Below are 144179 nucleotides of genomic sequence, written 5' to 3' on the forward strand. Positions count from 1 at the left end.
GCATAGCTTTTGAAATAATACTGTATATTATCTACAAGCTTTCACATTCTTTACAATTCAATGTGCTGGGGGGTTTTGTTTGTTTATGTTGTGGTCGTTTTGGGTTTTTTTATAAACTAGAATATTTTATGAACTGGCTGACGCAATCATGAAGGGCTAAATAAGCTGGCTGCCCAGGCAGGATGCTGTGGTAAGTTCTGCTAGCAGTTTTGAGGTGCAAGTACCTAATGTTCTCTTACATCACCATTCTCCCCATCTGAATTATTCCAATAAATCTGTAGAGCATGAAGGTTTTAAAACACATTTAGAATAAAGTAAGATAATTTCAGTAAGGTCAATGAATTTCTTATTTATAGAGGTGAAAGTCTGCTGCAAAATCTTTTGAAATACTTTAGAGAGCAGAATTTTTTGTCATGTTAATGGTTTTAAAACTCCACTACATGTTTACCTAAGTCTACAGTGAAGGTGTCTGCACTTGCATATCTCTTTAAAATATTACATGAGTCTGCAAATAGGTGTTTACTGTAATAGAATCTGAAGCTTTAACTCATCCAGCAGCATCAGTAAAGCAGAATCAGTGGTAGGAGTCGATGCTGTTGAAGATCAAGTGCTGTTCACTGATTGCTGATCCCTGAAGAGGCTCCTTTTGATGTTGCTTGTCTGAGAAAGCATCTTCATCTTTTGGGAACAAGAGCCCAGTATTTCTGGGCCACCTAATTTTGGAGTATCCCAGGACAGGAAGACAGGTTTGCCTCATACAGTTCCTTGTTTGGGGTTTTTTTGAGGACTGTGGTAAACTGTGGCCCTTGGAAAGCAATTCTTTGGAGCTGGTTATAAGGGCCTGTTCTTTGTAAGCTCTGAGGAAGGATGTGTTGGCTTGGGAAACAGTAAAACATATTGCCGGCTTTTAACAAGAATAAAATGCGTGTCTCCTGACTCAGTCCCCAAATTCTACTGCTCTCCACTTCTTACATAAACTAAAGAAGGATTTCTTCCTGCTTCTTCCTTGCAGGCGGCCTGCTCTGTACCCCTGTGGTGTTAAGCTCTGTAGAGTCCAGATTAGGGTTATAGATTCTCTTTAAGGCAAAGGCTTATACAACCTGTCAGGTGGTGAAGATACTGCACATGAAGCATTCTGACGTGGCTCACCTCTGCAGGACATGGGTCAGCTTGGGATGGGGACAGGAAACACTGTCCTGTCTGATGTAGGTGTTCCAGCAGGCCAGCCCTGTGAAGACAGATGCAGGGCACTGCCTCATGAAGGGAAAAAAGAATGATAATTTGAGCTGCTCTTGCATAATAGCAAGTTAATAAAGTCACATGAGAATATTGTCACTATGCTTGGATTTAGTGAACTTAACTCTAAGACTTTGTAAAATGTTATTTTCCATGCTGAATTTAATTTTCATTGATGTATATTTTGTAAATTGACACAACTCCTACGGTTAGTAAAAAATGTAAATATGTGTAAACAAAACTAAAAGTAGGCGCATATTCATAAAAGATATTATAAAAATAATCTTTTACATACCCAGTGCCCTAACACTTGCTTATTCAAAACTGAACAATGACTGGAATCCATCCAGATGCAGACAAATGCTAAATACTGCCAGTATACTGCCAGTATAAAACCACTCTCTCTTGGTAGTACTCAGTGTCCCTGTGGGAATAGTGACTCGTACATTGCCATCCATAATAGCTGCTTTCCCAGGAGCAGAGGGGAAGAGAATGTTTGTACAACCAACTTTGGTAAGTTGAATTGCTTTTTCTTCATATTTTATTTTGGTTTAGTGGCAATCAATGTACTCGGAGAGGGTACTCTCTTGCTAACTGAGGTTTCGGAGGCAGAGGCAGAAGAATCAGTCAGAGAAAGTGTTAACTCTCTACTCATTTGTTACACTACCTTATTTTTTAGTTTGCTCTTTATATTGTCCTTTCTGTTCTGCATTGAGTTTCTCATCATTCATTTGATTTTGCTGTAACTTACAACTCTTTGTCAATTTATTTAGAATATCATTTCACAGCTCAGTTTGAATTTGGTGCTTTTGAGCACTAAAATATGAGCTCTTACAACAACTGCCCAAGAGCTGAGATTATATATGGGAGACAAAGATTTTCCCCATCTCAAGCAAGGCCTACAAGACAAAAATACCTCCATGGTTCTTAGCAGAGGAGGATGTTTCCGACAGCAATTGTCTGATTCAGACAAATTCTTAAATAAGGATAAGCAACATAACTCATTAAATCAGTAGTCTTCCCCTTTGACACAAGTTCCACATACTCTCCAGAGTTTATGACCATGGGAAAGGAAGTAAAAATGTTCCTAGACTTTTATGCGTCAGACAGGCAGAATCTGAGCTATTCCAGAGGAGCCTTATCTTCCTGTTCCATGACACAGTTCTGTCCTCTAGTTCATGAAGACAACTATTACAGCATGTCTAGAAAGATTCAAGAGTTGAAATCCCATGCACTATAAGAACACCATGGACGGGCAAGGTGTTCTCCGTTATGAGCTAATAGCAGGAAAGGATTTATTGCCCTTAATCAATATGTACAACTGCATTCATTGATGGAAAGAAATTGCAAGATTTTGCTTTAGGAGAGCAAGATTTCACTGGTGCCTTGTCTTCTTTTTTATTTTCCTCTAGTTAATTTTTTTTGTTTGTTTTAAAGAAGAGCACTCATCTGTATCTTAGTAGGTGGAATGAAAGCAGCAGAAAGCACTGTGAAAGGTAGGGCTGTCAGGAAAGGAGGACACTTACAAAGAGGACGTTGAGTCAGACTTACAGAGGCAGGCACAAAGATTCCTTAGTTAGATCTGTAGCTCAAGGATACATCATGTTTAATGGAGGAAACTAATTCAGGAGAAAAAGTGCAGCAGGTGGGGATGATGAAGGATGAAGATGGTGGCCAGGACAGTTTTACACCATGCTGTTCTTCTAGTACTATATACTTTTCACGAGGATTTTCTCAGACTGCCTACTAGTTGTTCTTGTTTCTGATGCTATTAGCAATGATTGGAGTATGCTAAATAGATACAAATGTTGCACTCTGATTGGTTGTTATGTTATTGAATAATGTTTACTGACTATTAAAATAACTATTATCAACTTTGTTGTGCCCTTTGTTATGTGTTTTAATTTTCTCCAGAACTAACTAAAATTTACAAAACAAGAGGTAAGGAACAGGGAGGGAAAAAGTGGTGATTCTCCTGCCAGTGGTGGTTGCTTCCCATAAGAGCCTACCACAAAGCACATTTCATGAAAGTTGGACTGGATCTTCCAGTTGAGCATCCTCTGAAAGGAAAGAAATTCTGTGATCTGATTGAAGGCACAGTAAACAGAGCTGATGGGAAGGTTCACATAAACAGCGTATTACAGGTCTAAACTAAAGCCTGAGTGCAGTATGCCCCATGAGGAATAGCTTGGTGGGGTTACAGAGAAAGTCCAAAGTGGGGGTCAGGAAGGAGGGAGAGATTTCAGAGATTCAGAAGCTGGACAATTGAAGTGGCAGCATCTGATTTCCTTATTCCTGGTATGAGGGCTGTGACTGCATGCCTTGTTTCTCTGCAGAGACATAAAGGAGTCGTAGGTGAAGTTTGGAAGTAGGTTACTCCTCTCCGTATGTGCAAGGTGTGATCTGAAAATGCCTGCTAGATCTGGACTCTGGATTTGCGTGGCACTTGTCTTCTGAATGGTACCAGGCTTACATGGAGATTAGGAGTTAATCCCTGCCAAGCATATAGTTCTGGGTTTGAACAAAAGTCTACCATGGAAATGCTACGTGCATGGCTCAAGTAGGGCAGTGCTTAATGAGTCAGGCACTTCAGTGTTTGGCAGCAACAGATTTTTATTGTGATTTTGAATTTAGACATTCTGGTTATTCCTGTGTCCTTATATCCCTTTCTCAAGAAGAACAGAATTCATAACACATATTTGTTTGGTTGTGTTTTGTTTTTTGTTTTTTTTTTTATTGCAACCATTCCTGGTGATTATAATCATGATTAAGGAGCTGTCCTGTTAAGCACTATACAAAATATAATGAGGGACAGAGCTCTGAAGAATATAATATCAGAAGGGCAAAAGAAGAAGAGAAGAGGTGAAATACCTTGTTTCTGTAGTGGAACGAGGAAAAGAACGTTTTTCTCATTAGTCTAATGGCACTTGACTCCATGTTGCTGTGCTTCCTAGTATAACTGTTTATTCCCTTCACCGTGGTAACTTGTTTTCAAATATTCTTCATTCTTCTAACAACTTCTAGCCCTTCTTATGCTTACCTTTTTGGCAACTACAAAGTTTGCCATTTCTGGCCTGATTCTGTAAAGTACTGAGTTCCATTAACTCTACTAACTCAAGCCTTAGCTTCTTCCAGGATTAAACCTTGTCTAACTACAACATTAATGATCCAAATTAAAGACTGTTATATAAAGGCTGAATTATACTTCACTGGTAAGTCTGTCAAGCTGCAACTGTAGAAGTACTCAGCAGTGTAGAATTCGTAATCTTTCTTGATGGATAATTATAAATGTTGATGTCCACTCTGCAGTAATGTCAGTTCATAATCTGCTTTCTGAGGTCACCTTATTAATCTCTTGTAATGTCATTATTTGCTCTATTTATTAATAAAGAAATTGCATTCTCATATATTTAACTAAAAAGTTGATAAGCACAGACTGTAGATAGTGGGAAAAGCTGCCAATTCATTATTTTAAGAAGTGGAGAGTAGAGAATTATCAAGAGAAAATGTTTACACAGATACCCAAAAGGAACATTTGGACACATCAGCTGTATTAGCAGAGTTAATTGTTAAGCATGACCCAACTCCCTTCAGTCTAATTACACCAATCCCCCAATTCTGTGAAAAAGCAGCAACTGAGCAATACACAGCTGGAAGAAGGGCTTCAAATGCAGCTGTCTTGCTCTTTTTAACAGAGGATTAAAAAGATTGAAGAGATCATTATGATAAACAGAAATCTTTTCCTCGTGTAAACTGTAGGGACAGTCTGCTTGCTTCCATGCTTTCTCATGAGTGTTCAGAGATAATGAGAACATGTAAATCTTTTCTCCAAAAACCATATGTAAGGCAAAAACTGCCTTGTTACTGAGCATAACAACCGTGTTCCTGAATGCCATATCATTCATACCTCAGCAAATTCAATATTGCTCTAGCGACTCTTATTTGAAAGCAGAACCTATTATTTCATCAAGTCAGATTAATTTTTTCTTTAAATTGTTTTGTTTGAAATTCCTTTTTTTCTGACTCTTTCAAATGCTTCCTACAAATTTTGTAAATCTCCTTAAAAATGAAAAATACTGGGGGTTTTTGTTAAATTCTTATTTCAAAAATACATTTCAACTGACATATTGCATAAGGTTTAGCAGTAATATCTTTGAAAATACTTTTTGTGGATGGGTCTGAATCGTGTGTGTGTATATATATCTATATAAAAATTTGATTTCTGATTTCCTTTCTTACGATATATTCATTCAGTACGACTAATTCCTGTTCATTGATACATCTGTTCTCTTTATAGAAAATTATATGAATATGACAGAAAATATATTAATGATTTAAAATATTTTTAGAAAAGCAAAGAATTCTGTTGCCGGGGGAAAAAAAAAAAATTCATTAATCGCCTGTCAGCATTCCTTTGTTTTGAGACTTCTCTTTTTAGAATATAAATACTATGTGTATTGTACAGATATCCGGTACTGAAATGGAACTGCTAGAGCAGTTCACAAAGAACTGGGTTTTACTCAGCATGATTAGGTCAAGGTACTAGTAAAAAAGTAACCTGGGTTTTAAAACAGCCTCAAACCTAAACATCTATAGACCTGAGTTGAACAGAGGAAAATCTGTCACAATATTGCAAACTTGTCACCTTTGTATGATGAGTAGAATTTGCAGTCCAGGCGGTCTTAGTTTGTCATCTACTTCACATGACAGTATTTGGCAAGGAATTACAGTACCGACTGGGATGCGGAAACTGTGAAACAAACGGGATAACTGAAGATGGAGCTGAAGTGCCCTTGCCCCTTTACATACCTGACGATAATCCTGTGTAAGAATATGCTGCATAACTCTTCTCTTTCTTGCCTGATCCTGCATTAGAATATGGTAGCTTGGGTTTAACACTGCAAGATTTTTGAATCTCCCTCAGTACAGAAATAAGAGATCCTGTGTCCTTGGGGAAGATTGGCAGTCTGGCCTGTACCGTAGGAATCCCATTGCAGTTTCCTGGAACTTGTAGAGTTAAAAATGCACCATGTCCAGCATGACTTTACACCCTTGCTTGCCTGGTGGGTTTTCCTTGTCCTCCTGATCTTGTCCCTTCATATGTACTATTTTACTATGACAGTATAAAACTGTCTTCTGGGATCCTTTCTACACTCGGATACAATGATGACATAAAAAACCTAGAGAAGTTATTTTTTGTGATACCCTAACAATGCTGAATTTTGAATAGAGTTCTGCTTTGATTATGATCTCTTATGTACTGCTCTCTTACCAACCAAACTATTTTAACTTGCCTTTCACTTAATAATTGCAAAAAACCTATATGCCGGTTCTCTTTAATTAACACCTGTATTTCCTCCTTGCTCAAAAATTTGTAGTAAAGTCTTATTCACAACTCAATAGGTTGTGATACCTTCCAGATACAATCATCTGTGAACAGAATACTAGGTAAAATGAACGACACTTGATAGCATAATTTATTATGATAATATTCAGTTTTACTGTAAGTGGATATTTTGCATTAATTTTGTCTTTATTCTCTGATTGTTCAACAACAGTCAAATCTGATCCAGCTAAAAAGATGCTTTCAACGTGTTTTCTTTCTTAAGCAATGTTGAAGTTGAAACCTTTAAGACTATTTACTAAACCTTTTCCTTTTCAAAAGATTAAATAATGATTTGGAACAATTTTAATGCCAGCTAATATGTCTCATCCATGTAAACCACTTTCAATCTAGCAATTATCTACTTTGAACTGAAGGAATAATCCCTTATTAGAAACATGTCAACAGGGTGTGCAATTTCATAACTGCTTACTGCCAGCTAATAGGAAGAGTTTCTAAAATAGGATTTTTTTTTTTAATTTAAAGAAAGGTAATTCCGTTTACTTGCAATTTCAAAATTTGATATTCTTCTAGTCCTGAATGATACTATCTAAATTTTTAGTAAAAAACTCAGACCTCTCCTCTGGGACTGAAAGATCGGTCATTTTAGAGTTCCTAGAGCCATACTTCAGAAATACAGGACCCAAAAGCCCAAATGCTTTCACCTTTACTTCAAATTGTGTGCTCCTGCAAATTCTTCAAGATCCTGGAAAACTTCAGTTTTGTCCTGCCATGTAGTCCACAAATGGGCTTCTCTGAATCCATGGATTTAGGAAACCTAGGGATTTTTGTGCTGAGGGGTAATGGAGGTTTCTGAACAAGCCTGGTTTGGTCAGAAATTTTTCAAGTGCTTCCACCAGGTGCTTTTAATTTGACAATTTAGAACAATCTAAAGCAAATGTTTGTAGGATTTTCTTCTGTTGAGTTCAAAGAGTGCACTTTAAACTTGTACACAGAAAGCTGTATTTGTTTCAGTTGGAGCTGACTCCCACTGTACTACTTAAATCTCATTTTAAGATCTAGTATTTGTTGTCTAAATTGTATTTCTCTGATCCACCCTGTGCAAGGGGGTAACGAGAAGGTATGTGGTCCATGAGTACACCAGGAAGTGAATTATGACTCAGAATCTCAATTTCTCTTGTGCTTTTTCCTTCCTATTGTGTGGGAGTACCTCACTGGTTTGTACGGAGCAAATTACTTGCTGTTGTTGAAATGGCCAAGTACTTTGACTAGCAAGTATCAAAACCTCACTGTAAAACATGTATAGGGAGAGAGAGGAAGAATAATAATGAATATTCAACTTGATGAAAAATCATATTCCTAATAAGGTTATTCATGCAAAATAATATTCTGCTTGTGGAGGCAAAAAGATTATCTGTAAAGTATGGTTCCTTAGTAATAGTAGCAGAACCTGCCTTTGATCCGATATTCTATACTGTCAGTCCAGTGAGCCAATATTCCAATCGTGGTATTCTTTACTTTGCAAAGACTGCAGCTCAAACATGAAAAATCTTTCTCTTGAAATTATTTCTTCATACCTAAGAGCTAAATGTATTGGGTATGGTCTCTTACTAGCTCACATTATGTCAATTTTGGTTCTGAAAAATACATTACTTTCTTTGTAATTAAACGGAATATGAGGACTAACACATACATATGTCTTGCATACTTACATCATACATCTCCTTAAGCATTCTCCTTATCTCCATAAGCGTATCTCCTTATCTTAAGATTCTCCTTATCTCCATAAGCGCATTCAATAAAAAGTCTTAGCAATGTATGCGTTCCTCCCATAGTACTAGGGAAAAACATTCCAGAACTAAAGTCACAAAAGAGTACATTCTATAGAAGACAGCCTTCATTTTTCAACAGTTACTTGCTGCCAATCCAAGCTGGGCAACAGGTTTAAAAAAATGACTAAACTGAAAGATTACTATCTGTATTTAAAGGCCATATTTCAAAATGGAGTGAAATTAGATAGTCCTTTTGTTTGTTTTGTTACATGTTGGAAAGCAGTGAGCCAATATGAACACCTTCAGAAAGATACCTGCCTTGTTGCATGTCACATTGTACTGGACATGAAAATTATGCTCGATCCACAAAAAGGAACACCTTAAAAAAGAACAGCTGATTTTCAGCTGCTGGACTTATTAGAAGCTTACCCTAAAGATGATCTCTAAAGATTTAGCAAAATATACATTGGAACAGGGAGAAAACTTTCCATTCTATTAATAAATCTGCTGCAACTACAGCTAAGGTCTGTGTACATGATTTTATAGGCACAGTTGGGCCTTTCTAAACACAACACAATATAAAATAGAAGCTCAATAGTAAGATTTGCTTTTCTAGACAAATATAAGTATTCCTATAGGAAATAATGTGCATACTATAGAAGTCCAGGCATAGACAGGTTTTTTTATTTACACAGGTTTGTTTCTCTTCATTCAGATCCTGACCTATATATACTATTTTGCAACAGAAAGCAAATTGACAGATTTCCATGAGAGGAAAATGCCATTACAGAACAAATATGTAAGCAAACTCTGCTTTATGTGAGTAGTATTACCCCAAACCAACATCGATTAGTGAGGTCAAGAACACTTTTTATGCAGTGTGCATGTGTTCAAATATGCGGTCTGCAGACCCACTTCCAGATAAATTTGTGAGAATGCCAAGGAAGTAAGAATTCAGAGCTGATTGCCCATTGCATGTGTAAGGGCTGACAAACTGAGCGGTGTGTGTCGTAATACCACATTGCAGGGGTTTTAGTTACCCAGGAACAAAGAAACTTACTGACACAAAGTAGTATATCAGCCTTTTCCTTCTTTCAGTGATTAAGCACAATTGGCCTTGTATCTTCTGACTTGTTTGTAATAAAATGCAAAACCAGTCTGAACTAGAAGAAAAACTCAGGGTCTAATTACCTACCGATTTTTAGTAAAGCCTGATTAGTTCTAGTCATTGGAATCTTTTACTGACTTTGTGAGGGCTGAGAAAGGAACTTTGTCACATCCATCAGAATTAACATGAAGAAAGAGAGATTATAATCTCTTTGGACTCAGTTTGGTTTTGGCTTTCGCTCTTTTTTCCCAAACCTTTGTTTGAAGCTCAGATGGAAGAAGAGAACTGAATTAACTGAACCAAGGGAGGCCAATATTAAATACAGAGAAGTGTGTGATCGCCAGTGTTCCTGTGAGCTTGATTGTTGTAGGTGATGAGAGCATCACTGGACATCTGAGTGGCTACTCCCACAGAGGGGATACTAGTTTTGATTTTTCTTTGCATTCTTCTGGGTGGGAGAGGCTCTCTGAAGAGACAGCAGATTCTGTTCCAGCTTTTGAGAGCCCATAGGCACACAAGTCTCCCTGCATAGATGCTTGCATCTCACTATTTCTCTTTGGCAGTATGCATATTCCTGATTGAAAACATTTTGATACAAAACCTCCTTTGCTCCTGGAAGCTTTATTCTAAGAAGCATTTTTATATTGTGAAAAATACATGCCACAGTATAAAAAGCACTTAAACTAAGAGTCCACCTTAAGTTGCCTCATAATGTTTTATTGGACTCATGAGAGCATGTTAGTGTGCATAGTAGTTTGCCACAGTCTCAGCATCCATGGAATTTTCTTCAAAGCATCATCTTTGTGGTCAAGAAATGAAATGAATAATGTAACAATGCTCTCCCTAGCTTACATGGCTGAGACTCATTTGTGTACACAGATACTGACTGGATATATAGTCTGAGGCAGAATTTTCACTCAGAGGATACTACTGTGTTATTTCTAAGAGTGATTCATATCAGTGATAGAAAGAAAAACATACATTAAACTGAAAGGGAAGAGGAGGGTGAAAGAGTGACTGGAGAGGAGATGGTAGTAGTATAAAAATATTTATCTTTCTGTTTTTAAAAGTATGATAAAACAAAAAATATTTTACTATTCCATACATTTTTTCAGCAATGAAGTACGGTATTCTGAAACATCAGAAGGGAAAATATCTTTTGTAGGATTGTTACTTTCTTATCATGATAGACTAGTTTTAGCCAGAAATAGCTTTGTAAATTCACTTATTTAACATAGCAAGTTTTGTACTAAGTTCTTGTACTTGGCATTCCAGGCATGAAACCTTATGTCCTCAAACTGTTTGGAGACTGAATGGCATAAAGACTGTTAATAGTGCACAGGCACCTTCATTTAGACAATGGAGTAATAAATCTTCATGTTCTCTTGCCCATTTCCTATCAAACAGAGGCTTTGAGTAATGTCCCGAATAAGGTTACTTCTGTTGCTTCTATTCACATATATCTGTATTTCAGTTTCAAATGCACATTTCTATAAAAGGTAGTGAAGCTGTTTTTTTAAAACCAAGAGAGTAACTTTATATGTAGATCTCCCTATAATGAAATGTGTGGAAATGTAAACTTTTATTTATCACATTGTATTTAAAAGCAGCTTACGGGATTTTCCTATTGATTTATTCCATTTAGTTCAAAATCAGGAAGCTCTACAAATATTAAATGTAATTTAGACATTATTTGAACTAGCTTGGTTTCCTTACTTGATAAATGCTTCCATATTCTCAACATTGATACTGTGCTTATTAATTTGATATCTTCTGGTAGAAATAGTGGTGCCAGTTCCATGAAAATACTTTCTGCCTAAGACATTTGTTTATGCAAAATTTCTCTGAAAGTAAGCACAAAAAAGTAAATTATTTTAACTGACCTAAATTCACCCAAAACACAAGACAATGATGGGAAGACAACTAGTCAGAAGATTGCAGTAAAAATATTTTCCAAATAAAATAGCTTCTTCATCTGTCTCCCTAGGTGGGAAACTTGAGAGGACTTTGAACTCCTAGATGTCCTCTTTGTTTACATGGTAGATTCATACCTAGGTTTCTAATATATTGCCTGGCAATCTTATTTTTTGAGATATAAAGTAATTAGGCTGAATATAGGGTGTGAAATTATTCAGACTGACAAAGGAATAACGGAAGAAGTGTTAACACTAGAAGTGTTAACACCCTGCCTTTTTCAGATTTAGATACACCTAGGAAAATAGGGTTAAAAAGTATTAACTCATATTTTACTGCTAAGAATTTACCAGTTTTTAACTTAATTTTTCTATTATATAAAATAGGATGAATGATATTACTAATCAGGATGTGCGTGAAATCTAGGAGACCATCTCCTGCAGAACTCAAAACATACAAAAGAATTGTCTTTTATTAGGTGAGATAAACAACTTAAGAAAATGAACATTCATACATTCAGAAGTCATACATACTTTTATTTACTGTGGCATAGAGATAAAATGATTTAGTATTACGAGCTGCGTACTAGCATTTTCAATAGAATAGATGTCACAGGACAACCGTGATACCATGCTGGCTCTGTGAGTCATGAACCCTTTAGGTTTCAGTCTGTGAACACAAAGTTGTGAAATGCATCCAGTTACGTTTGCAAATGCATTTTACTGGAGGAACGTGACTGTAGAAAGAATTTTTCACTCTATTTCAAACAGATTTATCTGTTCAATTCCCATTGTATTATAATACAACATTTAAGAGCAATAACTAGAACCTGTAATATCTGATAACAGTAGACATTAGATAGGTATTAGATATGTACTGCAAACATGGTTACCTATTTTCCCATCTTAAATAAAAGGGAATAGGGAAAAGGCTGTTTCCTTGTAAACCCTTTACATGCTTGCATGAGTTCCTTTGCAGTAGGCCACTTGTTTGGAAACTACCAAAACCAAGTTTTTGGGATTTACTTAAATACAAAAATGAACTTCTCAAGTCAACTCTACATTTAACGATAACATAGTATTTTTGCACACTGAAAAGATTTAGGAAAAAGAGCTTAGTAACATATTTTCCCATTGAAGAAAGAAGCTAATAAATCTAAAATAAGGACAGGAGAAAGCAAAAGAATCAAGACTAAACTCTCCCTTTGAGAATTAGGTTTGTATTTGCTTTGTCTCTTACCTTAACCCACCACTCCCCAACCCCCCCCCCCCACCCCAACCCCTCCCCCCCCCACCCAACCCCTCCCCCCCCCCCCCAACCCCTCCCCCCCCCCCCCCCCCAACCCACCACCAAACGCACCCAAATCACTAGTAACTATTTTTAGGCACATAGAAAAAAATTCATTTCAAACCTATTTCTCCTTGCTTGAATTTTTTTGACTTTCCTTGCCAAACTTCAGTTTCTGCGCTGACTGGAACCTCTAAAATCCAGTTAAAAATACTCCGAACAGATCCAGGCACTAGAGGGAGACACGAGCACGTGAGCTTAACCAGTGTGTCATAATGTGTGAGCGGGGGGCGGTTACTGTGGAGACCTGATGAAACATTAGTTTTGATGGAAGTCTTTAAGTACAAATGCTTTTGAGAGCTCTAAAGAGTGTTTGAAGATCCCCTCCAAACTAAAAGCAAGTTGTTCGCTAGTGAGTTACGTTTTCATTAACATGCCAGCAGTTTGAAATATTCTTTCAAATACACCGCAATCACTATTTGTAAACTCTAACACAAAAGTGCAAGGTAAAAAGAGCATGTTATTGTAAGGCCCTTTACAAGCTCTCCTGTTTAAATCTGCCTGTATACCTGTTTCTGTATACAGATTTATTTCTGGTCTAGGCACTACTTCAGAAGAGATATAGTCTTATGCTAGACACATATGTGACATTCCGTTCAAGATTTTATCATGGAAGAAGACTTTTTATTTTCTTTTGCAGAGTATATTTAGAAGTGAAAAATAGTAGTTTTCCTGTAGCTTTATGATTTAATATAAAATATCACCATCTGGTTTTTAATTTTGTTTGTATTAACTTGTTTGGTAAAGAAAAGTATGATAAATGCATTGTATTATTATTGCAATTATAACTGGTTTTAGTTAGTTAAGAGATCACTTTACATCTGACCGTCTAGCCTAGTTTTAGGTTTTAGACACATGAACCATGCGCAGTTTTTAAGAACCTGATCTTTATCTGGTGAAGGAATCAACTGAGATCCAGACATTTTGTGACCTGTAACAGGACACTGAAAGATACAGACGATTTGTGCAAGCCATCTATATAAACCCAGGATGTTTCCCCAGAGGTATGCTCAAATCAGACATTCTTCTCAGCCATGTTCAGCTGCTTGGGAGTGATATACTGCTTTCTCTACTTTTTCTAATTCCATTGGCAACACTGATTTGTGCATATAGAATATGGTTCATAAACAGTCTTGTAAAAACATAATGTATTTATTTGACATCTTTAATGCTTCTTACTGTGGCTATTTGATTTCTTTCAGGGTAACAAAAATTTATTTTGCTGATATATCACCCCTGCTAAATTTTTGTATAAAACAGTGTTGTTAGGCAGCGTTGTGTAATTGAGTAATGTGACTTGGGTACTATGTGCTTTAAAGAAAAACTTAGCTCTTGCTGCTGGCTCTGTGTCCAACTTTGGATTTATCAATGCTCTCTCAGAGAAGATTGTCATAGTACGTCTGGCTTCATTTCCAAGGAAGAAATTTACGTGTTCTCTCTGGGTAATGCTAGTTTTCCAATTCTTGAGGTAACATTCCTCAAGTTCAAGAAGTATAATTGGGATGTATAGTTTATTCATGTAACATATCAGCTGTCACTCCAAAAAACAAAGAAAAGCAAGCAAAGAAAACAAACCAAGCAGGCTGGAGGCTTGTAATAGGAAGATGTGCTTTTCCCATCTATAATGTGTGCTTTTGCCTCTGTGTGTGAGACATTTTGATTACCAAGATGTGTTCTATTAATCTGGTTATAAGTGAGACATTGCACATAAGTCTATCATTGTTGTATAAGAAAGCCTTTTTCAAAAAATTGGAAAAGTAGATTAATAGATTCCTACTCTTATTCTGTCTCACCTTTGTGTGTGGTGCTTGCCATAGCTTAGAAAACAAATAGTCCAAGACTCACTAAAATATTGACAGCATCTCTTGTCTCTATTTCTGTAGTGGCAAAGTAGGGCTAATAATATGTGTGCTTTTTAACTATGAGTAGTCAGCAATTAATGGCTTTACAGCATTTTGCAATTGTCAAAGCCCTGACCATTAGAAAAGTTTTAATCAAATTAAGCAATAGATATAAAGTTTTATACTATAAAACATTTTCTAGATCATGGTGTTGTCATTTTAATAAGGTAATTTTTTGTCTTCAAAATATATAAATAGACAAATACATATATTGATGTTCTTGTTTATATATAAAGCAGTTACTGGCAAGATTATAATGTAAAGTTGATGGTTTTTTGCAGTCCCTTTCTGAGTAGTGTAATATTTTTGGTTGAAAATTCCCTACAAAAGGTATTTCTAATTATTAAATTAGAAAGCAAGAATAAGAACCATGAAGAAAGGCTTAGAATGAGGTAAAACCATTCAAAAAGCATTAAAAAAAACCCTGGTAGAATAAAAGACAATAAGCATGTTGTATTTTATTAGAGCAGGAGTCTACACGCCTGAGGAAGAACATCATATGAATAAATGTTAGGCTTTTGCATAATTATGTTACTTCCTGATGTTGCCTGTAACTTAGAAGAGCATGAGATCTACTTCATGTCCTTAGTACAAAAGAGCTTTTCCAAAAGATCCACTCTTGCACCCATAATATAGGTACTTTTGTCGGAAGGTATAGAAACATAAGTAAAAAGAACTCAGATACGTAAAATATTAACTAGATGATGCGTTTGGTTTCCAGCATCCTAGGTGAGCTAGGATATATAATCATTCATACATTCATCCTGTATCCTGACGACCGTTTAGTTATTTATAACTGAATTTATTAGGAGACACTAAGAACTTTTTCCCTTCAGTAAACAGGCAAGGTTTCTCATGCGGGGTAGCAGTTCAAGTTACCACTTGGTATTATACAGAATGCAGGGTTGAACCTCTTGTTCCCATCTGGGCAAGTTTTCTAGTTGTGTGGTTTGAGGAGCCCTTCATACATCCTACTCTGTAAATTAATACCTTCATAAACAGCTGACCACCATTCAGAAAAAAGAATTTGGGATGTTTTTGATGAAAAGCACAACTTGTTTCCAGTTCAGATAGGTAGCTATACCTTACTTTTTGCTACCTTTCATTCCCCAGCTACTTATCAGCTTTTTAGAATCTTTTGGTATGTTCTTAACTGATATTGTGCATTACATGAGGAGCTCAAATGCCTAGCTTGGGGTTCAGAATTTAACCCCCGTGCATTTCCATTAATCTTTTTGCCTTGTGTCTTCCATACCATAAAGTCAATTATCTATGTTTTCTTTTTCAAATTATTCAACTATTGTAGAAAGCCTCAGAAACACTAGAAAACATCTCAGAAATAACAGAAACCTATTTTACAGATACATAATAATCATGGTGAAAATGTACTGTGCTCAGTCAAAACAACTTCTATAACTTTGAAAGAAAATATCCTCCAACTTTGAAAGTGTGTATTTGCTGTCAATCGACTGCTGTACAGACGAAGGCTTCACAAGAGCAGAGCTGGGTTGCTAGGGTTTTTCATTCATTCTTTTCTGAAGAGACATGAAAAATTTAAAGCTTCTTTAACAAATACATTCATTACACGTCTGATTAAAATAAATGAAACCAGTTTAACTGTGCTCTCTGATTTAGAAGCAACTTCTATAATGTCAATAATTCTCTCAGTGACAGTTTTTTGCACTAACATTAGTATAGTAGGTTCCTAGTATTTTCTTTAGGAGGTACATTCACAGAGATATGTTATAAAGACCCTATGACAAATATCTGCAGTTGATTTCTGCAATTATGATTGCAGTTTACACTAACACAGTGTGCATCTCACTAACCTGCGCTATCAGGTCTGGGAAATTCTAATAGCATTCCGAATATTTTGCCCAGATGCCTCTGAGCACTCACTGGATATTTAGGCGACTTGAGTTTACTCTTTGGTTAATTAACTGAACCTAATATATTGCTTTATTATAACTTAATGATTGGAAAGATGTTTCGTAGTAATTGTCTATTACAAGCTTGCTTTCTTCCTGAAATATAAGCTATATATTATTTAAAATGCCATTTAACTGGTATTGGGAATCTTATACAAAGATAGACTTGATTTTGATGTAATTCACGTTACTTAGTTGACATGGTTGCCTTATAAACTCAGCTAATGTCAGGAAAACTTCATGCTTAACTTGCCTTACAGTTTAGCTCTATGTAGGGTAAACTTAAAGTCACAAAGACTGGCCCAATTAGGTAAACTCTTGGAGGGATTACATACATGTTCTGGTCACTTATTAGCCAGAAGAAAATCACCTTGAAGTTTGCTATCCATAAAGCTGAAGACAAGCTAAATACAGGCTCTTTTGTATCTCCAAAATGTTGGATAGATTAGTTTCACCATAACACTTTATAGTTTTATAGGGCTATTTTGGAACAGCTGTTTTAAATGTGACTACTAATCAGATTGAAGTTGCCTAAGCTGTTGTTTAGGCCCTTTAGTTTTTGACAACTAGTAAAAAAAATCAGGCTGTGTATCACATGCATGGAATTGCATTTATTAATCTAGGTATAACAAAAAGGTGTTTCAAACACATAGAAGGACCATAGTAGTTTTGAATTTTTTCAACTCAGAACCTTCACTAAGGTTTATGCTTTTTGATACAGTGGCAAGGTAATGGCACAATGGCAAGGTAATAAATAAATAAAGAATAAGTTTTTAGAAGACAACTTAAATGAAGGCTATAGTAAGGGAGATTTTTCTTCATAGCATTCCAACTTCCATGAACAAGATTTTCAGGTTTTAAAAATTAACATCTATATGTTTTCTAGCTAAGAATTGAAATGTGGTTTTTTTTTCTAAGAATAAATAGTCAAAAGCTGAACATGCAGCTTTTGGATTTCTAATTGATTAAGTTAACATTGTATACTCGTGGATCATAATTACTAGCTTTGAGAATGTTAAAACAAAGTCGAGACTTCCAAAATTATGGATTCATCTTAAAAATGACTTTGATATGCTATTTATTTATGATGACTTTTAAATTTTGAAAATCATGGTTTAGCAATATAAAAATAACTATGAAGGTTAAAAACACCATTTAATTTTGAAAAGAGGGATTTTCTAATTTTGCTTATTAGCAGTTGTAGAGAGATTTGTTAATAAAATGATCAAAATTCTTTAAAGCTTTGTAGTGACAAAAATGAAGACCAATGTCCTGTCTCAAAATGCTTACAGTTAAAATTAAACTGAACAAAAAACAACATAAGGAAAATATTTAAGAATAAAAGTTGTTTTCAGGGGACACATCAAACATATCAACAAGTTAGACAATTCAGTGCTTTGTATTTTATTCTTAGCCAAAAGTACCAGGGATAGAGTACAAAACTGTTGAGGCTTCATTTCAAGAATAGAAAAGTGAATTATTCCAGGAAAATAAGAAAGAACTTGCTTCAAAATAGAGTAAACCATTGTCCTTACTGTTTTTTCAAGACTCCTATTGAAAAATCTGTAACATTGTATTTAAATATAATGAAAAAAAGAGCTTGTGTGTACCTCTTGCAGGCCAGTGCCATATCTAACAGGTCACACATTTGTTTGAGAATACAAGGTAAATTGAATGTTGAACAGAAAACTAGTAGACAAGCCAAGTCCATTTGCTGAGTCACAGTGCACTTCTGTGACTGTACCAGAGTTACATAGCAGACAAAAATTGTGCTTAGAAAAGGATTAAGTATTAGATCAGATCACATTTATATTTTTAGCGATGTCCAAAGGAGACACCATTGAAAAGAGTAACCGATAAGGACAATTTCATTTGAAGCTATCAGTTAGCTATCAAGATTAGTTGCTTCATTTCCTCTTAAAATTTGTGTTTTCTTAGACACACTGCTGGAGCGTGTCCAGAGAAGAAGGGTCTGGAGCACAAGTCTTATGAGGAACGGCTGAGGGAACCGGGGGTGTTCAGCCTGGAGAGGAGGAGGCTCAGGGGGGACCTTATTGCTCTTTACAACTGCCTGGCAGGGGCTGTAGGCAGGTGGGGGTTGGTCTTTTCTCCCAGATAACAAGTGACAGGACAAGAGGAAACAGCCTCAAGTTATACCAGGGGAGGTTTAGATTGGATATGAGGAAGATTTTTTTCACTGAAAGGGTGGTCAAGCATTGGAACAGGCTGCCCAGGGAGGTGGTGGAATCGCCATCCCTGGAGGCGTTAAAAAAACCACGCAGTGCGGTGCTTAGGGATGTGGTTTAGCGATGGACTTGGCAGTGCTGGGTTAACGGTTGGACCTGATGATCTTCAAGGTCTTTTCCTACCTATATGGTTCTATGATTCTATCATTCTATGATTCTGTATTCAAAACAGAAGTTAAAGGAAATTATTATAACACTCAAAAAATTCTAATTATTTATTATGTGATGTCACTTGCTTTCTGCAATGCCAGTTTCGCTTATCTAGCCAGAAGAGACTCATCTATTTAAACCATATAAAAGTTTCATTATTTCAGTCAGACAGAGAAGAAAGCAATATTTTATCTAGAAATTCTACTGTGAGCTCATACTGACAGGGACGAGCCATTAGCAATAGTCTAGCTATGAATATGCTTGGCCGTCTCATCGGCACAGACAGTAAGCCTGGAAGAGAATATTTACCCAGCCAAGGGTGATATGGCTATTGTTTCTCAACAGACAGAGTACTCTTGCCCACCTAAGTGTGTTAAACTAGAATGAGAGGCAGAACGCTCAAAGTAATGGGGAATAGGATCTAGTGGCTGTAAAAAGTAATTTTTCTCCACTGACAGTAGTTAGTGTTTCTTTTCCACTTCAATATATTATGGTTGTAGATGTAGAAATGTTTTATATGGCACATACTTTGTATGCTACATGGTTTATCACCTGTCATATGTTAAAATTGTAATATTAGTTGATCATACTGCCAGGTCTTTCCTCATTTAAGATTTTGTATTACTTCGAAAAATGAGAAATACCAGCCAGATATTCCATCATCATAATTCCTGTCATTTATTATTTGGTTTTGACCCCTTAGGAACTGCAGTTTCTGGAATTCATAGAATAGTGTAGTCCTTTATATTTCAAGTCTACTTCTAAAGTTTCAGTCACCTGCAGCTCCTCCACTGGATCTTTACCTCTAACTCTGCCACTAAAACCATGTGAAAATAAGTATAACCAGCACATTTAAACATTTTTATCTACCAGCTCGTTGTCATTAGAATTTTACTGGATTTGGTGTAGCAGTTGGGGAAATAGAGAGGTTGTTTTTTTCTTTTTTTTTTTTTTTTTGAGGAGATTATTCTTTTAATAATGCAACAAGTATGTTCTATTTTCAGTCACAGCTTTGGAAGTCAAGAGCTACTCCATTGTTTTAGTCAACAGTATTTAATCCAGTGAGAAGGCAACGTTAAGTGTATTTTTAATTCCTTCTGAACCATACAGTGTTATTTTGTGTGGTTTCATGTCTGTCAGACATTTTGTAAAACAAGTATGGAAGGAATAAACTAGAATATAAATGTATCCCTTTAGAGTTCTGCTTTGTTGCATATTGTCTTGAAAGCTAGATTATGTTGTGTCCTTTAGAAAATGTGTCTGTAACTTTGCAAGAATAGGTAACTTTTAACACTTTTGAATAATGGAAATCACACAGATGACCAAAATGTAAATTATTAACTAAAGGAATTTGAAGCTGCCATGAAGGTTCTAGTTAATACCATAACTGCAGTTTCTGTATCTTTTAAATGACACTAGACTAGGATGAGATGATTTTGTTTGTTTTTCGTTTCCACTTAAGTGAAAAGTTTTTTTGCCGGTGATTTAAGTCTATGCTTTAGTAATGTTGGCACCAGGCATGGATTATACTGCTTTCATTATTTTTCAGTATGGATTTGTTGCACGTTATATTTTTTTAACATCCTTAAAATTCACAATACTTACATTTTCTTCTATATAATTCTATGGAAAGATGCTGAGAATCTTTGGCAGTCTTTCTTGAGTGACATCGTCTTTTCTATGTTGATCTTATGTACAACATCTGCCATTCATTATGAGCCTGACCAACTGTCTAGTAAAGGTCTTACTGACTCTGATGGATCATGAGCTTTGGATTGTCAAATAGGAATAAACAGTCCAGTTCCTAAATTCCTTTAAACATTTATATTTTAAAATGTTCTGGATCACCACATTAACAGCAAGAAAACTTTGTCTGGCAATTTCTCTTAACTTTTTATAAGACTGATCTAAAAATTATAGATGTAGAAACTTAAGCTGCTAGCAGAAGAAAAATACATTTTCAAGAATAAGAATTTGATGCATTTCAAAGAAAACTCATCCCCAATACAGCACTAAATAAAAAGATAACCAGATTTGTGTTGTCCTTCTGTATTTAGTAATTATTTTTTCCAATTAATCAAAAAGTCAGATTGGTAGACTGGTATCTGAAAAAGCTGCAAAACTTCTTTTGTAGTTCTTTTCCCCAAATCCCTATTATTTGGTGTTAGAGGACTGTTCAGATTTTCTGAAATTAAATGAAGGCAGATGATTGCTTCAAATTCTTATGACCTTAGCCAATAAAGACATTTTATCACTATGGCTGCAAAACACAAATACCCAGTATTGCGGTGTATCTCATAAGCACATAAAAATTAGTTGACCTGGAAGGATTTTCTCTCTTGATACTAGGTTAAAACCTGAATTCTGGAGAGAGAAATAATGCAAGTAGGGTTAACTGATTAGGTGAAAGCTCAGTTATAGTATTTTATTCTTAATGTAAGTCTGTATTTGATCAGCTTTGACATACTCTTTTAAGAAAAATAATTCTGCTCCAAGACACTACTTTGAGTATATCAAGAGTGTTTGTACCATGGCAGATGAACTGTTTCATTATGTCTTTTCCAGCTGGTGTAATTGTTACATTCTTTGTGTGCCAGCTCCCTAGAGGGAGAAAAAGCACATATGGTAGAGTAAAAGGTCCTGATGTGGAGTCCATGTGGGGGACAATATCATGAGATAATTGCTGTGGAGGGTGGAGGGCAAGAGTTAATCTGCTGGTTTGAAAAACATTGCAGTAGCAATATTAATGTTGCAAAGCCACAAAGAGTTTGAAAATTAAGATTTAGGGTTCTTATGCAACTTCAGTGGAAGTTACATATCATAACTTCATTATGATACAGATTTTAATTAGTGAGATGTGCTAGTTTTCCTTTAAAAAATGTACAGATATACTCAGTATTTGTTTAAACTCCATTGTTAGAACTGGTCCAGATCTTTATTTGCTAAAAAGCATCATCTTTCTCTATGGACTTTCAGATGACCTATTTCCTTGTAATAGCAGTGTTTCACGAGCACTCAGGCATTTACTTTAAATGTAGGCTACATGACATGAGCTGATAGTGCTGTTCCCATTTTATGGGAATCAAGTTGCAAATCAGGTTACAGAATCAAAATAGAAAGTACCTACTAATATTTGCTGCCAAATTAGAAAGATCAGAGACCTGAATAACCAGTGTATTGAGCAGTGTATTTTAGTGTCCTCCCTATTTCCATAAGCCTAAATTACGAAAATACTTAAACTTAGTTTTAATCAAAGGTACTTTGTCTGAAGCTACTTTGCCCTTCTGAAGTACCACGCACAAGAGAGTACCTGCAGCGGTAGATCATGCCAGATTCAGCCTCCACCTTTCCTCTAGTCTTGTATGATCATTTCTACACAGGTTCTGTAAGCAAGCTAGTGACCTCCTTTCTGTTTTCTCACCTGAAACAGCAGATGGCATTTATCTCTCATTTCTTTTATGTACTATATTAAAATCAGTTTTGATAACTGGTTTTCTAGAAATGAAAGAAGGGTGGAGTGAAGACTAAAACACTGCAGAGATTTTCTTGGTCTGGAAGTGGAAAAAATTTTTTTTTTTTTATACTGCCAAGTACATAACAACGAAGACTACTTGACCATAAATGTTCTTGTAGTAATGTCTTCTGCAATTTACTGCCATTTACCTGTAACCTGTTGGCTGAATTGTGCAACCCATAAGGACACCAGTGAGAGCAATGATATAGAAAATAAGCTAGTGAGAATAAAATCCATTTACAAAACATTTCTCATAAAGATATGTAAAAAAAAAAAAACTGAAAAAATATTTTTAGAACTCTATCTGCCTATAAGAAAATAATGTTTAAAAATGTAAGTTTACATGCAATGTTTGTTAGCTGAAGAAATGTTGAAGAAAATATCTTCATTGTTCTCAGAGAGAAAGCACCTGCTACACATTTGGGTGGCAGAATTCCCATAGCAAATTAGGAGTCTAAAACTAGTAACAAATGGTCCAATTGTTTCTAATTTAAGATTATTGCCTTCTGGGAATGCTTTTGAAATTATGACCTCTGCGGCTGAGAACTTTAATTATGAAGGGAACAACTAGATCCCCTGTTAAGGACATAGGAAAGTGAATCACCAGGCAAACATTCATAATGTACAATCAGTTGCGGAGCATTCCTTAGAAACTCAGACCTCAAGTGTCTAACTAAAGCTATCTGTGAAAGCTCTTAGCTTAGAGCTCATGGAATTCTATGGAAGAAATCCAGACTGGTTCAACCAGTATGAAGTAGTGACTGTAAATCACAGATTACTAAATGACTGCTCTAGGTACTGCTTTTAGTGTTGGTGAAGCCCAAGCGGACATCAAATCTGAAAGAAATCAAATGTTTTATCGATGTTCTCTTGCTTTACTATTTTAGGAATATAAACATTTCCCTATTGCTGTATCAAAAGATGTTGGCATAGGAGTTTGATTTTTCTTTTAAATGTAGCAAAAGACTTGGTTGGTAACTGTAAGGAATATCAGAAGTATAACTGAAATATATAAACATGAAATTAATTTATCAATTGGAGAGGCACAGTATGTGTATACATAAACTTTTCTTCAATTCCTTAACCTAAAGGGATTGCCTCTTAAGTATGAAAGTGATGTTAATCTCAATGCCCCTTCTGTTTTAGTTTTTCTTTAGCAAACCAAAAGAATTCCAATTAGTTCTAAATCTTGTCAATTAGTTTCAGTTAAGACTGACCTTTTTACATGTGGGAAATTGCAATATGCCTATAAATTTATCACTGAACATCAGAGGTTTAACAAGATGCTGTTGTCTCTCTTAATCCTGTTTTGCTACTGATGTCCTCCGTGAAAGTCAGGACTAACCCAGAGAGAAGGCAGCCCACACAGTTTTTGCAGAGAGAGCAGACGTCTTGTACTGGCTCTTAAAAAAAAGACATAGGTGAGTCCAGGTCTGAATCAGAAGTTACTGCAGAGCAGGGATGCACCTTTTTTTTTTTTTCCTTTTTGAGCCACTGTCTACCCTTTTGAGCTTCAGATATTGCATTTTAGATGAGTTCTGCTTCAGATTTTAGAAGTTTGAAAATGCCTTCAATAAAATGAGTGGTAATGCCTGCAAAAGGTGCAGAAGTGAGGAAGGTAGGTAGTCCCTTTCTCTAAATGTTTTACTTAAAAATGACAAACCCAAGCCTGTGACTATGCCATTACATTACTGAGCATTCATATGTTACTGAGTATTGTGTACGGTTCTGCTTCTCTCACCCCGTTGCTCTCCCAGCGTGGTTCCTGCTAAGAAGGTATTAGTGTTTGAAAAGGCAGGAGAGAAGTGGTAAGGAAGATCGAAAGAATCGAACACATTCACAACCTTACAGAAAAACTCAGGAAGGTAAGGCTTTCCTGCCTAGAAGGCAGACAGCTGCAGGGTGGGATAACAGAGGTTAGAAGTTAGAGGCTAGAAGTGCAACTGAGAGAACAACGTTTATTCTGTTCATACATTCTCCTCTGGGTATTTGGGTTTGATTACTACCTGTGAAAAAACAATAAGCTAATTGGACCTCCAGGGCATTCTTAGGTTCTTGTGACATCTCAGACTGAGGCAGTAACAGTTTATCGTCATAAACTGCATGGACAATACAAGGAGGCAGCCTAATACAAATGGCTTTATCTAAAATGCAAACCACTGTCTTAGAATTTTTTTTCTAGAAGGAGCTAGATACAATACAGAAGTAAGGCAAATTCCAACAAGAAACACACTAAATTACTGGTGAGAGAACTAGAAATCTGTTTGCTGTGTGAGCAGATCTTTGGTAGGATTAATATGATCAAGCATTTTATAAGAAGTGGAAGATTATAGGATCTGCAGACGGGTATCCCCTAATTCGTAATTTCTCAAAACTGTAGCTCCAGTTTTGTGAATCCCCCTGTGGTACTAGCTAACCTGTCTTTCAGGGCACGAAAGAAGTTAAGAGGGAACATATCACACTGCTGCCCCACCTGGATTTGCTGTTTGGCTTTTAAGGGTGAATAATATAGTAACCTTTCTAAAAGTGCATTTGTCTTGAGCACCAAATGGACCTTAGGTGTCCTCTGTCTTTTTGAAGCACAGGAACCCATGGATTGTCTAAGCTGCTTCAACTAAATGCAGTTTACAATGCATGTTTAGCTTTATTTTGTCATAAACTTGTATGGATAAAAGATAATGTTTCTATGAAAGATACTGTTAAAACAGCTTGAACCAGCTACTGACTACTCAGTTTTTGTCCAGGTGAAGTGCTCATTCACCTCACTAAGAATGTAAATTGAGCAATTCTTGCATACTTGTCTTTGCATTTGCAGACATAGAATTTGAGCTTTGACAGACATAGGAAGAAAATTTTGCTATTTTCTGTCTATAGATGTCTGAAAATAAACCCATTTGCAAACAACTGAATTTTGCTTTATTTATACAATTTATACAATAAAGGTTAACAACCATAGTAGTTTACTGCTTTGATGCTTATGGTTCTTTACCACTTTAAAAAAGTCCTTCTAATTTTTCTCTTCCCAAAATAATCAAGTTTTGTGATTAAAATTTTGTGGTGTGAAGAGATAAGGGAAAGCAAATAAATTATTTACTATTCATGAGGAGTCTCTGCTGATAAAGCAATATGCTCCTTATCTATTGATTTTAAAGATCAAATGAGGTACTCGGGTTACATTTCTGTTTTGGTTAAGTAAGGTCAAATAACCTTCACCTCGGTACTCTCACCTTCCAATTTTTGAATGATTATGATAAATTAGTTGTTGATAGAGATCATCTTACTGAAACTATAACTTGAAAACTTTCAGAATAAATGCAGATAATTTTGCTATAGATAACTGCTTACTGTGAGTGCAAGTGTAAAAGAGAAATAATTGTTGTGTAAATACTTTGTAAGGATCATCCCAAATTTTATTTGTCTGTAGTCAGATTAAAGCCCAGTACTCCTCCACTCAATAGAATACCAAACTTTACAATTTTAATTTAATTTCTTGGCATCACTGAAAATGTGCTGGATAAATTATTATTAATTGTTGTGGTTATTGTTGTTATTATTATTATTAATATTCAACACCTATTTAGAGCTCTGTCCCACAAATATTGTTGTACATGAGCAATGCTTGAATTTGTTTGATTCATCAGAATAGGACTCTGGAATATATCCAAAACAGGATTTCTGTGCTGTAGTGCTGTGGGTTGTACCACTTCTGTTCTAGGCACCTGCTCTGCAGCCCAGTCCAAAGTGAGTTAGACACTGAGCTTTCTTACTTGATGCATGGATGAAGCGTGATGTCTCACAGAGGAATCATTCCATCTCAGACAGCCAAGTTACTGAACATTTAGCATCAATATGCCCAGGCCAGACTGCTCTACTTGAGCAGATGTCGTATCTGAAAGGTATGGGTTGAGCTCTAAGATGAAAGCACAGAATGCAGTTTTCACCCTGTTAAAAGGTGTTCATGCCCTTCCTCTCTCCTAAAATAAGTGATTTTGATATAAACGACAGAGACGGTACAGGCAAGCTCATTTTTACACAGGTGATATTTTCTCTTTTTTTTCCTGGTATTAGAGATCTCATCTAATTGACCTAGATTCTGTTATTTCCCCTCCATGAGTAGAGTGATCTGTAGAGGATAGTTTCCTTATTCCTTAGATTTCTGCCTTTCTCAGGGGTGCCCTTATTACATGTATCTATATACTCATATATAACTCTTCTGTGAAAATTGTGCAGTTGTAAATAATTAAAAATTCACCAAACCAAAATAGAATGAAAATTAGTAGGATTCTGTAGTCTGGGTTAAAATTCCTTATATCCTGGTTCCTGATCCAAGAATCTATGTCCAAGAGAACCGCACCTTCCTACAGAGCTTTCCAACCCATGCCTCCTACCAATTGGTGACTAACCAATGTGAGATAGGCAAATCCACTTTCTGGAAAAGAGGTGATCAAGGTTTCCAAGTCCACCTTCTAAATTCTTATCCTTTAAATAGTTTGAGTGGATGAAACTGGCAAGGTCACATGGTCTTTTTCTTTCCAATGATTCCCAAATGGCATAGATGATGTTCCAGACACCTTAACTGAGCCTGCCCTAACATAGCTGTCACTGCATAAGCCACAAAGGTTACTTACTGTTCCATTATCGTGCCAGTCTTGGTGGACATCAAGGTGGACTTTTCAGCAGGCTTCACCTGGAAGGTTCATAAGTCCTGTCTTTTCCATAACTCCAGCCCCATAATTGAAGGGCACAGTTGCACCTTCTTTCCATGCAGGAGCAGGGTCATTTGCTAGCTGTCAAAACAAATAAGGAAAGAACTTGACTTGGGGAACACAAATTAAAAATTGTGTGTGAAATATAGAAAAGGGATCATCAGGCAGATGTCACATATCGCCTTCTGGAATGTGGTTTATAAATCAGGTACAGCTTGTAATATAAGGAAGATCAATACCCTATTTGCCATTTTTTTCTGTGTCGGTTTTGATCATCTACATGTTTGTTTGAAATCTCAGTCATGAAGTGAACTATACTGAATTCATCGAAAGCACTTCAGTGTCCACCTCACACTTTCTATACTATTTCCAAGTGATAAATCACATATTTCAATAGTTGCTTTAATGCACCATCATTTCCTACAGCTTTCCTTTTAATATTATAATGGATTAGATACTAGATTAAAAAGTCAGAAAAGAAACAAAGTTAAAACTTTTCACAGCACCTTTATTCACAACTGCAACTTGATATTCCAAATGCATTTCCAAAGTCAGAAATTTTTCCCCAGTCAAGAAGTTACATTCCAGTCAGTTAAATCTTGGTTACATTCAGTTGCAGCATCATTTATTTCTGTATTTCTTGGCTATTTCTTGAGATTTACTTGACACTTCAGTTTCATATTTTGTTTCAAATACAGCTTCTGTCACCAGTTCTGAAATATGGTGCAAACCTACGCTTTTTTTGGTTGAATCTATCCATCTCTTCACCATGCTGTACCATTGCCATCAATGTACTATGACAGAATATGAACCATTTAGTTTTCTCTTGAGATCTCATCTTACCCTCCTACCTGCATTAGGAAAAGTTGTGTACTGTCCTCTTTTGAAGCTGTCATCTCAGTATTGTGCTTGAATATCTCCCCTTTTTTGCCTTCATATAGGAATGTTACTTCCTTTATAAAGTCATGTTACTTTATAAAACAAATCTGTTACTCTGATCTGTCTATTCCTGCTGTCAATAGTGCTGGGTAGTAACCAGTTGGATTTGCACTGCAGTGTATTCACTGTTTCACCCATTGCCATGCTACTTGATCTCCAACCTACACAAAATATTTGCAACAATGCTTTAATTTCTTAAAGCATATTGATTTTCGGCAATCTTTTTATGACACTTCTCATGGAATACACACAGCTTGCCAGCTGTTGAACAGAAATCTGTATTTCTCATCTTAATGTTAAAATATTATCTCCCTCATAATTTTTGCGTAAGAAAAAAAGGTGGATAATGGATGCATTATCAAACTTATGAAAATGTAGCCATTCTTATTTTCAACATGATTCAACTTGACCACATAAAATTAACACTACACTTTGTAACTGCTGAGACATTTCTGAGTGTGTGTTACTTACTGCAGTATCCAGGCAACTGATGATTTGAAGAAACTGAGCCGCAGAGTATTTCATTATGTTCTTATAATTTGTTTTGGCAAAGATGATTAATTTTTATTTTTACAGTCAGTGTAGGGTAATATTAAAATGTCATTATTTAAAAAAAAACAACCCACAACTGTTTAATTAACCTCAAGAACAAATAAAAGAACTCTTAAGTCCTCATGAAAACTGGCTTGTCCAGAAATTGCAGGAGTAGCCATTCGGCCTCCAGGACATAGGTTTGGCTGTCAGTCTAACTTCTAGCTCTTGTTTAAACCATGTTGTGCTCCTGGGAAATCCTTTGTAATTTTTTCTCCATCTATAAAGTGAGGATAAGCATAAGCCTTCTTGTAAAATGTCACATGGTCTGCAGATGGGAAGTGTTGTGTAAAAGCTCGGTAACTATTATTCAGATTATATATAACCTACCATTTGTTGGTTCGTACTCTACCTCCTTTTCTGCATTCAGGCTAACGGCAACATCTCCCCTGCCTATCAGTCATTTGCAGGACAGTAGAAATCTCATGTTTCTGCTTGTTTTTGTCTACAAATGGGGTAAAATTTCAGTGCTAAAGCAAGAGTACAGGCTGAAGGGCAGAGTGTGCTGGAAGCAAAAGAAATGTGTTCCATGATAAGCAGCCTTCCAGAGATCCCAGGAGACCCTGGCAGAGTGTAGGAAATGGAACCCAGTAAGATTTCACAACAGAGAGTGGAAGCTGCACAAACCTCTGCTGTCTGCTGACAGTCAATGACACTTTTCTTTGCTACAGGTTTGCCTGTGAGGGAAAGCTGGATGAAGAGTGACTAATTCCAGCTCGTTTTTCACTAGTGTATTAGGGCTTCAGTAGCGTGCAGTTGAGTTCCCTGGATTTAGTTTTGACCTCACAAGCAACTGTGGGTGGAAGGTCGCTTCTTCCTTATGATAATTGTAGGTAGAAAATAGCCATGGTATTTCAGTGACATATATGCTTCAAATAATTTCACTTTGGATTTTCGGACCTTTCTGCATTTTTTTTTTCTATAATGAAGTATATACAAGTATCACTAAGCTACCAAAACATAAACACTGAGCTGTGAAATAGTTAGTTAGTTATTGATACTTACTGCTTGATTGCTGAAAGGTAAGTAATTTGGCACAATTTGTGTATTACAAATTCTAAGAGCACATAGCTCAGTAGAGCTGTTTTCTTAAATTACTAACGTAGAAATGCCTTTGCGTTCAAGAACTGTGTTTTCTGCTACAATTCCTTAAAACATTTTCTTCAAGGAATCCCAGAAGCAGGATTAAAAGCATTGCTCTAATGTGAAAATAAATAAATAAAAAGAGTAAACCATCTTCTAAGCCCCATTACTCATCTGAAAAATTACAGCATGATGGCTTTTAAAGGTATGATTCAATTGCTCTCTCATAAACATTTAGTGCTTGAAATGATAGAATGATAGAATCATTTAGGTAGGAAAAGACCTTGAAGATCATCAGGTCCAACCGTTAACCCAGCACTGCCAAGTCCATCGCTAAACCACATCCCTAAGCACCGCACTGCGTGGTTTTTTTAACGCCTCCAGGGATGGCGATTCCACCACCTCCCTGGGCAGCCTGTTCCAATGCTTGACCACCCTTTCAGTGAAAAAAATCTTCCTCATATCCAATCTAAACCTCCCCTGGTATAACTTGAGGCTGTTTCCTCTTGTCCTGCCACTTGTTATCTGGGAGAAAAGACCGACCCCCACCTGCCTACAGCCCCTGTCAGGCAGTTGTAAAGAGCAATAAGGTCCCCCCTGAGCCTCCTCCTCTCCAGGCTGAACACCCCCGGTCCCCTCAGCCGTTCCTCATAAGACTTGTGCTCCAGACCCTTCTTCTCTGGACACGCTCCAGCACCTCAACGTCCCTCTTGCAGTGAGGGGCCCAACGCTGAACACAGGATTCGAGGTGCGGCCTCACCAGTGCCCAGTACAGGGGGACGATTGCTGTCCTGGTCCTGCTGGCCACACTATTTCTGCCAGGATGCTGTTGGCCACCTGGGCACACAGCTGGCTCATGCCCAGCCGGCTGCTGACCAGCGCCCCAGGCCCTTTCCCCCAGGCCCTTCCCAGCCGCTCTCCCCCAGCCTGTAGCGCTGCGGGGGGCTGGTGTCACCCACGGGCAGGACCCGGCACTGACCCGTGTTCAACCTCATACAAGTGGCCTCGGCCCATCGGTCCAGCCTGTCCTAGATGTCCTAGGTTATCCGGCTTGGCCTTCAGCTGCTGCTCTGGATGGCATGGGCATCCCATAAACCCATAAGCTGAATCTAAATGTGCAGCAGTGATGTCTCAGATATTCCAGAACATTTTAGGTGGTACAAGATACAGCTCTGTGGGCAGCAGAATCAAGTTCCATGTATTTTTCTTTACCAAAAGCATTTGTCATTTTAAAAGGAGGAAGGAAGTGCTGTATTAGTTTCTAACACAGTGATGTATTCGGATTTATGTCAGTCACGTTCAGAAGATACTGCTCAAACCAAAGCCTGGAGAGGAACCTTTTGTCCTACAGTATAGTTAACATCAGCTTTGCCTCACTCTGTTCTAGTTTGTCCTAAATAGTTCTCGATCTAAATTTTGCTTAAAATGAAGCTCTAGGTTTTATTTAAAGTCATAATGAATAATAAAAATCTATCAGCATGAATTAAATAATTTAAAAAGAAAGGCAATGATTTATTTATGCATCTAGAGTATCATACAATATTTAATATAGAGGGGTATAGACTGAATCAGCAGTAACTTCTCTGGTATTTCATAGATGCATTCAGCTGGATATCAGCAAGTTGCTGTTATATCTGGCAACTATGGAATAGTTGCATCCCTGATGTGTCTTTGTCCTGTGCTAGAGGAATATGTATGCATATGTGTGTACACATTACATTTAGGACCAATGAGTATGTTAATTTTTTGGGGTCTGTGCTTTAAAAAAGAACACGATCCAACTAAATATTTTACATGTTAATTTTGAATACTTCTTTTTCCAGTCACTAAGTGTGCCAGTCTGATTTAAAGTAGTTTAGCATTTTAGATATTAATAGATCTTTGAAATCAGAACAGCTAATTCTTAAAGGTTAGCATAGTTTTAAATGCTTTGGTGGGTTCAATCCCAACTTCTGGTATTCATATGCAGAATTTATATCCACTGAAACAAATAAAATGATATGAAAATATTAAGGCATACTTTGACACTGAAAGAGTGGTGTGCTTAACTGTGGGATTTGTAGCTTAAAAACCTTGAAAAACCATGAAGTAACTTTTGAAATAAAATTCCTGTTAGTTAATACCGAAACAGCAAAGAAATGTCAGTTTCTCTTAGTATTGCATGTCTTGGACTCTTCACTTACATCCAACCTATTCTTAATGGAAGCATAAGATTTTATTAAGGCAAAAAAGATTAATGTTAATTTCTATGGCAAATTGTCAAATTTCTAGATCTGAAGAGGAAGCTATATGGCTTCTTTTTTCTTAATCATACCTTAAGCTAGATCACCAGTATTTTTTTTGTTGTTGTTGTTCCTAACCAGGATTTTGTGGGGAATGTATGAATTGACTGCCATTATTGCTACAACATTTGGGAATGTTTTGTCATTACAGCAGATCTGAGTTGACTTACAGAAATTCTTTTGGTCTTCTTAAGAAAAGCAGAGCTCTGGAACTAAAGCTCAGCTGAATGTCCCAGACAGAGTTTATAAAATGGTGCAAAATAATGTTTCTCATTCAGAACTTTTCTTGTGGTTAATGAGGTATTGAAGGCTCACTTTGACCAAAATGCCAGCTTCTGCTCACAATGACACTGCTACAATTGTGTCCTGTTGTGATTCATCAGTAGAAAATTTCAGGAGGATATCTAAGTAAAAAGGGAAAGGTTTTCAGTGCTTTTCCCATTTTATGATAATCTAAGATTTATTTCTATTTAAGCTCTCTATATAATGTATATAATGGGTGTTACATATGTGAAAAAATAGATCTATCTTTGTGATGTAATTAGAACTTTACTTTCCAGAATGTAATGTTGTATCCTTTCAGGATAAACCATGAGTTGAGTCTCAGTATTAGCATTTAAAACATCCACAATGTGCAAGCCACAGCATATGGTTTGTGGGAATTGGTGATGATATGGTATTAAGGTAGCAATCTAAAAACATGCTTCTCTCCCAGAAAGGATAAGATTTATGTGAAAAGTGAGCTTATTTATGCACAAAACTGTAAATAAAGTTAAAAATACTTTTAAGTTAGAAATAGATCTGTATTTCGGATTCAGATTTGAATATGGACGTCCTTAAAAATCAGGAGAGTCTGTGTCTAGATGTATGGGCGTGATATTTCTGAGAATCTTAGGTTGCCAATACTGAATACCAAATATATTTATTTGGACATCAGAAATATCCACAGACAAGTCATTCAGTGCAATGTACGATAATACCCTAAATTAACCGACCAAATTTCACTCAAATTTTTGGTGTCACTTCTGGATACAATGCACAACTGTAGTTAGTAAGGATTCCATACTCAGTAATTCTTGATAGTTTAGTAAGGATGAAACAGTAAGAAAACTTACAGAAATGTCAGCTGTCTCGCAGAATGTAGAGTTAACCTTGTTCTCACCTTAAAATAACGTGTTAAAGAAAGTGTCATTGATGGCTTACTGGATAGGGAATTTTTTTCCATTCTCTTGCTGAAGAAGGAAGCTTTTTCATGCTATCACATTGATGGCAGTCATTTGGCAGAATATAAAACATGTGATGATCACAAGTAGCTTTGTAAAATCTGCTTGTCCCCTTTTAAAACTGATGTTTAATCTGTTTAGAAAAAGACAGAGGTACAGTTTAAAAAATTCCCTGTAGCATATCTTGAACAAACTTTACACGTTTGCTATTCCAGTCTAAGCCATGAAATACTGAACCTCCACAAAGTTTTTCGAAGCAGCTGGCAACACAAAACTTTGTGTTAGAAGATTTTTGTTTATTTTTAGTAATCAGTTGCTTTGTTTTGAGTCATGGTGGTGATGGTATTGCATCTTGAGCACGGTCCCCGCACATGTTGATTTCATTATAGTTCAGTTAACATAGGGATGTGATGATTGGCAATATCATCACTGCAGGGTGTGGCAGTGGGCAGAGAGGAGCAGTGAGCGTTGCAGAACAGCGCATGTTCCACTCTACAGAAATGACAAGCAAATCTCTTCCTGTTACATGAACATTGTGCCTTAGTGCTTTGAATTTTTGTGACATATGCCGTAAGTTTCAGTTTTTGCAAACACTCCAGTTATTTGTACTTATTCAGTAAAAAACATTCCAACATTTTGATTACAATTTTCTTTGTAGAAAAAATATCCTAATTAAATCTGTCATTATTTTCAGAGTTAGAGCAAGCGTGGGTGATAGATTTCGCTGCCCACTTTATTTTTTTTTGAAATGACAGCAGGTTGGATTGGCTGGCTGAGGTATTAAAACCAAATGGCAAAAAACCAAAACAAACCACAATTTATCCTTTTCACTGCAAGATTGCTGGCATTCTATTTCAAGCATCTTAATTCAGTCAGAAAAATCTCTATGAATTAGCAGTCCTTAATATATTTTTATTTGTTGTTGTTGTTCACATTTATGATTGTATGTATCTATTCCTTGCATTTTAGGCAGTTCTGTTTCATGACTGTATTGGCAATGCAACATATGAATATTAATTCCTTGCAAAGGCACTCCCAATAACAGTTCTACGTCTCTTTCTCTTACAATTTATCATGCATCAGGCACAACAATATCTAGTTGCTCTTTAGAATACACACTTTGTATTCTAAAAAAAAAATAAATAAATGTGTTCTGTGTGGGTTAATAGACCAGATTTGTTTGCAGGTTGGAGCAGTGTGAGAAGTTAGCCAGGATCTAGCTTGGGCTCTGATTTCTTGTTCCAGGTTAGAGCAGCTTAGGGTTTGCTCTAACAAGCACCCGCTGAAGGCAGTTCTCAGAGCTGTCTTTTGCCATGACTCCTTTCACAGCTTTGCTACGTACTTCTGTCCAAAATCTGCAAAAATGGAAATGTAACCTGGCAAAACCAGACCAGTCAAATATTGCCAGAATGTAATTAAAGATATCTAGCATGCTGAAAAATCCCTTTACAATGTCACAGCTGGTATTTTGTACAGAGGTAATGAGTCTGATTGATTAAAACGTAGCAGATATCCCAAAGTGCCTGAATATTAGCACTGGATTATTTATGTAGTATTAACTACTTTGTTATTTATTCATGGTTTCCAGTCGTTAATTGCATCTTTTTGCTTTTTCATATTTTTAGAAGCTGTGTTGTACAATAAAATATGGTATTGTGCAACAAAATTAGTACTGAATAAAAAAGAGTTTAATGCAGTGTCTTAGCAATGATGGCACAAGTTAATGTGTGCATTTCTGAGCTTAGTTTGCTTTCCAGCATACTGCATTTTCTGTAGGACAAACATACATATATCTCTGTAAGATTTTATGTGATGACAGATTATTGAAACAACCTCTCTCCCTAGTATTTCTCAACGTTTTTACTTAATGCTAAATTTTAGAATCTATTACTCCAGCAGACTTTTAAAAAATCACTAATAAAATAGCTATTTGTTCAGAGGAAGAAAAAGTGATTTATAGTCAACAAAAGAAGTCAGAAGTCTGAATAGTCAATGCCAGGAAAAGCCTGAAGTGGCAGAAGTAGAAGATTATTAATGGAAAAATAAATTGATAATAAAAAGTACATTTTCCAAGTATAATTTTCTTCTAATGTTATGTAAATATTCAAAATCCAAAACAGATGTAACTGATGCCAAATCAATTTCTGTACATATTTTCCTTTCAGCAACTTGGAAAGTGATATGATTTCTGCTTAATGAAAATGAAAATTGGTCCAAGAGGAAAAAGCCAATTTCATATGGCTTTAACTCCTGTAGCGTAATTTCTGATCTGTGTACTTTCTCTGACCGATGATACAAGCATTATCTGAAAGACCATTAACGTGAAATGGTGTTAGTGCAAAAAATCTGTCAGAAATTGTAGATCATTGATAAAGAGAACTAAAAGGAAGGTTAAAGCCCTCGCAGACCGACTATAGAACACAAGCAGAATCCAGTCTTAATACACTTTTTGGTAAATAAATTGGGATGCTTTCAAAATTATACAGTCTTGACAAAATGACATATCAATAATGATCTACTATGGACATTATTCTTTTGGTTGTTTTATTTAATTCAGTGTGGAGTTTTTCAGTCTTTTCAGTTCTCAACGGAGTAGCATAGGGGAAGTGCAGAGTTTAATACTACAAAAATTTATTAACATTTATCTTAGATAATCAGACTAACAATGGAGGGTGATTAAGAAAAAAATGAACATTTTATACATATCTCTTACACTCCACTTCCATAACCAGTCAATATTTTTCTGTTAAACTCCTCTTATAGACAAAAGCTGTATATTTAAAGCTTATGTGTGTGAAACTATATGGGTTTATATATATAAACAAATATATTTAAAATAGCCTGATAATTACAAATATTCCATTGGAAAAATTATCAATTCAAGCAAGCACAATGAAAGGAGAAATTAAATAGTATTCTAAACAGACTTCTAAATCACTGTAACTTTGCTCATGTTTAATTTTTTTATTATTTTATTTGCTCAATTTGGTCGATATACTAGGATTAAAAATACTGCCTTTTGAGTTATAAAAACTTTATTTGTATACATTAGAAATAGATAAGTCTGGAAAATGTAAAATTAACTAAACAGAATACTTACATGCATGTAGATCTCAACATTTCTGTTGAGAATTCTCTGAATTCTCTGTACAATTGTGAATTCTATGTACATTTTCCCACAAAGAAACCATTTAGAGTGCTTTCAGAGTAAAAATATCATAAATTAATGAAAGTGTGGAGATTGAACTGGAAAAAGCTACATGTTTAAAGGAGTATTTATAGTCCGTGGAATCTTTTAAGCTGAGTGTGTGAAAATTTTTCTTCACATGAAATCACGTAAATGAGCTACATTATTTGAAATAGCATGCAATTATCTCTAGATACATAAGTACAAATTAAAAAAAAAATCCAAAATTGTTTTAGATATTGAAGTTTACTTATTCTTGGCGAAATAAACGCCAGTATACTTCACATTTATAACATGGATGTTATATACTAAACAACAGATAATTCTAATTTGCAAGTTTTATTTAACTGTTTTATCTTTATTGCATTAGACCATGTTGTGTGTCACACAAATAAAGAAGATGAAGTTAATCTCCCCTAACATTTTTATGTCTACTACTTAGCCTGTCACGTGAAGCTGTTTTCATAGTCAATGACGGGTAGTCAACATAGTCAACAGAATCTAGAGTCCATTTTACATTAAGTTGGCAACTGTGTTTGGTTAGGTGAATCACACCCCATGTTTCTCTCCATGGAACACAAACCACATTGTTCTTGACTAGCACAGATGTTGTTTGCGCTGAACATGCCTGTGCTTCAGGGAGACAAATCCTGTGCAGTGAATCTGAGTTATCTGAGTGAATCAGAAGTTCTGTGCAAACTGTTGACCCAGCAAACAGCATTTTTTTTATTTGGCAGAATGACAGCATCCTACAAATGGTTTCGATGTCTGGTACATGTCCTGTCCAAGTGATATGGGCGTTTTTAGTGCTTCATACCAGGTCCACAGGACTTACTGCATGTATACAAGCTGTTGCCACAGTATATGTCAGGTTGAAGAAATCCAAGATGCAAAAGGCCTGTCAGCTTGCCTGCTGTTAGAAAACTTCTCAGGCATTTCTTGATCTGCAGCAAATGCTATACCACCAGGACTGTTGGACATCCTGGGCAAATGTCATGCTGCCATGTTTTTCTCAGGCAAGATTGCCAAAAAGACAGTTATTCTGAGGAAATCCAGAATTACATTAGCTCTCATACATTTCCTGAAAAGCGTACCAAATGTACAGATTTCAGTTGCCCTCCGATTTCTAGCAGTGATTTTTCATAATGCAATATAAATATAATTGCATGCATATAACAAGAAATGGAAGGGAAGGACTGATCTTATGGAAAGGCAGTGGTAGGTCCTCAGAACTAATTTTTCACATTGGTTTTATGAATCGATGGAGCTAAAAAGCCTTAGAGACCTTTTTGGAATTTCTTAGCAGAAATAATACAGCCCAGCAGAAATTGGCTGGGCCTAATAAAACACAAGGCAGCTCAACTAGGTATGAAGTTGTTGTTGTCATTAGAAAATCACTGGCCATCTTGTTGAGCATAATGTGCAATAAGCTATAGACTGTGGATGTCAAATTCAGCATTGGAAATATTTTCTTGAAAATAGAAGAGCCCAATATATGCTACGTCATCAGTACTCACAAGCAGGAGAGACAGATCAAAGCTTTTAAGGTCTGAACTCTACAGTGTGAAAATTGAGGACAAACAAAATAATCCATCCAGTTGAAGAGCAAATGACAATACAAGTGAGGTGAAACCCTCCTTTAAACTGGGATTCTAAGGAGTAGTATGTAAGGGCCCTTTCTGAGAAAAGGCTTTGTTCATTGTCTGGGTGCCGGGTTGCAGTGATAGTGCCACAGCTGTCTGCAGTGGGGGGTGTCCCAGAGCCTCCCAACCAGGGGCATGCCCAAAGACCACCACATCTCAACTATCTGGGAAGAAGAGGCTTCCTCAGATGAGCATAAAGGGCTTGGTGGAGTGTGAACTGCTGTAAAGGGCCTTTGCTGTGTGTAGGCATATTCCAGGGCAGAACGTGGGTGGCTAAGCAATTGTATATAACCGGTATTTATGTATGTAACGGGGGATCTCGCCTGGGGTTTGTGCCATCACACGCCACAGTAGTACAGTAGTAGTTTAGATATAACTCATAACCTTTATTTCAGATGGTTGTGTGCATTGTCTTAGAAGCTATGCAAAGACCATATGAGATAGGAAGAGCCTACCTTTCTAAAAAAAAGAAGAAAAATTATATGAGAAGGGAATTTCCTGTTTTCTTTTTTGCAAACATTACTTTTACAACTTTGAGTGCTTTTTTCAGTAAGGCAAAGCCATATAAAGCACCCAGGTACTGCAGAAAGGCATTTCTCATTAAAATCCAAATGATCCAAATACCCTATCCATGTCTTTACAGTGATCGCTTGCAAATAATGTTTGATAAATGAATGCTTGCAATTAATCCTTTGATTTAAAAATGTATTTGTATCATAATCTAAAAGACTAAAACTACATCTGTTCCTTTTTCTACTAGCTGCCTTCAGTGGATTTATGTGACTATGTAATGGAGTAATGGAGATTAACAAGAAAGTGCTGTTTATTTTCAGAGACTGTATGGAACTCAGCAGAAAAGGTATTGGAAATGGGTAAATTTTCATTTTTCTCTTCTGATTTAAATAGATGCATGAAGAAAGGATAATTGTCAGTAAATGGAAACTAAGAAATAATCTGACTGAAAAGAATTGCAACCCTGAAAAACCTATAAAGCACATGGGTTTGCTTCAGATCATTCAAAAGTTTGGACACACTGGGCAGGTCACTGACAATCTAAACACATGCATCCAGGCATTCTGTGTTCTGGGGTGCAGCCTTTCTGACTGTGCCTCATGTGCCAGGCAGGAACACTTTGCCCTGCGTGCAGGAGTCCTTTTCCCCCTGATTTCTGTATCAGGTACCTGACTGGATCACCCTACATCTTTAGAATCCACATGCTCTAACTTCTGGGGGAAGCCAGAATACGTGTATGTCTCAGGGGAGTGCAGAGGGAAGAAAGTATACACAGCTCTTCCTCCAGAAGTTGAGAAGCGCTTTTGTGTTCCAGAGGTCTCTTTTCTCTTGTGAAAAGCAAACTATCCAAAACAAGTAGAGGATATGATTACAATACTCATAAAGATAAAAAGTATTAACCATCATTATCATTAACTCATAGACCTCAGAGTCAGCTTTTGAGGATAAAAAACATCTGGGTCTCATATATGAAACATTAAGTGAATGAATTTATTTGAGCAATTTGTTAAATGAACCTGGGGCAGTGACAATAAAAATAAAGGGAATATGCTACCTGTGTAATACCCAGCATGTCTAAAAGTTATTTGACATTTTTTTCACTGGAAAATCAATACTACAAGAAAGAGAAATTCATAACAGCTGAAGAGCAATTTGTATGCCAGCATTCACCGTATATCTTGAGATACGTGTATGTCCTGCCAGGAATCACATTAAATAACTTGTAGCAGAAAATACTTTTCACTATAGTATAAGGCAGAAGAGGACTGTTATAGGGAGCTCTTGTATAATTTTAAAAGGAGTAAAATGTCTGAAATTTTCCTTCTCAATATAGGTTGCATTGTTTTGGCCGAGGATACATTCAGTAAAGTATTTAGTTGGTTGTATTTGAATTTAGATGAAAACAAAGCCAAATGCTACACAAAACATAAATGGTAAGGAAATGTGAATTTCAGTGAGGAGCCCAAATTTATCTGCCAATTTCCTGCCTACTTGTACTGCTACATAGTTATGCTATGTTAAATCCAAGATCTTTGAAAACTGTAATGAACCAGTATCCAAACCTTGAAGATCCACTCGCCATTCGTAGCGATTTGTTCCTTTCAGGTACATACTTCACTCCAGTTCTCATCAGCGCAGTTATTAAGTGTCATCAGGATGATGTTAAGAAACACAAACACTGAATACTATGGACTCATGAGTTAACTTTTGTTAGTCCAGAAGTCTTCTTTACATAAATAACATAAACTTGGGGGGTAATGCTTCTGTCAGATGTTCCACTCATGATTTATGTAACTTAATCCTAAATTTCTTTTTTAGTTTTGTTAAGTAAGATAATACTGTACCTTATATATATTATACCTTTTATATATATATATATATATAGGCAAACATACACATGCACACATATATACATCAATGCTAAATGTGCCAGGGGAAAAAAACAACCTGAAAATTAAATAAAAACCAAGGAATAAGGAATGCAGAATATTTTAAAAAAGTCAAGGAACATAAGGAAGGCTCAGCATTTGTCGTTTTTCTGCATTTTTAGTTCATTGAGCACATAGTGATGTTGTTAGGAAACACTGTTCTAGGATAAATTTCTCGATGCAACATACTGTCGTAGCTTTGGGAGAAGGTTTTAGTTATCAAAGTAAGGTCTGGAGGAAGGCCTTGGTCACCTACATGGACAAGAATAGCTAGATTTGAACATTGTTGTAAAAGACGAGGCATGTAAACCTTACATAGACATTTGGGTTTAGCTGGAGACCTGGTATAAAGGGCATATCCAGGCATGAATACTAGTGAAAAGAATTGCCTACGCTGATAAACAGTAAGAAATAATTTGATTTTTCCTATACATAGTGAAGAGTTCATTTGGTCATTATTTCAGAAACATTTAGAATTATTTTTTTACAAGTTCAGTGTAACAGAGATTGGTCTCAAGTAAGAACTCTAATTCAAAATCAAATCCCTCCCTAATACTGATAGGAATTTTTTTTTGTTTGAACAAGGGGTTTAAGATGAATGCATGCCTGCTGCGCCACAATAGAACATTGTCTTGTTCACTTAAAATTTGCTGTTGATTTTTAAGAAGAATTTTGCATTATTTCACAGGGAAAGTAATGTGTTTTATAAATGTCCATGGATAATATTTTGTGGAGCTTACATTGCTTTACAAATTGTAGGTAGATCTTTTAATAGATAACTTAATTCTATTTTTTGCATAGCATAAACAAACAAAAAGTACTTGACAGTCTGACCTCCATAAATAAATGTTTTTTGAACACTATAAAAAAAAACAAACAACCCTGGTAGCATTTCTCTGTAAGTAACTAACAAAACATTAAAAAAAATAGGGAAATAAAAAAGAACTAGAAACTAGAACTGTATGGAAGATCCTTAATTTGGAAAATGGCAAGCTTCTAAAAAACCAACAATTTTTAAGTGAGTTTCAACAGTAGTTTGTGCGTTATTGAAAAGATCAGAACATGGGATTTCTGGCCAAAAAGAAATAGATATCCCCCTAGAATGACAGGTACACAAATTCAGATGAGCTCTTCTAAACTGATTAAGAAACAAAACCTTGAGTTTCAGTTTTCCAAATTCCAGTTGACTGATCATCAAGCTAAAACACTGTAAAAGAATTTTTACTTACATTTTGGATGCACCGTACTGTAATCCTTTGCAGTCAGTAATGAACATATCTCTTCAGTAGCCCCTGAGTAAAACATTTTTGAAACCAATGGGTGAAATGCACTTTAGTTAGCATCTGAGTATGGTGCTTAAAACGTCAATTTGGTAAGCTTTGAGTTTCTAATTCATGACGGTAATGTGTGGATGTGGTATTATAGCTGTTTCCTCTGTTATCCAGAATACAACATTTAGTAGTACACATGACTGGAAAGGGAACCCAAGGAAAAGAAATGCTGTAAATTGAATGTTTACAGCACTTAGTATCAGTGACTATGAGTAGACCTCAGAGAGCAGTTCAGATCAATTCTTCAGATTATTTCTTACTATGAAAGCCAAAGGAATACTAGAAATAAACTTAATGTTGGGGGTTTTTTTTAGTTCATCTTAATGAACAGCAATTTGAAATTTGACATTGACAGTAGTATCTTCTAAAATCACACAGTTATCTAGATAAAGCCTAAAAATTGCTTTTTTTTTTGCCATCACCCCTAATTTAACACATGGCTAACTTTTAAACAAAGGTCCCATTACAAGTGTTTGTTGTGAAATACATATTACTGAAATCACCCAACTGAGAAAATGCTTTGTATTGTATGTTTCCCTCATACCTTTTTAGGAAAAGTAGAAGAGTGAAGTAAAAAATGTGCTGGATTCTGTAATTTATACAAGTTACCTTGTGCATTTCTGCTCCCCATTTCCCTGTTCTGAGTGCCTAGCAATGCAGTGAGTTTGTCTTCACAGCACCAAGTGAAGGGGCTTCTTGATAGTCAGAATTACTTTATTCAGTTGGGTTTTAGTCAAGCTGAGTGTAATTTAGAGGACGAAACATTACTCTGCTTTAGTAGAAATAACACTGTTTAAATGCAGGAAGCAATTTCAGCAGAGTGAAAAATCTCACTGCCATGCTAGGGGGAAAGAAGGAGCAGAGATTTGGGGAGCAATGTCCCACACCATGATGCCCAAATACCATCACATAATATTTTGTAGTATGTACGTATACAGGAATATTTGCAGATGTATACACAGATACATCTACATTCCCTTCCCTCAAGCTGCAGGAGAAAGGTTGCAAGTTTTTCCTGCCAGCTTTTTTCCCCCACTTGCTGTGTCGACAGTGATATGAGGAGAAGTAACAAAATGTTCTACAGACTTTTTTGATGAGAAATGTTTTAGGCCTGCCAAGTCCATAGTCATTTTTGCCTTGAAAGCTAGATGAGAAAGATTGTCAAGGAAACAAATAATAGTGAGTTACAATAGAAAATGTTGCCTTAGAAAATTAGGGAGATAGGAGCCAAAGATCTACCAGACTAATTTATAATTGCTGTGGTTTTCACAATAGAACAAAACACTGCATGGATACCCTGGGTTTTGATGTAGAAGGTTTACTTGTAAATGCTTTAATGAGTTTTCAAGGGATATTAAGAAGATAGGTGGCAAAGACAGTTTTGACATCATGCAGAAAGGAGTACAGTCATTTTCTGAAATGTGTTCCAGGTAAATGCTTGGGTCATTTCTAAACACATTAAAGATTTTTTTAAAGCAATAATGTCATGTAAGATTCCTTTTTTTTTTTTTTTTGTATCAAAACTGGAATGTGAACTTATGGAAATTCAGTGAAGGCCATGTGAATTAATTCAGTGGAAAAGGAATCTATTTTTTATATACTTATTGATGGATATGTTCCAGAAGTCCATTAGTTTCCCAGAGTTCACTGTTTAATTAAAGATTATGATGTGATTAGATATCAAGATTCAAGTGTCTGACAAAACAAACAATTTGACATTGATATAAAGGGATCTTGGAAGTACTTCCATCTTTCCTTCACCTGGAAAGTTCCTGCCTAGTGGCGTGAGCTTCTTTGGTAACTCAGTTCTGGAAGAGGATTTGTTTGTTTGTTTAAATACACATGGTAAGAGCTGCTGGTGGGCTGTTAAATAACATTTCCATTGCCCTGAGTCAGAATGGAACCAGTGTCTTCCAACCGGTGGCTAGCATACTGTCAGCACCATGCAAAGGAAATTCAGCTGCTATAAAAGATAAGAATAAAACATTCATTTCCCCAAATAGTTGGTAAATGAAAATTCTATCACTTTTCTGATTGTATTCATTTTGCTTCTTGGTGTAGCTTGTATACTACCCCCCTAAAGATTAATATTGGAAGAAAAGAATTAAAATGGAGCCTGTCCTAGAAGGATGTCTTCTGTGTAAAACTCACTACTCTTTCTTCCATCCATCTTTGAAAAATAACTGTATAGGGCCTTTTTGGTACATACCAGGTTTAGTATGCAAATGATAAAAGAACACAGGTTCAACAAAGGGAATAGAAATGGTTGGGAAGGAAATATATACAAATTAGGAGGAAAATTATTATTGAGATTCAGAGAAACATCCACGTTGGATTTCTAGTCCTTACTTCAGTGATATTGTCACCTTTTCTAGCATCTAATAAATTTGTTTTAGAAGGAATCGATATACATAATCACAAATGAGGTCCACATAACTGGGCAGGGTTTTATCTATCTATCTATCTATCCACCTATCCACCTACCTACCTACCTACCTACATAACTGGGCAGGGTTTTATCTATCTATCTATCCACCTATCCACCTACCTACCTACCTAATCTATCTATCTATCTATCTATCTATCTATCTATCTATCTATCTATCTATCTATCTATCTATCTATCTGTCTGTCTGTCTGTCTGTCTGTCTGTCTACCTACCTACCTACCTACCTACCTACCTACCTACCTACCTACCTACCTACCTACCTACCTACCTACCTACCTATCTACCTACCTACCTACCTACCTACCTACCTACCTACCTACCTACCTACCTACCTACCTATCTACCTACCTACCTACCTACCTACCTACCTACCTATCTATCTATCTACCTACCTACCTACCTACCTACCTACCTACCTACCTACCTACCTTCCTATCTATCTATCTATCTATCTATCTATCTATCTGCCCTGCAATCCAAGGGAGATGGCTGTGATTTTCAGTAATCATTTCCATATCAACCGTGCAGGCTAAGTGTGCTGAATCAGTCACAGGAGCCTACATTTTGTTGTCATCCCAAAGACTTAGGAAAGAATGTAGGAATTGCTGGATACTATATATATCCATGCATTCAGCCAAGCCTTTTAGAGCTGCTGAACCAGCAGGCTTGATAGCTTTTGTTGCCAATGAAGCGGTGATACAATATCAGTAACTTCAGGGTTGTAATTTGTCAGCTGTCTAACTGTATGAACTGAGAGTCTGAAAGCCCCAAGACTTGGAAAGCTCACAGACCAGCAACTCCTCTGTGCTATTTTGGTCATTTGGGTTTTCACTTCCATAAACAGTCAATGGGAAAAGCTGTGGCCTTTTAGTCTTCCCCTGTGGGAGAGCAGGTCCTGATGTAGCGCCAAAGAGAAAGGACACAGCAGGCAGGTTCTAGAGTACCAGAAAACTTTGTGTTAATTTGTTAATTTTCTCCCTATCGCTGCAGTGGAGCTGGAATTGGGCTTGGAGGCACGGTGAGGCACCTAACAGTTTGCTCCCACCTGATTATTGCCTCCTCTTTTCACCCCTCCCCTGTCACATTGTGGCGTATTTAGGAAATGCATATAACAAATGAACCACCAGAAAGTGAGACTAGAAAGGAAACGTGATCCCTCTAAGCACTGTTACGTGGAATAGTGGTTGTCCAAGTAGAAGCAGCAACCACTTGGTCACAGGAAAAAAAAAAAAAAAAGTACTGGCATCCCAGCTGGAGTATCACACTGAACTTCATCTCATCTGTATTTGTGTTTGTTCATGATGACATAGACTTAGTCCCTTGTTTTATCCTGGGTGACCATGGCTTTTCAGATTTGCCTTCACTTGAAGGCTGGAGTTGAGAGCATTACGCAGCTGATGTGCTTGTGTAAAGATACTGACTTTTCTCTGCTCACTCTCTACCAGCCAAAAAACTGCTTTACTTTTTAAAAATAATTAATCTAGCTTAAAAATGGATTAGTGTTGACATCTCTTCTTAACAATATGGATAGAAACTCAGAATGAACAGCTGTTTGGATAATCTTGGATGAAAGCCTTTCCCTAGGCAAATGCAGTAGATGCACGGGCACGTGCAGGAGCACGTTGCTGCCATTGCTGGTGCCCATCTGTTAGGCTGGCACGGTGCCCACTTGGAAGCTGCCTCTGAAGCAAGGTCCTCCTAACGTAGGCTCTGCCTCCTCTATGGCAGTACTGCCACCTGGGTGCCAAATGACTTTTCACAATATCTTCCATTTTTCAGTAAAAAGCAAAATAGCAACATTTTTAAAAGGAGGAAAAAGTTAATATAATTCACTGAAAAACTGGTTCTATTTTCAAACAAACTTGCTGTAATGGCTTTAGGGGTGTGGGTGTGTGTATATACACACACATTTATATGTAAAAACACATCGTTTCCTGTTGTGAAAAAAGTATAGGGGAAGGGATAGTTCAGAATATTTAGCCGTTACATCTGGGTCAAGATTAGTTACAGAAAAGAGATCATATTTAAGTACCTGAAGAGACTGATTCTTTCTACTCCAGGAAATTCTTTGAAAAACACAGATAACCAAATAAGAGGTATTGGATTTCAAACACTTCCGAAATGTCTGTCCCTTACCTAATGTTTCTGATGGAGTCAATGTCACCAAAAGCCTAGCAGTAATCTTTTCTAGGCAGTGAATGGAATTCAGGGTAATTCCTACTGCAATGCATAATCCCCCTCCAAGCCATTAAAATGACCTTAACTGTTGTATGCAGAATTATAGCTGCAGTCTTTCATGTCTTGCCAAAATTCAGCTTATATTTTACACAGAGTATTCTATTTAATTATGTTTTCTTCAACAGAACTATTTATTCTTTTATTTTATTTTGGTCTGTTAACGAGGTACTAGGTTTGATGCCATGTCCAATAGTAATAGGTTAAAAATATGGGTCGGTTTAAATTACAATACAACAGCAACAGAGGTAAAAATGTGTTTTGAAATAGAACTATTACCAAAAAATTCACCAGAGGGCAACGTTACACAAACTCTTCCAAGTTCTTTTTAGCGTGTAAGCAAATACTGCGGTTTAGGAAGATGTGTTAGTTGTAGCCTTCCGTCATGTAAGACTCTGCAACAACAGTAGTTCTCTCTGAAGAGGGACCTTCATGAGTATCAGGAATACTTACCATCTCCTTGACTTCTAATTAGAATTCGTCATTGAGTCAGACCTGGCTACTGATGAGTAGACGCTGTTTTCTGAACTGTGCGAATGGGAGACATATATCATACCCTATAGGCTACTTTGGCTATACAATATAGTTTTAACGCTGCCAGCCAACCTTCTTACTGGACTAATGGCACAACTGCTATGAAGTGGAAGCCCTTCATGTGAGCACAGTTTTGCAGTACAAAGAGCTTCCAAAAGCCCAAAGAAAATATTCCATCGTCAGCTTAGTTCTATGTATTGCAGTAGAGCTACCTCACAAAATAAAGGCAATGTTGGAATACACTGTATTGGCTTTCTGCCAAAATCTAGTAGCACAATATCTCTGAATCTGCAGGAAAAAAAAAGAAAATTTTTAGTCAGGTTTTCAATAAGGAAAGATGCTTCAAGTAGGTTCAGGTAGGAAGGACGTGACCCAAAATTGGTAAAAAAGCTTAATACCCATCCCTGCTCTGTGACCTATGGTTGTCATTTATTGGATCTGTGCAGTGGTATTTATGATGATACAAAGAATAACCCTTAGTTTTTTTCATTTAATTGGTGGAAAGATTTATTTAGAATTGTCATCCATCCTTAATTTTGTGAAGCAGAAGAAACATTTCATGTCTGGCTTCATCCAAAATATTTAAACTGCATCTTGTATTTTTAAAGTGGCTCCTGCTTCAACTTTTACTTAGGAAGTAACGACGCTTAGGGTGCCATACTAGACTTAAAAAAAATGGATTCAAAATCCAACAGGGTTGGGGTATTTTAGGTTATTTTCAGCCCATTTTAAAAGGACTAATGATTATATTTAGTCATTTGCATTTCTAGGCAGGAATTGAATCCTTTTATTGTTATTCAAAAGTCATGGAGCACTTGGCAGCAGAAGGTAGTAATATCCATTAGCTTGTGGCCATCATCTAACCCCATGTTCACATCTGAAAATAGCGCAGTAAAATGGTCTAATTCATCATGGTCCTAGGAAACATAGATGGAATTATATATGGAATTAAGCTGGCTTCTGAATTAAGTGATTCTATTTCAACACCAAATCATATGGAAAGATAGCATGTTATGGATGTGGGCTAATTTGCATATTAATGTGAATCTTATCAATTTACTGTATTGCTGTAGCTGACTTCAAGTAATATAAGCAATGTAATCTATGCACAAAGCAGACGGAGACAGTTTGGGTCCAGGTGTAGTCCAATGCCATAATACCTGTTTTTATATACCTGTGTACCAGGCATACAAAAAAATTCAGACTGCTTTCATTTGCCTCTAAGGGGACTGAATTTCAGTGAATTCGCAGCAGAAGTAATTTATGTGTTTTGAACGGTGATTTGCTGACTGCAAGGATAAATGTTCATCTCTAGCCTATGGTAAGCCTACTTACAGGCTGAATCAAATACTCCAAAATCAAGTAATGGATTAGTTAAAAAAAATATTTAACTTAGAAAAGACAACATTTATTATCTACTATTACGGACTTCCAACTTGTGGAATTATACAGCAGGATTTGATTCACTTTCCCTGCTACCTGTTGCTCAAACCAGGGTGAGAGAAATGAGGCTGAGTAGGACAGTGCCACAGTTACTTTTGGCAAAATAAAAAGTAGACTCTGGAAAAAGTCCAGCTCAAAGCATATTAGCCCTGCAAATACATGTGGGAAACATGTACAACTTTTGTACTCTGCAGACATGCCCACACAGGCAGTTTATGAAATATTGCTTGGTTAGATGCATGCGACTTTAGATGTCCTGAAATAGCGTGACAGGAAATCTTTATTTACCGATCTGTTGGCCACTATTTCATATGAATGCTTTCAATGGGTATTTCCCAGAGATTCACTGGACATAAATATTTCAAAAGTTAATAATTATAGTTTCAAAATACCCTAAGAAATTACCCTGCTTTTGACAAATAACTCACAAAGTCCACACTGATAGTTCTGCTACACTTCTTTGTAGCCACAATGACCACTGGCATCTATTTAAAATGTTTTTTCATAGCATCTCTTTACCAGGAGTGCCAGGAGAAGAAACCTAGGGTTTACACTAAAGAGACTGAGGCTTTTCAGATTTGTAATTTGATGTCAGGAACAGACTTAATTCCTGAATTAATTTTGATACCCCTAGCACTGACAATTCTAAATAACCATGTGCTGCCACTACACTTTCACAATCTACTGCTTAATTTTTGTGTGACTTCAATAATACAGCTGCTTCTTGCATTGTTTTCATGCTTCTGCAATGCACTTTTCTTGCAATAATGTGGAAGTTTCAGTTTATTCAATTTGCAATACAATACTATTGGATTGGATTCTTCTTGTCATTTTCTTTCCACAGGTTTTTTGTATCCCTACATACACATATACACACACCCAGTATCAGCTGTCTGGAATTAACTTTTACACAAATCTGGCACGGAGTTTGGCTGTTCTAGAGACTTTCTTTTTCTCCAGAAGCTGGAATTAATGAAGATACTATGTCTACTGAAAAATGAGATTTTTGGAAAGTAGAAGCAGGGCATTCTCAGTCTGTGTAATTTATATTCAGTCTACATATGGTATGTGAAAGTTCTCTTTAATTTTTTGTACATATATAAAATGATCTGTTTGGGAAAAGACATTTGCCTTTGTCAAATAACGATCTCAGAAAACTCATAGAAAAGGAAAATAAGCAAACTCCATTTTCAAAGACAGGGGTTCAATAGTTTTTCTATAACAAGCAGTCAATTTGGGGATTTTTTTGGCCGTACTGAAAACTGAAGCAAAAAGAATTGTCCAGAAATCAGATAGGTTTTCAAAAAAATCCATCAATATTTTACTAGAAATCAAAGTAAACATAAAAATGTCTTTCAGTCAAATAAATTGTTGAAATGCCCTTTTTGCTTTTCCCAGGATGAATGTTGCAGTAATTGCAGCTTAAAGAGTTTATATAAAAATTTTAAATAACAAAATGTAGAAGGTTACAATCCAGAAATATCAGAATATTCTACAGTATCTACTTTCTTATTTTATCTTAAATTCAACCTTTTTACAATAAGCTTAGTTAGAAGAAGAAAGCTATCAGTGTAAGGGAAAATATAATAGGAAATACTGTTAAATATAGAGAAAAAGACAGAGTGCTTTCCCTTTTACTCATTTTTGGAGCTTGCAGGTGGTTAAGTTCCTTAAGGATGTTTTGGAATTCCAAAACTATGGTTATTTTCCTCTTTTCTACTAATATTTTATACAACTATATTGTATGGTTGGTAAGATTGCATTTTTTAATCTGGTAGAAATCTGGTTTTGCTTCTGGACAACTGAGTGATGAGTTCAGTTTGGATTGTTCTAAAAGCCCTACGATAAGGCAGGTTCTTAGGCTGTACAATCTACAAAGAATTAAAATAAATTATGTTTATTTATTTATAGGTTATTTGTGGGAAAGCAAAATATAACAATGGATGCTTTCAGAATTTGAGAAGAAAAGTCACCAAAACCACCTCTTGGTTTTGGATATTAAAAAAGGATATATATGCTTCAGCTAACATATGTACCTATAGCAACCTACTGTTTTTGTCAGTACAAAAAATGTTTTTAAATATAATTATATGTTTACGGTTTGAAAGTTCTTGTACATTTTCATGATCTACAGCCAGTTAGGGCTCTTGCATGACAGCAGCTGAGGATCTGAACTAAACTTGGTTAGGTCCTTTCAGCACTATGTTTGCAACTTTCTGGTAAAATTACCACCTGTAGTCACAACAATAGATTTAGTTACAGGACTGTATTTTATGAGGTTTCCTAAACACTTGTAACCATTTATTCTCCCCAAAATCGTATTTGTGTGGGCTGCAGGCAGCGTGGGGGGTGTCCTAGGGAAGGTCAGACAGGGGCAGTCCGGGCAGGTAGGTAGTTCCTGCAGGGTCCTGAGATTTTTTCAAATGACAACTTCGTGCCTTTGCTTGATGGACGTGCCAGTCTGCATGGTACTAATTCATGCTTACCACTTGCTTCTTGGTGAAATAACTGCTCTTTGATCTACAAATACCAATTGCAATATTAATTGTACATTTCTGTAATAAATTTTCAAGAAGCGATTTTATGAGTACTAAGCTTCAAACTTTCACCTTTGATCTGATACAAAGTGAAGCTAAGTAGAAACTGCATCACTGTCTTTAAACTGAAGATAGATATTATTATATTAGCATTAAGTGCCAAAATTTTGGGCTGCTTCATGTTGAGACTGTTGAATAAAGCACTACATTTTAATTTTTTACAAACAGAAACAAAAGCAAAGATTGCAACAGTTATTCCTAGAAGTCTTACTACTTTTATCATAACTACTTAGGAAAGGGCTGCCTTCCCACAAAGCATTATAAAAATTTTTTTTCACTCTATTTAGTGCAAGAAACAGCAAAAAAGTTTGTAATGAAGATTTTACTGACATACTTTCTTAGAAACTGTATGCTCCCTCTGAAAATAAAGTCAAACTGAATTCTTAAGTACCAGTATCAGTAAAGCTGTCAAGGTGTGTGTATACAGCAAAATGCAGTGCTATGAAGAGTTGTGGAGCATCTCTGTGGAGCAGTTGAGAGGAATAGTTGTCTACTGCCCACTGAATCTGCCAAATACGTATGTGAGGTATTTGTTAGATTATAACAAGCCTTTTCCCCATGAATTACATTTTCAAATGACACAGTATACATGCAGCATTCGCCCAGAGCTTTGTAGTACAAATTACAGGGTTTACTATTACTTATTTATATTGAAAAGCCAAAGAATCACTGATGTTTTTATAATGAATCAATTAGTGTCACAAACATCACTTTACATCTGAGATTAGATTGCTACAATACCCTTGATGCTGTTATGTTATGATTAGCAGCCGTCTGTGAAATAGAAATAATTTGCTTCAAAGACCATAGAAGTCCTTTTCTGGGGTTGATTGAAGTACAGTATCTTTTACAACTATTCCCCGTATAGTAGTACAATCCACTTAAAACATACTTTATTGTTATGGAAGCTCTAGTTCTCCTTGTCTACCATACGTGGGAAATAAACTTAGCATTTTAAGAGTTTATGTTATTTAAAGGCAAAACCACTATATTTAGTTTAACAGAAGTATACATTTGCTATGAAATTGACTTACTGGAGCAGTTATATGAGTACGAATTATATTTCCACATTCTCTAGTGCTAGGGAAAACTAGCATAAAAAATCAAGTCGGGATAATTACTGTAAGTTTTGCTATTTTTTGCAGGGAAGGCAGGGTTTCAGCCCTGAATGTAAGAAGGTCAGATGCATCACTACATTTTAAATTTGTGAGATTCCTCCCTTTCCCCACCCCACCCCCCCACCCCCCCAAAAAAGCTGCCTTTGGAGGGAGTACTTTGGTGAGCTAAAATATAGGAAAAAGCTCTGGTAACTAGAAAGGTGTATATATCCATCATTAGTATGCTGAAAAAAAATGGAATTGTCACTGCTTGTTCTTATTTTATTTAGGGCATTTTTCTCAAGAGATCTCTGTTTTTTACTTGAAAAATACTTGAGGCACAGTTTGAAGTAAACACATCAGTACCTGTGAATCCAGACAGAAAGCTTTTTTGCTGCTGGAACTCTAAAGTTCACAAGCACTTTGTGTGAAAAGGAGTTCCAATTCCTTTTTGAAAGATGAATGTGAAATACACTTGGCTCCAAATTTATGCTTTGAAATTATTTTTAGAAAAGCAAAAAATCCAATAGCAGTTTTTAGGTCTTTTTGTAATATTCACAGCCCATTACTTTTTCGCTAAATGATAATGCCAGTAAGTAAACATAAAATACATGGCATTATCATTCATTCTGCCTGCTAAATGCTGGCAGTTAAGTAACAACTATATTAGCTCCATGGAGCATAAAACCATAGCCTAGTATGTTGCTGTGGTGTTACAAAAAATAGACTATTTTTTGACAATCAGGAGACATCTGTGAATAAGTATTGATGGATGTTCTCTCAAAAAACCCTAAGTAATGCATCCTTTATAACTAGAGTGAATTGCTTTTCAAAGCTGTGATAGCAGTAGATTACAAAATGCTCTGTAGATTAAAAAGACTAGCTCAATGTATGTAAGCAGCTAAAAAAAAATTTCAATATAAAAAGCCAAATTTGCAAGTATATGATATTTTGCATGCAGGAACCTGTCAACTCTTCAGTTTATTTTATTAAATTATAAGTACACTATATACTTCTTTATCAATAGTCTACACTTATGTTTGCTCAGAGGTACATGTTGTATACCAAAGTTTCGTCCATTGACTTTACATTGACTTTACATTGAAAGTAAGTGTCATTTGCATGCCGGTTTCTGGCCTAAGTTAAAATTTGTCTGCAGTGCCAATATGTAGAAAATTATATGTTTCGTTTTCATTGTGGTTCAAAGAACTGTTAATAGTTATTTAGATTGAAAGGACAGTATTTTATAAACCTTAAATTAATAATTATTATATTATACCTTTTTGGTCCTTTTTTAATTGTGGCAATTAAAAGCTTTATCTAAAACCCATAGAAGTAATTTATTCATTCCTTCATTTTGACTACGTAGTTTCCTCAATATCATTCGTGAGAAAGAGATGTAAAAACCTTTTTGAAACAGTAGATAACTTAAATTGACACTTTAGTACTAAGAATAGAGTTCTAGTCAAAAAAGGCAGTGGAAGTAATTCTAAAAAAGATAAATGCACTTTCTTCTTTCCTCTTCCGCTTCCCCATCCCCTTCTGGAAAAGTGATTTTGTTTTTCCTTTTTTCTGTGAACTTTCTTTTCCTTTTTGGCATAACAACTGTATTCTCTTCATAAACTGTTAAGCAAAATGGTCAGAATACCTAAAAATGAAACATAATTTGCTAGATTCCAATTACCTAATAAAGAATCTTGTCTTAAACATCAGAATTTTACTATTAGCATCAGTAAGTGGTGGTATCTACAGATACCAGCTCACTAGGGAGAAATAGTCATACCTATGTTGGGCACTTGTTGGAACATGTCTGACTGTGACTTAGCCTTTTATCTGGATCAAAGAAACATATTTACCTTGACACTAGATTAAAGGATTTTATTCTGAGTTTTATAACAAACATCAAGTATATTTATCTGAAATAATTTTTCTTTCTAGATTTTGATTTAACTGAATATACATTCTTTACTGAGCTTTTACAGTCACCAACTTACACTAAAGCAATTCTAATAGATGGCAGAGAATTATTTTCCCTTGCAGAAATAATGAACTTGTCACCCTTGTTCACCTTAATTTTCTGAAAGTGTCTTTCTTTACTTTTTAATGGTAAGAAAAGAAAATGGATTTTCTCCAGAAGTTCAATTAGATATTTTTTTTTCACTCTAGCTGAGCATTAACCTGATCCCCAGGATTTTAATCTAAAACTCACACTTTATTTACTATTATACAGTAGAGTAGTAGTATACAATTTTTTATTAATCTCAGTGAATTAGAAATAATACAATATCTTAATTCATTCTCAAGATGAAGTCTCACAGCCTTCAAACTGCCCTGGGCTCATTTGCCAAACTATGTTTCATATTTTAGCAGGGCTTTCTCTCAGTTCAAGACAGGAAACAGGGAAAGGTAAGTACTGGTTTCCAAATGGAAATGAATAAGAAGTCTGTTAATGTCTTAAACTTGAAGCTCCAAGCATGTATGAACATATTATTAGAACAATTTATTGTTTAATTGGTAGGTACTGTTGCAATGTCTATTTTGCCAGTTACCAAAATAATATGATTGATTTTTATAATCTGGATTTATAAAAGAGTTCTTGGATTATATCCCTGAATAAAGTTTATGAAAGCTTCTATACTTCTCTAGCAAAGGTTTTTTTTGTGTGTATTTTAGCTGTTTTGGGTCTTTTGGCAGTATGTGGATATCATTAGATGATAAGGTAATATAAGTGTTTAATAACACTACCAGTTTTCTTACTGCATTGAGGTATCAAGATACGACTTGTTTTCTCTTCTAAATAATGGTAGAATTGTAATTTTAATTTTCAAACATTAGTGTTATGTAGCTTAGGTAAGGGGAAAGATTGGATATAACAAAAGTAGTTCCTATTTTTCCTGGCTTTTTTGATGTTTTCTTTTTTTTTCTTAGCTGAGTGCCTGTTTCTTCAAAATCATTTTTTTCTGTTCAGAAAAAAAACTGAAGTATTTAATTTTGATCAGAGAAGCATGGTTCTACACAGTTTATTAAAATGAAGTGAAATGTATTATTTCCACCCATCTTGTTTGTTTACCCAAACTACTGAATAAGCTGTGGGAGTTGACATTTGGTCTGTACTGCTGCTAATTATTTAGCCTGGGTATTGAGCTTTGTGATGTATTGCTTGCTCCAGCTGCACCAGATAATTTAACATAGTCTGTTTTTCAAAAATAAAGCAGTTGTAAGGGGGCACAGGATATTACAGCTCCTCAAACAATGCAACTGAGTCATCATACTTTGCTGAATTGGTCAAATAAAAGCTTTTCATTTTCAAATAATTTATTTTGACACTTCCAAGATTCCACTGTAAAATTTCTCTAACGCTTCCACTGGCAAAACTTTATTTATTTTACCCTAAAAAGGAAACGTTTCACAATAATAGCTTTTGGAAATTCACATCTGACAACTTTTACAGTTTATCAGAGTAAAACCTTAGTGAGCATGGACATACAAAACTTCCACACTTTAAAAAAAGCATCAGCATATTTTGACAAGTGTGTCACTGATCTCCTAAAGCTTTTGGCTGAAAGTCATCTCACATATTTTAATCTCTATATCCATTTCTAATGTTACTCTAGGACATGATCACTACTATCAAGACTCTGATCCAGAAAAATAAGTAAATGTTTAATGTCGGCTCATGAGAATTGTTGAATTTAATAGGAGTCTTATTGAACACTTAACTGTAAAAATTTATAGTCTCTTAACTGATAAATATATATTTTGACATATTTTAGCAGAAAAAATTATGAAACAATTAAATGATGATAATTTAAAATAAAAAGGTAGCTAATACTCTCCAGTGCCTTACACAGCTATTTGCATTTTTACATTTACTATTATTGGACTGGGTAAATATAAGTCTAAAACACTCTGTTCAGAAATTGAAACGCTTCTCTTGGGTTATAAATAGAATTTATACAAGCTGCTATATTCAGTAATATTCCTAACTGTAAAAAACCAACATATTTCATTTAAGTTTAGTTTCCAAAACTTTTCATGGATGCCCTGCAAAGGACAGAAACGTGATTAGTGCTGAATTGTATTACTAAGTCTTTAAAGAGATGTCAAAACCAGAGCAACAGTGAATTGTTTGTCTCTGACCTTGGCACAAGGCAGGAATTAAAGCGTGTATTTATCACAACATGCAAAAAGTATGCATTGAAGTTTGAAAGCTGGTAGACGAAAAGGTTTCTGCCAAAAAAGCAATGATAGGATATAGCAGTACATGGCAGAGATCCCAAGGTCGAGGCACCAGATGTGAGTTATATAATTTGTGAGGAAAGATGTTTAATGTGACCACTGCACAGTCAGTGCAAAGTAATACTTGAACAAATCAGTTGTTGTTTACATAGGAGACTATGACAGCATTAAGTGTGTATACTTTGTTGAAAAACATTTATTCCACTCTGTGGTGGTCTGAAATGAATAAATTTGGTACAAATCACTCTGAGCTCCTGGGAATAATTCCATACAGGTTGTCAGGACAGCAGGAGACCACAGAGCTGATTTTTCTGTAACTTACGTACTGCTTGTCTGAACTGTAGGGAAACATATTTTCTGTTAACTAAGACCCAAGTGTTACCAGAATTCTGAGATAAACTACAACAGGAGAAAACTTCTGCCAAGCAGCCCATTCCATGTAATACTAGTCTTAGAAGGAGCCAAGAAATAAACAATATTTAAGAACTAGAAAACCAGTTTATTAAGTATGAAATCAAAATTTTGTGGAAAATGAAGAAAAAAGCACTCAACTATTTGACTACATTCACTTCACTGACATAGGTACTTCTGTCTTATTTTTTTACTCAGTCTGTTGCTAAGTTTTATTTTAGGCCTTTGTAAACCACATGAAAGGAGGCAAATTATTTCACTGGCTGTTTTCTAAAGAAATCAGGTAAAAAAATATTAATCTATTGCCAAGAAAGACTTGGTTCCTCACAACAATCTAGAGAAAGCCTAACTAGCAGGTTCTATAATGGGAGCATATAGAGTTTTTTAACAATATTAAAACATTTTAGTCACTACGCAGGGGAGGAATGCACTTAGGTGTAATATGAGGAGTACAGTGCATTATCATGCAGAGAACCTTTTAATGGTTTTACTATTGGTATTTCTTTGCTTATCTACAGAATACAGAATTTTGAAATTAAACCGAACAATGTTTTCAAAAACAGAAACTGAGTCTCCAAGGTCTTTTGGTAGTTGGGAAGCACAAATATATTTTGGAAATTTCACTAGGCATCTACTGCCAAATGTACAAAAGGACAAACTGAGTTTAAGAGACAAGTTCTAAGATTTTCTAACTGTATTTATTCACTGTATGGCTTTGAGTGTACATGTGAACCATTTTTAGGGAATCAGAAAAAAATATTTTAGCTTTCAGTGATGCAGAAACTCAATGAAACTTGGCTTCAGAATACATGGCCTGGAAGTAACAATGTATTGAATGTTGCTGCACATTGGGGAGCCCTTTTCTCATTTTTTCCTGTTACCTTTAGTGTCCCGTGACTCCTGTTTCTGCCTTCAGGTCCCCCAGTATCTCTAGCCTCTTTGCTACTTCCTTTTGTTACCTTCAATTCTGTAGTTAGCCCCATGAAATTCCAGTAGTTCTACGTCCTTCCCCATGGAAAATCAATGAACACATTTAACACTGCAAAGCTGCGTGTACACTGGTGAGCAGGAGCTACGCAGCCAAGCACACTACCACCAGCTAGACTCCTATTTTCTTTTTTTCCAGCACATCACTGATAAGGTCTGTATACTTAACCAGTCATTGCACTTCACAAAATATGTAGCAAAGTGAGACCACTTCCTCCCTGAAAAAATCAGTAGACATTGACCAGTTGGTTAAAAAGTTGTTAGACGGACAATGCAACTATAACCATAGTTTTCTTTGGAAACAAGGCAAGAATAGGAATGCCATCATCTAGTACTGTTGGTTGGGAACCTGTAATTGCATAGCACAAGAGTTCCAGCACTGGAAAGAGAACATAAAATCATGCTAAGGTGCTGACAGATTCCTAGATGTATGCCTATATTTAAGAAATTGTATTTTCTAGCCTGTGAGTTTCATAAATGCTGGTAGTCATTTGAGGAATGGATAAGATTCAGAAGCATCGGCTATGTATGCCTACTTTGTAGTCATCGGATGGTTCATTTGGCTCTTTGTCATCTTTCTTTCCCTGTAATTTCCTTCCATTTTCTTCCATACTGTTAAACTTTGCAGTAGTTGTTCTAATCCCTCAGTTTCCCATTACAATCTTTTTTCTGCTTTCAATTGCCAGTTTATTATCCCAGGTTGTTTTTTCTTCAGTCATTGTATTCAATCTTTCCATCCCAGTTTTTCTTCTGATTTCTTTTAACAGTAAATACTGTCTATCCTTGCCACTTCTTAGTCACATGAATATGCTTGAGCTTATCCTTCAATTTGTGTTCCCACTTAGTTACTTCCTTGTTACAGTCGATTTGCCAAGCTAGCCTCAAATTCCTACCCTGCTCATTGATTCCTTGTCAAATATATTTTCCTTTACTGTTTCCTTCACATCTTCAAGCAACCATTTTTCATACAACTCCCATCTTTTCTCCCAGTCTGTAAACAATGTAAAAGAAGGTCTTTTAATGGGACAGGCTTTTGGTTACCTTAAAAAAATGTACAGAGCTTTCGTTCCTGCTTGTAGAATATGTCAGAGTAATCTGAAAAACTTTACAAGTTAATGTAACCGTTTACATTTTTCAGTAAAGTAAGAAATGTAACATATGCCATGCTGATAGCTTACACATCATGTCAGGGCAAAGCCTTCGACAGACAACGTAGACGTCCTCCCCCAGCAACCTAATTCACATAGTCTACTCTCTTCCTGACCTAGCAGTATACCTCCCGTCCTGTTAAATAGTAGTGGTCCCATGCCACTAGAGAAATTTACAATATGGCAAAATTATTACAGTAAAATTCACTTATTTATTGCCAACAGTTAAAGATATTCTAGGGGTCAAAGAATGCCATTAAAATTGAATGTATGCAGCTGATGCTTTCAGTGCCTCCCAACTCAAGTCAATTTTCCAGAAATGAACTAAATTTCACATAGCAAATATTTATAAAATGATACAGTGCAAAGTCTCAGATGCTACATTGTTAGTATTTCACAGCATAGTGAAATGGATTTTATGTGCTGGAAAAACATATTTGGTGTCATATAAAACTTAAAATAAGACAATTTTACAATTTGTATATGACCAGCTGCCAGGAACAGTTTTTTTTATACATTACCATCAAAGAAAATATTTTCATATTCAGCATAAGATTTGTAAGTACACGAACTTTAATCATTTAACATTATCTGCTAGATATACACTGCTAGACAGCCTAGAGAGGAACAATATTGTGCTGGTTATAGTCAGATCATTTATTAAAGTGCTAGTGGTGTTCAGTAACACCCTTCCAATAAAATCATTTTATATAAATTAAAAGCATAAACTATTAGCCTAACCCATGACTTCTTCCCCAGAGATCCTGTACATGCAACAGTGATGCTCCATTAGCAGTGAATTTTAGAATTTATGTGTGATTATCAGGCAACCATAAGATTCCCTGTCTTTATGAGAAACAATCTCATCCTACAGGGATTATACGTACACAAGGAAGTGAATGACTACATTTGTCTCTCTGTGCATTCTGAGATCAATTTGAGTAAATGTAATTAAAAATTAGCATCAAAGAGATTGTATAATTTCTCATCCTCTCCTAATGAATTGTATAAAAACAACAAAAAAGATGCATTCTATCAGTAAAGAAATGGAAAAAAAAAAAAAGAACTATTCTGAAATCCAGTTATTGGGAGTACTGAGGTGGTAAGATGTTTTGGTGCTAGTTTCTTGTTGCCTAGGCAAGTGCTCTGACAATTACCTTGTTAACTAGAATTTCCTTCTGTGATCAATTTACACCAAAAAGAATGCACAACTGCATTTTCACTGGAGGCAGATCAGGCATCCCCAGAAACTCCACTTTCTCACTGTGTCCCAGACGGGCTCAAGTGGGATAAAAGTGTCTAGATGCTCAGTCAGTACAGTATTACAGACTGCATTTTTGGACGTAGAATTTAGAGGCCAAAATCCTTTTTCAGATACAGGCCCTAAACTATTGTTACATGTGATTGAAATCAACCACAGCTGGCAATTAAACAGCTAAGTTGTGGTTCTAATCTAAAGTGACCAGGCTGAACCACTAGGAAGCTTTGCTGCAGATTGCTCTGGATAGAGTCTTCTGAAGGTTCTGTCACTTGTGCCAAATGTTTTTAGTTGTTCTTTACTGAATCAAAGCTGACAGCAAATGTTTCATTAGCTCTTCAGTAGGTCTTTAAAGTTCACATTATTTTGTATTGTAGTTCCTTGCATTCCTCACATGGCAAGTTAAAACTTATAAACGTTCTGCCTGGTTTCTTTCAAACAGTAAGTAATACAATCGTATTTACTAATGTATTTGTTTGAAGAGCACTATATTAATGTAAACAGCATTCATGACAATATTGAAAAACATCTTTTATAGAATCATGATGAGAAGATATATTCTTCAGTTGATAGCCATACATTTCTTGATTCTTTACAAATGATGTGCAACAAAATGAGAAAGGTGCTTCTAATTACTGATAACTGCTAAAAATCTAACCAAGTGTGCTTATGATACCATTTTTTACAGGAAAACATGGACATGAATAACACTTGGATATGTTAAATTACAGTAAAGCAATTTATCTGAAACTAGTCCTATTTCTTTCTAACCAAATTCTTGTTGTGTAGGTAGCTCCCCTAAGTGCCACTTAAACACAGACTCTATCATAACCGTTAGGTTTTCACTGTCTTGGTAGTTCTGAAACATATGCTTCCATTCCCCACTCTTTAAATTTGTTAACACCCTTCATGATGCTGTGGATTAATTAATGCCTTATTGCACAAAGAATTTAGACTGTGTGTATTAAAGTTTTTCAGTAAGTTTTTGATTCCTTCTATTGCTTTGTTTATTCTGCATGCAACCATAACCAATTATTTTTAAAAAGATTTTAGATGCATGCACTTCTTTGGTACCAGCTCAAGAGACTTTCAGTGGGCATGAATCCAGTCTGTTGGAGATGATTCAGCTCATGTTCAGAAACCAAAACAATTGCAGTCAGCTTCAAATCCTAGAAAAATCCTGGATTATTCAGTAATCTTCAGCATCTATTGCAAACTTACTGTAGCTGTAGCAGACATGAACACCTGATCAGAAACCATAAAAGTGAATAACAAATTACTACCAAAATGAAAATGAATAGAAAGTTTTCGCTTTTCATCCCCCTCTCTCTAGTCATTGAAGTTTAGAAAGGATCTTTAATAAGCTACGTATTCTTGATATCTTTTATAACTTTGGTGCAGGTTTTCTTTCTGTGACTTTCTATGTGATTAGAGTACGCCTGTGTAGGAAATACCACTCTAACGATAATAATTTTAAAGGGCAAAACATTAATGCTTTTAAAATGTCCAAGTTCGGTGCAGTTGTTCAACAGAAAAGCAATAGCAGCAGTGATACAACTAAAATAAGAGGCATATTTAATGATACAGGATTCTCTTAGGCTTTTAAAGGTGGTAGCAAGGAGAAGAGTTTTGGGGCTTTTTTTCTTTTTTTAATCGACAAAATGTGCAGTAGCAGTTATAATCCATTCTTAACATAGCATCCTGAAAGTGAAGCTATACTCCTGTGATACATTTTGACGTTCACTGGAGTTTCCAATAACTTCAAAACATTTTTTAACCTATTTTTATCCCTTTGGAAAGCATAGGGCATTGAACTGAGTATCACAGAAGGCTCTGGCATTTCTGAACTGACTTTAGGACTCCTTCTGACTCCTTTGCAGCTTGTAGCATAGTCTAGAAGTATTTGAGCTAGCTTAAGAGTGGCAACCTGAGATTTCAATCGTTGCAGTGTTCCCAAAAGAAGATCTCAAGATCCCGAGGGGACTAATAGGCTTTGGTGGCCCTGGCAGGCTGCAACCCCCGTCCCGACCCACTGGTGGGGGAGCCCCATTTCAGCTCAGCGCTCAGCCCCCCCTCCCTGCTGCCCCCAAGGGCACAGCTGAGCGGGGGGCTGGCGGCGGGGCGGCAGGGCAGGGCCTGCACCGCTGCCCCAGCCAGGGAGCAGGGCGGGCCGGGGGCCACAGCAAGCAGTGGAGTCTTAATATTTATTTATATATATAGGTATTTATTTAAGAGAACGGTTCTGTTCCGTTGTGTTCCGTTCCATTCCATTTCATTAAAGAACGCCAAGAGAACTGTGTGTCTCATGAAGCAGTAATGATCACATTACAGAGGAACAAATCCCTTTTTGTTTTAGACATTGTTCCCCTAAAATGCAACATCGTCTGAAAAGCTGCAAGTACTGGTTGGTAATGGTTGCAGTCTGCCACTTGAACGCAACAAAGGCAGAGTTTGGAGGTCAAAGAGGTAGACGAAGTACAAAACATGGCAATTTACTATGACAAGCAGTTGTCAGCCATTTTTTGTATTTTATTCCATGTCAAATGACACTATAGTGCTCTCAGTAAGAAAAAAAATGTTACAACTCAAGCCAGCAGACCTCAAATCGCAGTGGTCCACTTACACATCTACTTAAGGAGCTTAGGTTCTACCCCCACGTCTCTGGGGATATGGGCCCAGCTTGGCAGGGCCCATGGCCAAGCAGCAGGGCTGCGGGAGCAGGGGGCTCGCCTTGCTGCAGCCACTGGGGCAGGGACGGATGGTGCTGGAGGGGGGCAGGCAGGGACGGCAGGGCATAGGGGGGCCCTCAGGGCCCCGGCAGCAATTTGGGAAAGAGAGACGTGGTCACACGCATCCAAATTTACTGGTAATGCTGAGCATGTCTCACCTGGGCTACAATAACAAGGCAGTATCTGAAGCTCCGTGGTGGCTCCTCACCTTTTCATTTTTTCGTGCTCTTTTGTGACGTGTCTCTCACTACAACCTAGTGAGAGAGACTGAACATATTACTCCCAGTGAGAGCTGGATTTACTACTCCCATTTCTTTTAGTGGTATTATAAACAGTTTTTCTTTGATTATATTTGGAATTCCTACTCACATACACCTTCCTAGTAACTTACTCAAACTGGTTTTTAGTGTGATTTTACTCTTTTAGTCACTGGTCTTATTAAGGGAAGGGTGGGTTTTATTTATTGTCCTTACAATGTCTAACAAACTGACAGTTGCCACATATTTTCTAGTCATACATTTGTCTCCTCTCTTTGCTAGGTATTTAAGAAGTTTTGCCTGAAAGGGACTCCAGAGTTTTACTAGCAAAACTTAGATTCTTTTTGATTTCTCAAAGCTTGTGTTAGAAGAGTTGTTATAGTATCTAACTACAGGTGGTAACAAAAATACAGAGTTATAGATTAGATTAAATTGTATTCTGTGTTTCATAGTTTAATTTAAACTCATTGAGGTAATCTTTGTGTGTTCATAGATTAATATTTGTTGGACAAACAGTTATGAATCATTGGCACTGGCACGAAGTACAATAGAGCTGGCCTGGCACCAACAACCATGACCTACACTGCTTTTCAAAATAAACTTTAGGCTCCCAGTAGATCCTTGCGAGTTTTTCTTCTGTTTCCACCAATGTCAGGATGATTTAGGCAATATGTGATAGTCTGAATCCCACACAGGCCTCAAAACAGGGTCAAAAGTAAGCTGGCTCAGGCACATCTGCATGCTGAGCTGCAACAGCTACGCTGCTACTTGCGCTCCAGCTAATCAGCTGAGAGATAGCACAGGTATCTCACATAGAAGTCAGCTATGCAAGCAGACTCTGAAATGAGTTGGTTTGCATCACTGCAGCAGTAAAATACCTGCTGTAATCATACAACAAAAGCAAATTCAGTTAAGTTTCCATTTTCAGAGTTTTAACAGAATGCAAAATAGATCTGTCATCCTTCTATTCAACTTCTGGTGGAATATAAACGTTGTGCAATGGGTTACTCCACAGCAATGTGCTTAAAATTCCTGTGATGAATTTAGGTAATGAGACCCAGGGGGGCCAGAGATGGTGAAGACACATAGACACACACACTCACACCCACCCTCACCCACCCCCCCACCCCCCCCACTCCCATCTCTTTTCCCTAGTAGCTCAAGAATTCTTTTTCATGCTGACTTTAATTTTTTCTGCTGGATTTCCTCCCAACATAAATACTACTTGTCTGCTCAGAGCGACTAGATCTAGTTCAGTATCATTTTTCTTAAAACATTCACACTTTGTTGTTCAAGCATCTGATTCTTGCAGAACTCTGAACAGATTGTCTATCTTTAAGACTTTTCAGTCTAACACAGTACTAAAAAGAAATTGTAAACTTACCTACTGGAGTTGCTATGAAACCAGTTCAAGCTTTCATCTCTTAGTTTTATTATACCCTCTGTAATTTCTCAAGTACCAGAAGTCAGAATTCTTGTTTCTGTGTTGTTGGACAGATGATTTGGGTCTGCTATGTTTAAAACTGTATCTCATGTCCAAAAGCATATAATCCATTTTCAGTAGTTTTATTTAAAAAACGTTAGTTATAAACCATTAAAGGACTATTCCTCAGGAAATAATTCTTTTAAAATAATGTCTTAATATTAGAAATTCAAATAATGAATACATGGTTTCTCTTGTTCTAACTTCATGGTTCAACAATGACGCTTTGTTATATTTTTTATTGTATAAATTCTTATAAGTTTTAAGTGAAAGAATCATACAATCATTACGTTGGAAAAGACCTTTGAGATCATTGAGTCCCACCATAAACTTAACACTGCCAAGTCCACCAGTAAATCATGTCCTTAAATACCACATTACAAATCTTTTAAATACCTCCAGGAATGGTGACTCAACCACTTCCCTGGGCAGCCTGTTCCAATGCCATACAACCCTTTAGGGGAAGATGTTTCTCCTAATATCCAGTCTAAACATCCCTTGGCACAACTTGAGGCCATTTCCTCTCATCCTATCACTTGTTATTAGGGAAAAGAGACCAACACCCACCTCGCTACAACCTCCTTTCAGGTAATTGTAGAGAGTGATAGTCTCCCCTGAGCCTCCTTTTCTCCAGACTAAACAACTCCAGTTCCCTCAGCCATTCCTCGTAAGACTTGTTCTCCACCTGCATTGCTCTTCTTTCAATGTGCCCCAGCACCTCAATGTATTTCTTGTAGTGAGAGGCCCAAAACTTAACACAGTATTCAAGGTGCAGCTGCAGCAGGGACAATCACTTCCCTTGTCCTGCTGGCCACACTAGAGGATACAAGCCAGGACGCTGCTGGCCTTCTCGGCCACCTGGGCACACTGCTGCCTCATATTCAGCAGGCTGTCAACCAAGACCCCTGCGTCGTTTTCCACCAGGCAGCTTTCCAGCCACTCTTCCCCAAGCCTGTAGCATTGCATGGTACTGTTGCAGGACCCAGCACTGAGCCTTGTTGAACCTCATACAACTGACCTCAGCCCATCAATCCAGCCTGTCCAAATCCCTCTGCAGATCACTCCTACCCTCTATCAGACCAACACTGCCCCCCAGCTTGGTGTCATCTGCAAACTTACTGAAGGTGCACTCAATCCTCTCCTCCAGACCACTGACACAGATGTTAAACAAAACCAGCCCCAATACTGAGCCATGGGGAATGCCACTTGTGACCAGCTGCCAACTGGATTTAACTCCATTTAGTACCATGCCTTTGGCTTGGCCAGCCAGCCAGTTTCTTTACCCAGCGAAGTGTACACCCATTCAAGCCATGAGCAGCCAGTTTCTCCCCAGCAGTGAGGTCAGTCTGACAGGCATGTAGTTTTCTGGATCCTCCTTCCTGCCCTTCTTGTAGATGGGCATCTCACTTGCTAGCCTCCAGTCAGCTGGTACCTCCCCGGTTAGCCAGGGCTGCTGATAAACGATGGAAGGGGCTCGCTGAGCACTCCTGCCAGCTTCCTCATTACCCTCAGGTGGATCCCGTTCAGTCCCATAGACTTGCGTATCTAAGTGGTGTGACCATTTCCCCTTGGATTATGGGGGATTCATTCTGCTCCTCGTTCCTGCCTTCCAGCTCAGGGGGCTGAGTACCCAGAGAACAACTGCTTTCACTATTAAAGACTGAGGTGAAGGAATTAAGTACCTCAGCCTTTTCCTCACCCTTTGTCACTGTTTTCTCCAGCATCCAATAAAAGCTAAGAGATTCTTCTTAGCTCTCCTTTTGTTGCTAAAGTATTTGTAGAAACATTTTTTATTGATTAAGTTCTGGTTAGGCTTTGACCCTTCTAATTTTCTCCCTGCACAACCTCAGGACATCCTTATAGTCCTCATGAGTTTCCTGCCCCTTGTTCCAAAGCTCATAAACTTTCTTTTTTTTTTTTTTTTTGGTTTGTTGTGTAAGTTCTTACATATTCTTACTCAGAATGATGATCTATAGTATAGAATGTCCCTTTGACTAGTTCAGCTCTGTCCCAGCTGTGCTCCCTCCCAGCTTCTTGTGCACCTGCTCACTGGCAGAACATGGGAAACTGAAAAGTTCTTAATTTATAGTATGCACTACTAGCAATGACTAAAACATCAGTGCGTTATCAACATTATTCTCAAACTAAGTCCAAAGCACAGCACTGTACAAGCTACTAAGAAAAAAAATTAACTCTGTCCCAGCTGAAACCAGGACAGACATACTGGAGAGAGTCCATTGAAATGGCGCTAAGATAAGGGCATCTCTTCTGTGAGGAAAGGCTGAGAGAGCCGGGACTGTTCATCCTGGAGAAGAGAATGCTCAGGGGGATCACCTCAAAGTATATAAATGAAGGGAGGGTGTAAAGTAGATGGAGCCAGTCTGTTCGCAGTGGCTCCCAGTGACAGGACAGGAGATGAAAAGCACAAACTGGAACACAGCAGATTTTGTCTGCATATCAGAGAACAGTTTTTACTGTGAGGGTGACAGCACTGGCACAGGTTTCCCAGAGAGGTTGTGGAGTCTTCTTCCTTGGAGATATTCAGAAGCCATCTGGACATTGTCCTGGGAACCAGCTGTAGGTAGCCCTGCTTGAGCAGGAGGTTTGGACCAAGTGACCTCCAGAGGTCCTTTCCAATGTCAACCATTCTGTGATTCTGTGAGTCACCAACCGGGATATATAGCATTTCCAGTAAACTGGAAGGTGAGCTGTCTGTGGTTCATTGAATCTTGTTAATTTTTAGAAACCATATTGAGGTGTGATGAACTGGAATTTTCCACTCAAACTGTGTTTCCTTAGAAAATTTCCATCCAGATTTGCTGATGAGCTGCAATTTGAGGAAGCCTTGACGTCACTGATGGCATGAAAATTGTTTCTGTGGCTATTCTAAATATACAGTGCGAACTGCTGATATCTTGAAGCCAGGGATACAGATGCAAGATACAGAGGCACAAATAAGCAAGGTGTAGGAAATCTGAAAAACATCTGCTAGGAAACTCCTAACATAAGCAATGTTTTATCAGAAACAATTCGGTATCCACTGATTTTGAGGAAAAAAGTCCCAGTGTTTCAGATTCCTTTAGTTTCATATAATGAAAACACTGCATATTCCCAGCACTGTGTTTCCTGCTGAGTGCCTTTCATGAACTGGAAAACTTTCCTCATTACTTTGTCTCTTCACAAATAACCTTCCAAATTTAGACGTATATTACTACTAAAGTAGTCACATCTTGTTCCACAGTTCTCCTATGAATTTATAAAAAAGTTCTCAAATTTGTGAGTTTAATAAAACAACGAGAAGTTTTCTTCTGTGTTGGAAAATGAGAGCCCAGTAACATTCTCTGTATAAGGTGTGATCAAATGAAGCAACAGCTGGATGAAGTGGAAAGCTATGGCTTCCTGTGGAACGGAAAGAATTTGTATCAGAATTTCTAAAATACAGTGCAGTATTGGACAAGCTCATGGGAATGACAGAAAGCCAAATACAAACAAAAAAATATATATTTTCACATATTTCTGGAAGACAATATCCCAAGTTTACAACTTTCCTATAGGAAATTACTTCCTCCAATGCAGGATGACCCATATGCATATGGTTCAGTGCTAGAGGAAGCCTGCCAAAGGTCACTTCAGATGAAATTCTTGCTACAAATTCAGATTGCAGAAACAGAAACAGAGTTTTAGCAGCAGCCAGGAACAAAGAGACATAACACTGGAAGAAAATTTTATTCCATAATTCTCCTGGATTTTGTTCCAGTCATAGTATGCTGCAAAAATATTACAACAATAATGTGAACCTTCCAAATACAGATAATTGTCACTACATATTCTGTCCTACAAAATATCGTATAAAATATTTTATAAGTGACATTTTGAGGCAGATTCAGAAAGTATTAAAGAGTTTAGCTAAGTTAAAAGGGAAAAATAATTCATAACTTTCAAAGAAATAAGACATCCGAAGAAAAAACTGATCTTCATGTAGATTTGTACAAATTTTGCAATTTCTGTACATGGGAACTTTTTTTTCTGGCTGCACATAGTCTATCTAATTTGAGATATTAACATAAATGCATATCTAAGTCTATGATATGCTAGGAGAATTATCCAGTTGCATATGAATATGTAAGTCAGAAGGAAGCATTATGTAATAACTAATATTATACTGAAATAGAGCTAATTTTAAGTAGTAACATTTTGATTGGTAGCTCAGTCACTTTGCAGTTCTGCTTATTTAGAACTAATAAATCAATAACTTTCTCCCATCTTTAGTTTTTGAGACTAATGTACATATGTGGAAAACAGGACAGGTGTGAATAGAACCCGGTGTGAATGTAAAGGGCATAGACAAACAAGCACAAAATAGAATTATGATGAATATGATATACACCTTTTGGTTTAAAAAAATCACAGCTATGCTTTTTTAACTCCAGTAGCAGTGAGAATTATCCATTCCTGATACAGGACTCATTCTAAGAAAAGCAACTGAATTAATTAAAAATAAGGAGCCCTCTCACCAAAACAGATATGTAGTGGAAAAAGCTATATGATTTATATGCAATAGATGCTGGTAAAGCCAATGAGAATCAATGTAGGAAAGATACATGAAAAGCTTTATACATGTACATTTCTTTATTTATATTATAATTTACGTGTTTTGATGGTTTAAGATACAGAAATCTTATTAACATCAAACCTTAGATTGTTTGAAAAGCAGAATTATTTTGGGTTTATAGAAATTTACTATGAAACAATAAATGCTACATTTCTGGTGAAAGAGTGGCTTCTCCTGGAAATCAGCTGCAGTCATAAATCTTTTAACTGTATCTTAAAAGTGATGTAAACTATAAAACTTTTGTTTTATCAGTAGGCTAGATTGTCAAAAGAACTTTATTATTTACTAATTAACATTTTCTTTTCTTCGAAATCTTGTCAACCTTTAGAAGGATAATTCATAGCCTGTTTATTTTCTCTGGAGAATTTGAAATATTTATGAAAATACTGAGATTTAAGGCTGTGTCTATGATAAATGTTCTTATATTTATATAGAGATTATAAATCTAATATAGCATGATAGTTTCTGGGCAGCTAGAAAAATCATAATGATTTTAAATTAGCATTGTGAGTTATCTGAAGCAGCACTGTATTTACTTTACTTATTGGCACAAGCTGTGTTATTTTCTTCTTTGGCCATTCTATTTTACTTGTCAAAACCAGATATATCTATTTTCTTTATAGCCACCCTACATTGTAACCTCTCACCAGACACAGTGAATGAAATTAATTTCCTACAGTGGCCAGGTTATATATCTTATTTATCATTTGCTGAAGTGAAGCTGTACTTCTAGATTAGGCGATTTAGGATCTCTGTGTGAGACAAAGGAGTGGTTCACAACATAAGCATCATGTAAGCACTGACCTAGCAAAGTATTTGTGCTGTGATAAACTTTAACCATGTTAGTAATTTTAAGAATTCCGCTGATAAAATTTGTGTGTTTGAATATAAGGGCCACCTGGACCACGGTCATAAATCTACCTAGTTTTGTGAAGTATTACAATATTAAGCTATTGTGCATAAAGTTACATCTTGTCATAATAAATAGGATAAAGAAATTAAAATTTTATTTCTTGTAACTTCCATGCACACTCTATAACTGAAGGTAAGCGATTCATACTCCAGTGTAAGCAGTTTGCAACCCTCCTTTTCATTCTGGAAGAGCACAACACGATTTCATAAGAGCAGTAATGTAATGTAGATAGTTCTATGGTATCATTATGGACTTTGATAGCTTTATAAAGCAAAAATCGGGAAATTTCTGCCCTGTATGTTGGTGTAAAAATCAAATGTAATGACAAACACAGAACAAACAAATGACAAAGTGAAACAAAGAAAGATAGCCAATAACAAAAACCATGTTTAATTTCAGTGTAACATTTATCCAATATCTGTTTGACATTTGTTAGTGGTTTCTCCCTTTCAATAAGTTATTAATATTCTAAATATTCTCAAAAAGAAGCTACTGAGGTAGCTTGATACAAATCTATAAAAATGAAAAGCATGGAAAATGAGCTAGGATTCAGTTTTATAATACTCAAATTTATTTTTTAAAAAATTTAAATTCATGGAGTCACAAATAAAAATTTTCCTGCCACTATAATGTTTTTCATATAAATTGCCAAAATCCTCTTCAGACGTATTATTATAAACTTGATAAAGAATCAAGAAAATTAACTAAAAGTAAAAAAAACTAATGCTTTTAACACTGTAAAGCTTCAAGATCTTAATTAAAAAAACATTCTCAAATTGCGCTTTATTTTTTTTACCAGTTCAAATGGGAGTTAGCTATTGTAATTAATGGGGAAAAAAGGTGTCCTGAACTGGTATTACAAAAAAAGACTTCCTAAACCTCCTAATGAAACTAGCGCTATCCTTACATTGTGGTGTAAAATCAACACTGACTTTTACCTACTCTTCTTAGTTCCGTGTTTTAATATTGAACATGCTGTAGTAATCAAGAGTAATACTATGTTTGAACTTGTTATCTATAAACGATAAGCCCTATTTATCTGATCTTTTAGGGAGTTCGGGTCTTATTAGGAACTCTCAATCTCTTGGCAATCTTTTTATTGGCTTAAATAGGCAGTGTAGGACAGTGGTTCCTTAAGTAGATGTGTAAGTGGACCACTGCGATTTGAGGTCTGCTGGCTTGAGTTGTAACATTTTTTTTCTTACTGAGAGCACTATAGTGTCATTTGACATGGAATAAAATACAAAAAATGGCTGACAACTGCTTGTCATAGTAAATTGCCATGTTTTGTACTTCGTCTACCTCTTTGACCTCCAAACTCTGCCTTTGTTGCCTTCAAGTGGCAGACTGCAACCATTACCAACCAGTACTTGCAGCTTTTCAGACGATGTTGCATTTTAGGGGAACAATGTCTAAAACAAAAAGGGATTTGTTCCTCTGTAATGTGATCATTACTGCTTCATGAGACACACAGTTCTCTTGGCGTTCTTTAATGAAATGGAATGGAACGGAACACAACAGAACAGAACAGAACAGAGTATTTCTGTTGGAAGGGACCAACAGTGATCATGTAGTCCAACTGCCTGACCAATTCAGGGCTGACTGAAAGTTAAAACATTGTATTAAGGGCATTGTCCAAATACCTCCAGTACGTTCCTGGCTCCTTAACCTTCAGCATTTGCAACACCGACTCTATGTTTTTAGACACTCAAAATAATTTAATAATTTGCAATCCTAAAGCTTTTGAGTGAATCTTGCTTTTTATCTTATCATTGTAATATAAAGCTAGATACATATCTCAGTAAATACATTTAATTAATGATTTACCCACTAAAACTGAATAGGAAATGTTCCCATGTATTTTAGTGACAGCAATAATAAGCTTAGCTTTTTTTTTGTCCTTGGGTTTTACAAAAGTTAGATTCAACTGGAGTTTAAATCATGACAGATGCTTTGAAATAAATTGCAGTAGCTGAGAGCAATATAAGTAGAACTTTTAATTTTGTATTTCTGAGGTGCTTCTCATTAGAATACATCTACTTCCCATTTTCAGAAATTAATTTCTTAACACAGGAAAACTTGAGTGCAGTGTGTGTAAGAAATTGTCATCCTGACCATTTGTGTCATGTACTCATGTAACATGCTGCTACAGTAGGGAAAATTGCATGGAAAAAATTATATTAATGTGCTTCACCCTAAGAATAGTTTGATGGATCCAGATTTTATGAAAATCTTTAAAGTGGCTTTGTGACCACTGAGATTTTATATTGCAACTCTAAAATATGTAGGCTTCATAAACATTCCTGTCATTTATACATTGTATGATCTAATTTTTATTATTTATATAGCATTTTATTTGTTGTACATAATTCCTGATCACAAACAGTTTCTCTAGAATAACAGTTAAAATGGGTAAAGCAAGATTGTTAATAATGTTTCTATGAGTAAGATCAGAGGAAAGTAAAATGGACCTTTTGTGAATGTTACATTAAAAACAGATTAACATTGGGAAAAATGTGCTTTAATTGTCATACTCTATCAAAAATATGGGCCAACATTTTTCTAAATGTGAATGATCTTTGAGCTACTCATACTGGATATGTCTGGGTGTTTTATAGTGGGTTTGATGTTGGTCTGGAAGAGGTTGTATAATCTAGAGATACATCTATTTGTGCTTGGAAATAGCTTATTAGCTGGTATTGCTTTTCTCACGTTCAGCTTCAGGCTATATTGGAGAAATAGGAAATCTATTCTAAAATTTTATAAAAATAATTATACTGTAAGCTAAATTTAGATGTTTCTATCTTGGAAAGATAACCTGACTGCACATAGAAGAATTTCCATATCCCAATTAACGCTACTAAATCATACACACTTTTCTGATCATTAAAAGTCTTTATGACATAGCTAGTTCATCCAGTAAATTATTCAAGCGTAATGAAAATAAAATATACAAGAAATTATGTTTAATCGTGTGCTTTGAAATTCATTCTGTATGAGATGGAGGAAGAAGAAGAAAATGGAGATCAAATCTTTAACAGAGATTAGCAGCCTAGATTACCATGGGGTTTTGCTGATTTATACCAGCTGAATTGCTGGCCTGCTCACTGAGTTATCAAAATCACAGCTGGTGAGTTCAGACTATTTATTTCTCCTCATTCACCCAATATTAGCTCTAATGTGTTTATAATATTCTGAAATTCAGTGGAGTGTTTTCAAATTTCAGTTTTCAATTTAGATTTCACACCAAATACATATGAAATCCATCACGGCAAAGGAAACCCTAATAATAAATACTATAAAGTTGGTTCATCATCGCGGAATTTACAGTATGTCAAAAGTGTTCATCTAAAACTTATGTATTGCTTCAAGAACAATGTTCCAAAAAAAATTATATGGGCAATCTCATTAGAGGTCACAATTTTTAGTATTTAGAATGCATACATGCCATTCTGTTATGTCCCAGTAGCTAGATGAAATAAGAAATCAGTTACAATATCACCCAACAGAAATTATTATTTTTACTCAAAATTATATAAAACAAAAATCAGTTTCTGAACTCTGTGTGTGTATATATGTATGTATTTATATTTACAATATACATTATTAATTGGATTTTAGAAACCAGTGGGAAGTCTGCCATTACCTTGAGCGATGCCAAAATTCCACCCCACTGTCAAAGACTTATCAGAAAGCCTGACAATATATCTCTGTGCCAGAATAAAATGCCTTGGAGGATTTCATATGTTTAAAAGATTTGTGGAGTTTGTTCAACAATGATTAAGTGACTATGCTAAATAAGTGCTGTTTATTTATGTATGGCTTGGTAATCTTGTTCATACCCTCAGGTTCATGAAAGCCAAGTTAAGAATACGTAAAGAAATTATACACAGAGTGTAAAGGGATTTGAGGGTCATTGGCATGTATTTGAACATTGTTCAGTAGCCCTGAAATATCAGTTCCCAGGCCAAATTTTTTCATTAACCTTCCCATTCCCTAACACAGTTTAGTTATCATGTTGGTACGATTTTACTCCTTTCCCCTGGCCCATCACATTATTAAGCAACATGGCTTTTCATCAAGTGCTACATTGTTTTCACTGATGTTGGTAATATCTTTCAAGTTGCCCTCTTACACAGAGTATCCTGTTTCTGTTCAGTTTCTACTGCTAGGTATTGATTTAAAAAAAAAAACATTATAGGATTAATTGAACTGGTATAACTAATACATAGTGACGGAGTGGAAGAGGGAGAAAAGTGGTACAGCAAAAGAAAAGGAGGTAGGGAAGGAAAGGATGCAAGAGCGCTCAGGTGGCAGCAGGTAGATCACTGCAAGGATATATTTACAGAGGTGTAGGAAAAAAGGCCATGAGATAAGGACCTAGAAGCTAGAGAATGTGAAGACAAGATCAGCTGAAAGCACGTAGTGAAGTCAAGCTCAAGTATGAACCAGTTATGTAGAACTGATCCAGTTTTGAAGATCAAACAGAGAATGAGAGGAAAGGAAACTGAACATTTTGGACAGAACAGCATTTTAGAAGTTGAGTACATGAAGGAAATTCAAAAAAAAAAAAAAAAAAGAAAGAAAGAAAAAGACATCAAAACTCGAGGGTTTATGATTCCACAGACATCAACTTCTGGGGACAATGTACTTAAAATGTATATGGAATAGAAAGTAACAAGTAAGCAAAGTTTGCTGTTTTAAGTAAATCAATTTGCTGAAATAAAAGGGAAACAAAAAGATAGGTATAGTGCAAAGAATTTTGCTAAGCTTTGAAATTATGAAGAGAAGTAAAAAGGCAGATGAAATTCAATATAGTTAAATGTAAATCAGTATGCATTAAAAAAATATTGATAGCCGCTGTCAGGAAAAAAAACTTGAAGCTATGAGAGAGAATTGTATGGAAACATCAGGTTAGAGCCCAGCAGCAATCACAAAAACAAAATAAAAAGTTAAAAGCGGAGGGTAGATAATTCACTATATATTCCAATACAAGATCAAGGAATATTGATGAAATTAGGCAGCAAGGCACATTTTCACATGTCAATTCAAATGACAGACGTTTGTGGGGTTTCAAAAAGCAAAGAGATGCATTACTAAAAGGATATTATTAACTGACTAGGAAATCTGACATATTAGGTTTGACCCAGTTCCAGTTCTATGATGAGGTCTTTTACTGGAGAAGTTTAACTAACCTACGGCAAGAACTGAGGTGTCATGGAGTCTGCCTGGACCCTGTGCCAAAGACCAACCAGTAGTCCTTTATTAAACTTACCTTATTTCCTTTTTCTTCTCTACCATATCAAAATGGCCACTCTGTACAGGAGGAAGTCAAATCCTTCTCTGACACCTCTGATGCTTGAACTTTGTGGTGTAAAGGCGAGACAAAACTACAATAGGAAACGGCTAAGTTAAGATTAGATACGTATTGTTGCAATACTATAAAAGTTTTATTTCACTCAGGAAGAAGATTGCTGAGCAATTTATTCCAGTTAATGAGTTCTTGGCAAAGTTAAGAGGCCAAGTTAAAGGGTTTTTTTCAACTCTTTATCTCATACCGCTTTTCAGTTGTTAAAGAAGTTACGTGGCTGGTCCTGGGTTTTTTCATTTTTATATACTTTGTCAGACTCCCAACAGTTCACTCTCACAGGCTGTATATGGTAGAACAATCCACAAGGAAGATAATCCTGTGTCTTATTAGTGACTGTCACTCAAAACTGAATCATGATGGCAAGAAATATTATGTCAGTCTCTAAACGTTTCTGAAATAAAACTCTTCAACCTTCAGTCTGCTACTTCAGCTGCTTAAGCAATTCAAATTAACTAAAGAGGCTCATCTTTGTCTTGCAGTATAAGTGCAGCTTGTCGCCATGAATCATCTCTAAAACTGTTCGGGAACATGTTCATATTTTTCCCCTGAAAATGTTATTTTGGCAAAAAAAAACCCTTTCTGGAAGAACGTTTTCTTTGGAAAAGTGTTTCTTAGATCCAGACTACAATTTCTAGCCAAATCTGTGGAAAAAAAGACACAGCTTACACTTCCTAATTGTCCATAAGACTCCAGTGATGCTGGTAAAACACTGGGTTCCTGCATTGTAGCAAATGCCACAAACACTGGGCTTGCCACTATTGGGGAGGGTCTTCTCTGCTTTTGCTTTGCCACACTGTGTTGACTCGTCATTGGCCCAAAGTAGTTCAGTAATCTGAGGCAATGGCTTCACGGGTCAGCTAATTTATGTGAAATTTTGTTTCATATCCTCTCATGCTATTTTTCTGTATTATTTTGTTTCTGGAATACACCGAGGAGAATTCTTAGACATGTTTAGAAACAAAATTAAATATATTATTCATTTATTTAAATGGTTCAGCAAATTTCCAAACACTTAGCGAACACAGCATAATATTTATACTAACAACAAATTAGGAACTGGATGAAATTTGAGATACAGCTACTTGCTATAAATTTTTCCTAGTAAATGTGACTGATACCTGAATCTCAAAGTGGTTTTTTTCTGCTTTCTGACTTACTGACAGAAGGTCTTTAAGCAGAAAAAATAGCACCTGTACCTCCCACTGAACTGTCATGGTGCATTCTTTCTACATTTCATGAACATTCGAGCATGCCATGCACATTGGAAATATTTATCAGTAATATAATATTTTATATAATATTTATATAATAATATATTCAATATAATATTGAATCATAGAAGTGTATAATCATAGAATGGCTTAGTTTGGAAGGGACCTTAAAGATCACCTAGTTCCAAGCCCCCTGCCATGGGCAGGGACACCTTCCGCTAGACCAGGTTGCTCAAAGCCCCATCCAGCCTGGCCTGGAACACTTCCAGGGATGGGGCATCCACATGGAGTTCTCTGGGCAATCCATTCCTGTGTCCTACCACCCTCACAGTAAAGAATTACTTCTGAACATCCAATCTAAATGTACCCTCTTTCAGCTTAAAGCCATTACCCCTTCTTCTATCACTACATGTCCTTGTAAAAAGTCCCTCTCCAGCTTTCTTGTAGGCCTCCTTTAGGTACTGGAAGGCTGCTGTAAGGTGTCCCTGGCGTCTCCTCTTCTCCAGGCTGAACAACCCCAACTCTCTCAGACTGTCTTCATAGGAGAGGTGCTCCAGCCCGCTGTTCATCTTTGTGGCCTCCTCTGGGCTTGCTCCCGCAGGTCCGTGTCCTTCTTAGGTTGGGGGCCCCAGGGCTGAATGCAGTAGTCCAGGCGGGGTCTCATGAGAGCAGAGGAGAGGGTAAGAATCACCTCGCTCAACCGTCCACATACTTAGGAATGTAACAAAATACCTGCAGATTGAACTTGTACTCATAAATACATGAATGAAGGTTGTTTGTATTATCCAGAATGTTCCATCCTTTTCCAGAAAGAAAGCTCTACTTTCTTAACTGAGCATAGATCAAGTAAAAATGTTTGGCTATTGTTAATATATAGGCAGCAGAAAAGCTGCTAAATATCAACAGAGAATTTTGGACTCCAGTGTCTAGGTTAATACTCCGCAGCCAGAAAAAAAGTTGTCTTTCTTCTGTCAGAACTTTTCTGGGTAGCACTGATCCAAGTCCCAGTATCAGCTGCATTACCAGTAGGTATGATCCACCATGTGGATCTCCAGAAAGAAATGTTAACAGCACTGCAAGTAATATATGGTCTTCAGTATATAAACGTAAAACCATCACTTTTTGTTGTTCATTAACAGAATAAGAAAATTATGAAATAACTAAAACTTCTTGGAAAAGAGGCTTTCTCTGTTATTTACATTAATGAGAACAAAATTTCAACTTTCTGGAGGAAATAGAGAAATCAAACGTTTCTCATATAATTTCTGTTTAGTATTTGATAGAAAATGTATTTGTCCTTTTTTCTCTAAACGTTGGGCTCTCTAGTAAGACTGTCTTTTGATTTACTGTGGTTTTCTCTTGTAAAGTAATTTAATTGTCTGAGAGCAGTACTTGGTGGATAAAGGAGAATGGGAAATGAAGAAATCAAACTACATCTTTTAGTGGTCAGTACAATAGCATGTATACACAAAAATACTTTGAAATTTTGCCAGAATATATTTATTTTTAACAAAATAAAGATTTTGTTTTTCAACAGCTCTAAGTTTCCATGGAGAAAGGATATGTTAGGAAATAATTTTGGTATTGTCAAAATCTGTTTTCCATCAAACAACAATGTTAAGAAAAATATTAAATTTAGCCTGTTTCTAAAAATACTAGAATAAACTAAAGTTTAATACTAGAAGAAAGCAAAGTTTTGCCAATAGTTATTGCAATCCTTTGTCTTTGAAAAGTGTATTTTCAAAACAAGAAAAATAGCTAAGACCCTTGAACCAATATTGTGTTTCATATCACAACATTCAACAGGTTAATGAATTTCAACCAAGTAGTTGAACAGAAATTTTTTTTCTCCTAGACCTTTTTGTAAGGTATATCAATAGAGTAGCAGCTACTTTTCTGTAACTTTTCAATCTTTTTGGTAATTTCCCTGGTGAATTGTTGTCTGTGAAACTTCAATTATCTTTAAAAATGTATCCTAATGATCACTTAGCCCAGTGTGAGAACCTATATTCTATCATAATTTTCAGTTTGCTTAATTATCTTGTTGCAAACTTTCTATGCTAAACAAAAATGTTCAGTTTGGCCTTGATCTTGCTTTATTATTCTTGTATTTTGCCCAATATCCTCATAGTATGAAAAAAATCATAATGGGGAAATTTTAATACAGCCTTTAATGCTCTCTTAATTGAATTTGAATATTTCTATGAAAAATAAAATGACCATTTATATTGAAAATAATTATGCCAGTTAAAATGAAATACAGAGCTGCTGTGGCAAGGAAAACTATTTTCATTTCACTGGGAAGCTACTACTTGACAGATCTTCTCTGTCAGCCAGAATATTAATTTCTGTGTTTCTATTTAGCTTTGCTGCTTATGCTAGGAAACTTTTCAGTGAAGTGGACTCTAAATAAATGCAGTACAGAGGATCAGCAATAAACTATAAAATCTCCATTAGTTTCAGTGTGTGTAAAGTGGGACAAAATAGGCCTTTTAGTGACTAGGCAGTTGGGCTTTATTTTGTTAGCTTTTTTCAATCTGTGAAGTCGATCAGTGCCAAGCACATGATCAGTATAAATAATAATCCTTTCCGTGTGAATGTCGCTTCTACTGGCATTCTTATCAAGGTCTCTGTCAAATTTTGTCCTCGGAGTATCTCTACTTCCAACTACTAAATCATTACTTAGAAATAATTATAGATAACACTTGGCAGTGTGAAAGAATGGATTGCTGATATTTTCCAATGGGAAGTAGAAAAAGCAATGTATAACTATGTGAACAGTTCCGTATAAAATAAGTACAAAAAAAATAAATTTGTTGTCATGGCAACCTTTTTCCATTGACAGAGAGGAAAGATGAGGATGACAAACATATGTGGTAAAAGATACAAAACCTAAAGTAGGCACAAGAGAAATGTAAGAATAACATGACCAGTGTATTCCACACAGCTAATCAGGCAAATTGCCAGATTAATCTTTCTTTCCCTCTTTGTCCCTTAATGAAATCTCATTTGTTTTTGAGAGAAAATAGCTTTGTAAAACTGTTTCCCATCCAGCTAGAAACAAAGCCAAGGGTGAATACAAAGCTTTAGACATGAAGTGCAGATGAAGGAAGGTTTTGTTTTAGAAATTCCAGCCAATATCCTTCTCGCCAACCTTTTCCCTTCAGTCCTGCTGTATGACTTTCATCTTATCTGGAAAGAAAAGCCACAGTTTGTGTTTTTTTCTTTCTGTTCATACTGAGTCATACTGTTACCAAGCATCTGTTGCAGAAGTGAGGCACAGTTCTAACACTGAGAGATGCTTCCAACTTCTTGTTAGAATTTCTGATGGTATTGTATGTAGTAAACTGAAATCTGTGGATTTACGCCCTTCCAGTTTCACTGAGTTTCATTTCAATGAAGTTTCACATAAACCTCAGAAGCTGAATACCTATTATGTCATTCCAGCGCACTTGCTAGTAAATAAGACCATGCGTTCTCACACTTGATACAAACATAACTAGTAAACTGGGGAAATAGATGGTCATTTAAAACATGTTCAAAATTAAAAAGATTTGCATTGAAATGGGAATACATGTTTTCCCACTGGAGGAGCTGAGAATTTAAATATTCTTTGCTTTTTTGGAATGAAATGAAGAAAATTTGCTTTATATGCATTTAAAAGGCCTTATTCCCTACCTATCTGCATAATATCTGCAATACAAGAAAGGCAGTCAATGAGGTTGTTAAAGCTATTTTTGAAGCACTGGGCTGGGATTAAGTGTATAGACTGAGGCTACTATGGATTTGCTGTGAGACCTTGATCGAGCGACAGAGCCTGCAATGAAAAGTAACTTGTTTACTTCTGTTAATCTACATTGATATTGGAGGAAGCTGCACATACTTTTACTTCAGATCCCAGTTTATAAAAAAGACAATGATATTGTCCTACAACGGGAGCTATTGCTAGCCCAAGTTCATTAATAACAGTATTTTGATATGGCTATACCAGACCAGACCAAACCAAATTCCACCTAGCTCAGTTGTCTGTGTCTGACAATAGCTAGTAATACAGGCATGGAACCAATCCAAGAACAATCTGATGGACAGTGGTGCCTTCAAGGAATATTTCTGTGCCCTGCAACAGTCTGCATCTCAGAGATTTTATGAGGCAGAGCTGTTATAATAGTCCAGTGAGTCTGATTGCTTTCTGAAATTGCATGAATTTTCAACAACCTCCTGCAGCAAGGAGTTTCATAGTTAAATAACCAGATTTGTTGTCTCTGTTTTATTTATTGCTTTTAGTTAACGCACCGGAATTCTGCTGGGATAGAAAGTAAATACTGCTCACTTTTCATCCTCTCAGAATCATAGAATCATAGAATGGTTTGCATTGGAGGGACCTTAAAGATCACCTAGATCCAGCCCCCTGCCATGGGCACAGGGACACCTTCCACCAGACCAGGTTGCTCAAAGCCCCATCCAGCCTGGCCTTCAACATTTCCAGGGATGGGGCACCCACAGCTTCCCTGGGCAACCTGTGCCAGTGCCTCACCACCCTCATCATAAAAAACGTCTTCCTAATACGCGTCCTAAATCTACCTTCTTTCAGTTTAAAGCAGTTGCCCTTTGTCCTATTACTACAGGCCTGTTTGATGCTACTTGTCATTTTATAGAACTTTATCTTCTCTGACAAGTGTTGAGATAGTATAGCAAAGAAATAGGAACCTAGACTAATAATGTAATAATGGCTTTTTACACACATTTCTATTAATAATCAATGAAGATTTTCTGGTTTTTTTTAAAAAAAGCATTATTTTAATTTCTGCTCACTGTCTGCTTTGAAGACCAGGTCTGCAGAACATTTTCCCAGATGCGTATAATGCCAGCTTTTGTAGCATTAATCAGTATCTGTGCTTATACAAACTCCAATTTAAAGTTTTTATCCCAGGAAATTGCAGTTCTGATTAGTGATGTGTAAAAGGACTGTCATCAGTCATTGTGGGGAAGAAAAAAAAGGACATAAGGAAAGTAGAGGGGATGATTAAGTAAAATATGTCGCAGAAGATCCAGTAGACACTGAAACTTTAATATATCCAAAACTAGACCTGGGACCTCTTAAGGATCTTCATTCTGCAGATTTTGAAGGTGATCCCCTCCCTTAGTCTATAGAGTTGCATAGGATTTGCCCACAGTATCTACCTCTGATATTCACTGGCTTGAGATATAGATGGAAGCTGAAGACCTGTGGACCTAGTTAGTACGTTCTGGGGAGTCATTCAAGAAGTTTCAGTCCTTCATTGTGACACCAGTGCCACTTACAGCTGTGAAAAAAGGCACAGTCTGTTTTCCATGGTGTATTTCAGTGCTGTGCTGCTTTGACAAATGTGGTGGTTTGAGCCTGGCTGAATGCCAGGTGCCCACCAAAACCACTCTGTCACTGCCCTCAACTGGACAGGGGAAAGAAAATATAAAGAAAGGCTCGTGGGTCAAGATATGGGCAGGGAGAGATCGCTTCAGCAATTGCCTTCCCAGGCAAAACAGACTTGACCTGGGGAAATTAGTTTAATCTATTACCATTCAAATCAGAAAAAAAAAACCCACCTTCCCCCCACCCCTCCCTTCCTCCCAGGCTTAATTTAATTGTCAGTTCTCTACCTCCTCCCTCTGAGCAGCGCAGGGGGATGGGGAAGAGGGGTTACAGTCATTTCATCACAATTTTTCTGCAGCTCTGTCTTCCTCAAACTCTTCGCCTGCTCCAGCACGGGATCCCTCCCATGGGAGACAGTTCTCCACGAACTTCTCCACTGTCAGTCCTTCTCATGAGCTGCAGTTCCTCACACACTGCTCCAGCCTGGGTCCCTTCCACAGGGTGCGGTCCTTCAGCAACGGACTGCTCTGGGGTGGGTCCCCCATGGTGTCACAGGCCCTGCCAGCAACCCTGCTCTGCTGTGGGCTTCCCAGGGGGTCACAGCCTCCTTCGGGCATCTGCCTGCTCTGGCCTGGGGTCCTCCCCTGGCTGCAGGCGGGTACCTGCTCCAGCATTAACCCCCCCGGGCTGCAGGGGCACAGCCTGCCTCACCGTGGGCTTCACCACAGGCTGCGGGGGAATCTCTGCTCCGGCGCCTGGACACCTCCTGCCCCTCCTTCCTCACTGACCTGGCGGTCTGCAGGGCTGTTGCTCTCACATAGTATTACTCCTCTCTCCTGCTGCTGCAGATTTTTATTTTTTTTTCCCTTCTTAATATGCTGTCACAGAGGCAGTACCACCGTTCTGATGGGCTCAGCCTTGGCCGTCAGCAGATCCATCTTGGAGCCAGCTGGAATTGGCTCCACTGGACACAGAGGAACTTTCTGGTATCTCCTCACAGAAGCCACCTCTGCAACCCCCACCACCGCTACCAAAACATTGCCATGCAAACCCACTACAAGAGAATACTGCAAACTCCACAAAATCTTGAATCCCCAACCCACTCCCTATAAAAATTATCTCTAGTCTGGTCCAGAGAATACAATGTTTTTGAAATACTAATTATTACATGTTTTCAGTTTCAAATTAAATCTTTTGGAAGAATTTATTGTGCATAATTATTTTTTTATTTATGTTGTCTCCATTATTTTTTAAGGAAATACCTTCTTTTCAATGCAGTTAATGGAATAACAAATATAAGGCTGTACAAAAAATTAGTATAAAGAATTTGCTGATAAGATTAGTTCTTTATTCAGTGCATCATCTATACCTTTTTCTGTATAGTTGCAAATTCAAGGGTTTTTTCCCTCAAATATTCATGTCCCTTCCTTGAAAATACAGGTTTTATGCTCTGTAGTTCATTTCAGAGCCAACTAGACAAGGTCTAGTTGTTCAGAGCCCAGCTTGTATGAAACTAATGTGGAAAATACTGTTTAGATAATCAGAGAAACATAATACAATAGTGAAATTAATTAATTGGGTATTTACCATAGCTAAGGCAAGATAGTCAAGTGAGTTGTGAGGCAAATTTTTTTCAGAAAAAGCATCAAATGTAACCAGGACCTTTCATAATGTTTATTTACTGTACAAAAAGAATATGCATCATTTTGCAGAAAATGAGAAACTACTTTATCATCAATACTTAAAATATTTAAAAGATTCAGAAAAGCATTCATACAGAAAAATTCACATGCAGGTGGCACCATAACTTGCAAGGTACAGTAAAGCAGATCACAGCATAAATTACTTATTTAAATATGTGGCTTTGAATTTTCTGGGATCATTCAGCTGAAGTGCCTATGAATTTCATTACACAAGCAGACTAAATTACCTATGACCAGGATAAGTAAGATGTACAGAAAGAACCTTTTCCACAATGAATAAGAGGAGTCTTGTCCTACAGCAGAAGCAGAAAATACGGTGACTGAAGCATTCACCAGGAGGCTGGTCTGAAACTGTAGATTTTTTTCTGATGATACAAAAAAAACTTCTAGTGGAATCGAGGCTGTTCAAAGAGTATGGCTTACTTATCCATAGCTAGGATGACCTCTGCTCAACACCCTAACTGTTCTAAATTCCATTCTAATTGTTCCTAGGCTATATTTAAGGATATACATTTGACTTGCCTTATTAATGGCTGCAGTGTTTACATGGGATTTTAAAAGCCATATGTTACAGTGCCTACAGCTCAGAAGTCCAATGTCTTTGTGTATGTAATCTGTAAATTCTGTGTTGTGTAAAAAGGGGAATAATAATGATACTTACTTCAAAGGTACATTGGAAGAGTGACTATAATAAAGATGAAGAAATGGCCAGACATTTACCATCATGGGATCCGTACATAAACCTGACGTGTACAGGTTGTTTTAAAATAGTTGCTATAGTCAAATTGGCACCAGATATACTCTATAAATGAATTAATGCAAAGAACAGTTTAGCATAAAGAATTTGTTAGCTCTAATGAGCAGACACAAGTTCTTTCCATTGGCTTTCAGTTACTTTGCTAAAGGTTGCCAAAATGCATATATGTACATATAAATATATATCTTTTTTGTATTTTCTGATTACTTGATGAGGAATACCTAGAAGGGGTTGCATTTTAGATTGATGGAGCTAGTGACATGTTAATCTGAGTAAAACTGGTGTGCTATTATTGATAAAATAATTACAAAGTTGCAAACTGTTGACCTCCCCCAGGCTCTCTACTTGATTTTTTCTTACTGTCAAAAAGCTTAAGAGAAATGCCAGGAACCATGAATTCCTAATCCTGTGCTCAAGTATTGCAAAGTGTAATGGCAGTGTTGGAACATGAATAAGACAGAAATAGAAGTTACATAAACAATGCAGCTGACCTCTTTTTATCAGAGTTTACCAGAACAAATACTGTGCCTGAGAAAAGAACAGATAAAGTCAAAATATGACCAAAATAAAACTGCCACGAAGCCATGTTTCAGTTAGAAGATACCTGGAGATAGATGTATAGCTGGATATTCACTCAGCCAGGATCCTCAAGAGTACTTTAGTGATAATATACACCACTTTAGGCACTTAACTACCCATTTAGGCAAAACTGATATCACTAACTGCCACCCTTCTCCAAAGGCAGGTACGTTCTCCCTGCATTTCAGTTTCTGCCTGTGACTTTGTGTCCACAGCATCAGTTCTGATTCCAGCCTGCCGTTTCCTTAGCCGAAGCTCAGTCTCAAAGAGTGACTCCCAGCTGAACACCTCCCTCAGTAGACTCAATTTTGTAGGCATGTTCTGACCACACATACGGAACCAGATTTTTATTTTTATTCTTCTCCAAGTGTTGGACAACTATATTTACTTTTAGCCGTACTGTAAAACCAGAACACCTAGAAAGTCTTACAGCGAAGACACTTTCTGTTAGATAAATGACCTCAGCTGAAATTCCTGTCTCACTTAGGTAAAATACAGATTTGATGCTATGTCTCAGGACCATTTCTTATACAAGACAATTTCTGCGTATTCCCTCTTTTTTGGGTTTGCCTTCTGCCTGTACAAACACAAACAAGGAAAACTGGAATGTATTGGCTTGCTCCGAGGAAAGGGGTGTACAGGTTTAGGACTGGATCCTACTTCTAGGTCAGTTTAAGAGATTGCACGTTCAGACAGTTTTGATGATCTGTCTTAATGCATCTAATTATGTGAAATACAGCAGCTACTGATTTCATTGAGTGATAGATACCTGCGTCAAAATTAGTGGACAACTGTGTAAGTATTTCTGAACAACTTTACATAACAATATTCAGATTCATATCTGTTTTGTTTCGAAATCAAATATCTTAGATCAAGTCTAAAGATAGGCATTGTGAATTAATAAGTGAATGTGAGGACCCAGCAAGCAAATTATTAGATATTAGATTCAAAGCCGTTAGCTAGCTCCTTATAGCCCAGGAACTGAAGTTTTAATTAGCTACGATGTGATTTGATGGATGTCTCTTCGTGAATATTAAAAAGATAATGACTGTTTTCCAAAAAAACATCCTTTTAAAACAATATTGGTTAAAATACCATGGGAGTGATCTGGGTGCCTAAATAGAGGTGTCTACTGTCACAGACACTATTCTTGCCAAGAGCAGTCACCAATTAGCCGTAGTCTCGGTATCAAATCTACTCACCTTTTATAGATCACACTTTTCCAAAGTGAGTAGTGTCAACTTTAATTAATGACGTGTCCATTTCTCCTTCAGTTACCTCAGTGCTCTTTCCTTCTCCCTCCATAAGCCATTCTTTCTTCCTTCAGGAGTGGAACCCCCCCCCGAACCCAACAGCTGCTCAGAGCAGCTCACACAGAAAGTCATTTATAGTTACCTCCTCTGGACTTCACCAGTTGTCACTGGAGCTACAAAAGATCTGGAGACAACTGTAGTGTGAATTTTTTTCTGTTTAGGAAAGAATTATGGCTAGAATGGCTCCCAAACTCTGTAAGGGAAGATCCTGTAACATTGGCTGAAGTACTGAAAAAGTCTGGCTTTGCATTTACAACCCAGACAGAAAACAAAAATTTCATTACAAATGTCAGGCTGAGTAAATAACTTAAGTGCTTCATATTTCTGCCATCAATGTTTATGTCATTTCTGGTATTGTCCCATTCTAACAACATGCAGAATATCTCCTAGCACAGACTGATGTTTAGTATGTCTGCATTTCCCAGCTGATAACTGAATTCCATACTGGTGTACTGGTGAGGGTCAGATATGGAAGTGACAGGAAATTATTTAGATGTCCTTGAAAAGATCTTATTTTAGAAACAATTGATGCTTTGGAAGGAGCATGGAAACAGGCTAGACTATAGGAAAGGACTTTTGTCTTATTTGGAATCTCTAAATTTTCAGATATTTAGACATGCTAAGTACAGTTGTGTTCAAGGCAGCACTATCTAGTTTAAAATAATTTGCTGAATTCTTGTGCCTAGCTCCTACAACTGTTTCCTGCAATGGAATGGAAAAGCCAACCTTTAATGGAAAAATGCACAACACACATTTGCGTTACCTAAAGGACAGTGTGAAAAGCAAATAAAGCATGTGAGGTCTCATGTGTTGCTAGATATACAATTTAAGGAAACATTTAATTTATTTTATTTATTTTTTTTTTTAAAGAAAGGCTTTGTCGGCTGTTGTAGTAACAAGGCAGGGTTTCAGCTTTACTTGTAATTTGTTATTGTGTAGAATACAAGCATTGTTCCAACACATTTCATATATTACATTGTTACAGAGAATGTGCACATACTGTTGAAATAGTGTCACACATTACAATGATTCAGTAATATTTGCTAGAGATAAATAAAATATTCATTTTCAGCCCCATTCAGCCTAATCTAAGCAGCTCTGTTCCAGATTCAGGTGCCTTTGGAAAAGGAATTGTTTTCCATTTTCAGTTTATTTTTATTTTCTCCAAACTGATTATTTTCTATAGAAAATACACATTGATGTATCAGTGACTGAAAAACACACCTACACATAGATGTTCTCTGATGTTCTCTGAGTTTTAGCCTTGCTTTCTGAATCAGAGAAAAACATTATCCTAGGTAAAGCAAAATATCCAGAAAGAAACATGTTGACATCAAAATCTCTCTGTAAACAATTTTATAGCAAATACTTTACAGGTAGTTGATATTATCAGCTCTTTACTGTGGGTTTTATCCACGGGATCTCTCAATTAGTATTTGCAGAAACAAATTAGCTACTGCAAAATGCTGCCAAAGACTACTTATTGCAAAAGTTTATTTGAAATTAAAAGCAGGAAATGAGATAAAGAATCGTTGAAACATAACAAGTGTTAGCACAAGTTTTATTTGTAAAATTTAGACTGCAAAACTCATGTAAAGTGAGGAACATGGAAAAAATATTTGAAATCCAATTTTACAATATATACATTTCAAATGTAACTGTGATTTGCCAGTTTTCCCCACTAGAAATAGCATCAATTGTTCCATGAGAAATGTTCCAACAATAAGTGCTTCACTTAGATTTTATTGGACTTTTCTATTAAACAAAATAACAAATGTCTTCATAGAAAACAAAATATTTGTATACAATCCAAAAAATTATACAATTTAAAGGAAAATCTCTTCTGAATAGGCAATAGTTGTTTCTTTTTCTATTTCAACTGCTCTATCCCAAAGTTAAACATGTATGAAATACAAATAATGTTATTTTGTGTCAAAATAAATTCCCCACCATTTAAAAAAAAAAGCCTTTAACTACAACTAATTGCACAGGCTTTGTGCCATTGCTAGACCTTGACTTCATCATTATTATAAAGTGGATCTTGAGCAAAGCAACAGAAATCCCATCCTTAGAACATTCAAGCTTGGTCAGATACACAATTATAAGAACGCTGATACAGCTGAACCAGAAGTCCTAGGACATTTTTTCTATCTATAATTTTGGGGACATCCTGCTAAGAGGTGAGATTTTTTTCTGGCTCTGAGAAAAGTAACCAGGGTGTCTGGAAGCTAGCTCTTTTTGTAAATAAAATACAGTTATGAAATATCTCATCTATTAATATTGTAATCCATACTTTGGTTAGGATTTTTGTGTAGTTAATTGGGAGTACCTTTGACTAAAATAATTATAAGCAAACTGTCCTTTTTTTCCTCATTTCATTCTGATCCTTTAACACATTCCAGTAAGTCCAGCAGTTAACTTAGAGATAATCACTGTGCATTGGATCTTTTATACCAAGTATCCAGAAATCACCTCTCTATATATTCTTTTGCCATAGAATGGCTTCACTGTGTTTTAGAAGCCCAGTATTCAAAGCTCTACTTTTGTACACTCCCCTGAAAATTGGAGAACTTGTGACATCGTGCACCCATGGAAACACCATACTTACAGAAAATACCTTAGCAGTTTTGCTAGTCACAATAAAAAAATAAATGCAGGTGAAAGCAAAGACAAGACTTAAAAAACAGATAGGCAAATAGAAGAATATACTTTCTGAAGAGTCAGCTTTCACTTTCCCTAACTTTACCAGTTGTCTGTGAATAGGTGAATAGTAGTAGTATATCTCCTATTATATTCGATTATGTACATGCATGCAGTATGTATTTTAAATATAGACCATATAGATTACTTTAGTACTGTAGACAGGTGTATATCCCTAATTAATAGGCGTCTATTTTGGAGCTTGACTATAATAATATTTTACAGGTAGATACTCAACATATCATACTAAGTAATACTGAGCCTAAATTTATGACGTTTTATGCAGAACAGCAAAATACAGTAAGTAATATGAAAAGAAACAGAAAAAAAACAAAAAAACCCCAAAAAACAGGAAAAAAATCAAACCCAACCACAAAACTGATATAAAAATTAAATTGTGGTCCCTCATTACTGTAATTTTCACTAATACCAATAAGGACACATGAACTATAGTGCAGAAAGACACTCCAGCCTATTTCCTGAGATAAAAGCAAGGTAAACAGGAATTTATACAGCCTTGGGAAAAAATATAAATGCCAACTTCCCGCCGAATGCTTGGCAACAACAGCCAGTAGCAATGTCACTAGGGCTTTCAAAATGGACAGCTCTCAAAACATCCAAAAACCATCCCAAAAATACCATAACCTTAAGAATTTTCAGTGATGGGTAACAAATCTAGAGTTAGACTCTTGATCTTTGTCTGATAGTAGTAGAAGTTAAAGTACAAATTGGATCAGGCTAGCTATTGGATGAAAAGAACCACTTTGGCATCTTTTGAAAGGTATGTGTTTACACACACCTGTGTTTTAATATTATATCAAAAACTGGAAAAGACTAGAACTGCGTACTTCTGTTTTAACAGATACCTTGAACTGTGTCATTATATTATCCTAGATTTATTCTAACCTTTGCTTAAAGAAAATCCATTTTCCCAGGAGGATTTTCTAAGGTAGCAGGCATCTTGTTTCTAGAGAAAGCTGATTCTTCAGATCATCTTGCCAAATCCAGTCTTTTCATGGGTCAGAATACAAACATGTTCAAGACTTCCAAGACTTTATGGACCACTCTTGAAACTCTTGGAAGAGTTGTCATCTTTATTTTATATAAAAAATATTGAATTTGGGAATTACTGATATGTGGATTGAAGCAATTCTGTTGTTCATTTCCAGAAATTATAAGTATTATTGGTGCTTCATTAAAATAAAGAGTATTTTAGAAACAATAACAATATTGACACCATTAAAAGTTAACTGCACTGTGCTAAAATTCTCACAAAATATAAAATTTAACCTGAAGGTTCTTAGATACTTTAAAATCACTACCATCTTTAGTCTAAATATAAGTTTTATGTGAAGTATTATTTTACTGTTTATTTTCACAAATTAATTAAATATAGAATTAAGCTTAAATACTTTTTATCATATAAAAGAACACTAGTCTGTCTGATTGAATGCACCACCGTCATCTTGGAATACGTAACACATTGGAAATTATTCCTCATATCTAAATTTTCTGATAGATGTGTCATAGAAAATTCATAATTTAGGAAAATTGGTATGTTTTATTGTATTAGGAATTTTGGCTTAATGATATGAAAGAGTTATGAGCAGTATAAAATCTACTGTAGTACCACTTAGCTTTTTCTCATGGTCTTAACATATTTTGTTGACACATACTATTCACATAAATAACAAAGTAGTGTTAGCAGAATGTTCAAGATTTATCAGTACAGTTAATTGTTAAATTGAAGCAAGCGTTTTAAGCATGCACCTCTACAAAAGATCTGGGTTATTTTCTTAAAGAAGATTGCTTTCAAAAATTTGCCTTTAGGGAAATACTTTGTCAAAAATTATGGGTACAATTGGTCAGTTTATGTAAATTAAGATTTTATTCCAGTTTTTAAAGTTCTCTTTAGACATCAGATCACATACTGTGCTAAGGCAGCTACAGAGGAGTGTGTACTCCTGTTTTAACAGATATCTTGAACTGTGTCATTATAGTATGCTAGTCATAACAGAATTATTCTAACTTTTCCTTAAAGAAAATCCATCTTCCCAGGAGGATTTTCTTAGGTGGCAGGCATCTTGTTGTTTATCTAGGGAAAGCTAATTCTTCAGATCATTTTGCCAAATCCAGTCTTTTCATGGGTCGTAAGGAGACAAGCTGTCAAATTTTATAAATAAACTTCTGGATTATTTCTAGCTTCTGAATAAAAGCCAAAAGGCAATGCACTCAGTCATTAAAATGTTTTGAGAGAAAAAATTTGGAGATACAGGAAGTAATTAAAGTGTCTGATAATTTTCAATATCTGAAAAAACATCCCGTCTGTTGAGGCTGATATTTTCAAGAGCAAGTGATTAAAAAAACTTGCCAGTCTTCAATAATAAAGGTCAAGTCATTTTTCTGTGTATATGAAATTTATTTTGTGAATTGGTTACTGAGCCTAACTTACAGTCATGTTTTATTTTATATGCATATACATGTCAAGTATAAAGTGGACACCGCTTTGTAAATAACATGAGACATCAAATCAATTTCGTAGACTGAGATTTCCAAACAGGCCTATAGCTAATTATGTGGGATGTCCATCATATAACTAATGTGAAGCTCACAGATTTGGCAAACTAATAGTCAATTTCAAAAATACCCATTTCACTTTTAGGAAAGTAATAATTTTGATAATTTTTGTCCAGATCTACAGTCTTATAAAATGTCCATTAATATTAATGAAATCTCTCAGTTGACATAATTGATTGCGTATCAGGTAGCTAAGTTAAAGCTTGCATCTACAGTATTAAAAATCAAGTCTGGGATCTAATTTTACCTTTTGAAACATTCTGTTTGATTTGTTCATCACTATGTGCATGCCCTAAAATAACAGAAGATACTTGATTTCCTTCGGGAAAATTCTGCTTGTTGGAGAGTAGAAAATGAGGGATATACTGAAAAGGAATCACTGAAATACTGTGCATTCTGACTCACACAACATTTTGGACTCCCCCTCCCCCACTGCAGAATGTTTTCCAGCTGAAAGATCGTGGCTGATATGGCTGATGTTAAAACCAGGTCAGATAAAGTTTCTAAGAAATAATGATTCTTTCTTAGAATAGGAAGAGGTCATATTTCCAGATCTAAAATTTAAGGGAATAATTTTCAGGAATTTCCTTATCTGGAAGTAATAATTTAGATTCTGCTTTCCTTTTTTTAATCTGTGATTTCATCCAGTGAAATTTGGATTGCTTTGGTATGATTGAGAGTAGAGTTCAACCTACATAGCTGGCTAGTCTCATAAAAAAAACAAGAAAAATCTAGGGAGTATTCATGTAGATAGGAACACTGAAAGTCTCATAAATCATGCAATTTCAGTCTGTATTTTAATTTTTTATTAGTCTAGATATCCTTTCTTACTCAGATAAATTGTTCTCTTCCTACAAAGTTAAATTTAAAAACTATGGTAAGTATAATATACAATCATTATCTAAAAAGGACAGGCTGTAATGAGAACTGTAGGTCCAAGAAATTATATGTCATCAAATTATTGAAGATATTAAACATCTGTGTTAGTTATGCAAAGTTTATCAAAAAGCAGTCTACAAACATAAAATGGAAATAGGTCAGGTTCAGGAGAATATGCTTACTTCATAGCAACATTTTGAGTAGGAAATACTTAATACTTGATCCCTACAATTGTAAAATAGTTGTCCAGCTGACCCACATTCACATTAGATGATCTCAGGACATTCTTTAAATCTGTATCAGATACAGAATCAAATATCAGATACTAGGGCGAATACATTCTTTGGAATTACAGTCTAAGAGAAAGTGCCCCTATCACAATTTACCATCTGAAGAGTCCTTACAGTTTTCATTTGGTGCCAAACGAACCATAGTCAGGGTAGATATTTTCTGTGATATCCACTCAAAATGACAAAAAAATAGATAAGTAACTAAGCTTATGCAATAGTCTTGTTCAAGATGTCAGAAATCCAAGATAAGGAACTATTTTGAAGAACAAGTTGAATTCAACAGCATCAAGTTTGAACATGCTTTGATCTTACATCCATAAACTAATTTGGCAGTCATAAGGATTTAAGTGTCATTGCCTTAAAGTATCTGTATTTGGAAAGGATAAGCAGTGGTTAACTTGAACTTTTTTACCATTTCATTTTACGTATTTGATGTTGAAATCAAGTGTTTACTGAAATAGTCATTATGAAATATGTTCTGAATCCTCTTAAGCAAAAAGGTAGTTGTTAAGTGCTAAAAAACTGGAACCTTTCCTTAAGTTTACCTAATGTAAAAATACTTCACATAGGAAATACTCATCCACAATAGAAAAATGATGTACAGAAAAATTTAAAGCCTGTGGCCTCAATAAAAACCTAAGATATTTAGGCACATTGTCAAAAAAGGAATTATGTGCCTAGACAGGATTTAGGTACCTGAGTAATTCTGAGCATTTAGATATTCTTCTGTGGAAATAAATCATTAGGCTGAATTATAGAAAGTTGTAAATTAAAATATTAATATTCTGTGACATTTAAGTTAAATGAATAATAATCTTTATACTGCTTTGGGGATGTCTTGGTAGAATACTATGACATTTTGGGGCACTAACAGGCTGAGAAATATGTCAGAGTTTAAAAAAAATTAGTCTATAGCCTTTGGAAGTAAACTTAGACCTTGTTTTCTCCTTTCATTCCTCCATCTCTTTTTACAGTTTGTTAGTACACTGCATTCCTGATGTGTATTGAGCTGAAACGAATTTTAGTGCTAGAACTTACAGATCTTTCGACAACTCCATAATGTATCCTTTTCTCATGATGAAGAAATACATACTCACACATCTATCTATCAAAGGCCACCCTGTTTTCCATCACTACGCTGGTTTAGCTGGCTGTTCCCTTTCTATGCATGGAGCACACATTGCGCCTAGCGCCTGTTTCTCTTTTATCATAAATCCCAGTCCCCACAGAACAGGAAGATATTTGTTCACATTACTTATGTTTTCAAGTAGGAACATGAAGTTCAGATTCTGAAATATGTTTGAAAAGAAAAGTCAGAGCTGTTTTTATTAGAAGGAATTCAAACTTCTTATAACACTGACATGAAACATTGCTCTCATTGTTATGGGAGAAGGTCAGTAGTTCAGATAGAATCTGTGTTACACACAGTTCCAAAAATGAAACTAAAGAAGTACTGAAAATATATTTTTAAAGCACCTTTCTCTATGCTCAGTTGTACGTGTTCATAGAATTGTGTTGGCCTTGCAGCAAAGAGACAGTGAAGGCAGTGATTTATAGAACAGCCTTATCACAACATGTATTAAAAAGTGAAAGGAAAATGTAGTCCTAGATTTCAGTCACTGCTATTCATTTTGCCTGGTTTTAAGGAGCTGTGTGTAACAGAGAGGTTGCTAATGGAGGCGTATTTATTTATAGTGGATGGGGTCCGACTAGTAGAGGGTGGGCACTCACTCTTACTGAAAAACACTCAAATATTACAGACAAAATTATGCCAGGGGAACCCTTGTAACAAGAGAGTATGCAACATCACTGCAATGCCTGAATTACAAACTTGATTTGATCATATTCTTAAATAAAAAAAAATGCGTTAATGATGTCTTGATTGGCCTTTCTCTTAGTGATATCAAACTGTGTAAGTAATAATATCATCAGAATTCTTGGACCAACACAGAATGTTTGAATTCCTCATTTTAAAATGTTATATGAACTCTTTAATATCTACACTAGGTTAAATGTTTTGTTTTCTGGGAATTATTGTGAACGTACAAAATTCTCTCATTTCATGAATTCATATTACAGTGTGCCCTACAAAGGCAATTGCTCTAATGTTTTGCCAATTTAAGGTGTTCATCATATGTGACTATTTCATTATGCCTGATAAAAAGATCTGTCATAAACAGGGGTGAGACAACGAACAAGATTTTCTAAGCAGTTGAACGAAACAACTCTTGTTTGCTTATCTAACATCATGACATCATCACAGACTGCTCTCCCTGGGTCTCGAATGCAGTGATGTGTTGCACTGTCAGTTTTCTGAGTACCAGCATATCACCTCCTCTTGGGAAAAATGGTTGCATTGATTAGGTCTTTCGTCAAACAGTAAAAAGATATATTTGATACCATGCTACAAAATAGTAATTATTTTTATGAGTGCTACAATTTATGTTACATCAACTAACAGAATTATGCAAGCATGTAGTTGGAAACCATGGCTAAGCTAATTTTAGCAGGAACTGAAAAGAAGGCTTATTAATTACTACCAAGGACCAAGCTGCTGGATCCTGTAAGTATGAGATTAATGTCTCTATGTTCCAAGATTACTTTAAAGGGAAAGATTATCCCTCACATTCTTTACAATTCCACTACAAAAATTTAACCCTATTAGCTGCTGCACAACCATCGGTCAGCTGTAGGCTCGTGTGTTCGTTCCTGTATAGTAATTGTTGAATTCTTTTACTGATACAATACGTTCATTTAAATCTATTAAAATGTTAATTTCTCAATATTTTTATGAATTAATTTTTTTTTTCAAGTTGATAAAACAGAATGAAGTGTAACCGAGAACTATTTAGAATAGGTAACTGCGACTCTAACCAGTCACTAGTAAGTGACTGGTTTTTGTCTGGAAATTGCTGAAATGAATCTCACTATTAAACACTTATTGTTTGGGCTTACGCACGGCTTGCAATATTCAGCGGTACTCAGTGCATCAGCAACAAGGTTGTGGAGCTAGGACTAGATTCACAAAAGTTTAAGCATTGCATATCTTACTGCCAAAATACCCAGCTGTGATGGAATCTGACTTGATTTACATGTCCAGCCTTCCTTAATGATGAAGAATTAGGTGAAAAACTGCAGGTAAATAGTTGAATGAAGTTGGGAAGACACAATCATATCTTAATCTAGCTATTGTGACTATTAATAATAACAAAGAGAGAGCAGCATAGGCTTTCTCTTATGCAACCAGCCAGTGTACACTCTTCAAGAGCCTTAATTTGCTGTTTCCTTGCATGTCCTAAAGCTTGAATGCTTGTTTTTTGTGTTCTGTTACCTGTCTCAAACTGGCCTAGGTGCGCCGGTGTATATCAGAATCTGAATTTCTCGTGCAGATACCATCACAGGAGTCATTATAGCACATACATTGAACAGAGTACTATGTAAAGTAGAATAGGAGCAGCAAAGACCGCTCCATTGCTGGGTGAGGCCCAGCTCTGACCCTGAGAGGATTCTGTCCCAGATGCAGACGCACAGCTGAAGGAGGATATTCATTTTAATGCTGTACCTCCCCTGAAAATCCAGACTAATTAAGTCAGGTGCCGATCTATTCCCAGCACAATACTGTTGGCTCTGATACGCAAACTAATAACTGCAAGGCCCGGCACACTGCACATTTAGAAATGCAAAGCTTTGGAGACATTTCCCTCTTATCCCGTCACTAATTTAGGTGCCTGTTTAGATGAGAATCCAGAATCCTGCAGTTAGGTGTGCCTGAGCCCTCTCATTAGAAATGGCAGTTCTGCATAATGCTCAACAATTCAGTGAGATTACACCTCAGAGACTTGGCACTGCAGTCAAAACATGCTCACAAACCGCCTTTTCCATCACCTATTAGCCAAATAAGATTTTACCTGAAGATTAAATTCAGTTGCAAGTTTACTGAGCTCTTTTGCCACCTCTTCTTGCTCAATTAAATTTTGGCCATTTCTAGGTGTACCAAAACCCCAAATTTCTCACTGCGTAGCTACCACCTCCCACAGAAACTTCCACATTCAGTGATTTTAGGCACCCTCAGGTCAGACCCTGAAACTGAAATTTTGAAGTAAATTTCAACCAAAAAAAGTTTAAATACACAGCTAGGTCATTTGTGATCTTTCTCTAACTTTTCTATGAATCTAACCCCTGAATGACATTTTATCCTTCAGTAATTAATAAAACTCCTCATAATGAGACAGAAGCTACTGACCTCACTCCAGCCATTTCTCATTGTTTTGCTTATTCTTCTTTCACCAATTAGTCTTAATGCAGGAATGAGTCAGAGGACTGAAAAATCCATAAGCTTTATGCATTTGCGCTGTTTGATTAGCAGTTGTAGAGGTCAAAGCAATTTTCTTTCTGTATGTAGTTGAAACATTTCTCCAGCTTTTGCCAGGATATGATCAGTACTTACCAAATGAAATATTAAATACTGAGGGACAATGAAGGAAGCACAACTAACCATTACTTTGGCTACTATTTACTCACCATAACATTTTGACAATGCATTTAATTTCCCTATGAAGTGACTTGGTTATTCACAGCTCCAAAAAGTTTGAGGTCTTAAAAGTACACAGATTTGAAGAAGTAAGGGAATGGGCAATCATTTATTGTGCACAAAATACCTACACCAGAAGCACAGGATACATACTCCAGTACAGCAGAAAGGGTTCACTAAGTGAAAGAGGTATTTTTATTTACTGACAATTAAAAATATTTAGTTCTGTTTAATCGTTTGTTGACAGTGACCATAGTTTGCTACAATACTCGTAGTGATTTATCAAAGTGCTGATTTTGAGTGCAGTGTAAAAATACTCTATATTTACGTGTTGAACATATTCTATTTTAAGAAATGAAATTTTCAGGTTAGATTTTGCTGTCTGTTTTACTAAAAAGTTCCTCATACTCTAAACCAACAAGTGCCATAAATTTTCAGAGGTCTGAAATTTATTACAAAGGTATGGGATATTAATCGACTCTTACTCAAGGCTAATGTATGACCATGTTAACAGGCCTGTAGAAGGTTACAACTGAGTTGCGCATTTGCTTTCTGCTAACAGAGGACTCTGGCCAGCAGAGGTCATGCTGAGTCAGTGGGATTTTGTATTCCCACTTTTCTGATGATCTCAGGTAAAGCTTCCAATAAAAACTGAAGTAATCCTTCCAACAAATACATCCCACGGCTGTGACAATATTCCTAGCAGGACCTGAGCACTTTGTTCCCTAGTCTTCAGGTTGCCGGTCATTAGTCTGCACCCTAATGGTAGCGTCTCCTAATTATATCACTCTGTTAAGCTTTTCTTTATTATGTTATTACTTTCTTCTTCTCTTTACCTGTCCACCCACACAGCACCAACTACCTCACTGGTAGATGCTGGTTTTGCAGGTCATGGAACAGAAGACCGTGGCAGTAGTAACTTCCTCGGGGCCACGCAACAGCATGAGACACAACTAGGACTGGAACTTTGCCTTCTAAGTCAAAAATGAAAATGTAAATCACCAGCCCATGCAACTTTTCATCAGACTGCACAGCCTGGCAGGTTTTCCTCAAGCACCAGAAGAAAGAAACAATCTAGGACTGCACGGGCATTAACAGACATTCCTCCTTTCACAGCAACAGCAGAGAATGCATTGGGGAAAGGGACGGGTTGATAGAAGGCTCGGAATTGTACCAAACCAGAAAGTCACATGCAAGGTGCTTCCCACTGGAACAAAGGCCGGGATAGCGGCACTGCGGGTTTCTATCTAGAAACTTCTAGAGCAGCACTCAGGAGCCGAGACCAAAGGTGGCTGCTAGCTCATTCATTCCAGGAGGCAGCTAGCAGGACCTCTGTGGAAACTGCGAGGAGAGAAAAATGAGACCATGAACTGATATAAGAAAAGGAAAAAGAGGCATCTGTGACCAGTCCTGACTGGTGAACAAGGGAGAATCGCCTGTGATGTTTTTGGACAGCAACAGTAAGAATCAAATAAAGGCTGGAGTGCAGGGGCAGAAATGCCTCCTGTTTGTTTTTAAGATTAAATATTGTGATTAACTTAGTTCACCAGGCTGACCTGTTGACTGCAAGTTGTCTTTACTATGTCTTCAACCTGAGAGAATTCACACGCCGGCCGAACAGCCTACTCACTCAGCAAGAGGCAAGGCAGCATGAAGATGTTTTAGCTAACTGTGTTTCTCATTCTGTTTAATAGAACTCATCATTTGTCCAGGAAAGGGGGAAAACTACTTTTCTTGTCCAATTTCTGATTTTTTTTTTATTATTTTTGTTGAGTTTAAAGATACTTGTCTTTGGTTTCATGCCTTCACCACTGGCTAGTAGTTAATCTAATTTTTGCTCTACGCTTGGTCACCTTACGTGGGCTACAGCCTGTCTAAAATACTTCTTCTGGGATCTTGACTAATATAAGAGATATGGAAATCAGAAAATGTCCATTATGTTTGGGATTTAATCTGATATTAATTGCTTGGAGCCCATACCAATATCAAGGAGTTCTGATCATGAAATCTCCCTTTTCTTTCATCTGTTGACCCTGGGGATCTCTGAGCACTGTTCATGTCTTCTTTGTCTAAGACCTTGAAAATTATTTAAGGAAGCTTCATTCAGGAACTATTCACTTCAACAGGTTTGGATCAACCTATATAATATCTATATATACCATAGTCTATATACTGTGTACTGTAAACTGTATTCTGTATTCTATATACCACATATCATATATATATCATATACCTTATGCAATTTATAATTCTTTTTTTATATATACCTAGTGTAAATGATTTACATAATAAGTCAATGAAACAATGGCTTTCTATATTAGCAATATAGAAATGCATGTGAAACATCTAGAATCCAAAAGACTTCCATTGAGCTTTATAGTTAGACTCCTACAGCAAGTAAATCTTTTCCTATTCTTTATGAAAGAAACTCATAAGTTTAGAACATTACATAACACCAAGTGATGCTATCTCATATTCTGATATTTTTATACTATATGAATTATTTCATTACATGAGAAGAAAATACACAAACTTACGTTTAAAGAAAATAAAGCTGTAGCTGGATAACACAATTAATTCAACAAATAATAATCCAGTACAAATTGTTTCAGGTTTGGTGTACAGCCAAAATATGCTGAAATATGTACATTATTTTTGGCAAAGCTTGAATTCAACTTGGAGCACGCTACTGGTTGCTTAGTTTTCTGTTACCACAGTTTAGCGTAACTACTGCATGTACTGAATGTAACAGATTAACACATTGTACTGTAAAGCTTGCTGGTACCCCTGCTAGAGAAAAAAAGCATCTGAGAGCTTTTTTATCTCAGGGTTTAAACTTATGAATGATTTTTGTGCAGTGCTGGCCTTTGTGGTATTCTGGGATGGTTTAGGATTCAATTAGCAGGAGTCTGCTTTGTATTCATTTTCATATAATATGGAAGCATAATACTATCTAAATAAAACTTTAGAGTTTAGTATAAAATAACCTCTTTCATAGTCAAATGATATGAGCATTGGAGAAGAGTAAACAAAAGGAAAGGCACTGAACATAGGGAACAGCTTCAGGAAACCCACTTGCATAGTATGGAAGCGTTTGGGTTTCTAGTGTGTGTATTTGGTCACCACTGAAATGTCTGTTCTTTTACTCAGGATAGTAAGATTATTCTAAGTACAGAAAGTACACTTTATTTCTACAGATTGCATAATACATCAGAGCCCTGTTCAGATTGGAACTGCAAAATATTTCTGAAGCAAAAATAATAGTTTTTTACGGGGCAGGGAGGGATGGGGGTGGGGGGTTGTTTCTAACTACATAGAAACTGGTTCTCTCTAAGGACCATTTGGGATTTCCTCCTTGAAAAATAGACGTGTATGTATAGCCTCAAACATCATTTGAGTAGCAAATGCTTGGGAGGATTTCTAAATTCCACCAAACACACTTGCCATGTTTCATCTCTTCTGAGATTCAGTGTGGCCTTTACGAGAAGATACTACGAGGGATTTGAAGGCAATCTGTAAATTGTTTTTGAAGAGGTACCAGAATACCCTTGTATCAGTTTGACCTACCACAGTTTTTAGTATCATTAGTCGGTTAATGATTCTAAAGCAATCAGGTATAAATAAGAGGGCAAAAGGACAGGCTTCTCCGGCACTTCTTGTAGATTACGTAGCTGTAAAGACATTCCATTAAAGATTACTGATAATATGTAACAGACACATAAAAATTCCTGCTTTGGTTAGCAAGAGAATTAGAAATGTTTGCTTACAGGCAAACTCAATTAACTCAGAATATATTTTCAGTACGGACTAGACACAGCTATGTTTCTATTGTGCTAAAAGTGCCTGGTGGTCAGCTGTCTTTACTTAAAAAGACAGCCCATTTCCCAACAGTTAGCACACAGTGGAGTTTAAGATACTGCCTTTTACTATTTCAGATACCACTGTGTACTGACTTGGTAAACGTAGTCTTTTAGTGTTCAACTGAGCTGTCCAAATATTTAGCTGATCAAAAATTCAGCTCTGTTTCCTTATTTTAACTGGGACATTTAGTGGTATTTATGTGGTACTAATAGATGAGCACCTAGAAAAAGTCTCCAAGAGTTTTATATTTGGAAAACCTGCCATCTTCAAAGTGGGAAGAAAAATTACAAACTATAGAGCACAGTTGTCAGCATCAGTAACTGAACAACAAAACATGTATTAATGTCAGGTCACGGATAACTCCTTGTCCAACTTATGAGATGCAGCCTTTAGAATCCATTTCATCTATCTGAAATTTATGCATGCCAAGAGTACTCAACATCTGTTTTATAAAGAGTTAAAAATTATTATTCTAGTGAGAAGCTGCTCACATGTATGTGCTTTACGTAATATTGATAATATTTTTGAAATATAATAATGAAGTTTAAATGTTGACATAAGAAGTGTGAGAAACTGCCTTGTTCATTTCTAGATGTACTATATAAAATTTATAAGTAATATTTTCTTTTTGAAAAAGAACTTTTTCTTTGAAAAAACTTTTCTAGCAGTCTCTCTGAAGCAAACAATACGAGGGAAAAATTATAAGCCAAATACAAAACATTATTCAAAAGTACAAATTAACATAAGTATAATTTGACAATTCTTGAATTGGAAGGTAAAATGTTACTTTGCAGAACCACAACCACAGCGACTCATGTCTGTTGTAGCTCCTCATTGGGAACATTGGTCTGGTGGTTATGGCAGGGAACTGTGACTTGACAGATACAGATTCAGTTTCTGGTTCTACTAGTTTTCCTGTGTAATATTTAGAATGGAATTTAAGGCTAGATTAAAAAAACAAAAAAAAACCAAAAAAAACAAACAACAAAACAAACCAAGCTTGATGCTACAGTGCTGGGCAGCTCTGTGCCTAACTTGCTTCATTGCCCCCCAGTTCCTATACATTGCATAGGAAATGATCTACACCTGGAGCAGAGCCACTTCCAGCCGGCCCAACATAAATCTGAAAACAGGAATGTGGTTTAATTCAAACCCTTTTCCTATATTTAGGTGTTCTTCTCAGTGTTGCAGAGAGGTGCCTCCTCCCGTTCAAATGTCACAGCCCAAGTCCTACTCTTCAGATAACTGCCTGTATCCTTTCCAAACCTGTCTACAAGAGGCGATAGTGATGCCCTCACTTTTGCTTTTATACGGTACCTTACTGGTTAAAGCACTCTCCTAAGATAAGAAAGGCCCAGATACAATACACTATTTTGACTGAGAAAACGGAAACTAAGTTCTTTCAGCCTTTTAATCTCTGTCCTAATGACCAACATATAGGTCATGAAAAGATAAGTACAGTTTACATCCCACATATTTAAACTACTCTGTGTGTGTGTGTGTGCGTGCGTGTGTGCGTGTGCGTGTGCGTGTGCGTGTGCGCGTGCGTGCGTGCGTGTGTGTGTGTGTGTGTGTGTGTGTGTTGAGGGGGGGGAAGAAGTTTAGATCAGAGAGAAGGTCACAAAAGTAAGCAGGCCTTGTAGCCTGGTGGTAAAGGTCTTCAGCTAAAGGCAGCAAGATAATAAAAACCATTCCGCTAAAACTTGATCCCTAGTTCTGTTGTCTCTGGAACAATTTTCTTTCCCTATTTCCATTAAACTGATCACGTTTGACAAGAGATTCTACTATGGCTAATGGGGGTATAGAGGCTACAGCAGTACAATGTGCAAGATAACAAGGGTTTAGCACAGGCAAGTTTTGCAGTCACATGTACTCGTACAGAATATGGGTAGAAACTACAGATAGAAACTGTATTTATACTGCATCTTGAAAAGAAGTGAGAATTCATGATTCTTGCTGGATCCAAACCATCTCTTTAGGCTCTTTAGTGACAATGTTTTATCAAATTGTTATGGATCTCTTAAGTTCATTCTACAAAACATATTGTCTACTCATCAGTGAGAAGCTTAAGGATGGAGAGGAAGAAAATGAGGCAGACAGGTCTCAAAAAGATAAGGACTTCATCAGTTGTTGACTCAAAATCTCTCTAACTTGGAAATATTTAGTGTTTTTTATTAGATGTTTCTTAAAGGCTTGCAAAAGTTTATTTTTAATCACAGTATTTTGATTCATGCTGTTTTAGCACGAAGCAGTATTTATACTGCTGTGGTTTTCCTCTCCTTTTCCTACTAATACTGTTCAACAAATGTTCACTTACCTTGTGCTGATAACTAATAAACTCCAGTAGACCATAGTTTTGTGGTTGGCAACAGTAGCCTAATCGGACAGGTAAGCAGTGCAATCAATAATGCTTTGCTAGCAGCATGGGAATACTTTTAGAAGTATGTACCAAAAATATCTGGCAATTGTTTATTGAATCCAAATTCTTCCGTTAGAGACCAAATTTGAAAATGCAGGTTTGAGTAATGAAGGATACTCCACAGGACTGAACTATATGTCTGGTTCCTAAAACCAAAAATTTTTATTATAATATTGACACATCCAGGTGTTTTTTCCCTGCAGACAGTTTTTCTGACATTCTGCATTAAGCTGCCTTCCACATGTCTTTCGTTTGGGTCTCAGTCAAATAATTGCATGTCCTTAGATACCAGAGCAGTCAGTGGGGATGCAGGTTGTGTTCTTTGCACTTCACAGAAGCACATCAGCTCCTTTTAAAACTGAGCTCATTGTTTTCATTACTTATTACATCCAACTTAAGTGCAAACTGAAATGCAATAAAGAAGAATGTATACAATCAATTTATTCTGAAACTTACATTTTTTTCTTATTGTTTTAGAGAAGGGGTGGCTGCAACACTTAAAATTATTGAAGCTTTCCAATTTACTTCTGTATACTTTTTCACATAATAGCATCATATATAAACTCCACCTTTATTAAACATACCTATGCTTATGGTTATACATTTCCCTCTTTGCTCCAAAGTAAGTGTTTGGTTTCTTCCAATCAGTTAATTTGTAGATTTCTATCTCCTCTCAGCATTAACTCACACATGTATCTTTTTTATAAAAAAAACCAAACCACGTTTGTCATGACATCTATGCCATATGTGACAGTGATAAGCATCTTATGTGATGTAGTTGTTGATCTCTGTAGTTGACATGATCTGTTAATGAGAATAAGCAGGTCTATAAATGACAGATACAAAGGATCTGCAACTTTATTAAACTATTATAGGCACAGGAAAGCATAATAATCTTATCTAGTACTGCGCAGCAGTTCCAGCGTTGCAAGTTTCCTTGCTATTGCAGATAATTCAGGCTGCTCCTATCATGTTTAGGATGTTTCAGGCCCAGAGCTTATAATGGGGAGGGGGGAAAAGGTTGTTTTGATTCCCACTTCCTTCTATCTGGCTGTCAAGGTAAGAATGCCACAAAGACATAGATAGGTTTTCTACTACTACAAACAAACACGGCAAGGTTTAGTGATCCAAGAGAGGTTTTACTTGTCCAGCCGAATATTGCTCCCCTCTCGTCTATGGTTTGTAAGATTACAGTAAACCACAAAGAACATATTTCTCCTTATAAAAACTACTACTTGGTAAATGCATACTTTTGAAATTTTATATCAGCATTAGAAGTATTATGAAAACCTAAAAATTTTTTTTTTTGTCTAAAGTCCCTCAAAATAATACTATATTCTTTGTTGACTCTTCATGGCATTTATCATCTTTCTGTGCAGTTGCTCTGTATTGCATGTGAAAACTGAACACCAAAAAGTTCTTGTAAAGCTTGAAGGTTAATGGCATTAGTCTGCCCCTTGACTATAGGAAGCTGTCTATCTAATTTAAACTGACAGATGTGCTTTTACAGCTGGAGCACCAGAGAGATCTTTAAGTTTTGGCCTTCTGGGAGAAACTAGTGGGTAAAATAGCAAGAAATGTCATTGAGTAATTTTTCTAGAAGAGATTGATCAAAGTTTGGAATGTGTCCCATCCTGAGAAGCCCCAAGAATTCACAGGAGTCTCCCTAAAGCAACCTTTTTTGTTGACTGAAAACTCAACTATACCAAAAGGAATATGTTATTATTATTGTGGAACCTTATGATTATTCTAATATATAATTTCATCCAAACAATAGTTACTAGTTTGATGGCTTTAGTGTATTTGACAAAGCCAGTGAATAATTGTCTCTTTATATACAGCTCTTCCGGGGGTTTTTTGGGGTTTTTTTTTTTAGAATGATAAATATATGGGCAAAACTTTCTTTTACATAATTCGAATTTTAATGGAATAATAAGTAATATGTAAGTTTTGGTGGTCAGAATTCGAGATCTTAAAAAATGTCAAACTAGCCATTTTTCCATAGAAGTTTATTTACATTAAAAAAAAACCAAAGCCAGTGATTTCTGCAAGGCTTTCTAATCTGCATTTCATCTAAGAGTACTGAGGTAAATTCTATCTAATAATGGCTTATGTGAAGTAAGAAAGGGAGTCTTTTAAACCCACTTTTAAGAAGTTTAAAAAATTTAGTTTAAGAAGGGATTTCCTACATTTGTGAAAGAAATTATACAACATGTTGTATATTACAGCAGAAATGTCTTTGTTGACCCAGAAAATCGCTTGCACTCCTGTAATATCCTAAATATGCACAAAACCTGCTCTGGATTCAGGACTGTTCACATCATAGAATGAAATATTGCACATTTTAGCTTCTAAAAGTGATCTCCAATATAGAATGTTTGCATAAATAGGGCTATTCCAAGGGAATTTATCATTACAACATACTTGAAACTTAGTGGATTCAAGAGTCATTTCCTCATTCTTTGTAGAAAGTGAAGAAAGTGGTGCAAAAAAGTGCTACTGTTGATCTCTGAGGGCTAGCACTGAATTCCCCTGAGATAATACACAGATAGCATCTAAAAGTTTGTTTGGAGTAGGACTGCACTGAGGTCACTGTTCAAGACAACAAACTGTCTGCTGCATTCTCTGACCCTGAAAGGTTAGAGTTTAGGAATTTCCTGGAGAGATTCTGTTTGGTCTAACATTTTTATGAAAGTATCAAGGGGATAGTTAAGAGCAATAGTAAGGTTATTTTCCCCAGAGCTGTAAAACTCTTTTATCTACCCAAAAATACTTTCAGGGACATGCCTGTTAAGTCTGTGTGAATGCAGAGGAGAAATCAGAAAAAGGAAACTTTGTTTTTTGCAGGAGTCTAAGAACACACTAAATGTTGGGGTTTTTAAAATAGTTTTATATTTGTCTCTCTTATGTTTACACTCTCTTACGTTTACAAATTGTACCACATGAAAAAAAGTTCTTTATCACTTACTTATTTTTTTACCTGTTTTCATGTACAAAACTCTTTCAAAAAATGAGAGAAAAGAGATACATATTTTTAATTGATGTAATGAATTTGCTAATGATGTGTCCTGACAAAACAGCTGGACACAGCTGACTGGACTCTTAAAGATACAAGTATATTCATGACAACCGAGAGGAAGTCAGAGGGAAATTAGTTTTGTCATAATCGCATTTGTTTGGTTTTCTTCCACTTGATTTGTGGAATATTTAAATTCTAAACCTGTACTCCACATCACGCCACGATGATATAAAACCATGGTAACAATGAAAGGAAATTAGTGTAACTTCATAGTGCAGTCCATAAGACTGTAGTTTTACACCAGAAGAACCGGTTGTGTCTTTCAAGAGCATCAAAAAAGATAAACTTTGGCCAAATTCGGCATGTGTTCTTCATCAGTGTCAAATTTAGGTTGTTAGTAATAGCTCATTAGTACCTCTCCAAGCAAAATGTCAGCACAAATTCTGACAAGCCAAGGCAGGCAAGTTCTCTAAAACACGACAATGTTGGAGTCAAGTATCAGCATGGTGAATAAAAATCAGTAGTATAACTGCTTGTAGCACTGTATAGCCAGCATCCTTGAGGTCAGCTCAGCCAGTTTCATATGGATACACCACAGGGGATCTGGTGTTAAACAGCATGGACTTTCAAAGAACAAGTTAGCTGTAGGTCTTTTAATGGAGACAGCTGTCAGAAGCATCCTAAAATAGTAATGTAGGAATAGGTGCTAAAACCGTGTTGTCTTTTATACGTGTATTGACTGTGACGGTTAGTCACTAGTCACCTAGCCTATCCCACTTCTGCCGCCTTCATCTCCAGCTCACTGAGGCAGCAACAGCTTGAATTATATCCACCTTTGGCAATCACATCTCAATTAACTTTCAGCATTGACTTGTTTTCTTCTTTGAACACTTAGTCCTTATCTCTAAGGGTCTGTTCAAGACTTAGTCATATATAACTCTGTTCTTGCTCACCATAGAGCTCCCTTGTTACCCTCATTCCATCAACCAATTTTCCTTCTTCCATGCCTTTTTCACACACTCCACTTCTCGCTTTGGGTTCTACTGAAGGCTGTTCCTATATTTGGAATAGTTTCCTCATCCTTAACAGTTTCCTAGCAATTCTCAAATTTTCTGTTTCTTCTCTGAATCTTATAAATACAAACACTTAAGAGTAATAGGGTTATCCTCCATATAAGTTTAACCCTTAATAGTAATAGGCTTATTCTTCATATAAGTTTATTATTTTATTCCTTTCATTTGGGGGTTTTGTAGGTGGTCACTTTCAGTAAAAAGTTTCTTTGGTAAATGAGAACTGCACTATTGATCAGTATTTTTTAGCTCTCTGCAATAAGATCCTCGAGACAGACACTATATCTGCTTTTTGTGTGGTCAAGCAAATCATTATAACCTCCATCTTACAGCCATGCAAAGGATAGACTGCATTTCATGCGAAATATCAGAAAGAACACTCTGCCAGTTGGATCCAATTTTGGTTATCAGAACTAAAACCAAAACAGAATGCCCCCTGTCCATCATGATTCCTCTCATTCCCTACCAGTGAAGGATGATATCAGACTCATCTGAATGATACAACCCAAAGGAGTCAGTTCAGTTTGAATCAATACTGAAGGTTGAAACGATACGTTATACAGAGACCCACTAAGCTTAAGCAATAGTTTCTTTATGTGTCTGTCTATTCCTAATAATACAATCGTATCTTATTTTCTTGTTAGAAAATATAACACATTTTTTTACTATTTATAGGGTTTTTTCTTATGTTAGTAGTTGTTATGACCAGTTCTAAGATGCTCATGTAACTGCTAATAATGTGCTATTTACTGGCGGAGGCTAATAAGAAAATCAGGCACTTTGTGCACAGTTCAAATCTTGATATACAATAACTCAGGTTTTGGATACGTTGGATTCTGTATTTTCACTGAACTGCTAGATTACTTAGTTTTATAAATCTTTACCCTGTACAAACAGCACTTACTCTGGCAATGCGTTCCTTGACTAAGAAAGGAATCACAAATACGTAAAAATAAGATCTGACTCTCGATTTCAAAAGTCAAAGAACAAAAAACTGTTTATTCAGAGTGGAGCTATAGCAATTCATAAGATCAAAAAAAGCTACAAGTCCTTTGAAATAGTTTTCTATAGGTTTTCTTTTTTCTTCCACTATTTTGTATCTACTAGCAAGGAGAATGTTTATGTTAGCCATTTGTGTTACTATATTCTTTGGAGAAGTGTTAGGTAAAAGACCTTTGTCTAGTTTGCAGAAAGGGAAAAATACAGTATGTCTCTCAAGTGTCCACTCATAGGGTCTGGGAAAAGGAAGATGGTTACAAAGGGGAAGATGAGGGTATCCCTTAAACTAGTAACTAACTGCGTGAGGACAACCTGAGAACTAAGGAGGGTTCATTACTATCGTCTTCTAATGTCAGCTTCTTTTGAGTGCTAGATGAGGTGTTACCATCTGCTAGCAGCTGCTCAGTGAAACCAGACATTTTCTGCCCATCATTAAGAAGGGAGATAATTGCCACTTGGGTACCAAACCAAATTTGGTAAGAAGGAAATTGTCACCTGTTACAGAGTTCCCAGATGAATTAATGAACCTGTAATTTATGAATGTAAATTAAAATATTCCATGTTCCTTATACTTTTATTATATTGCTTTTATGTCTGGGTATGCCAAGATTCAATTATACCATTAACTCAGTAGTAACACAGCCAATTTTGGGTTTGGGCTGCTGCATGTAAGATGTCACAGCTCTTGAAACAGATTTTTAAAGATACTTTTCTTAACAGGAGGCATAACACCTGACTTGGGAATTCCAGGCTTTCCTAACGACCTTGCACTTGAATAGCTACTTTTATGCCCAGTGGGTTCTAGTGGCTTTTAAACTTAATAGCAGCAAAGTGGTTTAGAACAGGATGTAAAGAATCCTTCACCAATTGGAACTTCGTGGTAGAGCAGGTAAGTGGTATTATTTCATAACTACACCAATTTCAAGGACTCAGGAAGGCATTTTGTAGGAAGTATATGGAACACAAAAGGAGATTATTTTTTTTTTCCTAAAATACGGCTGTAGAATTTTAGTTGTAGTTTTCCATATATTTTCGTACTGAGGTTTTGTCATTGATCCTTGCTTAGGTAAATTTTTTGTTCTAAACAAAATAAAAATAATCTGTTAAATTCAGAACTATCATCTTCAAAGACATAAATAAAAAATAAATAAAAAAAAAAGATTGTCTTGCAAAAAATGTACTATAAGCTGATACATCTGGAATAGGTATGAAAATCTTTCCCACACTGTATATCCAATTAGAATGATCTACAGATTTTTCAATTAAAAGTATAATGTGTACATTCTATGTGAAATAAAAAGAAGTTCCTTTTTAACCTCAAGCAATCCACACATACATGAAAAAAATTTCACTTTTCTGATGCTGCTTAACAGCCATTTATGGACATTAAAGCTTGGTCCCTAAATGCACTATACTCTGTTGTTTGTCCTTGAATTCTCAAATAATGCATTGGCCTCCCACTGTTGTCAGTGCACCACACTAATATTAGTAACAGGTATCATTAGTGCTACTAAATGTGAAAAGGGTAAAGTTATGTGATCTGGAACATAAATAAACTGTTACTTCATATTCTCTGTTCAGTGCTCCCTCCCTTACTCTCTATGGCAGTGTTTACATCTTCCTGCTGAGACATATTATGCCATACACTACAGGCTAAATTAGATATGTGTTCAAGGAGTGTCATGGTTCTCATCCAAATCGCAAGCCTATGAAGAATCAAAACCAGATCACAAAAAACAAAACAAAACAAAAAAACCCCAATTTAAACCTTCCTGGATTTTCCTTCAAACTCTGTGGCTCTAATAGCTAAAAGGCATCCCAGTTCCTAAGTTCTATTTTCATTTTTTTTTACTTAGGTCCTTTTAGCAATGACAGTTCTGCAGCATGTCCATGTAAATTTTTGTGGAAGAAAAGAAGTATTATATTACAAAATTTTTTTGCGCCAAAAAAATCAAACTGTTTAGATAGTATAAAGTAGCAAATGCTTTTATTGCATTCATTATTTTAATTGTTCTACTCACTAACTCATACTTTGTTTTTTCATTTTACAATATGAGCTTAATATAGCAAAAGGGGAGAAAGACTTTATTTCTGAGCACTCCCTGCTTCCAAGAAACACAGTCCTGCACTCTGTCTCTTTGTCTCTTTTGAGCCGTGGTTGTTAAGTGAAAGTTATGATACGCTGCCTGATTTCACTGTTCCCACCAATATGGCACGACTCAGAAAACTTTGGAATGAAAGAAGACATGAATAAAAAGTCTTGCATTCCAGAGCAGGGGGTATACTCAAAAAGGGGAGGGAGCAGTGGGGAGAGGAAAACTGGGGCTTTGTCCTCCAAAGCATAACAGCGTGTTTATAATAGAGGAAACACATACCCTTTTAAAACGGACTTGATTGGAAGAAAATTACTTTTAGCCGGCTACTGAAATCCCTAAGCACATGCTGGTTTGTTTAATGGAAACCGATTTTGAAAGCATTTATGGAATGTATAGAGGGATCCTGTCTGAAAACATATACAAGGAAGGCATACCAGCTGCAGTTATTCCCTTCATCCTCACTGACACTGGCAATTTAGGATTTAGCCAAGCACAAAACACCCGTGACCTTCTGAGCCATGCAGTCCCCAAAGAAAGCAGAGTCGAGCCCCACAGTTAGTCAAGCCATCATGAAGAAACTGTACCACGGAAGACCTCAAATAAATCTGCAACAGTATTGACAACTGTGAGACAAAGAAGAAAAGTCATAAATCTGTGTTTTCCCTCATATGTTGCAATGCTCTGTTCTGAGGGTCTGCGCCCTGTAAAGCTAGCCAGCAAACGAGACTGAAGAGGGCTGTAACTCGGCATGTTTAGCTCCTGTTGTTTCCTCTGACATTGATTTTTCTGGCTTTATAACCAACAGCAAATGCTGAATCAAGCTTCTACCTGGTTTCTGCCTGAAAAAATAACCCGTAGTCTACACAGACATCTGTATACTATATGACTCTAAATACGTCCTGACGCAAATACTCAATGGTACCTCTGACATGCCCGATCAGAAACTTGAAGAAAAATGTATCGCCATTACCATACCAGCTCTCTAGGCTGCCCTTTTTTAAGTAGTGGTTCATTACAGGGAAAAATGTATTTGCCTGCTTAAAGTGTTTTTTCTTTTTCCTTTTTTTCAAAGTTAGTGCAGAATGACTCAGAATATGCATACAGTATTTTTTTTTTTATTTCTCTAGTTAACCTTGGTTTTAGTTGACATTTTTTGCTGTTGTTAGTCAGAACTTCTCGGTGATCCAGTTTACAGCATGACTCTCCAAACGGGTGCATCAACGTGGCTTGACAGAGGGAGTGCACAGAGCAAGGGAGAGAACAAGATGTTGGAGGCAAAATGGGTACGGAAATTTCCTAGGTTAAATCCCTAATTTACAGTTCTAAAACCTACTTTAAAGACATTAGTGTGAGACATTTTACTACAACTTGCGTAGTTATTTTCTCAGATTGGAAGAATGTTAACAGAAGAGATGAAAAAAAAAATCCCAAAGCAGTTTTTGGCCTTTTACTTTCGACAGGTAAAGCACTGCCTAGGAAGAGGCCATTCCTACAGGCTCTTAGGTCCATGGTGCCTCCCAGATAGTCTCTTGTTCCTCAGACTTCAGATAGCCCAAGCAATATCATCCCATTCCAAAATGTTTCTTTAAAGTGTAAGGTATTCAACTATTTTGATTACAAGTTAAAAAAAAATGGTTTGGAATAAATAGAATTGTATTTCAAAGGCAAATTAATTATTACTCACAACAGAGCAAAGAAAAATATCTGCCTCAACACCTGAATTAAATTTTCTAGGCAAAGATTGACTCATAATAAAAATCTGTATTCTTTGAAAATACAGACTCATGGTTAAAGTTGGTTTTATGATACATAAGGCTTTACACAGCTTCTAGGCAACATCCAGCTTCACAAGAGAAAACTTCCTCCTGAGAAGAGAAAAAGATGGGAACTTGCCCAGATTGTTCTTATGAGTCCTCACCATGGGTTTTTTTGCCTCCTTCCATAGGGAAAATAGAAAAAGGAATGATGATTAACGCTGCCAGCAATCTTGGCAGAATTATAAAATAAATATAGCCACTGAGTTCACAGTTCTAAATAATATTGTTATAAATGTGTTTCGTTAATGGTGTGTGTAGTATTATAAAAGTTTTGCATGAATTATGAAAGTTCAAAAAGTGCCCAAGGCACACTGGAGTAAACACAGGGGATTCAGAGGTAGTTTTCCCCTCTTATTTTAACAAGAGCAAGTACTCTTAATAAAAAAGTGGTGCTATTACATTATGAAAAACACTTTCTCATCAGCATTACCAAACATATTTTTAATTGATCAAAAGTTACAAGTGAATTCTTTTAATCTGATTAAATTCACGTCTCTCACACAATGTTTTACATTACCTTTGTATTTATTATTCCCGATCTTTCTAAGGCATGACTGAGAAATAAGGACTTCTACCTCTTGTGATTAACTTGCATATTTAAGTATTTTACAGCTTCATAGCATGAGAAAATTGTATTTCAGATGGAAAATGGAAACAAACCACTGTCATTCATGTAAATACCATGCCCCCTTCTATTATCTCTCTGACAGACAGGCATGTTCTGTGTTGGTAATTTCCAATACCAAGGTTTCTTCATGCTCCTGGTCATTCTCGTGGGCTGTGACTGACTATATGGTGTTTGATTTTATTGTTTTTAATGTGAATGCCAGAGAGTTACTCTATCTGAACTGAGCAACAGACCAGTCAGGTCTTGTTTTGCACCCTCATTCCCCGAAGAAAATTATGCATACTCTCAAACATGTTGCTAATAAGAAAAGTCATTTTTGCAGTTATTATTGCAGTTATTGTGGCTGGCATATTGGGAAAAAACCACTAATTTCCCTTGATAAGTCTCTTTCACTGGAGGAAGAACGATCTGTAGGCATTGCTTCGGAAATGCTTGCAGGTGATCCCTCAGGCATGCGGTTAGATCAATATAAAGCTGTTTTTGGCATGTGCGGGCAAAGCTCACCTCCAAGGAGGGTCAGCAGAGTACAGTTGTCTAACTCAGAGTACTCAAAAAGACACAATGATATGAGTATACTATTAGAATAGTTTGGGTTTAATAGCTGGCACTCACTGAGTAGTTGTTTTCACTGAATCTTCCAGGATTATCTTTCTGCTCATCTTTCTTCTTTCCCTGAAAGATTAGATACTTCAGATCACATCTAATGTGAACAACAGATGGTACAGGTGGAAACCAATCTTAAAGAAAAATCTCTGAATGGAAAAATTAAAGAGTAAGAAGCTGAGACTTTTAGGGAATATGGAGAATATTCAGCAATTGCCTTTATTTTTCATGGTATCTGACTAAGCCAAAGTATATAAGGTGTGTAGCCAACTTACTGAAAACGGTTAGAGGAAGGCAGCAAGCCTAGGAGCAGTGTGCCTAAAAAGCTCATTAGGCTCCACCACTGTCCATAAACAGGGTCAGCTAAACCTACATAATTCCTGATATACGCTTGTCTAGCCTTAAATATCCCCAGACATTTACATCATATATCTCCATATTCCAACCTATTTCAGTGCTTAATTATAGTCTCCCATTGGAATTTTCCTAGGAAAAATGCAAATCTCCAGTTTCTTGCCTGTTGTTTGTACATATGGAGAATGTATTACTCCCTTCCTCTTTTACATACCTGAATACTGTTTACATGTTTGCCATTGCTTTCCTTCTCTTCAGCCTAAAAAAAATCATAAGTTTTTGCAGCCTGTCCTTGCAAGTCAAGTTTCCAAGATATCTGATAGACTTCTGCTTGGCGAAAGCTGTATTCAGAAAGCTGCATTGTATATTACTCCACCTAAAAATAAAATATGTGAGTCATCACATTTTCAAACAGCTATTACAAGAACAAGAAGAAAATAGGGAAGAATTTGTGGTTTTCTCTAGAAGTTACTGCAAAATATCCTTATAAAATAAAAGAGTAATTCTATTATGTTGGGGGGGCAGGGAGAATGGTCACAAGTAGCCATTTTTACAATAAAACCGCATCTATTTTATGGCTTCATTAGGAGTTGCATTTGCTGCTGGGATAGAAGAGATGAAACATTTATAATGAGGTTCTAAAGAGAGTTGAAGGAGTCTGTGCTCCTCAGAAAGCTGCTTTTGAGCTATGACGGAGGGTGAATAATTTTATTACCCTTTGAATTATAGATTGGATAGAAGAACCTAAGGAACAGATACATTTGCTGGTCACTGTGAAGAAGCATGAAAAACATCATTTTGTATGGGTCCAGAAGCAGTTATGAAGGGAAGGAGAACTTTTTCCACTACTTAAGAATTAAGAAGCGTGACTTACTGGAGAGTTATATTGTCAAATGTACGTCACCACTTGACGTGTCAGCAACAGGATTTGGGCAGGTGCTACTGGCGTATGTGTTTATGCACATGGGACACCCCTCTGGAGGCACTCTTTCCTCCATCATTTGGGTTGCCTTCAGCATGTAAGATGCTTCACAGGGATAAAAATTCCATAGGTGATTGATTTTGCAGAAGACAGTAACGTTTAACAAGGGAGACTGCATAGCTTTGGAAAGAGCTACGATACCTGGGCTAACGCTGAGAAAAGAGGAGGAGATGAATATCAATCCTGTACAAATGATTTTTATCCTAGGTGTGCCAGTACGGAAGGTAAATCACTCTAAGGTCTATGCTATTTATTGCTAGTATGCCTGCTCCAATAAACAAGAGATTAAAAAAAATAAAATCTGAAGAGTAAACTTCCACAGAGAAATAGATTTCTTAGGTGCCCAAAGGAATAGTTGAAGCTACAGTTTTGAGATTTTATAACAAGATATTTGAGATCTATTCTATAGATCTCAAGGAGAATTCACTCTTCATCCAACTGAAATTTAGGTAAAACTCATGTTTCCCAAAAGGAACTGGCATAGATTTACATGAGATTAGGGTTCTCCTAATTGCTTGTTGCAAACTGAGCGCTCAGGAACTACGTGGTGATTCTACACTCACTCCCACGCAGTTAAGAAAAATGCAGTGATACCCAAACCTAGACACATACCACTTTACTTACTAAAACATTTTTCCAAATCAAAAGCGATTTTCGGCTGCATTGCAAAAACTGAAACCACAGAGAAAGCAAGGAAGGTTATTGGTACAAGTGACTGACAACATACTCTCCCTCTTTTGGAGCCAAGAATTATTTCTATAGTGCTAACAGGTATATAATAATACAAAGTCATCCCTTTGACTTTAAAAAAGAGAAGCCACTTGAGATCCCTTCTCAAATGAACAAGGGGCAATTTGTATTATGTGATTTATCACAAGATCTCAAGAATATGTTGACATACACATATTAAAAACTATACAAGATTACTTAGGGACTGAAAAAGTACACACTTAGTGATCTTAAATAAAGTGACACTGAAGAGACCACTGATGCTTGCCACGCATGCCAAAGCTAAAAGTCCAATCATGCAAAAGGGTCCCATTAATTAAAAAGCAATGATGGATCTTTTTATTGATGCCCATATAAATATGCTTATATATCTTTTGTACACTGCTCTTAATTTCCTGGTATGACTTTACTAGAAGGAATAAAAACAAAAGAGGTGATGTTATTTTTCACATAGTAATATATTAACATACAGGGTGATATGGCAAGGACAATTTTGAGTACTTTTTACTTAAATGTAATTTGGACATATCTCCACAGAAATATGATTAAATATTTCTTCATTATCACCTCCTGACTCTGTCTAACAGTTAAAGGCAAACAAGAAATGTTTCTTCTTAGAAACTAATCTGCAATTACTCTGCACAGATAAGGAAACAGATAAGGAAAAGTATCAATGTTTATATCTTGGATATGTAAAAGGTTAAGAGAAAAATTCCAACATGATATATTCATTACTAACAGACGCATAACATACAAGGTCACTACCCTGAGAAAGATACCTCAAAATATTTAGATGTTACTGATGGGTTTAGGTCAGCTGGTTTTTGTCTTGACTTTTCAATAAATCCCTAGTTTTCTTGTTGATTGCACAAAATTTTGTGTACAAATTTCTCAGGGATTTTAACTTTTAAGTTCATGTGAAATATCTCAAGAGCATACGCATGAAACCAGGGCTGAAGGCCTTTCCATGCAAGAAGGAAGGTGGTACACTGCACCATTTTTTTCTTCTTATGAGAAGCAGAAAATAACAATCAGACAAAACACTGCTTACAAAAGGAAAACAGTTTAAAGAAAAAAAGAACTGGTGGAAAAATCAAAGTAAGAAAAACAGTAATATATATTCCATAAAAATTCTGCTGATGTGTCACATAAAAATATATAGCTGATTTGCAGAAGACCGCTGTAAAATAAGACGTGTCTGGTATTGACCAAGTTATTAATTGTTCTGTGTCTTAAGTCTCGTGTTAACTTTGCAGGAGGGAAAGCTGTGCAGAAACTCTTGAGCTACCCAAAGCTGAGAAACTAATTAACGTGATGGGGACATCGTGACTAGGGTACAGTGTCTGCTTTTTTCAAGACTCGGTCTCATATCTCTAATTTGCATCATGTCAATTCATAGAGAGTTAGCCAGAGGATGTCCTAGATGAAGCTCAAAGTCTTCTGCCTTGAAGTCTTCAGGTAGAGCTCCTAGGTTGTTTTAAAACATTGTATGACTGGGACATATTCTTGTCTGGCTGGCTGAAAACTTCACTCTTTCCGAATGAACACATTTAAGGTCTCAGACAATGTGATTTCCTACCCTCATTATAACACCAAACAGATAATAATAATTAAACTTCTGAAAAACTAAGGGGAACTAGAATTGCTGGTGGTGGTAAAAATCTTGATCAGCCCGCTCAGATTGCACACATCTGTAAACGGATGGCTACAACTGCTTGGATGTTTCATGCATCTGTCTCTCTTTTCTTGATTCAACCACACTGTGGGACATACGGCTTTATAATTAAAAAACATTGCCATCCATGAGTCATATATGAAAGGGGAAGGTAGAGCAGTCCTCATTTATAGGGGTCATTCTGATTTATTTTGAATGATTAGCTGATGTCTGTAATTATATAGTTAAATAAATACATCTACACTTGTTATAAGTCTGCCAAGAGTGCAGGAGATTCACAGCCTTTTTATCAGTGCACTTATCACATCTACATACCTGCAGATTCAAGTTTCTCTAAAGGACACTCATTAAAAATGTGTCAGTGACCGCTGGCAATTAGAAATTTCTCCATTCTCCTTCTCTCTTTGACCGGGAAAAAGCTCTGAAGTACCTTTCAAACTGAACTCAGCAGTTCTTTCTGAAAGCTGTACAAGCTTACAGGATTGATTTTAAAAGGTTTTTTGCTTCTAGAAGATTTTTCTGCAAATACTTAGCCAGAGATGACTGTAAGGAATTCTTTTTAGTTGTTTTTGTTTCCAACAGGACAGGCTTTCTTTGATCTTCTATACCACCAAAAGAAAGATGACAAATGTGGCAAATACTGCACATAAGGCATATCAAACAAACAGATTTCAATCTATAGCTTTTTAATGAGGGAAAATACTTGGATTAAAAAGGCTTTTTAATAGAGGAAGATACAACAACAGTGACTGAAAGCCAGCTAGATGTGCTTGCTGGTTTTTTTAAGGTACCACAATAACAGTGGGTAATAACTGGACAAACAAAAAGGTAGATATGCATTCTTTATGATCTGGTGTTTTTAAATTAAATCTCTATGCCTTCTGAAAGATAGGTTTCCTTTAAATAAGACCTCCTGGGCTTTATTGCAAGACTGATAAAACACAATTATATACGTCTTTTGTAAGTGATCTAACTCTATGACCAAATGATTTCTTCTGTCTTTAAAATTTACTAATCACTTACAAAAAGCTTCCTTTTTTTTTTGCTAATATGACAAGTCTCTGTTTGAACACGAAGGATAATGTAGTAAAGAAGCACTGCAAAGTACGTTATTTTTACTTAACTTTGAAAAGCTGACAGTCCAAGCATGTGAAAGCATATAGTTTTGAGCTGGAAACACTAAAGTGTCACTGTTGGACAACCATATTCAGCAACAGTCCAGCAAAGTTCCTAGGTAAAAGTGCAATTCAAAGATCAAAAACATACCTAGTAAAGCAAATAAAATTATAAAACTGATAAAGTTATATATATGCTTAAATGTCTTTCGGAGCAAAACCCAGTGCAATAATGCTTGTGGCTCACTAGGGTCAAAAGCATTTAAAAGAGGTTCTAACACAGCATGAGAAGCACTTCTACCACATTAGGCAAATTGGAATTTTTATTATTTATATTTTTTTCTAACTAAGTGCAATGCTTGGAAACTGCTATTAAAAATGAAATTGGCAATTAAGAAATAGTTCATCTCATCAAAGAGGGGAGTGTAGTTTTCTCAGTTTCAGGGGAGGTGGAGGTTGTAAAGAACATAATAAGTATTTGGTATCTGCCTTGCAAAGTCTTTTCTACAATTTGAGGTACAAGGGACACAGAGAAACCACATAGACATCCATATGAGGTATTCAGTCTCTGTGGAGCCTGGATTTCCTGTGGTGTCAGTAAAGAAAGCAAGCTCATCTCCGAGTCCCACACTAGTTTGTGAAGTGGCTCTAGTTAAAATGGCTATCTCCATACATATGTCAGTATTCTACCAAATTTTATTTCTACAGTTTTCAAGTGGGGCCAATATTAGAGCTGTAACGTCCCTGACGTGCTTGAAATAAACAAAGTAAACTAGTCAGCATCGCTATTATGACAGAATCAATAATAAAAAAGGTATAAAACAAGTTAAAACAATAGTTAAAGTCAATGAACCTCTTTTTCCCTCGCTGTTTTTGCATAGATATTTCTGTTAGCAGATTTCCCAGCATCATCCAACAATGTAAAAAGTCCTTATACTCCTCTAGATGAATAAAAACAAAATGAGATCTCTGGTAATCAGTATTAGCCAACTTCCTATTTCAATGATTTATTCCATTCCAGTAGGACTCTAAGAGCCAGCTGTCCTTAATCTGCTCTCCTGTCCCAGTCAGTCGCGGTTTCTCCTGAGCAGCATGGAGAGGAAGACTGAGGTGTTGACACCCCCTCTCAGCTCCTGTGTGCTGCTGAAGTACCGGCTGCCCAGCTGTCGCGTGCTCAGCATGCTTCTGGAGTCAACTTTTATGGCTGGCCATTTTCTCCATCAATTAATTGCTTGAATGATACAACAATCTCTTCTATAGAAGGTTGGATATGCGTGTTGCAAATTCTTTTTGTGTCTTATAGTCCATATCTACGTCAGGATTGAATAATATCCATCTAGGGTTAGATTAAAGTATTATTTACTTTGTATAAAAGTTGTTGTTTTACCTCTAACATAGTAGTCACATAGGTGGCTTTAAATTTCCTGAAAAACAACCTACTTTAGCAGTGCCTTCCGTCAGTGCATTTAGCTAAATTTTGCTTCCTCTTTACATTAAAGTTGTAGCTATGTAACATAGAAGCTGTAGGGAGTACATAGGGGTGAGGTAAAGAACTGCTTGTGAATTTTAATAGCTGTTTCACCTTAAATGGGTTTCAGTATTGGTACTCTCATTTCTTTATAGTAGTTGCAGAGGAATTTGGCTTCCAGAATCTCTTTTATTTTATTTTTTTTTTTATTTCAATAGCTTAATATTTCAGTACTCTAGAAACACCCAGATGTACTAGTACTTATAGAGTACTTAAGGTACTCCAGTACATCTAGAGTGAGATGAAAGCTAACATAAACAGAGAGTCAACATTCTGTGTAGGAGAAATTATGATGCCAGAAATGGCTTATATCTGTATCATTTTTCAATTAAAATGCTGCCAGATAATATGAATTCAACTTGGGGAAAAAAGACGTTTGGACAATAATTTTGGGGTTTTGAAAGGAACTTGATCTAGTCACTGGATGAATATCAAATCGTACTTAATCTGGTTTAGACTGTTCTAAACCAGCTGGGGTTTAACCATGAAGGTGGTATTTAATAATATGATAAACTAATCTTGATAATATTTCTTCTGATGACAAAAGTACTGCTGTAATGAGTGGAAAAGGAGTTTAGAAAAAGCCTAAGAGAAATTACAGGTTGTTGAGGAAAAATTTCTTCACATATGCATGTGCATTTAGGATCTGATTTTATTACACTCTGGTAAAGTTCTTATTTCAGTAGAAGGAAGTCTTGCGATATATGGTACTTTTAATGATTATTTGTTCTCTCATGTAAATGCTTTGTTTACTTCTTAGAACCTTTAGGTGGGGAAGTAGGGGAAAAGCATGAAACAGAAAAATGGAGATCTTAAGTAATGTTAAGATCATGAATAAGGAATATGCTTATGTGAAAAGAAAGTATAATTAAGTGTTTCTGAAGGAGTAATCCAGTGAAACTGGATTAACTGAACATATTGTTTGTGATATACTAACCATTTGCAAGTAAAATCAATACAGCTCTCTTGACGTTAAGACAAACGCACTTTTACAGTTTGGCCTACATTTTCTCTTCCTAAACCACTGGAATCAGACAAGCTTATTACCTTGCTCTGTATAATAACGTTTTAGCTAGACAGATGTTACTGAAACCACTTCACCTCAGGGAATGTGTCTTACCATTTTCTGACGTCCAACACTACATAATTTACTAATGGTGATCTTACAGAAATATGATTTTACAAGTGGGAAACAGTAATAATAGGTGTAAACAGTAATAATTTTAATAGGTGCCATCTAGAGACTTTCAAAGCAATTTTTCCCTTCCTTCTGATACTTTTAATTGATGAGTATATCTCTGGAATTAGGCGGTCGATGGAATGAGAACCAGGGTAATTTCTGGAACTGTGAAAAGTCATGTTAATCCTCTGGGATTTGGTGATTGGGTCAAAATGCAAGCAATCATAGTACTTTGATACACTTGCCTTTAAAAGAATTTTGAATAGGTGTAGCAGATATTTTCTAATGTAATTTGAGTGACCCAATTAGTTTTAGTTAGTGGGTTGGTTTTTCAAAGTGACAGAAGTTGGGTGGGCAAGTGAAAGAAACTATACTTCAGTTGACAATCAGTAACTGGAGGAAAACTAATGAAGTGAAGAGAAAAAATTAAATGAAATTAAATCTTCCTGTGAAAAGTATCCTATTTTTCTTCTCAGAGTGGAAATATGATCATTAGAAAGGTGTTTTGCTTCTTTGGCATTGTAGTGTTGATAACTATTTTTAGGTTGGTGCCATATTTTCTACTCTTATTAAAAATTTGGAACCTGAAAAAATAAGTAATTACCGTATTGTTTCCTGCTCAGTAGATCTGACAAATTAATACAAAGCACGCTATGAAAAGGCAACTTTAAATGTGTAAAATGTACTCATCTGTAATCTTTACTTTGACTTTTTTTCTCTTTTGTGGCAAGCAGCTAAAGTTTAGACATTGGGAAGGGATACACAGAAAGTAGGAGTTTGATTTCCCTCCCCACCCCATCTGCAGACCTGGCTGGCTAGCATCTAATTAACAAACACTGGTATGGTTGTTAAACTTTTTTTTTTCCCCCCTGTTTTGATATGTTTTGGGGGTTTGAGATTTTTTTATATTGAATTTACTTCTGTGCAAGCAGATTATCAGGGATCAGGAACAGATTCTTATCAGGAAAGCTCAGTGGAAGAAATCACAAGAAAGCAAAATGTAATCTCTTATTTTGTCAGGGTCAGTGCTATTATTATTAGATCCTATACAGCTTAACAGTCTGGAATGTTTAAGTGCAGGCAAAATTTTGGCCAAAGACATAACCAGAAAAAAAGATACCAAAACACTTGGCCCAAATGTATTTGCATTTGCAGTAAGAAGGGAAGGATTTGGTGTTAAATACAATAAAGATGAACCTTGTTTCTGAATTTTTAAATGTTATTATTTCATTAAACAGCTCTGATATGCTAAAAAAAAGCCAACTGTTTCTTTAGTAAGAGTACTAAAACTTCTGCAAATGTTCTATATACAGCAATACAGTTAAGTGAATGTGTGGGAAACGAGAGCTAGAAAGGGAAACGAGTAATTTTTAATTGATCATCTGAGTACTCTTTGGTGAAAGAGGCAAACCTGCTTCAGTTCATTTTTGGAATACACTATTTCTGAATCAGATAAAAGAAAGCCTCTGAAGACATTATTCTTCCTTTTTTAATTGTTCCCTTGTATGTTGTCCTTGCAGGTGCTCAATTTATTTATTTAAAAATACTTTAGAGGCTATCAACCTAGAAGGAAAATACCTAAGATTCATGTTCCGTTTATCTGATACTCTGTTGGTATCCATGTGTGCCACCCTTACCATATCACCATCTACTAGTACATCATGTAAAGCATACCTGTGTTTAAGTCATGTGTTAAAATATCAAATTCTGCTTAATTTTTAGTCAATAACTGAGGTAATAACACTGAAATTGTATGGCGTTTAGAGCTATCAAAATTTTTGCTTGCAAGAAAAGTGTAAGATTTGCCAGTCTGTAGGGGTTTTTGGCTCATGTTCAGCATTATAATAATAAGTAAATGAAAGATAAGGCTTTTTATCATCTAAAAATAAATTTCCTGGCTCTGAAAAGGCCATGATGGCTATCCTGTTCTCATGCAATAGCACTGTGTAGGCTGTAAGCCTTTAGCAGATCTAAATGGACAGAGAGACTGTCACTATGCTAAACTTTTATGATCTTTGCAGCAGGACATCAATATGCAGTAATCATTCACTTTGTTTAAATCCAGTTCTCTTACCAGTTTTTATGTGGCCTGAAATTGCAAGGCAGTCCCTTCATTGAGGAGCAAGACGTGACTAAAGTCTCTTGGATAAGCACCCATCTCCAACATTTAATAAAGAGGATTTTTAATTTAAGAAAGTTTAATTTAAGAAAGAAAATAAAATTTAAGAAAGAAAAATACAGACAACTTGGATAACGGATGTAAAACGTAACATAGCTAGTAAATACACAACTGAAATAAATGGGTTAGGAAATGCATTTTAAAACTCGCATCTCTTAAAAAAGCTTGGAATTGCTTAAAATGTTCAAGCATTTTATGTGTGGATTAAACTAATTTAGGGATAATTAAACATTTTTCACATTGCTACAAGCTATTTCAGTAACAGACAATGCTATGGGTCATACTACAGAATAAACAGACTGCAACAAGAAAAAATGGAGTATTATCATGAGAATTTGATGGGACTCTTCTAGACTGTTGTATGGAATGTTGGTCTCTGAGTGGGATTTGTCAGTCCATAAAGGAAGCAGCAAGAACCAAAATTATTATGAGTTTTAAGACATCTTGCATATAGGTAAACGTGGGAAATTTAGATAATTTGTGATTTTAATACTTGGTTAACTTTTTTTCTTTTGAAATCAGTTTGGAAAAATTATGTTAAATTGGTTTTTACAATACTTTGATGTGATCTTATGTTGGCATTGAATTTTAAAAAGCAATTATTTTAAAGACCTAAGACTTTAAGCCTTCATTTGTTATTATTTGAACTTGATTAATTTTATTTAGGAAAAAAATCTCCTAGTTATAGTTATTTTAGGCAATAGAGATATAAGAAGGTTGAGGTCAATTAATACGGTCCCTAGCACTCGGAGAGGATCAACTAGATTTGTGGCATTCTTAACTGAAGTTTGTCTAGCAATGCTCTTAAAAACCTCCAGAGCTCAAGAATTCACAGCTTTTCCAAGCAATCTGTTATGGTGCTGAGTTCTTAGAAAATTTCTAGCCTCTGTCTTCCTTTTCGCCATGCATGACCGTTACTTCTTGTCTTATTCCTGAGAACAAAGAAAATAGATTATTCTATTAATCTTGGCAGCAGTTTTCAAAGGCTACCGTGTCTTCCTCCTGTTATCTCCCCTGTTAAACAGTTCCAATTTATTCATTTTTTCCTTTTAAGTTAGTGAAACCAAAAAATTAAAGACAGCTCAGTTTTGGATAGTGGGAGGTACATAATTTTCCAGATATTTCTTGCTCATAAATATCATATTTATATTGGAATCGTCTATTTCAGATATATCTTATCAACTTCATTTTTAAAGTGACATTTCCTTGACACAAAAAAAGGATCTTATGACCATTTAAACTCTAAAGATGAACTATGAAATATGTTAAGTAACACTTTATTCGTTTAGGTAAGTGTAGGTTCGATCCTCTTTGGGACTGGAATACTTCTTATTGCAGTGTCTAATACCGTTACATCTATTTAAATTTCATTTCTAGCATGATGCTGTTGACCTTTACGTAATGAAAGATATATGAATGACACACAATGTAAAGACATACCCAGAAACCAGATATTTCTTAACTCTAACGAAATCTAATAGCATGAGAACTCATTGTTTTGAATGCTACAAAGTTAAATTGATGTTAAAAAAGTTAAGAACTTTATGAAGCTCAAAATATTGCTCAAGCCTAGTATGTTACCTAACTTAGTAGACTCCCACTAGGTAGTGATCATGTGTTTCTTTCAAACTGGTATCTTATGCTCTTTCAAAAGTACTCATCTTCTAAATTAAACAAATAGATAACAAACAAAATGCTTTTAATTTCCATACCTACAGACAAGGCAATGTTTATCTATACTGCTCAAGTCTTAAATGTAGTCGCCATAAGGTCTTGCAGATTTAAAAGGTTTTGTGTGAAATAAGAAGGGAAGTTTTACCTAAAAGCCCGAGGCTAAATGCTGTACTATTTTCAAAGGGCGTTATAAACATTATCAAAAACTTAGACAAGCACTTCCACTTTTAGTTAGACGTACAGAATGAATATTAAATCACAAGTTGATCAGCTCTGTGGATTTCTTTTGAAGGAAGGTAAGTAACAAAATTATGGACTATTGTAATAGCTGAACCAGGTAGTAGAATAGGAACCAAACAGTACCAGGCACTCATGACACAAATGCTACATTAGAGATAACTGTAAAAATTACCTAATGATTTTCTGTGATAATTTAGATTATTAGAGGAGTAACATAAATGAGATTTACCACTTTACTGCTAGAATTCAATTACTTCTGTCTGTTAAATAAGCTCTTCTTTTTTTCCTTTTACTAAAGGCCAGATTTTTTAAAATAAACAAGTCTCAGCATCTCACAGAGAGGAAACACACTTATTCTCAAATGAAGGACCTGAAAAACTCAGTATTTATTGCATATATTTCCTACACATCTCACTAATGCCATAATGATATTAAGATATTTAGGACAGTCTTTTGAAAATATCAGTGCTGTGCTTTGAGTAAAATTGAGTCAAACAATAAGCATCTAATTTGGTATTACCTACCCAAGGAGGAAGCACGGTTACTGTTGCCTAAACCTTGGAAAAAGGGTATGGTGTCAGTCTCCCATCTCCCAAATGAGTTCTCCATCCACAAGATTTTTTAAAAAAAATCTGCTCTCCATTTTTTTCCAAATAAACCTTTAGTAGCTGTTTCAGGAGCTCTTTCAGCTCTAGAAAAACAGTTCTAAATACAGGCTGATTTTGGTGACTTATCACCCTCCTGAGGGGAAGGAGGAATCTTGTGACTTTCACATCTGGGGTAAATGCCCATGACTCTACATATATCGATGTGTTTAATACGGTTGGAGTATACTTTAACATTTGTTTATTCTTCATGTTCTAACATCCTAAAACACATACTAAGCATTAGTAAATATAAAATATATAAACTAAAAAAATAGCAAAAGGAAAGGAAGATTTAGATTTTCTTATCTTCTTTGTTGTTTTGTGGGTTTTTTTAAACACTAGCTTGCTCTTTCAAAGTTGAGTGAAGTGCTACTGAATCACAGGCAGTTATCCTGCAACTTCTGTTTATCCCTCTGAATATAGGGCACTGGATATTGGCATATCAATTATTGGTGATATAGGGTGTTTCCTAAAGACACTGAATTGAAGGAGAAATAAATGAAAAAGAATGCAACTTAAAGGGTGAGAGGGAGCGGTTCCAACAGGAACCATGCCATTTCTCACTTTATTGAAATATGACAGGGTTATATACGCATATTATTAGCTGGGGAAAAGTGAAATTATTAGAGCAACTCTTCCTTTCTTCTGGTGAAAGCATGGGCTTCTGCTTGCCCTTTAAAAAGTAAGTTTTCTTATTTTGGGCTATTGAATACATAAAACTAAGAAGATGCTTCAGAACTGAGTGGCAATATGAATTGACCATACCTAGACATGCTGTTACTCTAATTGGCATTTTTCCTTCTGTTTCCACATCAGATTGTAAGTATTTATTTATTACCATATAAAGGGAAACGCTGAATTCAGCTAAAAGAAGAGTCACTTCATCAAATTAGAGATGAAAAAGAAAATACATTAGCGGTCCCTCTACTGTGTGATATTTCTAACTAAAAAAAGAAAGTAATCTGAATTGAATGTTTATGCTGACTCACACTGCTAGGTTCCTAAAACAACAAAGCAGCATCGTTATCTACAATTCCAAGCTGAAATCATCATGCCATTGCGGAGGCTTATTTAAAAGGCTTAAACAGACTTCCCAGGGAGGCTCATTTCCATCCAAATCAAATCTATCCCACGTGTAACCCCACCCTATTTGTAATGCCTGGTGGGACACTTAGGGCTTCTGTTGTTTATGAAGTATTGCAGTGTAAGTAATTTGCCTGCGTAAGAGATCTGTCACTTGAAGGGCAAAGGTCTTGATGGCCCGTGACCCAGAAACAAGAAATGTTTAGCCTTTCTGTGTACATAAAGTTTGGCCATTTCAAAACCTTTTGAATGTGTCTGTGCTGTTCCCCTGCAGCTTTATGTGACTTTTTTCTCAATAGTAATTATTTTTAAAATTCCTTTAAAACCAGTACCTTGCAGGGACTGCTTGGCCTCCCAGAGTGTGAATAAAAAATGCACCGTTGCAATCAAGTTCTCAGGAATGAATGACACGCTTGCCTAATAATTTGTTGCTTTAGGTTATTGTGTAAGCAGTAGCCTAAACTGATTTATGAGATCGTATTTATCTTTGTGGTTATAATAGCATGTGCAATTTTGGGTATGGTAATTAGCCTTGCTGTTTTTTCCACGTTCCATAAAATCTCAGCTTACAATTATCATAGGACGGAAGGGACCTTAAAGATCATCTGGTTCCAACCCCCTTGCTATGGGCAGTATACATAAACAACTTACATGTGCTACCTGAGAAAAGAACTTAGCTTGGTTAACTTCAAGTATCTCTCATAATGCAAGAAAAGATTTTGCCAAATGATCTGGAATTTATCACTACAGCTGCTGGACCAGGCAGCAAAAACAATTAATCCAAAAACATGCTAAAAATTTGAACACAGACAGGTATTTTATTGCAGCCTCCTTTCCAGTCTTGTGTGTGATCTGAGCAACATTTTAACTCTTTAAATAAAGTATGCTGTCAGCTGTGTGATGGCCCTCAGGGTTCTTGGCAATGAGATTTTTATGGTGAGTTGAATCTCTCCCTTGCCTTTGGGGTCTGTATTAAGTTCTTACAACAAATCTTTTTTTGGTAGAGTGCTGCTATGCTAAGAGCCCTGTTAGAAGTATACAGGCAGAAGGGTTGGTCAGTCAAACCTCTTTAGGTCTCCAGTTAGCAGATTTGTTTCTTTTCACCCTGATGAATGGAGGCTGGTAGCAAAATTGGGTCTTAAAAGCGAAAAACAGATTTTGTTGTGAAACTAGCAAATGGAGGGTTAAAGGGGAGAGTGAGGTTCTTTATCCATCAGTTGCTCACGATATAAACTTATTTTAAATTCTGAGCAGAAAGCTTTCCTTGGTATTACCCCTGCAAAGAGCTGCCCTTCTGCAGCTGTGCTGGTCTCTGTCACGGTGTGCAGCTGAACCATCACCACGTCCAGGGGCAAGTCGTGTTTAAGTGGGATTGGGGTAAGAGATTACACCTGGGACCTCGTAGCAATTCTAGAATAAATCATCCAGACTTGGTGTTTAGTGGATATTCTGAAGAAATGGAATGTCCATATTGTTCCAGTTAGGTACTTATTAAGCTGATTTAGCATATAAGCCAATTAAATTATTTTATTTGACACTTTGTTTTGTGGGCCCAATCTCTGAGCTATTTCCTTCCCAATTTTTTCACACACTTTCCCTCCCCCCCCCCCCCCCCTTTCTAATGGAAAGGGGGACTAAAGAAAAGCATAGTTTGACTATTAAAGCTTTCATATTTTCTTCTCAAGGACTGATGCAGGGGTAGAAAGAAAAAGCATCACTATTGAATGTGAGTCTAAATAAACAGCAGTAGTTATGTAAAGCAAATACATTTAATTCATGACTATTGTTGTAATTTATTTATTTTGTTGTAAATTATTTATTAATGCTTCAGTTCTTTACTTTTGCTCAAGTTATCCCAAGTAAACTTCAGAAAAATATCTTCAATAATTTCATTAAGCTAAATATCCTTTCTTATTATGTAAAGGCCTGTAATTGAACAGACATTAATGTGGTTAAACAGCTCAAAACAGAGAGGTTGAATGTATGTTTTTATGGTGTATTAAAAGGTCTGTCCCTTTGAAGGTTTCGTTACATCCAGAGTGGGTAAAGGTAGAAGAACTAGGGTGCAGTTCTACATGCGGTTTGTAAATTATCCACGTTGCTATTTCATTTGTTTCAATGGTACCATTAAGTTGCCATTGATACAGAAAACTGCTGTAAATCGGAATATAATGTGCTCTTTTAACTACGTCTTATTTGCATAGCATGACACACTTTAGCAGTAGATACTAGTGTCGTCTTACACAGAAAATGTAAGATGAAAGGTAAGTTATTTAACATAACCAGGTTAATTGTGATTCTGAGACAGACAGACATGGCATGCCTGTGTTTACTGATAGCCACAGCTTAACTTGAATTTTTATAGCTGACAATGTTTTATCTCTTTTATACATGGCTTTTAGTCCTTCATAGATTAGATCCAGCTATTAAATTTCCTTGAAGGTATGAAGACTTACAGGTCAGTGCTGCCTTTAAATTACCATTTAGTCTTACGGCAAGTCCAGTAGTCTGTTGAGCGTGTGGGCTGCTTTTCACTTTGGAAAATACCCATAATTGTAATGCTGTTTGTCATTTTAAGCCTAGGAATATGACCCAAGTTCCCAGGCCCACACAGCAAATAAACACTCATGTCCTTTGGGAGTAGTACTGCTAGCCTACTACTAACTTTGGCTCATTATACCAATACCACTGAAGGTTTAGTCCTTTTGATGTAGTGTGTATGTGATATACGAGAATGAGTGAGAGGGTGTCGCTTGGCAATGTCCTCCGTCCATCCATAATATAAACAGGCCATACATATTGGTCCCTAGGTAACACGTTTCTGGCTCGGTGTTTAATCTGCAGTCTCCTGGAAAGATTGTGTGTTGGACTTGATTTCTGTATTAGAAAATTATCTAGAGTTTGTAAAAAAAAATAAAAATCTAATCATTTACTATATAGGATTCAGCATATATAACCTAAATAGAAGGCCCTGATAACTCTGTTACCCCATATATCATAGATGCTTAAGCAATAAATCATTCTAATCTTTGGGGTAGGCAGTATGCAACAGACACCTAGATGATCTTTTCTGGTGTTTTTTAGAGGCTACATCCAGTAAACTGGAGTTCATTAACTCATGAATACTTCGCTTTTCTTTCTTCGCTGCTCCTTAATGCTGTTACCATCACTTCTTTTAATATTTACTAATGATTTATATACAGTAAATCATGTCATGATAGTGATTTGAAAATATTTATTCCTGTTTTCGATTCTCTCACTGTTATCCCCGACTCTCAGAATTAGAAAACAGAAAACCAGGAGGAGGTAAGGGGAAGTCCGGTTCATTAGTTGTATTTTTCTCATTATGCTCTTATTTGTATTGCATTTACCACCTCTTGTACTCACAGTGTAACTTTTTTCTAGCTGTTCTACCTTGTCTTCAAGTGGAAAATTGTCACTCTTCTTAGTACAATGGAGTCTTTTGCTTTATACTTCCCTTTCCATTAGAATTTGGCAAATAGGGTCAGGTGCTCAGTTAGGAGAAACATATTCATATTTGGGTTTTTTTCTGTGTTTGCAGAAAGAGGATTTTCAAGGTGAATTTTAGGACTTCCCTCTTATGGATACTTTAAGATCTTGAAGTGTCATCTGCACAGTCCTGCTAGCGGGTGTGCGGTATGTTGCAACGTATTACTGCCTGCGGAGTTGTGGCAGGCAGCTTCAGAGTTTTATCCTCTTTTCTATTTTGTTTAATACAGACCATACACTCTCCAACCTTTATGGTGGCTAGTAAATAAATAAAAACTTTATTTTTACTACAAAGTCAAACATAACAGTTGCTTTCCTCTTTTAGGATTGCTAAACTGTCTGTATTAGCCCTGTGCTTCACTCGTTACAAAACTGTACCACAGTTTCCTATCCTGCTCCAGCAGACGCAAATCTCTAGGCAGATGATAACCTGAATATAAGGTAATGTTTTCTTACTTTTAGCAGGAGTGAATCCTTCCTTTTTCTCTGCACCCCAATGCCAGTCTTCCCTGGAGCATCACGTCGCCTGAGCAGTCATGTCCCTGTGACACATGCGTTCACCTGGAACTGCGCTGCTTACCAAGCGCAGGCAGAACGTGATGCAATATGCCGTGACCTCAGCCAAGGGAATCGGTTCTGAAATGAATTTTTGGAAGACCACGTTACTCGAGCATTTTCATTCTGTAGCAGCTGTTTGTTACTCTGAGATGGTTATGTTAGAATAAGTGAGTGGAAAAGACTTTGTGACCACAGATATTATTGCCACTATAAAACACTTCCCATACTGGTCGATTTTTGCATAATGTGTAGTTTAACTGTGTTTACATGTATTAGTATTTTATGCCATAGGATTCCAATTCCAAAAAGGTAAGAGAAGCTCTTGACTGTACTTTTTTCTTAATTATATTCCACTTCTAGAAAGTTCACAGTTTTAGTATTTATTTCAGACTTTTCTTGCTAGGTGGAGGTTCAGAGGGACTTCATATACTAACCAAGAAGTAAAATGTTACATAAATGAGGGTTATTACATGCTTATTGGTTACTACTCATTTGGACAAATTAGCTTGCTAGTTCAACAGTGCATGTGGATCCATTTATGTAACTTAAACTATATTTGCATGTATGTTCCATGCTGGGCAGCTGAAAAAGAGAAGCAGAGAAGTGGTAAGCACAGGAAGCCACAACTGGCAGCTTGGTAATTAATATAGCTAGAGCTGTTATCTGAAATGCACAGAAATTGTACTGAAATTACTGAGTCCATATTACTTACAGTTTTGAGTGCTATGGGCTTAAACAATAACAAATATTTTCTGTTTTATAGCCTCTTTTTCTGAGTATTTTGATGCCAAGAAGTACTAGTAAATATGGTGTGTTCATATCTATATCTTCTTAAAGAAGGATAACATACCTTCATATCCTTGCCCCACATTTTGTATTTTGCCAGATATGAAAGCAAGGTCATCTGAATTAAAAAAAAAAAAAAAAGTAAATAAATGCATGTAATACTAATGAGTAAATATTTTGGTTTTTTCTAGGAAACTTGGGGAGGAGGGGGGATAAAAATTATTTTAGTTTCCCAGATTTAAATCTGATGAGATGAAAATATAACACAGTCTGTAAGAATTTGTGTACCTTGAGTTTTGTAACCCAGAACATGTCCTCAAAAAAAGTACCTAGATCTAACTAGAGAGTTTGTAGTGATTTGTTTCAGTGAGTGTCATGCTCAAGTAATTACAAGTAGATGTTGTATTTTCATTAGTACTTGCTTTAGTCTTCTGGTCATCTTGTATTTCTGCCAGATTAAGAATTCTAAAATTTCTTAACTTCCATTAGTTTTTCATTTGTTTTAAGCTTTCTGAAGCCAAACGCCTGAAGTAAAGTCAACATTGGGCTTGCAACAAGACGGCATCTTACTTGTTCAGTTAAGATTAACTAACCTTAAATTCAAAGTGAAGAAGAATTACAGTGATCTTTTTCCATAGAGAACTCAAACTGAAAACCATAAATCTTTTGAGAGCTGGCAGCAGCAAACGACCATCTTAACCACAAAGCTAACTGAACAGTTTATCTTACATATACACATCTTTGCCTATGAATGTAATTTTCCAGAAATGGCCGTCAGTTGAATTACTTTGACAGATGTCACTGTTGGTTGGTTGTCAGGCGAAACTGTCCCTGACTGATATTCAGCCCTTACAGAAGGTGAATGTGCTACTACAAGTATTATTTTGTCTCGCCTTGGTTCTTACAGGGGTTTAATATAAGTTACTGTCCATTACATAGCAAAATGTGGGGTAATGGGAAAAAAAAAGATGGGAACAGTAGCACCCCGTCTTATTCTGGCAGCAATAGTACTGATAACCCCCTTCAGGTATTATTATATTCATATATTTATATTCAGGTGCAGTTTTGGGTCTTTTCTTCTCCATAGAGTGGATGTCTAAAATATTATAGAAAAAGCATGTCTTTATTTCTTAAGAAGCTTGTGCTTAAAGAAGTTTCTGGATGGTCTGTATGAATCAGATAAGACTTTAGGAAGAACAAGTCACTGCAGCAGTAGAATGTTATCCTGAGAATGCTAAAGCTACTTCTTAGAAAAGGCAGAGTTTGTGATACTAGCAAATTAGGCACTTTCCTTAAAACATCTCTTAACCTTCACTTTTAAATTCTGAAGTCAAGTACAGCATCTGTAACTCTACATTGAGCCATAGGCTTAGCCTAAAAAGCTGTATGACTTGCAACATGAAAGCATTTTTTCTTTGGTTTAGCTTTTGGTTCGTTGGTTTGTTTAGATATCTCTTCAGGAGCAAATTTTTGTAACCATATGAGAAATATTCCTTAACTTAATGATTAGTAATAAAGAAAGAAATCAATACTAAGAATTATTAGGAATGTAATAGAGGAATTAAATAGAAAACACCACTGTGATTATTTAAATCTGCAACAAACATACAAAACTGTATGCAGTCCTTTTTTTCTTCATATCAGTTATGGATGGGAAAAAGACTTAGAGAAGGATGACAAATACAATCAAGTGTACAAAACTGGCTTCTGCCTGAAAAAAAAAAGTATACTGACCAGGAACCTTCAGGGGAAAAAAAGCGGTATATGGAAGGAGGTTTAAAAAATCAGCAGTGTAGGGGAGAAAGTGGATGGGGATTTATTTTAGTTCCACCATAAGAATGTGAGATGTGAAATAAAGCCAGCGGCGTTCAGAGCAAACCAAGGAAGATGATTCTTCCAACAATGTATTATTAAGCTGCCACGTGGTGTTACGGATAGTGAAAACGTACATGATCTCGAAGGGTGACGGTTCAGATTCCTGGAAGAAAAACAACTTAAGGACTGTTACATAAAAAAAGATAATGTTTCTGCTCAAGAAGGTTTTGAGCTGCGTCTTACTGAGGTCTAGAAAATATTCTGTGGAGCTGTAGCTATGTGCTTGCCTTCATCTTCCTCGGGAACCTGCTGTTGGTCACTCTAAGGCTCAAAATAGCAGGCTAGACAGACTCTCTTGCCACAGTATTTTTCACTCAACGTCCAAGCTACGTTTATTTCAGGAATATTTGAGGGTGCCTAACAGGAAAACAGAAAGTAGGAAACATTTTGTATTTTCTGTCAGAATTTATCTCTGGAAGAAAATACCTTACCTCTCTGAAAAAGAAACACTACTTTGAGGATACAGCTGTCTGCAAAAGGCTTTATGGGTTTGGTGTTTCTTGCTTCTCAGTCACTTCTGGTTCAAATAGGTTATTATTGCAAAAACATTTTCTCTTGCTTTGGGAGTGATGCAGCCCGTTGTGTGTTCTGGTGGCTGTTAATTGGGGACGGTAGGCAGTGACTGTTTATATTTAGTGGTATGAGTGACACAAGAATTCTTAAATATTTCTCACTTAACCTATACAAGCTATATTATCCATGAAGGCAATTATATGTTAATTTGATCAACTAGTTTTTAAATGATTAATGTATTGCAACAAACAGACTTTTGCATCTTAAGAAAAATATGCTTAGATTATTTCAGGTCCTTACTAGTTTCCTTCACTGAAATTTTACATAGTTTTCTTAATTATACTGTTTGGACAAAATATCACTTTTTAAAAATAGAAAATAAAAAAAAATCTAGTCATGTCTGTTACATATGAGCAAAATAACTCATCTAATTTGATACATGCTGCCTGAGTTATTACTCTTATTATCCTTGTCTCTTCTCTTGCTTATATGGTTCTCATTCCTTAGTATGCTTAAAATACTGTGGCAATGAGAGAGATTAATTAGGTGTTCTATTTGATTTTTATTAAATGTGAAAAATAAAAGATCTTTTCATCTGTCAACTGCTGGGGTTTGGGGCTGTGGTTTGGTTGGTTGTTGTTTGGGGGGTTTTTTTTTGCTTTTGTCTTAACTGAGATCACCTTTTATTAATTACTAATTTACTAATTCTCTTACTGTATTCTGCCTAATACTTCTTGCTTGTTTGTTTCTTCCTTGCGTTTTTCTTATTTTTCCAGAGCCAGAAAGTGTCTGACCCAAATCCAAATTCATTTCAGAGAATTCAATTTCAGAATCATACAAAACATTTAGCTAGGATTCCATTTGATTATATTTTCTTGACAATGCTAAATTATCCACTTCACATTTTTTCTCTGTCTGGTCAGAGTAATGTCATTAAAATGACTTAATGTGCAATTTTACAACTAAATGTACAGTCTTTCAGGCTGCCCAGAGAGGTTGTGGAGTCTCCTTCTCTGGAGACATTCAAAACCCGCCTGGATGGGATTCTGTGCAACCTGCTCTAGGAGAACCTGCTTTAGCAGGGGTTGGACTGGATCATCTCCAGAAGTCCCTTCCAACCCTGACCATTCTGTAATATTATAAACTCCTGGACCTTCTGGCTTTGGGCTAAGGTGGTACGCTGTCTGTTACCCCTGAAAATAATAAGACTTCCACCTTTCTCAGTTTGTACTTCTTACTTGCTAAGTAATAATTGCTAAGAAGAGAGAAAAAAGTCCTGTTTTAACGAAGTGGTTTTAACAACCAGCTAAGCCTTGTCCTCCCTTTCTGAATGCACAAACCCGTACGTTACCACCTTTTAAAAAGTAGGATTTTTGTGGGAGCTGTTTGTTTGTTAAGATAGTATTGCCTGCCTAGATACTTGGCTTGCTTTCTTCTATTCAAAATGAGTAGTATTTTTTAAATAAAAAAGAGACCATTTTTGTAATGACAGAATCAACTTACTGTAAGCCTCATCTTGTCCTTAAATTACATTTTCATTCCTATAGAATGAAGAAATAGACAGATATGTTGCTTAGCATGCCAAGTTGGAAAAGGAGCACTTCCCTTGCTTTCAATACAGGACTGAACTTGATGGAGAATCAGAGATTGTTTTTGCAACACAAAATGCTGGAGCTATGTGCTAACAGTTTTGCCAAGGCATTTGAAAAACCAAAATGTCTACAGATTTCTTCATTGTGTACTGTTCTGCCTAAAAAGCAAAACACTAGGGGTAAAACACTTCCTCACTGAGGATAGTGAAAAATTTTGTTACTGATTTTTAGTAAACCTTGGATTACACTAGTATTGGAATATCATCTTTATTCTTTTTTTTTTTTTTCCTAAGCAAATAATGAATACAAGGCTCAAAATTATATCCAAAGTGGAACTTCTTATTCACAAATAAAAATTTGGTCAACTTTTCTGCTGTGTAAGTACAACATAGATTCTTACTTCATTTTAAAACTTTAGTCTCTGAATTGAAAAAAAAAAACCACCTTGCTGAAGGGAAATGGGAAAAATGATGGAAATGGAGAAAGCAAATCTTTATAGAGTAGGACAAAGCAATGTTTTCAGAGTTAAGTTTCAGATGCCAAAAGAGTAAAATACTTATTTAAATCCCATATTTGTAGAATCTTTATAACTACAGTTTTTCTGTAGATAACCCATCTTAATCAACATTTTGGCTACAGGTGTTATTCATTATATTTTAACTGTTCTGGTAGAATGCATATGGCTGAGCAGCAGGATGTATTTCGCGTCCAAAACACCCACCAAATATTAGTAAAACTGCACTCCTGTCAATCTTTTATTTAAATAAAAGCAAAAAGAACTTAGAGGCCCCAGCAGTTCTAATAAAGGTTCATGCTGCTTTCTACCAATACAGGATGATTTCAAGCAGGGGAGGATAACAAGTTGAAAATTTCTGATATATAAGTATAAGTAAATATTTGTATAAAATATAAATGTACTGTAAGAGTATTAGCGACACGCTTTCTACTTTCTGTAGATGTCTTCTGGCCTTCAGCCTAATCTTTGGAAACAATAACTGTGACACTGATGTATTCAGTGCTATTGTGCCTGCTGTATTAGAAAGAAAAAAAAAAAAAAGACACTTCAGAATAAGATATTCTGTTTAAGACACATTTGGACAAACCAGGGGGTAAATCTGCCTGGGAAAATGGGATTTAAGTGTCTATAAAACAAGATTAGCCTTTTCCATTTGATCTTTGGTGAATTCATATTGAACTGAGATGTTTCAGAGTTGACAGCTCCTAGTGAATTTGCTTTTTCTTCGTGTTACTGAACTGGGGAGCAGAGGCCACAGGCACGGCTGCCCTTTTATTGTCTTATAGCTCTGTTAAGTCAATCCCCTTGCAAGAACTTATGTTGCATATATTGAGTAGCTAAGGCTTCACTAATAGTATTTGGCATTATAATAGATTTCCAGCCAAAATTATAGAAAAAGATTAGATGCATTCAAATCGCTGTGATTAATAGGATATGTTACTTCAAACCATTTTTTTCTTCTTTGAAGAATACATAATGAATGTCATATTGTAATTATAGTCTTTGCAGCTTCCTAGAATTACTGCCGCAAGTAGGTAGAAAAAAGGTAAATAACAACTATCTCTTTCTTGGTTTAATAACAATTAAACATAAGCTTCTGTAGTTAATGCAAAGGGAAGTTTACTTTTTACTTAATTAGGTAATGATGAAGGCCACATACATGGTATCATATTTGAAAAAATAATACTACCACAGCTGTAAAACTTCCTGTGTGGCAGACCGGCTAAACTCAGGAGAAAAAAATTCAGCAGAATTATTATCCGTTAATAATTTTGTAAGAGACAACCAGTGTTCTAAATAAAGCATAAAAGCACAGTGCCTCCGAAGAACAGATCTCTTGTGGGAGTTGGCTCTCGGTTGGTGCTCTCTTTCTGCTCTGCTATTAATTTACTTGAGCAGTTTGCACAAGAACGTTAGAGTGGAGAAACACAGAATCTCCTCATCCACAGGTAGGTGGTTGCTGTTTGCAGTGAGAATGTGTATGGAGGTACTGGGCAGAATTTCTAAGCAGAAATTTCTCAGAGAAACAAGGTGTTGCATTTGGAGAAACTAAACAGTATCTCTCATAAAACCCAATACTTCTGAAAATCAGACCACTTATATGAAATAATTGATATTTACCTATAAATGAAAGAATAGCTGGATCACAGTTGCCTTGTTTCCATTTATTTCATTCTTGTGAGATACACAAAGGAAAAGCAGTGCTGTTTAAATTATAACCATAAATCTGGTGCCAACAGAAAGAAGGGGTCAACTTCTGGGCAGTTTTCACATCTGGTTTGTTGAAAAAACATCCCATAATACATACAGAGTGTAAGGTCTACCATAGCGCTATGTGAGTAAGGAAACTTTGCGTGCTACTCCCCTAGTTAGTGACAATCTGAGGCACTATCTGAAAACAGCTTTCCACAATAGTCTTCGAAAAGCTGATCTGGACATACCGCCAGTGGTGTACCACTGGACCAGGGCTGGTGGGGATCAGAGCTATGGTTTTGAATCAAAGGAGTTCTTTTGTGACGAGATCGATGTACAGGAACACACTTTGTCTCAAGTATCTATATTTCCAACTTAGAAGACTTTCTAATCGGGTAAAATCTTCCTGTTTCTCACCTCCTCAAGCAGTACTGTGGTGGTTTCAATGAGCAAACTATAGGTTAGCAACTCCCAGTTGGTGGTTGTATTGTTTTTGTATTAGATGCTGCTTTTTTTTTTTTCTTTTCTCCTTTTTGTTGGGGTCAGAATGGCATTCTAAATCTTGTCTGAAAGAGGAAAAATAGATTCGTTAGATTTAGCCAGGTTGTTCCTCCATGATACCAACTAAGAGGCTTTGTGTGAGGTTTTGTAAATGTATTTTTACCTAAAGTAAAATCAGACTTGTAAAACATCCTTCTGCCCACTTCTTTACCTGGTAGGCTTAGGCTATGTTTTGTGTATATTATGTGATACACATTTTAATTCCAGGAATTAACATACACTATAAAACACGATAGTTCTATAGAAATTTCTCTCAATTAACTTAAAAAAATATATAAAATCAAGGTCCTTACTATCATACAGAGTCCAGCAAGGCAGTTTACCATGTTAGATGAAAATCCTCATAAATTTATGATTATCACTAATGCATGTTTTTAAGTCTTCTAGTTGTGGTGCAAGAAAAAGGAAAGAAAAACGGCATCTTCTGTCTTATGGCAAAAAAATGTACTTATAAATACAGTTTTTTCTTCCTTGATAAAACTGGAACCTCTATTTATTGAGCAGTATCTGCTTGCTTTGCAAACCAGAATGTTTTAAATGCATTGTTCCTGGAATACTAAAGGAGCCATGAGAGAGTCTGTTGGACCCATGTATAACATGTTACCTCACCAAAATCGTTAGCAAGTTTCTCTCACAAAGTAGTGTTTTAAGACTTTTTAACTAGAAAGAGCCAAATTTTTCTTTAGTTTTCAGTTTACAAGACTGGCAGCAAAAAAAGTAGGGGGGGTGTTTTCTGGGGTTTTTTTGGAGGTAGGGGTGTAAAATTAGAACCTCTTGATTTGTAGTCTTTGGAGGGGAAAAAAGAACCCACCCACCCACCCATCCCCAAACCCATGAGGCCCCATCATAAGGTTTTGAAGACCCTTCTAGGTAGAGTTACACTCACAGAAGTCTACAGCATGAACTTCCTTACGAAGCCCTGAGAAAGTAATCTCAGAATTTGAAAATTAGACTTTTTAAAGATCAAATTATTACTCTAGTAGTAATAAAGTAATTACTTCTGTTAGTGTTTCTTTAAAAAGATTTCATATTGATAACATGAAAAGCAGGGTTTCTTTCTTTTCTGACCTGGAATCTATTCTTTATCAGTTTCTTGCTCCAACTCAATTTTTTAAGCTTTTCCAACATTGCTTCTATCTAAAATGTGATTGCCTTCGTTTAATCGGTATCCTGCTTTCTCACTTTGTAGAGCACGTAGCACACTCTATGACATATTTTGTAACAGCAAGGCTGTATCCCAGAATTCAGCCAGAATTCCAGATCATCTAGCAATATACCGTTTCTATTCTGCTACATCTTGACAGTGGGAATGTGCTGGAAACTGGTCTCAGGCAGAAGTCAATGTACGTTAATAGAAATCACTCCATGTGAACGATGGGAGCAGTAAGGACTTAAAATGGAGATCTGAGCGTCAGATTTCTAGATCCAACCTACACAATGCTGCCGCAAAGCATCAGTGGCGGCACTGCTTGCTGCTGGCAGCATTGTTAGGCAAAATCAGGCTGAAGTATCTGCCTAATTAGCACGTGCTATACTTCAGGGTTCTCCCCTCCCTGTCCCACACCACACCCCCAGTTTGACGTATAGGAAGAATGTATAAAATCCTGGCTCTATGAAATGATCTCAGTAGATCTAGGACTTGATTCTGCCTTCTCCTTCATGGACTATCGTACCGAACTCCCCCAGCAGCAAAGCAAAGCCAGAACTGTGCTTGCCTAATGGCCAGATTCAAGGAAAAGAAATCCTGTCTCGGTTCTGTGTCTTCTCTTCCCATGTAGCTGTGCTCATGGGCTTTGCGAGGTTGCCTTTGGCTGCATACCAGTCTGTAAAACAGACTAAAGTAAGGCAACATCAGAAAATGGGAAGTTTGAAGAAAAAGGAGATTACTGCAGATACAGACAGGGGAAAAAATAAAATTTTGAGTATCCCTTCTGTGCATGACTTTGATCCCTGTATGGATACTGTCCCTGACGTTAAGAGCTCTAACTATGGATAATTCAGAAAAAGGTCTGTAACAATTTTAATTTTGGATTATTGAGCATATTCTGGTGGCTAGTAGAGTGTGAATATTGTACTGCTAGGGAAGAGATCGTACAGTTAGACTGGCTCTGTAACTCTTTGCAGTACATTAAATATGATGGAGATGGAAAAGGACTTTTGTAATTCTGGCTAGATAAATTCATTTTTGACTGTGTCGTATGGAGAGGAGAACCTTTTTATAATGAAAAAAAAAATCTTTCTTGTACTGCTGTAACTAATACTTTATTCTCAGTCTCCATAGTGACTGATTATCAAAAGTGCTCAGAATTACTTTCTGAGTTTCTTATAATTAGCAATAATAACTCGGTTACAACAAGCTGTTTAAAATACAGTTTGTAAGTATTACAAATGTTTAAAAAAAATTGCAAAACTTTGAGATAACAACTACCAGTGGATCTTATGGAAATCCACTAACCATCTTGTAACACGATGTTAGCTTCACTTTATAACATTTTAGACTGACTTCACCCAACTGAAATTTGATAATTTTTTTCTTTTTTTCATTCACTATTTTGATAGTTCTCCAGTAAAACCTACTGACATGTCTAAACATTCAGAACCATCATACCTTTCAACTTTTGTTCAATAAAGAGCTAAAATGAATGAACAAGACGTAATTCTAAAATGAAATCATGAAGTCAGTCACCAATCAACCACTCCTCTTGTTTCATGAAGTATGCCACTATTACCTTTGATTCATTTTGATAGTCAAATTGTCAAATTAGAAACTAATTTCATGGATTTAATTACTTGCCTCACTTAAATTCCTGGCCTCCTTTCCTCCTCTGTTTCTTAGAAATCCCCTTATGGCATTGGGGCTTCCCAGGGACAGATTTTTCAATGTAAATTCTCAGCATGAGACTTCTCTTCTGTAACTTTAGGGATCTCAAAGTTAACATATAGTCTCCCCCTATTACCAACTGAGAGAAAACATATTTTAGTGCTTGTCCTAAACTAAGTGCCAAAGAAATGGAAAATGAGTTCTCCTTTGAAAGGGGCCTGTCACTTTTTATTGACTGTAATGGGCAAACACTTGGCTTTAGACTAGTACCTCAATTCTGGGACGACAGAAGGGAGGTGAGATCCTCTTCCATTTGTTTTACTGTTTCTGGGAGCGGTTCTTTTTACCGAGTATCTGCCCACACACGACTACTGTGAAAAACAATTGTAGTTCTCCTTTTGGATTTCACATTCTTTGGCCCCATGTGAGTCAGTGAATGCTGGCATGATGTAAGAGGAATATCAAGGCAACGGTGCCCTTGAGGCATCCTGGCATTTGCATCAATTTGGGGATTTCTGTGTATTGTGGAGGCTGGAACAAATATAGTTCAACTGATGAACTGAAGAAAATGTCAAGCAAGCAGAAAGTTTTGTTGTTTTTTTATAATCTTTGCATGGTAAAAAATTAGTAGAAATAGCCTGTAAATTTCTATTTTTAAGATAAACTATCTTTTTAATGAAAGAAAGCAGTTAAATGTGCTTTGAAATGTCAAAGTGACAGCTCTGTTTTGTTAAAATCAAATGGTTTGGCTTTGCATCTTAGGAGGGGGAAAAAAAGGAGTTTGCTTATAAGGTCAAGTGTTCAAGCCAACCTGAAAGAATAAGTGGTGTTATAATTACTCCCACTGCTGTGCAAACATGAAGCTGACTGATTAAACGAGCCTTCTTAATTATGAACTTTGATATTGTACATTTAGGGTAAGCTTTTGAAAACTCACTGAGTTTAGTCCCAGCTGTTTTTGACCTTGACCGAGAGTAGATTGAACTCAAAAAAATTGTTTTATTCCTACTGGCAGTCAGCATTATTACTTAACAAGGCGTCTGTTACACAGTTTAACTAAACAATAGGTCACACAATAAATATGCAGAAACCCCCTTGAAACTACTGCGCTGAAATGTCTAGACTTTGAAGTTCTGTTTGGAAAAAAAGTGAACACACTTTTTCTCCATAGTTTTAGAACTTAAATGATTTTTCAAGACTTCCTATGAATATTAACAGCCTTGCTACTAATACCCCTAGATGAGTACATCTCTTTCCCAATTTAGTGAAAAAGATTCTTATCCCTTTTGGATAGATCATCAACATACTTGTATAAGAGAAAGAAAAGGAAAATTCACTTATAAAAATCATATGTGATTTGAAAGAAGGCTACTAAAATGTTAAAGGATATAATTACAATTAATAATTGGTCCTAGTTCCCTCTGGCTGCTTTGAAGTTTGCTGCAAAACTGTGGACTATTAACATTAGTCTATCAGGTGAATATAACACTCATTTCAGAACTGTGGGGACACAAATATTTCTTTGCACTATTTTGGTTTTTATGCGATTTTACCAGCTGGAATGCTAGAACTCCAAAGACCTACCAGTAAGCATCTATGTTAATTATAAGACATTAGAGACTTACTAGGAATAACCCAAGAGCAAAACGTGTGTGGTGCAGCCACCTGTCATCTGCAGTCCCTCATAAGCATAAAAATGCTTGTGAAACTATAGTATAGCTTGTATTCTCTCTCTTGTGGCTGTCTTTGTAGCAGGCAGCAGCAGCGCCAGGTAGTTTGGGTTCACCGAGCTTCACCAGGTTCTCGGACAGCCTGGCGTCCTCCTCGCCTTGCTAGCTGGGGCAGCTCGGAGCCCAGCACCAGCGTGTTCCCTCATCCCACAGCCCTTCTGCGGTACAGGGGCTGCTCCTGACCGGTCCCATCCCAAGGGAACAGAAAAATAAGATGGAAGTATGACCAGGACTTTCCTCTATCCTCTTTGGATGAAATAGTTGTGAGTGGCCCTACAGTTACATAAAGGGACTAGAACACAATTATAATCAACTTGCTGGGGTTACTAGGGAGGAAAAACAAAATCTGGCTCTGAAGAAAGGTGATGACAAAGCTGGGTTTTTTGACCATTCAAAATTTTAAAGCAGAAAAGGTAAGCAAAGGTGACTTCTGTGCATCTCTGAAAATTATTTTAATGTAATAATCCATTTGGAACTTACTTTTTTTTTAAAAAAATAAAATATCTGCAGGGTTTAGGTTTTTTATTTCATATACTTTGCTTTCTACCTCCTCTATCCGGATCAGCTGGTTACCCTGGGAAGATACC

The 144179-nt window shown here is 36.2% G+C and overlaps 3 long non-coding RNA genes across 4 annotated transcripts; 2 read left to right on the forward strand and 1 right to left on the reverse strand.

The window, feature by feature from the left end:
• Positions 1–982: 982 nt before the first annotated feature.
• LOC130143632 (uncharacterized) lies at positions 983–100802 on the forward strand. 2 transcript variants are annotated; one of them, XR_008819817.1, is made up of 3 exons: positions 983–1749; positions 38875–38973; positions 98428–100802. It is a non-coding gene; the product is annotated as an uncharacterized LOC130143632 (long non-coding RNA). The 2 variants fall into 2 exon arrangements; XR_008819816.1 differs by lacking the exon at positions 98428–100802 and adding an exon at positions 49392–53441.
• Positions 64607–86963, reverse strand: LOC130143633 (uncharacterized). Its single transcript, XR_008819818.1, has 3 exons — positions 86452–86963; positions 75554–75668; positions 64607–68152 (listed from the first exon to the last, which is right to left on the reverse strand). It is a non-coding gene; the product is annotated as an uncharacterized LOC130143633 (long non-coding RNA).
• A 33245-nt stretch (positions 100803–134047) lies between the features above and the next one.
• On the forward strand, positions 134048–136640 carry LOC130143634 (uncharacterized). The gene is made up of 2 exons (XR_008819819.1): positions 134048–134541; positions 136227–136640. It is a non-coding gene; the product is annotated as an uncharacterized LOC130143634 (long non-coding RNA).
• Positions 136641–144179: the final 7539 nt, after the last annotated feature.

Source organism: Falco biarmicus, chromosome 1 (genome assembly GCF_023638135.1).
Source record: "Falco biarmicus isolate bFalBia1 chromosome 1, bFalBia1.pri, whole genome shotgun sequence".
Classification (NCBI taxonomy): domain Eukaryota; kingdom Metazoa; phylum Chordata; class Aves; order Falconiformes; family Falconidae; genus Falco; species Falco biarmicus.